Below are 143,276 nucleotides of genomic sequence, written 5' to 3' on the forward strand. Positions count from 1 at the left end.
TTATGCAGTAGCCAAATCACTCACTCACAACTTTAATGCCAGTAACTCACAAAGTAGAATTTTTGCTCAGAAGACTCACAGTTTAAAGGGAACATTGATAATCTCTCAATTCCACTGTCCCTCATTCTGTACATGCCCTAGCTGATGTTATTCTAAGGCAGATTCCTTAATTTGGAAGTTACAGTGGTGCCAACCAATTATCTTGGAGTCTTTGTTCAGGCCTGCACTCTCCCACATACTACCTTCAGCAGAAGCCCAGGTGAGAGCTCCATCTGCCTATATGAAATTAGTAAAATTCCCTCCCCTCTGTGCCAAGTGGTTTTGTTATCTGTTTGCCCACCCCTTCTGTGGGCCAAAGAAGCCTTCCCTGAGGTCTCCCGGAAGATATGTTTTAGCAATTAATCCTCCAAACTTTCTCTTTGCAGCTAAGTGTTATCTTCTAGCTGGAAATGTTACTTGAGCATCTCATTGTATCTAGCTAGGGATCAATTAGCATTTCTAAAGCCTGACCAGGTGAGGCAGGAGAGCAAATTGACTTTGTATCCTGTCCATTCTCAGCTAAAAGAGAGAAAAACCTTTAAAAACTCAACACAAAGATCTTATACTGTCCAAATCTCCAAAGTAAAACACATTTCTATGCGGTTAGATTCAATGCCAGTAGACATTTAGAGATCATCAAGATTTTTGGGGTATAAGGTTTCAAGAATCAAAGCTTCCTTTGTCAGAGACATCTCTCCACAGTCTTCAGGAAATTGGTCCCATGGCTGATTGGTCAGCATCCAGGTTGCATCATTTATCTAGCTCTTTAATTTATTTGTCGCCCTTCTTTCTCACCTTTCTTTCAAGACAGAATACAGAAAGAAAACAAAAATTATGCAATATAGGATATCAAATGAACTATGCAGTAATTAAATGTGCAATTAAAGACAACATCAACAATAAACTACCTGGGCCAGCACAGTGCAATCAATACAGAATGTGAGACTGCAAAGCTACAAGGCAACACAGTGCTGACTCTCCACTTCCACATGAAAGGCACCCTTCTGGACCATTTTATCCCACTGCAGTCCAAATCCCATTAAAAGAATACCTTCCTGAACATTTGTATGCTGCACATTTTGTGGAATGATAGTACTGTAGAGGTCTTCCTGACTTCCTTTGGCAGACTGTTCCACAAGGCGTGAGCCATTGAACTAATTTGCAGGGAGGAACCTTCAGAAGGTTTTGACCATCAAGTATTTCTTGCTGCTGGGAAGCCTGGGAAATGGAGTGCCAGCATCATCCAGTTAAATTCATTAAACTAAGAGGCATTTGGGACCCTGTTTTCCATTTCACAATTGTTTCCATTTTTTGAAGTAGGACAGTTTAGTTTTAAAACATTCCCTTCCCTGTTCTGAAATGTGGCACGTCTATTAACGATCTTGTGATTACTAGGTGTTCAAGAATTAATTTGTTTTCACTGATTTATTTTTCTCATACCTGAAGATAATAACAATACTGCTATTTTTCAAAAAAGCTAAGTCTGGCTCTTTTTTTCATATAGTATTAGTAATTGTAAATGGTAGAAGAGTCAGTTGTCATTAACTAGCAGCTACTTGTCATTTGCGTACAACTCTGGAGGGGTGATCATGCTGCAGCAGATGAAGATTGTCTTCTCCAAAGGTGCCAATGGAACCTAGCTCTGTTCTACATCCAAATCATCATGATGGGATTGAAGTTATAAAGATGAAGATAGCAGAAATGCACTGTACTTTTCAACTACTGATATAAAGGTGTGGTCAGAAATCCTGATTCCCCAACTAAGACCACACACGTCATAAGTTTACCTTAGCCCACAAAAGGTTGTGATGAAATAAAATATACTTTTAGGTGTTCTCAGATTCCTGGGGGTGGGATTGTTTGTTTCTTTGTTTATTGTTGCAACAGACTTAACATGGCTTTCATCTGTATTTGCTTCTATACTGTGTTATAATATTTGATACATCACAAGTACATAGTTATTGTATGCTAATATTGAGTAATTAATGCTTATGAAGAGTTACCTCAGCCTAAATTCACTGTAATCAGTGGGATGGATCCAACCAGCTCTTCTGCTGGAGAGAAAGGGAGGAGTGTTCTCTTTGTCCATTGAAAATGATATGCTGTGGGCATCATGGGACTTGCCTGAACCAAAGACTAGGGCTGCCCCAGGGCATCTGGGGCAGACTGACTGAATAAACTGGCTGGATTCCAATCCAGTGGGTTTAGAGTAGTCTGTATGGGGATGGGCTATAAAAATATTCAGTAAAGAACACTCAGTTCCATAGTAAAGCTCATGGCACTTTTAGGTAAATAAAAAGCTAAACCTTTACTCAATTAAAAAAAAAATCAATGTGTGAGAATAGGCAACAGGAAGTTCTTACTCCTTGGGTTCCCCCATTTCACAGTAAAAGGCACAGTAGTCGGGAACATTCTCCTAAGTTGATGACTGCTACTTCTGACAGGGGAAATATGAATGCAGACTTTGTGTCAAACCAAAGCACAGCTTCTATTCCCTTAGGGGTTTTTAATGTTTCAGAGCATCAGTCACTCATCTTCGTCTTCGTCTTCGTCTTCATCTTCATCTTCCGCCTCTTCACTTTCCGCTGCTCCACTCGTAGCTTCTGTAGTGGGGCTCTCTGATTTTTCAGCAGAGCTCTCTGCATCTTCTTCTTCATCATCTGCTGCAGAAGATGCTGCTTTTGAACTGGCAGCCTCAGAACCTCCTGCTGTGTCTGAAGCCTTTTTCCCACTGGGCTTTTGAGAAGGAGTAGAAGAGGGTGGTCGTGGAGGAGGAGGAGGTGGTGGTGGTGGTGGAGCAGGAGGAGGTGGAGGTGGAGGTGTTGGAGGTGAAGAAGCGGCGGGGGCAGGTGGCAGTTCCAGTGTTGCTACAGATAATGTTTTTGAACTCATTTTCTTAACAGGGGGTTCAGGTAAAGACGGCCTTGCATTGCCCCAACTGACTACATCCACCTCCTCTGAGGACTCTTCATCATGCAATTGGTTTGCCAAGGTCTTATTCTGTACTTCATCCTGAATCCGATACATGTCTTTGAGCCAAAGGGGCTTATCCATCAACATTGAGGCCTTTCTGGAAGATTCTAGATCTGGTAAAGATTTCTTCCTTTTGCCTAGGAAGGCTGCAGAACGCTGGGAACAGATCTCAATCAAACAAATAACAGCAATGATAATCATGATGATGGCAGTCACTGAAATAACCAAAAGCAGCTTGTTGCCATATCCGTATCCTGGAATCCCCTGGCTTGCTATCTTGCCCAAAGGCTTTTCCAGTTTCCTTGAGCTTGCTGTAGTCATATTGGCTAAATTCTTGGAAGGCCAGAAATATGACTTCCATAAGGAGGAGGTCTCATTGATGTTTTCACTGAAAAGTTTCATGAGGAGGCCTGTTCTGGAAATTAGTTTTGTGCAAGCCATCTGGAATGTGGGTGCTGTGCAATCCATTTTCAGGATACGGATGACGTGAGAGAGGAGTTTCCTCACTGGTGTGTTTGGAATGAGGGAAGTCAACTGCTTGTTCACTTCAGCTTCAAAGAGGTCACCCTGAAGCAAGTAGTCATCCTGAGGTGCCATGTTCAGCAAGGGAGAAACAGAGGTGCTCTGATGTTCCCAGTATGTCCCATGGGACAACTTAATATCAGGCAAGAGCTCATTTAAGGATGATTCCGAGTCAATGGTTGAGATTTTAGATTTGCCATCTCTTGCAGGAGGGTTACTTCTGTGAAGCAGCTGGTTCAGCAGCTCTTCTTTAGTCAAGATCTGTGCTCCAAATCCATTCATAAGCAGCATCAGTGGGATCACAAGGAAGAAATAGGAATAAGTCATGGTGACAGGACCCGCGCTACAGAGCAGGCCTTTGCACCTTGCCCACCAAGCACTGTGTGCATGTACTGTGAGCGTTCTGATTGGTTGTGACATCATTTAGCAGGATAGCCAGCATTATAGCATGGCCATTATTATGGCAACAATAGAGGCCTTGACTCAAAGCAAAGGACTTGTGCAGTTGAGGCACTGGGAGCAGCTAGATCTTTGTTTGGGGAGCATCTTTTCGAATTTTTAAAATTACCATAATATAGCACAAATATTGTTATAAGTCTAATCATTGTTTGATACATACATCATATCCAAGTGTATCTAAATATTATACACAATTTCTTCCTTTCTTACGCTTTTAAGCAATTTAACTTCCAACAATAAGAAAGGATATCATTTTTTAACAAATGATCTTGCGCGTTGTTTACCATCCCATGTTCGTCTATAAGCTCTTTTCTCCATGTACATAATATGCCGTATTTTGGATAGTCATTCCTCCATACTTGGAAGCTTCTCCTGCTTGCAGTATTCTATTGCCCAAATTCTAGCCACTATTGGCAAATTCCTTATGTTCCTTACTTTTTCTAATATTACTAATAGAACTGTAATTGGATTACATGAGATTTTACTATGAATAATTGCTGCTATAATCTGACATACTACTTGCCAAACTATTTGGCAAAAACCAACGCATATGGATGCAAGTACCAACATGATTTTTATATCTCCACCAAAATGAAGAGGGTGCCAGTCTTTGTGGGGTATTATACTATCTATACAGAATCTTAATACTATTTTCTTTATCTCGATGCTTTATCCCGATCTTAATAGTATTTTCTTTATCCCAATGCTTAAGAATATTTTTTAAAATATTTGAAACTTGAAACAACTACTAATAAAGGCTAAAAAAGAAAGTGCCAAAGTAGGATTACAGCTGTACATCAAGCAGACAAAAATACTGAGGAATTACACAGGACTTTTTTTGTAGCAGGAACTCCTTTGCATATTAGGCCACACACCCCTGATGTAGCCAATCCTCCTGGTAGGTCCTGTACTAAGAGCCCTATAAGCTCCAGGAGGATTGGCTACATCAGGGGAGTGTGGCTTAATATGCAAAGGAATTTCTGCTACAAAAAAGCCCTGCACAGATGTAAGACTGACAGTAAACAAATGGAAAGTGTTAAAGGTTTTCTATTATTTGGCTCCATTACCAACCAAAAGGGAGATTGCAACCAAGAAATTAGAAAGACGTTAAAACTAAGAAGGGCAGCCATGAAACAGCTAGAAAAGATCCTTACGTATCATTGATGATCAGTATAAATCATATCATAGTATTCCCCATTGCTATGTATAGGTATGTATAATATAGTGGGTTCTATGCATGGCAGAGTCTCATAGTAAGTGATAACAAGCTCTTTAATAGGAGTGACATAGTATAAGGTCACATTACAAGACTGGCATTGGGGCACACGGGCCAAACTTATATACATCTCTGGGTTCCTGCGCAAGCACGTTATTGGGTCATTCAAGCCGCTGGGGGCTTGTGATTGGTCCTGGGCTGCAGGGATTTGAATCCTGCAGCCCTTTGATCCCAAGTCCCCAAGCTCAGTCTGTTTGGCTCCAATGAGCCAGGCGGAAACATCCAGAGTCTTCCCTTGAGTCCACATACATAACATCCCTCCCCCCTTAGTTCGCAAGCCCCTAGTGGACATAGTCTTTAAGGTACGTGGGCTTGCGGTGCTTTTGCGTCAACTCTGTGAGTACTGGAGTTGGCGGTGATGCGGTTTCTGCTTCCAATATTCCTGGAGGAGGCCCTGGTGCCAAGGGGGAATCCGCCGACTGGACTGGGTCCTCCGAGGTCTCTGGCACTGATGGTGGTCCTGTCTGTTCTGCTGGTTCTGGCATGGGTGTAGCTGCTGGCTCTTTTGCTTCCTCCAGCTCAGGGGTTGTTTCACCTACAGCAGGCACCGCGGCGGTTGTATTCTCATCCTCATCTTCCTTCCTCTCGCACGCGTAATTGGTCAGTGTGTCACCTTATTGTGAATCCTCCCTGAGATGACTTCATACTTGATGGCCCCTAGTACTCGGCATACTCATGCTGGTATCCATGCTGCCCCCCCCGAAGTTTTTGGCAAACACTAAGTCCCCTGTGTTGAACCCCCGGGGAGCCTGGACCACCTCTGGCACCTCTTGCAGGTCGGGCATGCAGTCGGTGCATGCGATCCAGGAGGTTTGTCAGCCGCCAGCCCATGAGAAGCTCTGCTGGGCTGCGGCCGGTGACAGTACTGGGGGTGGAATGTTGCACCAGGAGGCACTTGGTGAGGTCCGCTTCCCACTCCTCATATATGATGCAGCGGAGCATTTCTTTCATAGCCCGCACCATTCTTTCCGCTTGGCCATTTGTGGCTGGGTGAAAGAAGAAGAAGAAGAAGAAGAAGAAGAAGAAGAAGAAGAAGAAGAAGAAGAAGAAGATGGTGATATTGGATTTCTATCCCGCCCTCCACTCCGAAGAGTCTCAGAGCGGCTCACAATCTCCTTTACCTTCCTCCCCCACAACAGACACCCTGTGAGGTGAGTGGGGCTGGAGAGGGCTCTCACAGCAGCTCAAGGACAACCTCTGCCAGAGCTATGGCTGACCCAAGGCCATGCTAGCAGGTGCAAGTGGAGGAGTGGGGAATCAAACCCGGTTCTCCCAGATAAGAGTCTGCACACTTAACCACTACACCAAACTGGCTCTCCAAAGGGGGCCAACCGTATGTTTTATTAAATTCCGGCCAAAGAAATCCTGAAACTTGGCCAAGGTGAATGCCGTCCCATTATCAGATACCAATGTGTCTGGGGAAAACCCTGCAGAGTGCCCCTAATGCCGCCCGAGAAGAGGTGAAGGCTACTGGCCTCTAGCCATTTGGAGTAGAAGTCCACAATGAGGACGAGTATATGCCCCTGGAAGGGCCCCACGAAGTCGAAGTGCAGACGGGACCAGGGGTTGTGAGTGGACTCTCACTGTTGGGCCGGGGCGCAGGGTGGCGCCGGACGGGTCTCCTGGCATGGCTGACATCGGGCCACCCAGGATTCAATGGTGTCATCAATTACTGGCCACCATCCATAGCTGCAGGCCATCACCTTCATGTGTACAATCCCCAGATGGGTTTTGTGCAGCACTGTTATGACTCGCTGCCTCAGTACCAGGAGCACCACCACCCTACTTCCCCACAACAGGCACCCTTTATGCACAGAAAGTTCGTCCCGGTGGGACACAAATGCGAAAATTCTGTGCCCACCCGTCCTTCTGGCCACCCCCTCCACACCCAGTCCAGAACTTGGGAGAGGATTTTGTCCTTGGAAGAGCAGCAGGAAATGTCCTTTGAATGCACTGGGCGGTCCGGGAGGGCTTCCAGTGACATGATCTGGAACACTGGGGCCGGGTCCATGGAGGGCAGCGACAGGCGGTTCAGAGCATCAGTGTGACCCATCGCTTTCTCTGGGCGGTACTTAAGGTCATACTGATAACCTGTACTTGAGGTGCCCTTTTGTCCAGTAGTCTGTGTAAGGGCTCTGCTACCACCGCCTTGTGGAGAAGGAAGGCATGGGAGAAATTAAGAATTCCCAAGAACGATTCTAGTTCTGCCTTGTTGGTGGGAGCCAGCCCTTCACAAATGGCCTTTATTTTGTCCTGGGCCAGATAAATGCCGCTCGCATCCACCATATACCCCAGAAAGTCTATGGCAGCACCCCCAATACACATTTCTCCCATTTTATCTTTAACCCTGCCCTCTCAAAACACTACAACACTATGCAGAGGCAGACGGTGAATTCATCTTTGGTGGCTGCCACAATCAGCACATTGTTGAAGAACGGCTGGACCCCGGGAATGCCTTTTAGAAGGGAATCCATCAAGTTCTGAAACAGTCCCGGAGCCACGCTGACCCCAAACTGCAAGCGTCTAACTCTGAAGGCCTCCTGGTGTGTCACGATGGTTTGAGCTTCTGCTGTGGCGGCGTCCACAGGGAGCTGTTGGTACACCTGCACCAAATCTAGTTTCCCAAAAAAATTTGTTCCCGTTAAAGATGCTAATGAGTGGCTCACCACCAGGACGGGGTATGCATGGCCTTGCAACGCCTTATAAATCTTACATTTGTAGTCAGTGCAGATGCGTACGCTGCCGTTGGGTTTGAACGTGGTTACTATGGGAGTCTCCCACTTCACATTAGCGACTGATTCCAGAACCCCTTGGACCACAAGGCGGTTGAGCTCCTCTTCGATCTTGGGCCTAAGAGCTAGCGGAACGCGTCTGGCCTTCAGTCATATGGGCTGCACATTGGGGTCCAGTTGTAATGCCAAACTTATATACATCTCTGGATTCCCGCAAAAGCATGTTATTGGGTCATTCAAACCGGTGGGGGCTTGTGATTGGTCCTGGGCTGCAGGGATTTGAATCCTGCAGCCCTTTGTTCCCAAATCCTTAAGCTCAGTTCGCATGGCTCCAATGAGCCAGGCGGAAACATCCAGAGTCTTCCCTTGAGTCCACATACATAACAGTATGAAAGTTAGACAGTGAAGAAAGCTGACAGGAAGCAAGTTGATTCATTTGAAATGCGGTGTTGAAGGAGAGTATCATGAATACTGTGGACCATCCAAAAGGCAAATAAGTGAGTACTAGATCAAATCAAGCCCAAATTCTCCCTAAAGTTACTAAACTGATGATGTCGTACTTTGATCACATCATATGAGAAGACAAGAGTCACTGGAAAAGGCAATAATACTAGAAAAAGTTGAAGGCAGCAGGAAAGGAAGATGCAACATGAGAAAGATTGACTCAATCAAGGAAACCACATTTCTTAGTTTGTAGGATCAGAGCAAGGCTGTTAACGATAAGGCATATTGGAGGTCATTAATTCATAGGGTCACCATATGTCACCACTAAACCAATAATTTAATATAAGGCAAGGCAAGGAAGCCACAAAAAAGTCACAATGAAACAAAAACACTAATGTCTTTAACTGTATCCAGTATACCCTCTCTCCCTTGGAAGAGAATAATGGATCAGACCAACCCTGGCTTTTTCAAGCTAGTCTCCAGCAACCAACTGAAAACCTACCTTCCCCACAACAAGCAACAGGGGCTCTGTGGCAGTGGAATCTTCTCAGGCCACATCTCCTCCTCATGGCAAGTCCACAACCCAGAAGTTATGCCATCACGACAGGCACGTTGCACATGGGGATGTTCTAGGATTTGGGTAAAAACTCTATGGTACCATGGAGTTTTTACTCACATCTTAGAGCATCCCCCACACGATGATGTCACTTCTAGGAGACATCATCACAGTGGGTATATCACACAATGATGGAGCTCTTTAGGTGTGGGGATCCCTCCCAGTGGCCTGCTCTGTATTGGCAGGTTGGGAGCTTGGCAGCCCTAGCTGCTCTTAACCACTGCACCAAACTGGCTTCAGAGCATGCATATTACTCTCAGAGCTGGCTTGGTGTAGTGGTTAAGAGTGGTAGAATCTAATCCAGAGAACTGGGTTTGATCCCCCACTCCTTCACAAGCAGCCACCTGGCTTACTTGGGGTCAGTTACAGTTCTCTCAAAATTATCTCAGCCCCACCTGCCTCACAGATCATCTGTTGTGGGGAGAGGAAGGGAAGGTGATTGTAAGCCGCTCTGAGACTCCATCAGGTAGTGAAAAGCAGAATATAAAAAACAACTCTCTGCAGTCATTCCACTAGCTGCCCATCACTTATTGAGCTCAATTTAAGGTATTGGCTGTCATATGCCAAGCCCTTCATGGCCTTCAACCCTCATATCTGTGAGGCCACTTCTGCTTCTATTCTCCGCCAGGACAACTTGGCTCACCTGAGCAGGACCTTCCTTCTGCAGATGCCAACCTGCAAATGGGCAAAATCAACAACTGCTCATACATCTGCCTTCTTCATCTGGACCCCACTTTATAGAATGGCCTGCCTGAGGAGATTGGAAAGGCTCCTGCTTTCCTGGCTTTCCACAAACTGTGCTTTGCTTCAGTTCTTTTATGAGATTTCTGATTGGTTCTACAACCCTAATCCTATTGCATTATTGATCCCATTCTAGTGTCCCATTCTATTGATTGTATTGACTCACTCTGATCTCAGTAAGAAAGGTGGACTATGAACAAAGTACATTTTTAAAAAGACATTTCTAGAAGTAGCACTATTGGGTTTCATTTTCTTTGAAAGAGGTAGCACTCTCAGCTATTATTATTATTATTATTATTATTATTATTATTATTATTATTATTATTCTGCCCATTCCCCCATTGGGGCTCAGAGCAGAGTACATCATAAATAATAAAATCACAACAGCATCACAATAAAAACCAATTACAATATTCAGTACAACAGTATGGTCCAGCAAGATGGTATAGTAGGACAGTACAGCAGATCAGTGCAGTAGTAGTACTGTAGTAATGTAGTAATGCTAACCAGCATGCCTGGATTCTGTTCCTATAGCAATGACATCCACAGCACATGGTGTCCACAGTGTCTTCCCCCCCACACATCGGAGTTTCCCAAAGGTGAAAGCTGTAGATGGGAATCACTAGATTTTTAAGAATGGCAGCAAGGGACAGGAAGTATGGGGCCCATATGCTAGAAAAGGAAAGACATAATCCAGCCAAAAATAAGTCCTTTTAAACCTCAAAGAGTGCAGGTTGGGAAATCTAAAGAAGAAGCAAGAAAATATTGGATGAAATTCTATGCCTGGTTAGACATTCAAGACTCTTAAGATTCTCTTGTGTGAACTTATTTCTCCTTTTCCCCCCTGTATTTTATATTACAAAATTGCCTTTACTAGAATTTTCAAAACTAATAGATAATTTTAAAAATAAATTTATGCTATAAAATTTTAAAATGTGGATGTTTAGTTTAGACATAATAATATGGGATAATTCATGTAAAGAAAGTATTGTAGAACTAAGCTTGTACTTTTTGAAAGTATTTTTATGCAGAACAAGATCAAAATGTATTGTGTTTTCTACTCCCTCTATTCCCTACCCTCAATCTTTTTGAAATCAATAAAACTTTTGAAAACTGTAAACAGGAAAGAATGCAACAGGAAAGAATGAAGAATGTCCTTAACACTCCCACTGAAACCCATAGGCCTGAAACATGCCTGCATTTCTAGCCACACATGGGGAATAAGTCCCATTAATTTCAATACATACATTTGCCTAGACCAGGCTACATTTTTGCCTGGATTTGCAATAAGGGAGAGAGGAGTATATATTTATCGCTATCTTTCCAGACACAGCTCCTTAGGCCCCATTTCTCAGATCTAGAATTTAGGGAAGTGGCAGAAAAGGAAGAATCTTCCTCTTTCCATGTTTCCCTCACCCCGTCATAGAGGAGATGGCAGCTGGTCAAAAAAAGTGCTTTTTACCAGCTTTCGCACACATATTCCAAATGGATAGCTGTATTAATTGAAACAGAAATATAAAACAGAATTCCAGGAGCACCTCAGAAACTCAAATGATTACCCCAGCTGAGACTCACAAAAGCTTATGCAGGAATAAATTCTGTCGGTCTCTAAGGTGCCTCCAGAGTCCAGCATATACAAATAGATCCAGCCTTGACTAAGCATCCGACGGAACCTTCAAGATTTGTCTGTTAAGCTGCAGGGGATGGCCCCCCACCTCAGAACCTTCACCCCCACCCCCCCATAGGCAAGGGTGGGAGGCGGGATCCTCTTTTCAACCACCAACAGCAACAGTTTGCAGCCTCTGCTCTCCTTCTGTTTCTCTTCTTCCAGGCTGAGCTTGGCAGCCAATCCAGTTCTCCTAGCAACGGTGTCAGGTTTACCTTAGCAACGCTCCTGAAAGCTGTTGCTGCAGAGACCGGCAAAAGGAAAGGAGAAGAGATTCCCCCACAAGCCAACCCAGCACCATGGCAGAGCCCCCCAGTGAACCACCTGAGGAGGGGGAGAAACCCCAGCAACCGAGCCCAGAGCCCTCCAGGCAGCCCAGCAGTCCCTCCAGCAAATCCCTGCAAGGCCTTGCAAGGCCCTCTGGTTATGTACTTCACGGGCCAACCAGCAGCAGTGATAAAGACCTGGATGTAGCTCCAGGCCAAGATGAAGAGCAAAGCCAGTTTCCCTATCATGACCAGCAACCGGGTACACCTCAGCAAACAAGAAGCAGCATCTACCAGCCCCAGCAACCAAAGTTAAGTGTTTATGAGCAGCAAGAACCAAGAGGGTCTGTTTACCAACCGCAGCAGGCAAGAGGCAGCCTTTTCCAAGGCAGAGGTAGTATGCCTCAACCCCAGGACCAAAGGAGTGGAGTTTATCGGCAATCTGCAGGTACTCTGGACACATCAGAAGGCATTTCTCAGGATTTTCTGAGTGGCGCATCTCAACCACAGGACCAAAGAGAGGGTTTTCGTCTATCTGTGCAGGTGCCTTTAGTCAGAAGCAGTCAGATGGAATATGACCCGGGACACGGTCCTTACCAACTTCACGAGCCCGGATTGGGGCTCTATCAGCTTGGAGCTGGCATTTACGAAGATCAGGTACCAGATCCTGGACCCAGAGCATTGGCAATCAAGAATGCAAAGGCTTATCTCCTAAAAACAAGCCTCAAATCTGGTGTGAGCTTGTAAGTATGGGTAAAGCATACTCTGTATGTGAAGGGAACAGAATAATCTGAAAGGTTTCTAAACTGAATACATAATGTAGAGTTTAACTCCCTCCCCTTTCTATGTGATTCAAAGCAGTATATACAGGATTTGTAGGTGATCTCCCAATTACTACACTCAAAGCTGCTAGCTTCCGCAAGGGTGGTATCCAATGTGCCTTCAGATCACATACTAGGTAACTAGGATATCTTTGGATAGCATTATTGAGTAAGCAGTCAAAACATGCCTGACCTACCACATCTTTCAAAGAAATGTTGGAAAAATTGCAATGAAGATGGCTCTTATATGCATTGCTGGATATTTTGTTCATTTATTTATTTACATTAGACTTTTATCCTGCCCTCTCCTCAAGCGGACTCAGGGAGGCTTACAACAGTCGTTTACATGAGCAGTTCATCAGTGTACCCTTTTTGGGAAGATGTAACTAAAATAATCCAAACCATTACAGGACATGTAATTGAAATCTCACCAGAATCAATATTATTAAATATATATATTTCTAAATCAATCCCCAATATAGTGAAAAAAAACTATTGCAATATTACTTTATGCAGCCAAAGCCACAATTGCATTATTATGGAAAGATAAAAGAAAACCTTCATTAGATCTCTGGCACAAAAAATTGTGGAACTTATACACGATGAGCAAGATAACAGCAAACATAAAATTTGTACTAAATACTGTAAGTTCAACAAGCTTTGAAACAATTTGATTTCCGATATTAGAATATTTAATTTCTCAAGGTGAAATCCCAAATTTAGTTAATAAATGGCATTTGTACTGATAATCAATATGGTAATTAATAACAGGTAAAAATTTGAGTATTAGCTTATCTTTCAATCAGTATATTATATGTCACAAACAGAGAATAATGTAACCTAATTTATTGTTATTGTTTTTGTTTACTTCCACTGTAATTGTTTGATTTTACTATGTTTTTTATATCATATTGTCAATCAATACATGAAAAATTTTCTTTAAAAAAAAACAGACATGTCTGACCTATAGATTGTCAGCATATGCTGAGATATTTGAGTGGCAGTTCCTGGAGAGGGTGACGTTTCAGGCAGTGTGACATCCTCCATGATGTTCTAGGAATTTCTCTATGGTAAAAACTAGCGGGGGGGGAGGTCTGGAAAAAGAGGTGCCAGAACTCTCAAGAGGGAAATGAAAGAAAGGTGTCCCTCATGAACCTTTAAACATTTTTTGAGAATTTTGTTTCCACAAAGAGGTTTCTGAACTCCATTCCGCTGTGTTCCCCCAGGGGAAAAAGGCCCTGATATAAAAACTATAGAGATTTCAGTAATTCCTACAGTGTCACCTGGAAGTGATGTCACATTCTCCAGCCCTACACTCAGAAGTGCCATCACTTCCTGGCGATGCTTTAGGAATCCCTATACAGCATGGTCTTTACCACAGAGATTGAGATAATTTCTAGAGGGGTTAGCATCTATACTATCGCCTCCCCTATTTTTCTTCTGCTTCTTAAATCATCAAAGACAGGAGACTGGGTTTGAGGGCAGGGAGTTGCCCACCACAGGTAGGTGTAGATGTAGACTGTACAAGATTGCCAGAGAGTAAGATAGACTATAGTAAGCGGATTGTGGGAATAATCATTCAACAGATAATAGCTAGTAGCTTTAAAAAAAAGTTGGAGGCTGTGTGTTGGAAGGTGGGAACCATGCATAAGCAATAAAATAATGAAAACACAAAAGGCTCTTTAAATGATGGATTAAACCTTTCTCGTGCTTATGACTTCAAAAAGAAAGGCAATATTAGCATCCACACTTGAGTATTCTATCAGGGAAGCACTGGAAGAGGTTTTACAATATTTTTTTTAAAAAAAAAACGCAATTTTAAAAAATGGCAAAATGTCACGGGCATAGGAAAAAGTGTGTATTGCTAGTCAGTGATGCCACAGAAACTGCGCCATTCATGTCTGTGACTTAGCATTAGAGAAATGGAAGCAGAACTAGTTGAGAGAGGAAACTGCATTTTCCCCATTTGCTACATCTTGAGAACTGGGAAAATATGATTTCCCTACAACAGGGGTTCTTTCTCAAGGGAAGATGCCCCACGACTGCTGAGAATCCACCAAGCATTTATTGCTAATAAATACGATTGTCTATGAAAAGTCTTTTTCTGTGTAGAATTTATTGCAGTGAGCCTATAACATGTCTATTTGTGGGGCATTTATCTTCAAATTGCTAGGTATGACCATTTGGCTGAAATGTTGGCCAAAATCCTGAATGAGCGGCCTGAAAACCCAGCAGACATAATTGAGAATATCAGCAAAGATGTAAAGTGTGCTCGTTTCCAGAAGAAACTGGACACCCTCCGAGATGAATATGAGAAACTGCCAACATATGAGCTGGCTGAAATGTATAAGACTCTTTTCCAGAAGGCTGGAGGTGGAGATGGAGCAGAGCAAGAAGTAGAAGAAGAAACAGTGAGTCCCTAGACCTAGATTTCATTGGATTTCATATTTTTCTGCAAACCTGTGGTTTGCCCGAAAAAAATTCCCTGTATGTTCCTGGATCCATTCTGTAGACTTTTTGTCCAAATTCTGGAGCCAGGTAAAGGATTACATATTAGATACAGAAACACAGAAGAACCAGTCAAAAATTTTAAAACCTTAAATGGCTTCCAAGAAATACTCCAGCCAAGGGTCAAAAGAGATGAAATGCTGCAAGAACTGCAGTTGGCTTTTCCAGCATCCTTTTAAGCACAATTACAGCGAGATGGGTGTGAGAGTTGAATAGGGTGCTGTGGCAACAGGGAGAAGGATTTAACCTTTCCACTCCTGCACAGCTGTGCTAATCAAAATGCACAATTATAGCCCCATTAAAGAAATGCACAATTATAGCCCAGGCAAATAGGCCCAATACTAGTATATGTGGAGATTCTGTTTAGCAAAACCAGGACCGGATCTATGTGTTTTTGAGGGGGGGCAAAATTAAAAAATGGTGCCCCCTTATAGGCCATTCTATCTTATGGTCCCATAGAATACAATGGACTGCATACCCAATTTGGTGCCCCCCCTCCGTCGGCGTCCAGGGCAAACCCCCCCCTGCACCCCCCCCCCCCGATCCAGCCCTGATTAAAACCATGTGAGAGTAGAAAGTTTGTCCCTCCTCCTCCTCCCCATCTTTCCATGCAGCCTCAGTCTGAACTGGGCCTCTCTGTGGCTGAACAATGGAATCTTCATTATTTCCCTCATGCAGTACCCTTATTCTACACAACCTCTGCTAAGCCTGCTATACTCATCCCTGCTACTCAAGACTCCCATGCTTGGTACATGTACTGGCAGCACAAAATGTTCTCTTCCCAAGAAAGCTAACCTTTCATGGCCAAGGGGAGTTCTGTGTTGCAAACACAGGCAAGAAACATTGACTGGGGTGGTGACATAAGAAAGGTGGGAAAGTGCTGGAGTAGGGAAAGGGGGAGCATTGAATCTGTGCTGAATTTTCTGTCACTATAGAGCTCCTCCTGGTGGCCAGCTTGTGTCTCCTCTCCTCAGCTCTCTTGACTAGCCTTGATGATGTCATTGTTCTAGCTCTTACCATCTGACTGATGCTTGCAAACCAGTGGGTCCCATCCTGCCAACTAGAGATTAATGAAGGGACTAAAATCTGAAAATGTTGAAGGCCGCTGAATAAGCGCTCAAGGACTTGGAGGCTCATTTTCTTCCCTTTGTTACCTTAACTGATTTGTAGCTATCCTCAACATCATGTCCATTCTTGAGCATTTTCCAGTCATTTCCAGGGATTTTCTTCTCATGCTTTTTGTATACCTGGGGAATTTTCCAAGTCAGCTGAGATCAATACCTTGTTTGTAGGTGCCTCTAGCCCTGTTCACAAGCTACAACGAACGCATATACAAACTGGATAGAGTATACACGATTTTTAAAATACATACACTGAGTAATTCTTGTGTTACATTAAATACATTTAGAGATGAATATGTGATTGAAACCCCACAATTACCCAGATACTGGTCACTGGTTTCATTTGTAAAGTGACTGTGCATTGGCTCTTTCTTACTGATGCATGTAAATATGTGTAGAATTTACATGAGTTCACCGTAACATGTGAACAGGGTTTCTGGTGTTCAGCTTTCAAAATCTGTGCAGGAGCTAACCGCTTTAAGGGGTGCAATAATCTAATTTTGGTATTTCCCCTCCCTCCCCCAATCTAGCTAGAAACACCTCTGCCTAATGTAATGGAGACAGCCTACTACTTTGAACAAGCTGGATTTGGTTTGAGCATGGAGGAAAACTACCACATATTCCTTGCCCTCAAACTACTGGTCACCACACATCCACTCCAAACTTGTCGCTTCTGGGGCAAAATCCTAGGAATAGAGGCAAACTATATTGTTGCTGAGGTGGAGTTCCGTGAGGGAGAGGAGGAGGAAGAGGCAGAGGAGGAAGAAATACCTGAAGAAGGTTTGAAAGAGGGAAGTGAGAGGGAGGAAGAAGATGAAGATGAGGAAGAAAAAGATGAGCCACCCAAACCCAATTATAAGCCTCCGCCAGCAGTGCCAAAAGAAGAGAATCGAACTGGGACCAATAAGTTCACTTATTTTGTCTGTAATGAAGCAGGCAAACCTTGGGTGAAATTACCTCCAGTAACACCTGTGCAGATCGTGACTGCCAGGAAAATTAAAAAGTTCTTCACTGGAAGACTGGATGCTCCCATTGTGAGTTATCCACCTTTCCCAGGCAATGAGGCCAATTACCTGCGAGCCCAAATTGCCCGCATTTCAGCAGCTACCCAGGTCAGTCCACTGGGATTTTATCAGTTTGGAGAAGAAGAAGGAGATGAAGAGGAGGAGGGAGGAGCCGGAAGAGACTCATATGAAGAAAACCCAGACTTTGAACCCATTTCTGTGATAGAGTTGGTGGATTCTCTTTCCAACTGGGTGCACCACGTACAGAACATTCTAATGCAGGTATGTTTACTGAAGTCTACATTGATCTCATAACAGTACCAAAGGCTTCTCAGAACAAAAGCAATATTCTCTGTTGCTTCAGTTTCAAACTACAAAATGTTTCACCATTCCATAAAAATATTCTGCCATGAAACTTTCTTCATAGTTGAAAGGAGCAAGCAACACAGGTGAGGTTCATTGTCACTGGTTCTCTTGATACTAAATGGTGGTGGAAAACACTGTCAAGTTACAGGCAGTTTCTGGTGACCCCTCCTGAGGTGTTCAAGTCAAGAGATGAACAGAGGTGATTTGCCATTGCCTGTCCTCCGTGTAGCAACTCTGGATTCTTTGGTGGTCTTCCATCCAAGTACTAACCCAGGCCAATCATGCTCAGTTCCAAAGAACTGATGAGATCATGCTAACCTAGGCCATATAAGTCAGGGCTTGTAATAAATAGTAATATTTTATTTGTTGCATAAGGAGAATGCTGCCATGACATTATATATTGCAGTAGCATTCTCCTTATGCAAAAAATACACATACAAACGCAAACATCTAGGCAGCAATTCTTCACCCTGTGTAAGTAGAGCAAGACACTGCTAATAAGAAACCAGTGTAGCCTTCATTTCCCTTTCAAAGCATTTCTGCTATCAGCTACATGCAATTTCTCAGCAGTTCTTTCTGAAACAAGGCTTCTCCACACTCCACCCACATGTCTCTGGTATCGGGGTATTCTCAGGAGAAGCAGAAGCAAATCCACACACAGAGAAGCAGATCCTTGTAGAAGGACCTTTTTCACATTCTGTTCTGGTTGTACAAAGTGCAAAGTTGCAGCCAAAGGCTACTATTTAGTATCAAAAGCCCCAGTAGTGATGGAAGTAAACTATGTAACGATCATTCAAGACAAACAGATACAAAGAGGAGTCAGAGAAAACGGAACAGTTTGTAATGAAATATGCTGGATGAAGAGTTTCTCCTGCATTGGTCACAATGAAGAGCCAAACCTGACATGAGAGAGGGAATGCATGTGCACTCGGTTCTGTATCTACCTGCTCACATATAAAGCAAGGAGTCAAAATGGAGCTTGCCGCTGAGGTAAGCGAAATCCACCACCTTCTTCCTCATTATCTCATAATGCTCTGTTAACTAGTTTATTTCTAGTCTGGTTCTCTTCTGGTACTAGAGGCGGGCGGGAAAGAACATGCTTTAAACCACAGAAGGTACTCAGGTGAGGAGGAGACAGGGTTTAGCTCCCCTCACCCCCATTCTATTTTTTTTCCTGGGAAAAGTAGGCACCCTATCCCCAACCCTGTATAAGAACAAGACTATAAATAATATAAATAAATAATATAAATACATGTTTCCCTTCAGTCATGGCTTGTTTGGCCTTAAGTAAAGATGTAACCTAATTTTGGTTGAGATTTCAGTAAGTATGGACAGGATTGCAATCTTCAGTTCTCCAAAGGGAAACAAAGCAAGTCAGGGCCAAACACATGGATTTCTTCAGTGGGCCAGATAGCGCCCCCAGGACTGTTTCAGGTTAGGAAAATGGTGCAGGGGGAGAAGGATGAAGCCCATATTCTATGTACACTGCAATCCTAAGAATAATTAAATACCGATTGTCTGGGAATTTAGAAGAAACTGCAACTCATGTCTGACTATTACACAGACCAAACCGATGTACTCTGTAACATATAAATTGGCTCTCATTAACCCAGAAAGGCTTTGGGAGCTAGCATGCAACAGCATGGTGTCCCAAAGATAGTATGCAATGACACGGTGCCCCCAAGAGAATTTAAGTGCTTGTTTAATTGAAACTGGAGTTTGTTTTACGCCTTTGGCTTATTTATCTGCTAAAAGTATTGTTTAGGAGTTGAAGGTTTGTTTGTTTTTTTAATTGAACCTTCATGGGTTATGGGGAACTGAGGTTTGCAGTGAAGGGGCTGCCCTTTATTTTGTTTAGACTATTGCTCCATCCCAGTCTTACACTACATCCAGATGTTAATTTTAAGCAACTTTAAACTGCGATGTGCATGATCTTTGTTGCCAGTCTTCCATGAAGATCTTGTTTCTCTCCTTTCTCCCCTCTCTTCTCAACGGGGAATCAACAAACTCTAGTGCCCCATGATACTCAAATGTATGCACACAGGTTGACCCACACCAGATTTAACACCACATACACAACAAATCAGAATGCTAAATCTGGATTAAATGTGGGTTTCAAATCCAAGTTGGGGACAGGGAAACAAACTTCTGCTAACCCACATGCATGTACTTCTTATTCATGGATAACCAGAATTAAGCTCTAAGCAGGTTTCTCTGCACAAGAAGGGAAGGGGGAAGTAGGAAAGCTCATGCAAGAGCTCAACCACAAGCCAAGTTTGTGCACATCCTGTCTTAATTAAGTTAAAGTGATTTTTGAGTACACCTTCATTGGTCTCTTTGTGCAGAAAACAATTTCAAAATACCAAGCAGTTCATTCAAAGCACCTTGAGAATTCTGTCACGTATTAGTTATTCTCATTTTCTCCACCCACCCCACTTCCATTCCATAAGGTCCCATCAAGCATGGTTCATATTAGTTGAGAACCACTGGTCCACCCTGGTGCTGGTTCCCATGAATCTTGTTTTCTAACACTTGGTCCTTGGATGTAGGGACGCTGTGCATGGATCAATCCCCTTCAGAAAGCAGAGGAAGAAGAGGAGGAGGATGAAGAAGAAGAGAAAGAAGAGCAAGAAGAGTCACAACAAGAAGTAGGACCTCCACTTCTCACTCCACTCTCTGAAGATGCAGGTAGACACTATACATTGCATGCTCCTTCATTCTTTATGGGCATCACTAGCATGAAATATTTAGCCCTTGGCAAAAGCAGGCATTGGTGTTGGATTAATTGGTTGTTCAGGGCTGCATCAATGCATCATCAGATACTATGCTATTGTTGCACTGCAGCAGTAATTCACATCTGGGTTTTCCAGGTCTGTCAAGACAGTCTGGTTGCAAATGATTGTGGAACAACAGTGAAATATTCAGTGATGTGCCCTGGACTGTATCCACATGGCACTGGGTATTGCACTACAGTAATCATTCACCTTCTAGTTCATCTTGTTCATGAAGGAAAATCCAGTCGCAAGTTATTGTCATAGCATAATAACTAATAAGGTGTGGATGCAGTCAAGATTTGTTAAAATTAATCAACTCAACATGTTTGTTGTCAGTACTATAGTTAATCTTGCGAGCTGCACACACACTTTGATGCATATTGCAGTATCGATGCATGGTGCCAATCATTTGCAAATGGATTCTCTGGTGTGGTTTTAAAACTCAAGCATCAAGTGATTGCTACAGAACAATATCCAGTGAGGGGTGTGCACAGCCCTATTAAAGGAGACACTTTGACTTCTTACTACTACTGTTCATTGGGTTGCATCCAACCAGCTTTTACCAGTGGTGAAAAGGGGAAGAAGGGGGTCCCTTTGAGTTCTAAAAGGGATGTGCTGGTGCATGGACATGCATGGACAAAAGCCATGTGGAATCGGAGCTATAGTAAGAAAGGGAATTGGGTGAGTTTGAGTGATAAAACCTGGCTAGATCCAACCCTAACACATTTTCTGCTGTATAATTTATGTTCTATAATCCTATTCCACACGTCAGTTCAGAAACAGCTGCCTCCTTCCACAATAGTAGGGGCCTGGAACCTCCCAAAATTGCCTCCATGATGCCCACCACCATTTCAAAAAATCCTGAGGTTAGAATGTAGCAGTTGGATGCTGGACGAGGACTGGGTGGAGCCAGGGTCAGTTAGGGAAGGGATGTGACTCAGTGGTAGAGCATCTGCTTTGTAAGCAGAAGGTCCCAGGTTCAATCCCCAGCATCTCCAACTAAAAAGAGTCCAGGCAAAAAGGCATGAAATACCGCAGTTTGAGACCCTGGAGAGCCGCTGCCAGTCTGAGTAGATAATACTGACTTTGCTGGACCAAGGGTCTGATTCAGTATAAGGCAACTTCCTATGTACATATGTTCAGTTCCCACTTAGCCATGGAGCTTACCAAGTGATCTTGGGCCAGCCACTGTCTCTCAGAGAAAAGTAATTCACAGAGGCAGGGAGTCCATGTATGCTGCCCTGAACTCTTTCCAGGAAGGGTAAGATAAAAATTGGCTGGAATGATAGATAATGCATTTACAAGTCTAAAGACAATAACACAGGTGGAAGCCCAAAAGCAGTCTCAGGGACATATATTTTTCTCTTCAGTATGATATCATTTCATTTTAACATATCTTTAGATAAGTGCCAGACATTACTCCAGGGAGCATTCCTATGTATTTCTGTGTTAAAAGGGTACTTTTCCATTTATATATTACTCAGCATGTATTTAGTATTACTAGGCTAGGTACATACATGAAGTTACATTGGGTCAGGCTATTTGTCTATCAAGATTAGTATCGTCTACTTTTAGTGGCAGTGGCTCTCCAAGGTGTCAGCTAAAGGTCTTTCACATTACTTACTACCTGATCTTTTTGGCTGGAGATATTGAAGATTAAACCTGGGACCTTATGCATCCATGCAAAATAAATGTTTTACCACTGAGCCATGGCTCCTTTCCTCCAGCAACAGGGTCCCAATTTGGAAAGCTTATAAGAGGCTTTCTCATAAGTGAGGTGAAGTAAGGTGGACAACAGATCATGAAAGAAATAACGATTGAGGGGAGAGAGTTGGATGCAGCCAGTTAGATGAGGCTAAAACACTTCAGTCTATCTGTCCTGTTTGGGTGTTAGTTGAAAGGGTTTCAGAAGTGTAGCACATTTTTGCAGTTTACATTTAAATGACAATAACGGGTTGGAAAAGGAGAGAAGGAGGTATGGTATAGCCTGATTTCTTGGGTCTCAGAAGCTAAGCATAGTCGGTACTTGGATGGGAGACCACCAAGGAAGACTCTACAGAGGGCCCAGACTTGGATAGCCCAGGCAAGTCCAATCCTATCAGATCTCGGAAGCTAAGCAGGGTCGACTTTGGCAAGTACTTGGATGGGCGATCTTGACATATAAGAGCCAGGAGGTGGGGCAGGCTTTATTCAGCTATCTCTCTGAATATCCTCCATGTCCCCAGTAGGAGTCAGTCACCAGAGGTCACCATGACTTTTAGGTGCACACACACACTCACATGCACATAAAAATACAAAAATCCACCCCCCAAAGGAAAACTGCAGAGGAAGACAATGGCAAACTACCTCTGCTTCTCACTTGCTTTTAAAGCTCCTTGCTGGAATCTCCAAAAGTTGGTTGTGACTTGATGGCACTTATTGTATGTAATGGGTTGGATCCAGCCAGCTTTTTCATTCTATTTCCTTTCTTAATACAGCCCCCATCCCACATGGCTTTTGGCTATGCAGGTCCCATCATCCCCAGCATACTCTTTTTCACCAGGGGGAAAAGTTGGTTGGATACAACCTGTGGTTATTTACCTCTATTTGGTGTCCTCTAAAAGAAAAGCTTCTTAAAGCTCCTGTGCTTTAATGGCACTTCACTTAATTTAATTATTAAGCACATTGTGGTCTATTTTTTTAAATAAAAACATTCAATGGAACAACTGTCTAACCACTCAAATATTTCATAGCTTTGTTGTTGTTGTTGTTCAGACATTCAGAATATCTCTCCATGGTCAACTGAGCCCTCTACAAGCTTGGTTCCTCAATATGCCATTGCAGTTCTTCAGTCCAACTTGTGGCCTGGAGCATATTCCTTTGCTTCTGGCAGGTAGGGAGTGGACAACGGGTTTTGTTTCCTGCTTAAGCAGCATAAAATACATACTTCTGTTATTGCTATTCTTTTATTTGAACCATTTCTTAAGAGTTGACCAATTTCATCGCTAAAACCAGTTTGGCTTTCATATTCTTTATTCATTTGCACTGATCCCCAATTAAGGCTGCAATCCAATGCATGCTTAAAAAAGAGTAAGTCTTGCTGGAGTCAAGTCAATGGGCTTGCTTCTCATCTAAAAAGGCTGAGAAGTTTAGTCCACAAATAATATTTTGGCTCAAACTATAAGTCGGTAATACAATTAGGGATGAACACAAACCAGCTCACAAAACTTGGGCTTGTTTGGAGCTCAGGAACCAGTGTTTGGCGAAGGCACCTTCCCTGAATATTTACCAGACTTTTGGCCGGTTCAGCCAGGCATTTTAACCCTTCAGTTTTGCTTCCCCCACCTCCAAGGGGGGAAAGCAAAACTGAAAGCTTAAATGGCTGCCATCCATTTAAACCTAGCTGCTGACAAGCAGACCTGCTCAGTTCAAATGACTGCGAGCCATTAAGCCCTTCAGTTTCACTCCCCTCCCTTTGAAGGGAAGAAGCAAAACTGAAGGGCTGAATGGCTGTCAGGTATTTACACTAGCTGCTGACTGGCGGACCTAGTCAGCAATTAGGTTTAAAAGGCTACAACCCATTAAACCAGTTTCACTCCCCCACTCAAAGTGGTAGGGAGCAAAACTGAATGGTTACATAACTGGCAGCCATTTTTAGGTTCATGTAGGGAGTAGGGAAAGACAGGGCCATAGCCAACAGTGGGGGAACAGGGGTGGTGCCCCTATAGAATCTGCAGCATCCCCCATCCAATCTTCCCTAATCTTCAGGGAAGATTGGGTGGAGGTGCTGCAGATTCTGTAGGGGGCACCACCCCTGTGCTCCCCGCACTGGCTATGGCCCTAGGGATAGTGGTGCTAATGTTTGTGGGAATAAAAAAAAACCTTCCCTGTTCACATGGCATATACCCTGCTTTGAGTGCGATCTTTGGAAAAAATGTAGCTAAGTGGATATAGGAAAGACAAGTGAGAACCCATGAGACTCATGTGGAGAATTGCCTTCATGTGGAGTATTGCCTTCTCTAATTTATCCTATCCTCTCTTTTTGTACCTCCTTTTGTTGTTTCCTTTTCCTCCCTATCCTCTATGTCCTCCTCTTGTTGTTGCCCCATCTGTCTCCTGTCCCTTCTTCACCACTGTGTGGTGAATAACAACAATGGTGGCAGCTCCTGTCCTCTCCTCTTCCCCCTCCCACACATGACTGCAGCCACCACCTCCACCTATCTAGTTCAAGGGGCAATTCCTCCTTTTGTGCAGTAGTTAAGTGCACAGACTCTTATCTGGGAGAACCGGGTTTGATTCCCCACTCCACCACTTGCAGCTGCTGGAATGGCCTTGGGTCAGCCATAGCTCTCGTAGTTGCCCTTGGAAGAGCAGCTGTTGTAAGAGCTCTCTCAGCCCCACCCACCTCACAGGGTATCTGTTGTATGTGGGGGAAGGAAAAGGAGATTGTGACTGTTCTGAGACTCTGAGATTCAGAGTATAAATCCAATATTTTCTTCTTCTCCTCCTCCAAATTGTGCCACATGTAATGAGGTTGATGGCTACTACTGAGCTAGAGGAAGAATGCTACCTGAGAAAGTAGAGACAACATTCCGCAGTAGGGGGATATAATGACAAGCCGCTGCAAGCCTCCTACACTGGGCATTGAAAACAGCCACTCCATCTGTCAGACAGGCAGGATGTACTCTCCCCACCCCCCTTTACAAAAGTGAAAGCTTTACCTTCCAAAGCCTCAGCTTCCTGCCCTGGGTTCATGCTGAGGTGTACCCATACTCAAGTCAGTGCCTCGATACTCAAACATAAATCAAGTTTATTAGCTAAAGGAATGTTGCACAGCATAAATCACTCAAATACAAGCAATAAATATAAAACAAATAAACCTCACTGTTGCTATCTAAAAATCTGCCTAAGATTTTAGAACTTACTATCTCCGAGCATCTGAGAATGGCATTCTTTGGTCATCCATCTCTCCCATCCTACAGAATATGAGGGTGCTCTCCATGGCCAACAGGTGTAGCATGGAGGCATGCCAGAGTGAGCAATAAAAGATTTATCTATGCATGTTGAGAAGCCTTCCAGCAAATGATGCCTCACTAGGCAACTCAACAGCCAATCAGAACCAAACTATTAATGTGCATTTCAGTTGTGAGAAAGAAAGAAAAAACTAGGGAGGACAGAACTATCTCCCAAAGTCAGATCTCCTGAAACAAAGATCCTGAACTGAAAACTGCTCTACAGGCATTGATAATCAGCAAAAGAAGCAGTTTTGAAGCCAGAATCGGAACAACACTTAGAGTTCTAAACCAAAGTTCAACCATCTTATTAGAACCTGGAACTTAAGCTATCCAGTTTATCACAGAGGAATATTTAAATACCCTTTTTGAACTTTCACTTTTTTTTTCTTCAAAACTGTGGGCTGTCTCCCACGGTTGCAGAAAATTAACCCTCTACATGGCCTTGATGTATGGATGTAACTATGAGTGATGTTGAAAACTGGGTATCTTGATTGCAACACAGCAGGGGATGAGCCAGAATGTGTATGGATGTACCACAATGCCATGTGAAAGCTCTAAAAAACAACTGCTGCAGTTTTAGACTCTAGCTAGACCAAAATACCTGTTTGGGACTGACCCAAACCTGCAGAAGATCTCCATCAGTTGTGAGAAAATCTTCAGGTTTGTGCCAGAAAATCAGAACCATATTTAATCTGCTTTAATAGAATATTATATAGCAATACACTTTGCCCAAAACAAACACTCAGGAGGCTTAACACTTTGCCTCCCAGCTTTTCTCTCAAGCATGCATGCACATTCCAACACCCCAGGAATTATGGCAGCAAAGGGAGGGGGAGACAAAAAATGATTTGCACGTCACATAGAATGACCCTTTTCCCCTCTCTGCAACTAAATTACATGATAGCACTAGGAAGGACTCCCAGTATAACTCCCAGTATGTTTGTAGTGGTAAGAGGATGCGGTCTAAATAATCTCAAACACCAAAAGCCTCTGCCCTTGAAAATAAGATGTTTAATTCACACTTGTTTGGTTATCAAAGGATATATGCAACCTTTCCTGGGACATCCTCTGTGCATTAAATGTATATGTTTACCTAAAGGGAGTCATAATAGCTATAATTCATGACTGTGTCAAATATTGAGCAGAGTTACATATAGCTGGTGGGCAGTGGTTAAGCATGCATAATGCTACAGAGTTATAATGCAATAGCAAAATAGTGAAATTAACAAATTGAAAGGAAGATCCAAGTAGGCAGCCATGTTGGTCTGAAGTAGTAGAACAAAATAGGAGTCAATTGCACCTTTAAGACCAACTTAGTTTTATTCAGAACGAAAGCTTTCCTGTGCTCTCTAAGCACACTTCATCAGACTTCACAGTGAGCAGAGCCATACATAGCTGGTAGGCACTGGCCCAGAATGCAAAATGGTACAGATTTAAGAACCAATGACCAGGGAAAGGAAATTTGGTCAAATTGAAAAGACGTTTGGTCTGAATAGCATCTGCATGTCAGAATTGAAGAAGGTGTTACAGGGCAATAAAAGCCATCTATTAATTGCTCTCTGGTTTCTTAAAGTCTGGTTAAACTGAGAACTATTTTCTCAGAAGTGTTCTTGTTACTTAATTCACTTTTTAACATCTAGCATACATTATAAACATCATTTCACTTTGCAAATACAACAAAAAAAATACACTAGAATATAGTGGAAGATGGGTCCAGTGCATGCAATGAGACAAACAACCAACATCTCTGTCTTAACTTTGTCAATATAAAAAACCCAACATTATTCTGATACACTGTTCTTAAAGAGAAATGCACTGGAATACTGTGGCTATATAGCTATAATTGGTGGAAATGTGTTAGCATATGTAATGAGATATGAATCCAATGTCTCTCAGTTCTCAGTTGCTATTGGATTGTAACTCTGTACCATTTTGCATGCTTAACCACTGCCCATCAGCTATATGTAACTCTGCTCACTGTACACCATTTGTTCATCTGATGAAATATGCATGCATATGACAGCTTACATTCTGAATAAAGCTTGGTTGGTTTTAAAGGTGCTGCTGGACTCCAACTTTGTTCTATTGCTTCAGACCAACACAGCTAGCCACCTGGATGTGTCAAATATTGAAATCATTGATCTTAAGAGTATAAATTGTCTCCATTGTCCACCACTGGGGACTGATCTAGACAGATCCCAGAGAACACTGTTCTCCTACTGGGGTGTCGCTAATCAATCTGAGAATTCTCAAGGGAGGGGAAGGAGAACTTTCTTTTTTTTCTTGGCTTGTATTGTGGGGGAACCTTTTAATTGTTATGTTTTATCTGGTAGAGTGCCTTGTTTGGCTGCCTGCCCAGAATTGTGAAGGCTAAAGGATATTTGTAGTAATAAAATAACAGACTGTGTTCCTGACACTATGCTTTGGGTGATTTCTTTACTCACACATATTTAGATAGGTTAGGAGACACCAGCACATTTCTTTGGCTTGGTAAGTGGACACACTGAATGAGAAAGAACCGACATGTTTGTTGGCCTGGGACCCCACAAAGGGGATTCTCACAACACCATCCTTGACATTCTTTCTTTCCCTATACTTCTATTACTGTTCTTCTTCTCCAAGTTCCTTCTATATGCTATCTTATTCTAACATCTGTTATTATGGCCAGACTGAGTAGGCTGAAAAACTGTGGGAAAGGGTTATTGTGTATCATGACAATAACAGAAGACTGAATAAAAATATTTTAAATCCTATTTAGGAGAATACGACAGCCATCCTATTGGGTTGTTTAAATTACAGTCTTGGTCTAACTGGGGGAGCATGGCACAATCCCATTGTGAGTGTTCCCATTCCATTTGCTTGGGTGCCACTTAAAAGACAAGGAAGTGCGATGATGTGATAGCGTAATATTGATTTATTAAACATTCCAGGTGGAGAAGATGTGAAGGCTCAGGTTTCAGCATAAGCCTTAACACGTAGATTCACTTGACTTTTGAAAGAAGCTCAACTGGGGTTTCCCTTTAAGTTATTTTTTAACACCATTCCCTTTTTTCCCTGTAGGAGATTCGATAACATCTATATTGGTTGGGGTCTTAAATACAGTACAGTCAATTACACTCCTTTAGAACTACCGCCAGTGCAGACTGAGTACCCCAGTGGACCAGAAATCACAGAAACTGCTGATCCAACTGTGGAAGAAGAGCAGGCACTCAAGGCTGCCCAGGAGGAAGCTTTGGCTGCGGAAGAGATGGAAGAGGAAGAGGAGGAAGATGAAGATGAGGATGATTAAACTGCAAAGAGTTGGATGCAATGTAGCATTTCCTCCCCCCCCCCCAAAGAATTTATTGGGTTTTCTATTAATGTACTAGCATAAGCAGAGTGCAATAAATATTTACTTATTAAGTTCATGTAAGGAGGTAGTTAACATGTAGTTACATATTAGCCTTTTGTAGTCACTCACAGGGGGTTGATTTTTGTGGTCACTTTCCAGAGACTGCCATTGCCTTTTGCTAGCCTTGCATCTCAATGAATATAACTGGATGCAGGGTTGCTCTACAATGCACCTTTACTTGGGACTGAAGTGAACTAAATTCAAAATCATAAGACAGCCCTGTGCCACCTTAAAGACTACTACATATGCTGTGGGATCTGCCATCATGAGTCAGAGTCACAACATGGGATGCATGATGGCAAAGATTGGCAGAGAGATGTATACAAAGGGCAGTAGAGGAAGGCCGACAAATACCTCTGCAGAGGAAGTTCCAAAGTTTTGACACAACCAAGAAGCCCCTTTCTCAGGTTGCCACCTGTCTAACCTAGATGGCAGGGGCATCCAAAAATGACAGTAGACGATGGGTGGGTCCATATGGGAGAAATCAGTCCTTCTCCCCAACATTGACTATAGCTTGTACACCATCTTAAATTTGATCTCAGGCATGATTAATATAAAGACTACCAAATGTTTCCTTCTGCTCTGCTCTTAGCCTTCAAAGAGAACTGTGGTTTCTCATCTGGGTTTTATGAGTGACCTTTGGACTTGCTGGCCTTTTTAAAATCCTTCCAATAAGATGACCCTCCATTGTTTAGTTCTCCTTCCCGGGATGCAAATGCTATAATCTAACATCAACAGCAATTCAAAATGGGTCAGCACAGCATCTACACCAAATTTTGGCATGACCAGGTCTTCAGACCTTTACCTATATATCTGCTATTTTCTCCTCCCATTTTTAAAACATGTAACATCTGGCCTGAAAGGTTCATCTTGTTATTTCAAGAATGGGATGCTTTGTGTTTTTCCTTCTATTGAAATGAGGCATTTCTTTACCAGGGAACATATAAAGATCTATTTTCAGAGTAAGAACACCAATGCAGAGTGTTGGACTTAGTTGGTTTGAATGTCTACTCATGCCATGGAAGTCTCTTGGGTGACCTTAGGCCAGTCACTTACACTGAGGGTTGTTGCAAGGATAAAATGGAGGAGATAAGAATGAGGTAAGATGCTTTGGGTCCCCCTTGAGGAGAGAGGCAGGGTACAAATGGACTGAGTAAATAAATAATCATGAAGATTTGTGGTGAAGTCTGCACAGTGTTTTGCTTGGCCCTAATTAAAAGATTGCATTTTGGGGGAGGGGGGGCTTTTTTGGAGTCAATATTTATATCCTTTTTTAATGTCTTCTTTAATAATAACATTAATAATTGAAAAATAAAACTGTTTTTTTAAAAAAACAAAATCCAAACAACATTTCCAGAAGAAAAAAAGCAAAACGTCTCCTCCTCCCAGGAAACAGAACCTGCAAAACAGTGGCCCTAGATTGTCCTTTGAAGCGGCACCAATGTTCCCTCTAAGCTGCAGTCTTGTGAGCAAAAATTCTACTTTGTGAGCTACTGCCATTAAAGCTGTGAGCTACAGCATAACTTAATTTTGCTCTTGGGCCATTTTTCCTTAGTTAAGACAAAAATGTGTGAGCTGGAGACTAAAAAATTGTGAGCTAGTTCACACTAACTCAGCTTAGCGGGAACACTGAGTGGCACTATAAAGCAGCTTAAAGGTAAAGGTAGTCCCCTCTGTGCAAGCAAAGGTCATTTTCGACTCTGGGGTGACGTTGCTTTCACAACATTTTTACGGCAGATTTTTAATGGGGTGGTTTGCCATTGCCTTCCCCAGTCATCTACACTTTTTCCCCAGCAAGCTGGGTACTCATTTTACTGACCTCGGAAGGATGGAAGGCTGAGTCAACCTGAGCTGGCTACCTGAACCTAGCCTCCGCAAGGATCCAACTCAGATCGTGATCAAAGCTTACCACTCTGCGCCGCGGCCCACAGGGCTTTTTATAAAGCAGCTTACATGCTAGCAATAAAACATCCACCCACCCTGCAATTGCTTTTCCAAACCTATTAAGGATTGGGAAGCTGCAAGTTCTACTAGGAAGGACTCACCTCTTTAAGCCTGTAAGCACTACTGATCTTAAAAACAAAAAAAACCTGAAAGAGCAAAGGCAAGAAATAAAAATTTCAAACCCTTACCGTTCAATCGATTAACCAATACCAATTAAGTCTACCAATACCGTCTGTTGTATGCCCTACAATCGAGAACACTGTCCCCTACCCCCGGCGTAGTGTTTAATGGATCCGCCCATTCTCTCCATACCAGCCACAATAGTAGTATGGTACACAAGAAGGGGCGGGAAGTACCAATAGCAAAGGCTCTTGCTCGAAAATCAAAAGCTGGAAGGTATACCCTACAAGAGCGAGGTTTGGCGAGCCGGCGAAATGGCTGACGAGGGAGCTGTGATAGTCTGCATGAGGGTGCGGCCGCTTATCGAAAGGTGCCTTTTGTGGGGAGGGAGTTCTTATCCTTTGCGTGTTCTGTGGTCTCCTGGAGGCCTTCTTAGTGCGCTTATTTGGGGTTAAGCCCCACTGTGGTCAATGGGGTTTGCTCCCAGTTGAGGGCAGAGGGCTGGGGAAGAGAGCTTGTGCTTTATGCTTCCTTCCAGTCTCTTGTCATAGGCTACAGATGTTTTGGGCGTCCCTTTTTAAAGCTTGTCCAGCTAGTTACAAAAATCTGCCCGTTTGTATCCGTTTTATTCTCTCCAGTTTACGGTTTGACTCTGCCTTGTTAAGGATGGAGAGGCTGAATGGACTAGGCAATTTGCATGTCCTCGTGCTCCTTGCATCCTATCTCCGCTGTTAATGACCAGCACTGACTCTAAATGGTGGGACATACTAAAACTTGGAACAGCGCCTGCCCATAGACTATACACACCTGCTGATAGCATCACTAGGAGTAAGACCCGTGGGGGGGGGGGGAGGCTCTGGGCAAGTGCCTGCCACCCTTGCTGTCTACCTACCCAAGTGAAGGCATTAACTCCCCCCCACACCTCAATGGAAGCTTATCTCTGCTATCTAGAGAGTAGATGTAAATCTGAGTGATCTCCAGTGGTTCTCTAGGAGGAAATGGCATTGTACCTGTCTGAGTGTCAAGCACTGATATTTCTCAATAAGCAGTCTTTTGTTTTAAATCAAAGCTGTTTTATTGTTAGAAACTCAGGAGCTATACCAAGGACACAAGCCTTGAGAGTAATGACATATACACAGTTTCACAGTTGCTATATAGGATATCTTCAAAGGTTACCATACAGATGCATAACTGAGTCACAAGTACAAAAGTTGCTAAACAACTATCTATTTTATTACTAAGGAATTTAGGCTATTAGAAATATCTCCCATTCTCACACTATTCTGGAAGCATATAAGAGTTGTCTGTGTGAACCTGTGGGAGAGGCGACTTGAAAATACTACCAGCCAGGCTGTAGCATAAACATCCTTGGTCCAGATGGATTTATTACTTGCCCAATGGTTGTAAATAAGGGGGGAGCAGAAGAGAGCTGGTGACCTGCTCTTTGAAAGAAAATCACGTTACAGAAATAAGCGTGTTTGACACTGAGGTTCCACCCCTCCACAAACCCCATCCTTTAAATATCCACGAATTCCCTAACCTGGAGTTGGCAACCTATCTCCTTTCCTTTATCTGCTCCTCTGACTTCAGCTTTCCATCTCCTTCCCCCTCCCTGTAGTTCCTACATAGGCTGTCTTTCCCCACAGTGAGGGTGAGGAACCAAATCAGCTTACATAATTCTCTTCTGCCCCCTTTGATCTGAACAGCAACTCTGTGAGGCAGGTTAGGCTGGAAGTCAGTGACTGGTCTGAAATCAGTCAGTCAGCTTCCACAGCAAGGACCTGGGTTTGGCAGACCCCATGCTGAAGCCCTAACTCCTAATTTCCCATCAACATGGAAAGATACCACTGAAGGCCTCTGGGCGAGTGTCTGCCATCCTTGCTGTCTTCCCACCCACCAAAGTGAAGGCATTCACTCCCCCCACACACACCTCAAGGGGAGCTGATCTCTGGCATCTGAAGAGCAGATGTAGTTCTGAGTGATCTCCAGCCCTCACCTGGAGATTGGCAACAGTGGTTCCCATGAGGAAATTGTTGGTTTGGAGTCTATGGCACTGTACCTCTCTGAGGTCCCACACCTCCTCAAACCCTGCCCTCTCCAGGCCTAGCCCTTTAAATCTCCAGGAATTTCCTAACCTGGAGTTGGCAAGCCTATCTCCTTCCCTTTATCTGCCCCTCTGACTTCAGCTTTCCATCACCTGTGCCCTCCCTGCAGCCTCTATATAGGAAAATTAGTCCTTCACGAGGGGGGGGGGCAGAAGCAGTTTACATCATTCTCTCCCCCCATGTGATCTGAACAACAACTCTGTGAGGCAGGTTAGGCTGGAAGTCTGTGACTGGTCTGAAATCAGTCAGTCAGCTTCCACAGCAAGGACCTGGGTCCGGCAGACCCCACTCTGAAGCCCTAACTCCTATGCCCTCCTCAAAGTCCACCACAGAATCTCCAGGAATTTCTCACCAACATGGAACTGGCAGCCGTAGTCAGCACTGGGCCCAATGAGTTTCTGCCTCAGAGGCCTGTAGTGAGACCTTTCAGTCCAACAGACTATCTCTGACAAACTGTTTAATAGGGTGGAGTCATCAGCCATTACATCAGCTTACAGCATTCCCCTCTCCTCTCTCCCCCTTTTATCTGAACAACAACAACCCCATGAGACAGTTTAGGCTGGTTTGAAATCACCCAGTCAGCTTCTACAGCCCTCACCTGGAGATTGGCAACAGTGCTTCTCCAGGAGAAAAGGCCTCTCCCTCAGAGTCCATTCTGTCATATGAGCCCACTGTAGCCTAATTGGAATAGAGTGAAGAGTATTGGCAGGTGGAAAGGGCCCCTCCCTGCTGTGAATGAACATTCTTTTTGCTTCAGTTGAAGAGAAGGAACCCAACTGTTTTCTCATGAACACAGGCCCGTAGCTGGGGGAGGGGGTGCTGGGGGGCCAGGTACCACAAATCTTTCCCCTGTTTTACACCCTCATATCTCCCTGCCTGCTCTCAGATGGACTGTCCTGGAATTCCTATAACAGGCCCTGAGGAGAAGCAGTCCTGCTCAGTAAGCTCCCAGTCAGGAGAGAACTGTCTCCATCGAAGGTCAGTGGCCTTCTGCTGGGGTTCTTGCCTGATGGGGCTGGCGGTGGGTTGGGAACAGCAGATTCAGCCAATGGCACGGCAGAGACAGTGTGAGCCAATCCTGCTCAAGCCACATCCATCCAATAAAAATCCTGAGAATTGCCACCACGCTTGGGCTTTTATTATTTACCTGATTCGTGGGCCATAAAAAATTATCAACTTTAAAAATAGTGCTCCACCAAGGGAGAATGATTCAGGCCAGCAAAATTAATGCAAATAATTGTTTTTCTATTTGATATATAGCTATGCTCACTGAGAATGGGTTTAGCATATGTAATGAGATAAAAAACCAATATCTTTGTAATATGTGCGTAAGTCCAACAGGCATGCACAATACGCTCAAAAACACTTCTCTCACCTCCCTCACAGCCAAAACAGCACTATTCTTCAAGAGAGGAAAATGGTAGAAAAGGAAGAGTGGGAGAGAGAGATAAGGAATAATAAAGTAACAAAAAGGTGAGCAGTAACACCACGGCTATCATGCCCATCCCCCACAGGAGAGGGGAGACTTCAACACTGAGCCTGCAAAACAGATAAAAGGAAAAAGTGAGCCAGAATAAAAGCTCAAAGGTAAAATACTAGAGTTGAGATAAAAGAAATTAAAATAAATAGATAAATATATAAAATAGATGGATATAAGATGAAATAAATAGATAAAATAGTATAGAATAAAAAATAAAAGCCCTGGAGACGGAGCACTGCCTCATAACATCCTGCAACAGTGCGCCAGGACCAGCACTTCTTGCCTGTTAAAACCCTTACTTCTCCCCTCCCATCTTCAAAAATGGAGAAGGAAGAGAGTTAGGAAATAGAAAAGTATTGAAGCCAAAACAAAAAGAAATTAATCCCTCAGTTTGGTATTTGTAAAACTGGTTTTGTCTGAGATTGTAGGGTTGCTGGGCTGTTAAAGACAATGAAATATCATGGCTAAAATGCTCCACTGCTAGAATTCCCAACCACCAGGTGATTGCTGGAGATCTACTGGGATTACAACTGGTTTCCAAAGATCAGTTCATCTGTGCGTGAAGTCAGGAGCTTGGGAGTGCTACTGGAGTCCTCCCTTACAGTGGAGGCCCAAATAGCTGCCACTGCCAAATCCGCCTTTTTTCATCTTAGACGGGCGAGGCAGTTGGCCCCCTTCTTGGAACGAGGCTACCTGGCAACAGTGATTCATGCGACGGTCACCTCGAGATTGGACTACTGTAATGCCCTCTACATGGGGCTGCCCCTGTACCAAGCTCGGAAACTGCAGCTAGTGCAGAACGCAGCAGCCTTTCCTCCCCCGCAACAGACACCCTGTGAGGTAGGTGGGGCTGAGAGAGCTCTCCCAGGAGCTACCCCTTCAAGGACAGAATCTCAGAGTAGCCTACAATCTCCTTTCACTTCCTCCCCCACAACAGACACCCTGTGAGGTAGGTGGGGCTGAGAAAGCTCTCCCAGAAGTTGTCTTTTCAAGGATAGACTCTCAGAGCTGCCTACAATCTCCTTTCCCTTCCTCATCCACAACAGACACCCTGTGAGGTAGGTGGGGCTGCGAGAGCTCTCCCAGAAGCTGCCCTCTCCAGTTTAGAAACCTGAGTCTCCCTCTCCAGTATTCTATTTGTTTCAACAGTGATTCATGCGACTGTCACCTCAAGATTGGACTACTGTAATGCCCTCTACATGGGGCTGCCCCTGTACTGAACTTGGAAACTGCAGCTAGTGCAGAACGCAGCAGTCAGGCTGCTAGTGGGACTACCTCGGTGGGAACATGTGAGGCCTAGGCTGCGGGAACTGCACTGGCTGCCAATTGTATACCGGGTTCGTTACAAGGTGCTGGTTATCACCTTTAAAGCCCTATATGGCCGAGGACCGCCTCTCTCCATATGTTCCCCAGAGAGCACTGCGCTCCAGCTCACAAAATCTTTTGGAAATCCCTGGGCCTAAGGAGGCCAAACTAAAAACAACCAGGGAGCAGGCCTTCTCCATAAAAGCGCCCCAATGGTGGAATCAGCTGCCGGAAGAGGTGCGGGCCCTACGGGATCTTAATCAGTTCCGTAGGGCCTGCAAAACCACCCTCTTCCAATTAGCCTTTTAAGATGGAACCAGAACTAATATTACGCTATCTTGGACAAACAGAGACTGTAGCACCATTGTATTGTTTTAGCTTAATTTTAATATTAATTGTTTATTGATTATATTATCTGTTTCTTGTTATACCATGATATTATATCATGCTTTGTAAGCCGCCCTGAGCCTGCCTTGGCAGGGAGGGCGAGATATAAATAAAAACATTATTATTATTATTATTCAAGGCTAGCTTTTCTCTGCACAACAGAGAGATGGGGGAAGGAAGGAAGCCAAATGGAGCTCAGGCTTTGCAGCCTGCGTCAGTCTTCAAGGCTAGCTTTTCTCTGCACAACAGAGAAATGGAAGGAAGGAAGCCAAATGGAGCTCAGGCTTTGCAGCCTGTGTCAATCTTCAAGGCTAGCTGTTATCTGCACAACAGAAAGACAGGAGAAGGAAGAAAACCAAATGGAGAGCAGGCTTTGTAGCCTGTGTCAGTCTTCAAGGCTAGCTTTTCTCTGCACAACAGAGAGATGGGGGAAGGAAGAAAGCAGAGCAGAGGTCATGCTTTGCTGGGGGCAGGGCTAGCTTTGGCTTTTCTTGTGACTCGGTAGTGAGGCTTCCGTGGCCCGGTACTGGGTCACGACCCTGCAAATGGGAAACACTGCCCTAAGCCATTCATCCTTTGGCCTCTGTTGAGTATCAAGCGCTGAGAGATGCCTTTCTGTACCTAAGACGCTGCAGAGCTACATCAGAATAGACAATACTGAGGAGAATGGTGGGACTGACTGTTGGCTAAATACATGGAATAAACGCTGGTGTAGCACTGGCAGTTTTTATTGGCCCAATATCAGGGAGGGGGTTGTACCATTTTTGGCCCATACTGGTGTCTTACAAAGTCAAAGTCTGATACCCAGAAGCAATACTCCCTCTAAGCTGTGGAGTTTTGTGAGCAAAAAATCTACTTTGTGAGCTGACATTAAAATTGTGAGCTACTGCATAAATTAGCTTGCTCTAGAACCATTTTTCCTCAGCTGGGACAAAAATGTGTGAGCCAGAGGCTAAAAAACTGAGCTCTCTCACACTAACTCAGCTTAGAGGAAACACTGCCCAGAAGATATATTTAGTTGGAATTGATTTTTGGCTACGAGAGTTTCTACTTTGATTATTTAGACTTGTACAAAGAATACCTGTCCTTTTTTTAAAAATCTTGTAAAATAATCAAAAGAAGAGGCTTTACTGTGTCTAAGGTAGATACAATGGAGAGGCAGTGTCGTGTATTAGTCAGATTGTCAGGCTAGGATCTGTAAGTGTCAGGTTTGAATCCCCACTTGCATGGATTTTTACTGGACTGTCTTGGGCCAGGCATGCAGTCTTTGCCTAATGGACCTCACTGGTTTTTTAGGCTAAAACAAAGGGGGGAAACCAGCAATATAAGCTATTTGGGGTCCTGTGGGGAGAAAGGCAGAGTATAAATTAAGTAAACAATAATAGAGTTCTCCAGGAATTTTACCCATGGCAATTGGGGATGTCTTCAAGACAATCTGTGGAGTAAGACCTTTTGCTACATTTTATCTTTCAAGATATCAAAGTCATGTTGCAAAGCTAGGCAAAGGTAGTTAGTGTTCATTTACACAGCCATCTGCTCTGATTGCCTTAGAGTTTCCTCCAGGGTGTTGCCATGGAGGGTCTCTCCTGCCTGCTGCTCACTATTGCTCTCTCCTATGCTTTCCCACTCCTAAGTAAGATGGAGGCTGCTGTTAGTTTTGCTTGCTTCCCTAAAACAAGCTTTTTGAGAACCAAGGAAATATGAAATCAAAGTTGGAGATGAAAAGGCAGGTGGGGCATGTTCTTGTTAGGACCTTACAGTGTTGAACATCCCATTGCAAAAGTCAAGTATGGAGACTGCATACTGGTCTATGCTTTCTTAAATTCTTTCATTTTTATTTTTAGATTCCAGATAGGGAATTTTTACTCCGCATCTCATATTTGGAAATTCATAATGAGACAGTAAAAGACCTGCTGTGTAGTAGCATCAGGAAGAAAAAACCTCTTGTTGTTCGGGAAGACATCGGTGTACGTAAATGAAGTTGTGTGACTCCTGGATTACAAGAAAATCATTTATGTTCTTAAAAGCCCTTGTAAATTGGAAGACAAAATGCTGATCCTCTTGTACTGCTGTGTATCTTTCAGTCTGACTGGATCATGCTTGAAACTCATTGGGCGTTTTCGCACTGACCTTCAAGTGGCGCGACGACCCTCTTCACACCGGAGGATCTGCGCGGATTTCGCACAAGAAGCGCCGGCGCACCCAAAAGAGCCGGCGACTTCCGTCACGAAACCCGCTCAAACGTTTTCCTGCTTCTTGGCGGTTTCCGTTTGAGCGGGTTTCGCGACGGAAGTTGCCGGCTCTTTTGGGTGCGCCGGCGCTTCTTGTGCGAAATCCGCGCAGATCCTCCGGTGTGAAGAGGGTCGTCGCGCCACTTGAAGGTCAGTGCGAAAACGCCCATTGTGTTCTTAAAAATGACAGGATTGTGCTATTGATTGTCTCCCAGTTGTACAAATGTTTGTTCTGTATAACATAGAATGAACTGGTATTAAACTTTAGGAACCTGAAGTTATATCAGTGAGATTAGCATAACTGGTACCAGCAGCATTGCAAACAATCACAAGTAGGATCTCAAGGGCCATGCCACACAGTTCTAGTTGTTACACTGCCTTCAGGTCAGTTGACCGAGATAATCTCTGCATTTAGAAGTTAGGCAAGTGTCCACCAGTGAAGGTGGCTTTATGGCTGTGTCCCACTTAAGAAAATAACGAAGGGAAGTTTGCCTTGTGTTCCCTTTGTCTAGGTGCTGGCTAAAATCTATTCCTCTCCCCCCCCAAATGATAGGGTATTAATTACCGTATTTTTTGCACCATAAGACTCACTTTTTCCCAAAAAAAATGTGGAGGGAAAAGTGTGTGCGTCTTAAGGAGCGAATACTGCAAAAAATTCACACAAATGCCTCTAAATTCACACAAACAGCTCTAAAAACTAGGTGCGTCTTATGCTCAGGTGCGTCTTATGGAGCGAAAAATACGGTACTTTTTCTTTTGTGGTTTCTTAATTGTGTGGGAGTTGACACTTGAAGGAGGTTCTTGAATGCTATGCTATAACTTGGGATTTACCGTATTTTTCGCACCATAAGGCGCTCCGGAGGATAGGACGCACCCTCCTCCTGGGGGGCGATCCGCTGCCTCTTCCTCCGATCCGGCGCTTCCCCCGCGCCTGCCTGCCTGGCTCCATCTTCTTCAGGCAAGCGCTGGGATCGCTCCACGTGGCCCCAGCGCTTCGCAAGCGCCGGCTGCGGAGGGGGCAGCGTGCTTCCTCCTTGCCTGTGTTCCTGGCTTCAGCTGTGATGTTTAAAGCAAGCGCTGGGATCGGAGGGGGGAGGGAGCAATCCCAGCGCTTGCTTTAAACATCACAGCTGAAGCCAGGAACACAGGCAAGGAGGAAGCACGCTGCCCCCTCCACAGCCGGCGCTTGCGAAGCGCTGGGGCCACGTGGAGCGATCCCAGCGCTTGCCTGAAGAAGATGGAGCCAGGCAGGCAGGCGCGGGGGAAGCGCTGGATCGGAGGAAGAGGCAGTAGATCGCCCCCCCCCAAAAAAAGGTACGTACCTTCAGACCATAAGACGCACACACTTTCCCCCCCACTTTTTTTTGGGGGGGGGAGTGCGTCTTATAGTCCGAAAAATACGGTACTTGTTATGCATTTGATTAGCTTTTTATTGTGAATGACACAGAATGCCCATGGGTTAGAAAGGCTGTTCTTCAGTTTACTGGAACAAAGGAGGCACTGGGATTATGTTTCTTAGAGCAGCAGTTCCCCAGGCCACAGGGCAACCCTCACTTGGGGCGTGGTCTACTCTTCAAAGGAAGAAAATTTATTTTTGTCCCTGTGGGTATGTCCAAAGCACTTCTCCTGAATCCCAGCATCAGTTCTCAGTGTTTCCTAGTGGTTTCCTCCAATGTTACCTGTTATCAGACACCAGGTCCCATTGTTTTTAATAAGAGATAGTTCCCTGACATTCAGCTGCCAAGCTTGCTACTTGCTGCAAGAACAGTGATAAAGCGGTAGAGAAGATTGTGAGCATGTAATAAAAGAACATTCTGACTTTGACATTTTCTTGTAGAGGAACATCTATGTGGAAGATCTGATTAAAGAGGTGGTGATTTCTCCAGAGCAAGTTATGAGCTGGCTACAAAAAGGCGAAAGTGAGATTGCATTTCTCAAGTGGCTGACAATTCTGAAACCCATTTATACAAGCTTTGTGCCTTAGTATATCTGTTTCTACAAGTAATTTTCTTTGTTTTTAAACAGCAAATATAACTATGTGGAGACAAAGATGAGTGAAAGAAGCAGCCGTTCCCATACAGTCTTCAGAATGGTAATCTATCTTAATGGCTGTTCAGCTTGTTGCTTAATTTTTTTGTCAACTAAGTGGAAGAATCAAGCTGGGGGCATGTAGATTGGGGTGGGTTTCTTTGGTTCCCATTCAATCCATGGGCTAACACCCACCCACCCGCCCCCAAAAAAGTATTTATTCAGCCTTTGTTCCTATTGTCTACATGGCGACCTTACTCCCTGACATTTTGGGATTGGACCCACCACTCTGTTAGGTATCCAAAGGTCTCTACAGGTTCAAAAATTTGGGGACCCCTGCCTAGGGGTGCTTGAGAAGCTGACTTTGCTTCCATTCCAGCATGGCTGAATGCAGCCTGTATAATATGCTGTAATTTGATCATGGATGGCGGGAGAGTTCTATGCTTGATGACAATGTTGCACTGAGCATGCCACTGACTTTCAGTCAGGGAACTTGGGTGTGTGGGGGGTGGGAGATGTACACACATGTTACAGTTCATAACTGTAGGTGTTCTGCTAAATTACCCTGAGTCACTGCTTTGCTATGTTTCTTTTGAAGATAATCGAAAGCAAAGAAAAGACTGATGCTTCCAATTCAAATTGTGATGGTGCTGTCATGATCTCTCACTTGGTGAGTTTTTGAAAGATAACAAAGTTCTAAGTTGGTTTGGGCATGGCAGTGGTTAATTTGTGTGTTACAATATCCCTGAAAGATCCCAGTTCACCACTTTTTGAATTTGATCTTGGGCAATCAGAGCTCAACATCTGCTTCAAGCACTGAAGGAATCTATGAACTGCTGAAGCATAAACTAAGAATGGTTCATTTGCAATGATCCTAGGGATTGAGAGGGCTGAGAGGGGGGTGGTGTGTCACATAGCTTCAGTGCCATAGTAGATTGACAGTGGCAAATCATTATATTGTTCCTAAACAAATGGCTACTACTTGGAATTCTAAAATAATAAACCACTGCTGTTGCCTGTTGAAGGTGTGACTTTGTGTCACAGTAGCAAAATGAGTCTGAAGAGAGCTTCGGTAAACACTATTTGAGCCTAGTAATGTTTAACTCCCAGGCATTTGACTTAAAGAAGGCTGTAATATAAACCGGAGTTTGTTCATCTTGGCTCAGGTCATCAAGACACTTTCTGATGATCAGTCTGGGTAAGCACAAGAATGGTCTCTTTCACCATATAGTAGGCCTAACGGGGGTGGCTTTTAGAAGGGTTTTTGCCACTTCTAACAAGTAAACTTGAATTCCTTACTCCTGTCATTTTTTTTTTATCCAGAGGCTTCATAAAATATAGAGACAACAAATTTACAAAAATTTTACAGAACTCACTAGGTGAGAATGCTATAATCTGTACAGTTACTCCAGTATCTTTGGAAGAGACATTAAGCACCCTTCAGGTAACCCTGGTTTGGAAACTGTTCTCAGATATATATAAGAGATTTCTATTCTGTGTTTCTGCACAAGCCACCCCTATAATATCCTGTTTTAGAACTGTTCATCCCCATTTGGCATCTGCCTTGTCTTCTGCTTCCACTAAATCTGTCAGGCGTAACTGATCTGATCTGTAGTCATTCAAAACATGGGACTTAAGCAGGCAATAAAACAGAAGTGGGATCCTTCTGCACTTACAGATCAGCCATTTGCATACTTTGCGTCTTCTTGTTTGTGACACAGAGAGAGGGGATTGTATGCAGAAGGGTTTTTGGGGAAAGCAGCTTTTGCTAAGAAGGCTTGCTGAACTTGCTTTGTTTGTTTGTGCCTCTTCTAGTTTGCTAGTACAGCAAAGAAGATGAAAAATAACCCCAAAGTAAATGAAGTTCTAGATGATGATGCCCTCTTAAAGAGGTACTGAAGAGAAATAGAAGACTTGAAGCGGTGCTTGGAGGAAGTATGTTTCAGTTCTTTTCAGAATTCTAAAAGCTGAAGTTCCCAAGCTTCAGAAGAATACTACAGGAAGTTGTAATGCCTTATTAGACTGGGATCAACAAACATTTTGCAAAATAGAAAACAGGCTTTCACGTTCCCTGAAAGTCTTCAAAAAGCTGGTGGTTTAGTAGAAGGTGGGAGAGATGGTTTCAGGGCACAGAGGAGCTAACCTTCTACTCTTCAGCAAAGGGGACTGGGATTCAGAAAAAAGGCCCCTTTCTTTTAAGTATATACAAGCCAGTAGATGTCTTCCTGGCATTAGCTGGAGCACACAAGTTCTTCATAAGGCAGGGAACAGAAGAAAAACATGGTAGAGCTGGAGATTAAAAGCCAAACTTAATAAAATTGATAACACTGCCATGTGGTTCGAGTTGTAGGTAATGATGCTATCCCATTCTCCCTCCCCTTGCATACATTCAGTACCCCAAGAAGCACACATAACTTTAAGCTTATCCTGCATTAGTGGAGTAGCCTTCAGTCTGCAGCTTGTAGTATTTTAAACCCAAGTGTAAAATACGTTGCAGCCTGTCATTGCAGCTTTGTGGCTGGCAGTCAGTTGTCTTTATCTCCCCTTTACAGTCCAAGTTGGGAGTCTACTTGATCCATCCATTGATGTGAGGTGCCTTTCCTTACAGATCAAGGACAGCTAACTATGGGGGACAGGCAGATAAGATCTGCTTTTTGATGTAATCTGTTAATTCTAATGAAAGGTCCTATCAATTTCAGCCAGAAATGTCACACAAAGACACTGCCCTTTGAGACAATGAAAACAGACATTGAGATTTTTGAGGGAAGGGGCTTAGTTTTACAAGTCCAGCATTTTTGATGGATTTTGATACTTAGCTATATACATTGTCTCATTGTCTCATGCATATTTTTAGCATACAGCATATGTATTAATTTGCAGGTTTCTTCAAACTGTCACACCAGAGATAAAGAGAAAGGCCTGCTCGCCCAGCTCTTGGAAGAGAAGAACTCATTGCAAAAGCTGCAGGAGGACAGGATAAGAACCTTGGCCGAGATGGTGGGCACGTCATCATCTTTTTTGCAAGAAGAGTTAAAAGTGAGCCTGAAAAACTGGTTATTACAAGGGCCTCAAAGTTGATAGCTGCGATAGATAAGCTTGCAGTGCCATCCTGAGAACACTTTCCTGGGAGAAAGCCCCTTTGGATATACCTGAGTAGGATTCTTGAGTTGACTTGCTTAACATTGTCCTCTTAGAAGCTAAAATTCTCAATCTCTGTGTGAACACATAAATATTTAAAAAGTGAAAGAGGAGGTCCCATATAGGGTTAAGCAAAAGCATTCTATAAAGGGATGAAACTGCAATAAAACATTTCATTGAACTTTCCCAGGCTTTCGTATGGTGGGCTGCAGTGCGTGCGTACACAGGAGCTATGCACAGTTGCCAGATACAGAACCGAGTCACTGAGCTTTGAAACAGACCCTGAACTAACAGTTTGAGACCACTAGAGTGCCAGGCCCAAGGAACTGCAGCCTCTGCTTCAAGATGATCAGGACTGAAATCTGTCATAGAGCCATGCCAAAAGTATTACTTTCTTTCTTCTGAGCTTCTTGACTTTTGTTGTTGGTGGTGTAATATTGCATTTTAGGCTAGAAAGAGGAGGAGAGTTACTTGGACCCCTGGACAAAATAAACCACAACAAGGAAATATTCCCAGATGTCCCTGAAAGGGCCAAAAGATTTAATGTCTTTTTTCAACCTTAGCAGAGATGGAAGAATGTAAGTGTGCTTCTCTGGGAAAATATGAATATGAATAGGACAGTGCTCTGAATGAGTGGGTAAGCTGTTGCATGCATGTCTAGTTGAGAAGAAATTAAGAAGTCTATAGTATGGGTTATGGCTAGATTACTTGATAACAGGTGCTCAATTGCCTGTAGTGTTAACTATAGTTAAATTGGTGCTGCTAATTCAAAGTTTTCTCTCTCTGTTATTACATAGATATATTAAAACTAAAGGATCACAGGAAGGTGTGGGTCCTTGGCTAGCTTGGGTGCCTAAATGTTCAGCCTCGTGACAGTGGTTCCCAGGGGTTTGGTTGTTCTAGTCTATGTGCAAATGTTACTGAATCTTAATGCTGACCCAGCAGACTGTCTCTGGTGTTGCTTTTTTTTATTTCTTCCATGATGCAAACCTCTCAGGTTTGCAAGTATATGAAAGAATGCTTAGATTTTTGCTCTTGAGCACACTAGGGCCATTGCACACAACCTCCTTGTATTGTGTAAGTAAGACTTTTTGGTCATACTGCACTGGTAAAAAGTCTGGATTTTGTCTTTGTAGCTGTGTCTTCAGTATTCTCAGAGTACTGCTGCAATTCCGGAAGAGGAGTGGATTCCAGTTCCTGAAGTGAGTCTGGTAAACAATCCTGGAAACCTGCCTATTAAGAGATGGGGTTCTGATCTCTGCAGTAGCTTTAGATATGGGCGGCTTTAGATAACTGCAGCTTCTGAGCTACCAGTATACTGCGCTCAATCCAGCTTTTTCACTCACTTGCCCAATTCCCCTCCTTCGTACAGCTCCTACCCCACATGGTTTTTGAGCATTTTGATTCCCAACATAGCCTTGGGCAGGAGGTCCTTTTTAATCAGCTGAAAAACTGGTTGGATCCCACTCAGTATTCCTAACATACACAGGTTGAGTACAGCATGGAGTCCAATTGGAGTGAAGGGGAAGAGATGGAATTAAGTGGCTCATTGAAGTATTTTTTTTTTAATTCTAGAACCATAAAGATTTTGCAGATTCTGTCATACTTTGTGAAACTCTTGCAGCAGAAAGGGTAAGTCAGTTTAGTGTTATTTAGGAACTGATCTGATGCCTAAGTAAAAAAATCTCTTACTCTAGTTTATTTTCAACTGTGTAGGATGTGGCTGTAACTAAACAGCAAGCTACCCAAGCACAGCTGGAGACCTTACAGGTAGAAAAAGAACATCTGTCATACAAAGTAAAGGAACTGGCAGAGAAACTAGAAACAAATGAATTTATTAATTTTGAAATAGAAGCCTTAAAGGAACATGAGGTAAGATGGAATGAGACCTAGTGAGACTCTACTCATTTAAAAGTTGCATCTAGAAATGCATGCCTTCTCTGAAAACTTAGGGCAGATTTTTCAGCAGCAGTGCCTGTTTCAATGTGACCACACAGCAGATGCACACTAGAAATCTAGAATTGCTCTCTTTGTGCATTCCACCACACTGTATCAGAGTTGGAATCAGTCCATTGGCACCTTGGAGACCAAAAAGATTTTCAAGGTATAAACTTTCAAGAGCGGGCCAATGGTATGCACCTGGGTGAAATCACCATGGTGACGGGTTCTCTCTCGCTCATCGGGCCATTCTTCCCCCTCCAAGCGTGGCGTAACATCTCCCCTTTGGAAGCCAACAAGCAGTGCTGTAGATCCGCCCACACCCAAGTGGCCGGCCACCACATATGTCTGGATTGGGCTGTAAAAGTTCCTGAAACTTTATGATAGTGAACCCATCAAACTTCTGTTCCTGAACCACGAGCAAGGCAAAATTCATTACAAATTTTGCTTTGTGGTTCGTTTTATGCCCACCCCTACTAGTAACCATCTGGTTTTCAGGTGTCTTTTGACAGTGTGGATCAAAAGATTATTTGAAAGCAGTTTTAAATGGCTCCAGTTTCAAATTTTCTGAGGTCAGCTCAGTTCTTAATGAGTGGTTGTGTGGAAAGAAGCATATTTTGTCTCTTTTAGAGACATGGTTAATGCCTATCTTTTAGTCTTATACTAAGACTAATGCGAAGTTGGCATCATCCTATCACTTTTTTAAAAAATGGAGCTGGTTGGTGTAATATTTGGCTTATTTTGGCTAGCACTGTAGCCTAATACACTGCGTGCATTATAACCTCCTGAATTGTGTGGGAAAGCAGAGTTGGTGGGAGGGTGGTACATAAATCAAATAAATAAAATAATTTGTGGAAAGACAAGACCAGAGCAGCCCTGTGCAAAGAAAGTTGTCACCTTTCAATTTCTTGAACTTTTCCAACTGGGTTTGGAGGTGCAGTCCCTCTCGGAAAGGGGGGGAGAATTCACCAATGAACAAGTCAATTTGAGCTACAGTTCTGCTGCCAAATAAACTACCATGGTGTCTAAAAAGCAGTGAATTGAATCTGTCTTCAGTGCTTACAGTAGCTCATGGTGATGCAGTCAATCAAATTGTGTTTCCTCTTGTATTCGCAAATAGGTGTTTTTTAAATCTACAACCAACACAAAATGGAGCTGTTGCACGCTGTCTGCTCCAGCTACATCACTGTCCTTTTTAATACACATTCTGCTTTTTTTAGTTCTCCAGAACAAATGCAAAACTGGAGCAAGATTTGCATGAACTGAGGCAGCAGCTGGAAGAAGCCAGTCAAGAAAAAATATCGGAGAGCAAAGAACAAGCTGACCTTGAAAAGCTTCAAGCAAAAGTCTCAAAAATAACAGTGAATAAGCATTAACATTTATAAAGAGGCTTCATGTATACGCTGGACTGCATTTATTACACAATCTATTGTTATAACCTGGAAATGTGTTAAGATGTGAGAGAGCAATTTATTTCAGATTTGTACTAGGAGACACCTTGCTTATTGATGCCTGCTGCAATCCTATCTTGTATCATTCTGAGAGGAAGGTTTACTGTCTCATTGCTAGTTCTAGATATGTTCTCTGGGTTATTTACTTGAACCATCGTTACGTCTTCTGATCAAATAGGTAGGAAGCCCTTTTTTGCAGATGCATCAGATTGCTTTCCCAGCAGTAAAACTGGATCCAGAATTGCCCTAGCCTTTGTGAGTGGTCAAGGGGAGACACCTCGTTCCTTCATCACCAGCAGAAAAACTGGTGGCATCCAACCATCATTTGTAACTGAACCTTATGCTGCTTCTTTGATTTCAGGAAGCTCTGCAGAAGCTCCCAATGATAGAAAAGAGATATGAATATCTTGGAAGAACTGCTCTTAATCTAAAGACTGAAGTCCAAAAAGGACTTGCGACAAAAATTCTCAAAGATGTTTCCCGTGAGGAGGCAAAACAGATTAAAAGGCTCTAAATGGAACATGAGGTTGTAAGCAGCAGTCTCCTCAGCTTGCTGAACAAACTGCAGGTACCCATTTTAAAAACACTCCATATATGTTCTGTAACGTTTTTCACTATGATCGCTTACATGAAATGTCAACTTGAAGGGTAGGAAATCTTTCTGTTGGTTGCATAATACACAAAATTGTAGCTGCACAGTGTTGCTTGGTGCTTTCTGCCCTGCAAGTGCTGCTGTGTTGCAGATGCTTCTGGGGGAGCATTCTAAGGCCCATTCCAGTTCTCCACCCCCCCTCCTCCCAATATCAAATTTGAGGTGAAACTACTCTAAACAGGGTCCCAGCATTTGTGTTGCGTAGAGCTCTGTGCAGTTGAATGTTCTACATGTATAAAATGTAACACCATTTGGATCTGTTCGGCCTTGCTTATAGCTATGAGTGAACTTAGCTAAGAACCTAGAATTCACAGAATGTTCTTTGGTTTTTTACAGCAGGAACATGATGGGTAGCCTAGAAGCCTTTTTAGAAATCTTCTCTGACATTTGTATTTCCCACATGCGGGGAGACTTCTGTGGTTTCCCTGTTACTGCTTTGGCTACTAATACAGCACAGCAGCAGCAGGGCTTCTGTATAGGGGGCTTTCCTGCTCCAGTCCTCAGCAACTTTCAGTCCTTCTCTGCCTTTGGAGTTTTTTTTTTCCTGAAGGGGTTTTTAATTGGCAGCTGAATGTTGTTATGTAGTTATAGCAAACTAGCAGGTTCTCTGAATTCCCAGCTTTTGTTTTAAAAAAATCTTAGAACAAATATGGTTTCAGGGGGAAAAGATTGTTATAATATTCAGTTGCTGATTTAAACCACAAAAAACCCCTCCCATTGATAGGGCTAATGGAGCAGGACTGGCAAGTTCCAGACATTCCCATCCACATGGGTGCCACCCTGTTTTTGCTGCATTCTTTCCCAAAACATCTCAAACATTAAGTTTGGGAAAGGTCACAGGAAAGATTGGAGGGAAACCCAGGACATTCATGGAAACACCATAATGCTGTGGGGAAGCACAAGAACCCTTTTCCAGTAACACTCAAGGCCAAAAATCTTTTGTGCAAATATAAGTGACTTCTGATGATCTCCTTACTGAGAAGGAAACTCTGGTAAGTTTCCAAAGAAGAATGTGTGCAACATGCCTTCTTCTGTAGGTCTTTAAGTTTACCAGTTCTTTTAGGACCAAGAAAGATCCAACAGTTAGAGATATGGTGTGATGCAATGATAGGGGAAACTACCACCTGAAACATGAAACCTCTCCCTCTCTCTCCCTCTTTATGTTATGGCCAAAATTAACTCCTGGTAAAATAGTCCTGGTGGCAAGATGCAAACACAGTCTCTGCTGGAGAGCCAGTTTGGTGTAGTGGTTAAGTGTGTGGACTCTTATCTGGGAGAACCGGGTTTGATTCCCCACTCCTCCACTTGCACCTGCTAGCATGGCCTTGGATCAGCCATAGCTCTGGCAGAGGGTGTCCTTGAAAGGGCAGCTGCTGTGAGAGCCCTCTCCAGCCCCACCCACCTCACAGGGTGTCTGCTGTGGGGGAGGAAGCTAAAGGAGATTGTGAGCCGCTCTGAGACTCTTCGGAGTGGAGGGCGGGATATAAATCCAATATCATCATCTTCTTCTTCTTTATTTGGCTGCAGCTAATGTGATCCTGTTTACTGAGCTATCAGTCTTTGTTCTGTCATAATTGCTCTTAATTAGTGTGAGCTCGAGGGGAGCGGGGCGTCGCTGAGTAATGGCGGGTGCGTCTTAGTGAAGCTCCTCAACCTTCCCGACTAAATCTGGGTGCTACAGCCAAGTTGCAGACTCAGAATACGGTCCCATATGGGAAAATCCTTAAAAACTAAAGTGAAGGCAATAGATACAGCAAAAATCAAAGCGAAAGCTGTTGCAGAAGCCTCACCATCGGTAAAAGTCTTCTTTTCTCCAAACTCTTCCCCGGTGCAGGAAAACCGCTCTCCTTCGGCAGGCCCTAACATGGCGTCCGGGCAGAACTCTCCCGGTAAAGATCAACCCGATACTGATGATGCCCCAATTTGTAGAAAAGACCTAATACAGCTGAGGGAGGATATCCATGTCTACTTCAAAGAAACTGTAGAGAGCTTACTAGCGCCAGTTAATAAGAGGGTGGAAGAAGTTGCAAATGATTTAGAAATAACTGCTAAAATGACGGAACGCACTGTTGAAGTTTCGCTGGCTTTACAATCAGAATTAAAACAGCTAAAGGCTAAAGAGTCCCTACTTAACACCAGGGTGATAGCTCTGAAAAATCGTTAGAGGGCTCTAAACTTAAAATTTCGAGGGATCAAAGAAGGAGTGGAGGAAAATATGGACACTGCGGGGTGACATGATAGAGGTTTACAAGATAATGCATGGGATGGAGAAAGTAGAGAAAGAAGTACTTTTCTCCCTTTCTCACAATACAATGCTAGTTCATCTTTTCTGTAAGTTGGATGGGGTTCGCTGTTTGCCTGAGCTTTGGAGGGGGGAGATAATAATTGTTTTATAACTTTGCAGCCTTGCTTTATTTTCATCTGTTTCTTCCATTTCTTTTTCTTCCTGCTTGTTTTGTTGCTGCTGTTCTTTTAAAGTATTTTAACTATTTGTTACCACTCTTGATTGTTTTTACTCCTCCTTTTAGTTTAATGATGTGGTTTTATTAAACTCTGTTTTATTGTAAATGTTATCACAGGAAGCTTCCTTTGGAGAATTTTATTGATTATGGTATATTGACTAAATGAGATCAGTTAGTGGTGAGAAACAAAGTTTATCATAAATGCAGTAGAACTGTAACACAAGAAAACAAACCAGTTGGCTAACTGGTCAAGCAATCAAATGATAAGTCACAGTAACTGGTATTTATTTATAGCCAAGAATGGAAGAGATTAAACCTTGGCTTTGGGAGGATGGGGTGGAACCCCAAAATATCCCAGTGAACTACTTTTTAAAAATGAAATTAAACCAACACATGCAAGTCACATTTCAAATGTAGCTGGCATTGTAGTTCAGGGGAAGGGACTACTTCAAAACTGTGCCTTCATCCAGCTCCAATTGTGAATCCACTTCCTAAGGAATAGTTGTATTGAGCTTTCCAAGACCATGAGCTGTTCGGGAACCAGTTTTTAGCTGAAATGTAGGGTTTAAAATTAGCTAAAGTGTGTATATCTCATCAAAGAACCCTTGTTCTAGTCTCTGTTATCCAGGTGGAGACAGGCACCACTTGGCTTGCCTTCATGGAATATTTGGCTATTGCCAAATATCAAATATTGTTAATTTAATCCACTCATTGCACAGGCTAGAGGCCTGGGCACATCTGCCCCAGGTGGCTATATTCTGAACAACTTTATTAACTTTAACACTACAGGTAATTTCATGGCATGTGTTGGACTGCAGATTTTTTTTTTTAAAAAAGGTAACTACTGCAGATTCTTTTATCTCCAACAGACTAAAGGCTTGCAAGTGGTGAGTCCACAGAAACAGCATCTTCAAAAGACAGATTTAAACGCTGGATGGCAAATGCAAACAAAGAGGGCAACCCTGAGTGCAAGATACAATAACATTCTGCCATTTTTGAATTGTTTGTTGCTTTTATGGACTCTGATGGAAATCTTTCAGGTTATCCAAGAAGAACTTCAGTTTCCTCAGCATTTAACAAATAAGCAGCCATACTTGTCAGTCACATTTATCTGTGGGAGTGTGCGTGTGGATTTTGACCACTTGTGTGTCCATTTTGAAATGCCTTAAAATTCTAAATAAAGTACAAATAGCTGTTTTGTGCAAGGACTTGGGTTGTTTATTTAATTAAAATATATCCCATTTTTCCTCATGGTTCTACTGAGCTGATCTTTCTCAAGTGTGTCTCTGAAACCTAGGATGATTCTTAATTTTCTTACTATTGTAAATGACTGACTGAGTTTCCCTCATAAAGAACTGTACACATTGTTAATGATAGACATCCCTTGCAGTTATTTGATTTTGAGTGGGCAGAGAATCAGACATTAATTCCTGTTTATACCAACGCTCACTATGGTCTTGTAAGTCATCACCATCTCCTAGTAGTAGCCTGCTATATACAATATAGTAATTGACCAGATAACTAGAGGCAGGAATATTATTGTGCTCAATGAATGAATATTATTATGAAGTAAGATTAAATTGGTGGGTAATCAGCCACCCTTCTCACATACCATTTACACAGCTTGAACCCTTCAAAATCCAGCAGTATCTGCTCTACATAGCTGACCTGTGTCCTCTGCATTCCACCCTCTGTTTTGCCCTATAAATAATACAAGCAGGGGACTTGGAAGGTCTTGCAGTGGATAGCTCATTTGCCCCTCCCCTGCGGTTTCCTCTTTCCGCTTCCCTGAAAGCCCTTACCATCTCTCTCCTTTCCCTGCTTCATTCTGTCCTTCCCACTCAACAACCAACTTATTTTATTTATTTATTTATTTATTTATTTATTTATTTATTTATGTTATATTTATACCTTGCCCATTCTGTACAGACTCAAGGCGGCTAACAGCATAACAAACAATATTAAACAATAAAATAATCAGATAAATGACAATGGTGCTACTTCAGGCAGATCATGTAATATTTTCTTTCTCACATGCACAGATCCTAGGCAGTTAGTAATTAAAGTGCTATGGATCCAGATGTGGTGGCAGCCCTCTCCCATTAGATGTTATATGCCATCCGAAACAGTTCAGTCTTGCAGGCCCTGTGGAACTGTGATAAATCCTACAGGGCCCTGATGGCTTCTGCAAGGGTGTTCCAAAGTATTGGTGCCACAACCGAGAAGGCTCTTGCTCTGGTGGAGTTGAGCCTAGCCTCCTTTAGCCCAGGGACAGCCAAAAGTTTTTGAGAGCTTGATCGCAGTGCTCTCTGGGGAACATGTGGGACAAGGCGGTCCCACAGATAGGTAGGTCCTAGGCCATATAGGGCTTTGAAGGTTAATACCAGGACCTTGAAACAGATTCGGTACGCAACAGGCAGCCAGTGCAGTGCTCCCAGCACAGCACATGTGCTCCTGATGAGGAACTCTCATTAATAGCCTGGCTGCAGCATTCTGCAACAGCTGCAGCTTCCGAATCTGAGTCAAGGGCAGCCCCATGTGGAGAGCGTTACCTTTATCTGCTCCTCTTAATCTTCCCTTCAACTGGCAGCCTCTACCTGGGAAAAACTGTTATCTAGTTGTGTGGTGCCGGTGACTGGGCCAAGCTCACTTACAATATAGGGAAACCTGCAAAGGTTTGCAGGGAGCACCTCACTTTTCTCTGTATCCCCCTCCTTGCACTATTTCTTCTTTCCCTCATTCTGATAGCCTCCACATCCTTCTCCTGATACCTCAGCTCTCCCCCTACCAACCTACTTTTTTGTCTGTCCTCTCACTGGCTATATTGACTTAACCACAATGTGGACCCAAAGCCACCTAGATCATTCTCTCCATTGTATCTTCACAATAACCCTGTGAAGAAGGTTAGGCTTAGAGTTGGTAACTGGCCCAAAGTCACCAAATGAGCTTCCAAGGCAAACTGGTAACTCTGAACCTGGGTTTCCCAAATCCTAGTCTGAAGCTGTAGCCACTGCACCACGTAGGGATACCAGCCTCCAGGTGGGACCTGGGGATCCCCAAGAATTAAAACTCTTCTCCAGACAACAGAGATCAGCTCCCCTAGACAAAATGGATGCTTTGGAAGGTGGATTCTATAGCTTTGTGCCTCACTGAGGTTCTTGTGCTTCCCAGGCTCCATCTTCAAATATGCAAGGGATTCCCAACCTGGATCTGGCAACTGTACCCCCACCATCCCAGGGGGAACCTGGCAACCCTAGACCTCACTGACTTTTGAGGAGTGGCTGCTGTTGAACAGTAGCAAGCAGCCAGTCCTGTGTGAGTCATGGTAACTGACTTACCATGGTGACTGGTGGGTTGTTGTAACTAGGCACCTGGTGGTTGCTACCAGGCCTGGCCCTCCTGAGTTCTTCCTCAAAGGCCATCAGACCTGGAAAGGGCTCTGTCCCCTTCCCCCTTTACTGATAGAATCGAAAGTTGGCAATACTATCATATAATGGCTGTTGAGGGCATCTGTTTCTTAAAGCCACATATATTTGTATTATCTTGGGGGGGAGTTTAACCCCCATCCCCAATTTATATAGATAGATTATATAGATTTCACACCTGGTTGCCAACTGTTGAATTTTCCACAGGTGGGCTGGAATTCCCTTCTAGGCAGCTACCAGATAAATTTTTTAAAAGGAGAGAACATATATTTTGTTTATCTTGGTTTTTCAAAGAGGTCGTATCCGATTCTTAATATGAACTGGTTCAGCAACAGGACAAGTTAATTTATGTTCACATGCTATGATTTATTTAAAATGAAGGTGTATGTACTAGCTTGGGATAGCAGCTAGTGGTTTGGACTAACATTGAGAAGATCCAGGTTTGAATCCCAACTTTGCCATGAAAGCTTATGGGATGATCTTGGGCCAGCCTCACCTACCTCAAGGGACTGTTGTGAGGATATAACAAAGGAGAGGAAAACAATTAGATGCTCTGTCCCCATTGGACAGTTATTCATGGATTACATCTTGTTCTGTCTATAAATAGTCAAACTTCTAAGCATCTATATTGTTCAAGCAATTCTGGCCACAGGAGGCTGCCATTCATTTCTAAATACATGCGACACAGATGCCGAGCTCCATGCCAAATACTGAAAACTATCGCAAGATACACTGCTAATTGTCCCTCTCATACACAGCCGACTGATGGAAGTATTTTTTCTTAGCTGCAACAAAGTCGTTTTAATACGGTGAAGTCTCACTAGATGGCGGTATCTAAACTCCTCTTATGAGCGACGTTTCACAGTTAACTACAAATCCCAGCATGCAGTAAAGCATGAAACTTTCTCCAGGGCAAAGGTTTCAAAACCAGTAGCTGCCGAACTGCTTGAGGCAAGTATTTTTTCCTTAATGTCTGTCTCCTTAAAGGGAATTGGAAATGCATTTACATGGGAGAATTTTCTCTTCACCTCTATGAACTGTGTGTCGAATGCAGACGCAGTTTGGAATCCCCTCTGTCCTCTGTTGTTGGTCTGAGAGCGCCAAAGAGGTAAAGACGTGTGCTTGCACGCGAAAGCTCATGCCTTGAATAAACTTTTGTTGGTCTTAAAGATGCCACTAGACTCAAAATTTGTTCTAAAATTTTAATAGTTACTGCTGTCTGCACTCGCGTTTTTCCTTTACCACTCATCCATCTTGAAGACCAACGAAGTTTTATTCGCTTGGCTCCTACTTTGTTTTACTGCTTCAGACCAACACGGCTGCCCCCTTGGACTCATCCACCTTGTGACTGGGCTGGGGGGACTCTAAGAAGGAAACCACTTGTCGTTTTTGTCCTGGGTTAAGTTACTATTAAGAGCCCCGTGTCGCAGAGTGATAAAGCTGCAGTACTGCAGTCCTAAGCTCTGCTCACGACCTAAGTTCGATCCCGGCGGAAGCTTGGTTCGGGTAGCCAGTTCCAGGTTGACTCAGCCTTTCATCCTTTTGAGGTCGGTAAAATGAGTACCCTGCTTGCTGGGGGGAAAGCGTAGACTGGGGAAGGCAATGGCAAACCACCCCATAAAAAGTCTGTTGTGAAAATGTTGTGGAAACAGCATCATCCCAGAATCGGAAACGACTAGTGCTTGCACAGGGGACTACCTTTACCTTTTTAAAGTTACTATTGCCAAAACCATAGGCTGTATTAATTCGCCTGCGTGCACGTTCTTAACTTAGGTGCAGTTAACACGGTGTGGGTATCAAGGTCTCACTTGTCAACCGAAGATCTGCACGTGTTTGATCCGTAAGCGAAAACTACTTGCAAAATCTCTGCAAGCTGTATGTCTTGGATTTGTACCCTTCATTTTTAGGGATGGAGCGGCGAGGGAGAGGGGACTTGCAAAATCGCCAGGACTGCAATCCTCAGGAGAGTTGTACCCTTTCTGATTTCCATGAATTTAGAAGGGCACAGTATGTTTAGGATTGCTTTGTCAGTTAGGTGTGTGGACTCTTATCTAAGGGAATCAGGTTTAATTCCCCACTCTTCCACATGCAATTGCTGGAGTGACCTTAGTTCAGTCATAACTCTCTTAATGCTGTTCTGCTCAAGAGCAGTTCTGGGAGAGCTCTCTCAGCCCCACCTATCTCACAGGGTGTCTGTTGTGGGGAGGGGAAGGGAAAGAAGATTGTAAACTGCTCTGAGACTCCTTCAGGTATTCAAGGGTGGGTATAAATCCAGTCTCTTCCTTATTTCCATAGCAACCCAGAATAATAAAATAAATCCTTATACATTTCAAACCTACGAGAAGTGCTCCCTTAAAGAGTGAATCAAGTCAATATGTATATTTCTTTACTTTTCAAGTTAGCCTTGAACTAAAAAGTACAGAAATGCAGACATGGACCTGCTTCATTTTGAAAATAAAGGATAATAATGTAAACCATATTCACAGAATTAAAAAAAATCACATAATTGATTATGTAATGTATTACATTTAGTTACTATGGCAAATGTTATATATACAAAGTAAAGGATATTCAGATTTATTGATATCTTTAATGGATTTATAATTAACAACACACATCTTATCCAGTGCCCTTGTTCATTGTACTGTCTTCTGTACAGTCCCACCTGGATTGCAGGCCAGCTATGGAGAAGAGCTTCCAAGCTTTTCTGAAGAAGTTTCTAGGCTCTGGAGTGCTCCCCCTCCCCTCTGTCTATCAAGGTCCCTTTTTAGCCCAAAGGGTAACATGACAAAGGTGGGATGAGCACTCCTTCCCTCAGTTCCTTTCACCACCATGAGGAGGCCCATGCATTCTGGGTAGCCTACAGCAAAGAAAAGATGGAGGGATATAACACTAGTGATCTTCAAACCAAAGCCCCTCTGGCACCACAATTTGCCACTGGGACTCAATGTTGACTCCTTTTCTTGTTCAAAGATGCCCTTGCCATCGACAGTGGTATTGAGGTCCACAGATTCCTCTGAAGCTGAGATCTTTGAAGTGCCTTCCATGGGCCCACTCACATCACAAGACAAAGGACCACCAAATCTACAGCCACCAAATCAGAGGCCATCTTAGCAAAATCCATGGGGCCTGTTTCCATTCATGATGCCGCCACAATGGGCACGCCCACAGGCTTCATGCTCATGGCAACCTGTAGAATATTCCACAAGATCCAGATGGTACCACCAGTACCAATACCACTCTGACAGGGGATCCCCCATAATGGTTCTGTGAGGACAAACTTTACCAAATATCAGAAGCAGGGTCGGAGAGCACTTCAGTGCCATCTCTTGACAATACGGTCACTGACCTGTCAACTCTCTGTACAACAAAGGACCTTATGATGTATTCAGAGCAGTTGACCTGATTGGCAAAAGCCCTGGGTCTAGAGTTTAATGCTTCAGAGCTGCAGCCATCCAACCCTATAATGAAGGTCTTATACAGCCCCGATTTAGGCCCTGTGGCACTCCCACTGTACAAGGGATACAGAGCATAGCTTTACCCATCTGGACTGTGCCAGACTCAACACCAGCATCATTAAAGAAGCTGGAAAACCTCTACAGGATATCATGGGTAAGCCAGGGACAGCCAGTCATGATGATGCTAGGAGTACTACAGGTAGGCAACAGAAGCAGGTCCCAGCTCACGATTAGTCACTGATAGCTGGGCTCCTGAAGTCCCTGCCCCTGATCAACAGAGGAGCTGCCACCTGAAAGCAACAGGCCAAGCCCAGGACCTGGGGTCAGACAAGACCCCATGGGTTTCCTCTCATACACCCGCACACCGGTCTCTGGAGCTGCTGGAACACTGGCAGCAGAAGGCTTGGTATGAACTACTTAAGAGAAGGAGAAGCACATGCCTAGCAGCCCTGGGGCTAACAAGCCTCTGTCATATGACTCTTTGGGCAGGAAAAGGGACCTCTATAGGCAGAGGGGAGGGGGAGCACTCCAGATCCTAGAAACTTCTTCAGGAAAGCTTGGAAGCTGTTCTCCACAGCTGGCCTGCAATCATGCAGTCCGTTGGGTCTGCACAGAAGGCTGCTCAGTGAACAACAAACAGGTAAGTGCAACCCCATTTTCTTTCCATAATCAAATTTCCACAGGTTCTACCATGGGACGGCTTGATGGAAAGGTTATAGTACTCTCTGCTGCAGCTCAAGGGATTGGCCGAGCAACTGCCATTGTAAGTCTGGAAGTATTAGTTGGTTTTCCTGTCTTATGTGTGACTATGCAACTGTTTCTATGTTTTCAATAAAGTTGCCAACCTCCAGCTGTAGTCTTGGAGAGCTCCCAGAATTACAACTGGGAGCTCTCCAAGACAACAGAGATTAGTTCCCCTAGTAGGGTGAACTTGATGGCCACTGAGGTCCTTCCCCTGCCCAAACTCTGCCCTCCCTGGGCTCCACTCCCAAATCACCATGAATTTCCCAAGCCAGAGTTGGTAACCTGAGTTATAACTGGCAGCACTCTATCTTATTTAAGGCTCATGCATTTGGTATAACTGCAAGCTTGACTCACCTCCCATCTACACACCACAAGATGGTTTCCTTGGTGCATTACAATAAATAGAGGAAAGGAGCACTTTTCTCTTTAATGTCAGCTAATCAATAGCTTGTTTTTAAAAACTATGTAGATGCTTACTAACCAGAAGTTGTTAATAGCAAATAAGCATAACATCCTGGCGTCAGTCTGTGGTTCTCTGACTCTAATTCATGGGCTGGAAATTATCTTTCTTTGCCAGGTATCATGGAATGCCACTTCTAGCCACGGTAAACAGTTCTCTGTTAGATGACCAATGGTCTAACTCAGCAAAACATAGCTTCGTATAGTGGATGGTATATTGGACAGTGCAGGGGAGAGACAGGGAGGGGTTTGATTCTGAACTGTACCCTTCAAAGTACATTCTTTTATTCATTGGTCTCTCCCAGTTCTGTGGGCATTATGTGGAGAGCCCTAAAACAAATCCTTCATTGGTCCTTTGGCCAACCACCTCCACGATCTGAATGGCAAGCAGAAAGCAGCCTGTGACTCATTACCTCTAAATTTTAACACTGCTTTAACACTGTTTTGCTTTCAAGGCCTTTGCTAAGGAAGGAGCCCAGGTCATTGCTACAGATGTCAATGAGTCCAAACTTCGAGAACTAGAAGCATTTCCAGGTATATATTTATTTCTTTGGAACCCTGTGTGTCCTTAGTTCAAGTTGAAGCATCCTATCTGCAGTTCCACTCTTAGCTAAAGTTTCATTTCTAGGCTCATTTATGTAAGAACCACAGTGATATTTTCAAATGAACACATGTTGGATCTACCTGTAAAAACTGACTGCCAGCAAATTTCCTGGTAATTCCTCTTATCTCTAAATGCTAGAACACTTAGCTGAAGCCTTTTGTAACTTGGTCTGGCAGGAGATGAATCTGAGATTTAAAAACCAGTTTAATAGCATGTTGTGTCACCTGCATTTTCCAGGTATAATAGCTTGACAGCAGTTATTCGGCTGTGGGCATTTGGGTTTGGACAGTTTTAACCTTGAGCTGCGAAGATGCATGTTCGGCACAGGGAAATTATTCATAGCGATTCAGATGTGCATGGTGAGCTCTGTCATTGTTCCATAATTGTTGGAATGGGAAGCGCTGAAGCATGACTGACTAATCAGAAAGCAAGCCACAAATATGGAGTTGTCATAATCTTTTTGCATACTTTGAATGTCTTCCAGAAGATGGCGCTGTTGAATTCAAATGACAGTATGAGATTTTCATTGATGGTTATGAAAGAGGAGTGCTGTTCTTCCCTGATCATACTATTTAAGGACCTTTGGGCTACCAGCAATGAGCATGGCAGTTGACACACAGACAGTGGTTCCTGGAAATTCAGCACACTGCCAGTGATGCACACCAAAAGTATTTCACTATATGGACATCAAGGATGTCTAGATGGGCCTAAAATCCTAAAGAGAGGGGGGCAGTTTTTGCCATAAATCTGGTCTCAGTTTTTCTTGCTGTAATTCATCTCCCTTTTATAAATTGTACACTGTTACAGCAAGACTCAGCAAAACAGCATAATGTATTTATCACCAGCGATGGGCTTAGAGTGTGAACAGTTGAGTACGTAATGCTGTGCATATTCTTCAAAAAGCTAATTTAAGGTATTAGCTATTACAGTATTTTCTGGCGTATAAGACTACTTTTTTGCCCTGAAAAACATGCCTCCAAGTGGGGGGGGTCGTCTTATACGCCGGGTGCACTTCAGTTGCGATAGACATAGCTGCCCATAGTGGCCTTCCGATGCTTGCCCAGTGCCCATAGTGGCCTCCCGATGCCCGCCCACCTCATTCTACATACCGTCCAGTATCGCGCGGTATTCAGCGCGGCCGCGGTGGGTCATCAGCGTGGCTGCGGCGAGCATCAGCAGCGAGACAGGGGTGCCAACCTTTTTGGCGTGACCAGCCCGTTCTGCTCGGCGGGAAGCAGCGGCGCTCCGGCCCGCCCCTTGTCTACGCAGAGCTCGCACATGCGCACTTGCGCACTAGTGCCGGTCACAGGGAGATGCAGGGGCGGGCCGGATGTTCTTTTACCTTTTATTTGGTGTGTGGAAGGTGTGCGGAAGAGGGAGTAGTCTTATACGACGAGTATATAACAAACTCTATATTTTCAGTGGAAATGTTGGGGGGTCGTTTTATACGCCCAGTCGTCTTATACGCCGGCAAATACGGTACATACAGCGCCCTCCATGACCTTGGTCCCTCGTATCTGCAGGACCACCTCTCCCCTTGTGCTCCAATTAGCAGGACCTTCTGCAGGAGTGTATAGCCTCTATAACTCCATCTTTGATTCAGGCTGGTGCTTGACCTTTAGTTGCCTTGACCTATATGAAGGGATGGTCATCAGGCTGCTCCCAAGAAAATATTCTTCTCTTTCATGCTTGTTAACTGCTCTTATTTAGGAAGCCTGATTTGTTTTCTCTCAGTAGATGGCCTGACTCATCTAGTGTTTGGGATAACTTGATTAATGTTTTCTTGACTTGTAGCCAGTAATTAGGATATAAAATGTTTAGCTTTAGCTATGCATCTCATCTCAGGGTTTGCTACGTTCCACTGTAGGGGGTTGTTTAAGATCCAGCAGATGGGAGCTTAACCTGCTAAGCTTGATCATTGCTTATTAAAATCTCTTTGTAAGCAAACCTGGATAATTTCCTTGGGATTTACGCAGACCTTGAAGCTCCTGGCTAGAACCCCAAACAGGGAGCCAACCTGCAAATAGACAAAATCAACAACTGCCCATACACACATGCATTTTCTGTTTTGGCCCTTGCCTTGTGGAATGGCATCAGGAGTCAGAATGAAGTCAGGAGAATTTCCAGTCTCCTGGCTTTTTGAAAGCTATGCAAAATTGAATTATTCAGAGGGCTTTTTGCACAGGAAACAAGGCTGCACTGTTAATATTATCCAGAAAAAAAACCCCTTGGAGTGAAGGGTTAGGGATTGTTGACTATACCACAGTGTATAGTTTGTACAGCCTGTTCCTGTAAGTAGGTTCCTACTATGTAATTTTTGTGATTATTACTTTTGTTTAATGTTTCATGTTAATACATGTGCTATACTTCACCTCTGGTTGGTTTCCAGTTTTCTACAAGTCAAATCTTATTGCATGGTCTACTAGATGTCATCATGGGCTGTTAATTGTATTGACATTCTGTGTATTCCTCTTTGAGTCCCAGTAAGAAAGGCAGACTACAAACAAAATAGCTTTGCATACAACATAACTGGTGGTTCAAGTAACAGCATGCTTACACCCTGGTTCCTGAAGTAATATTCAAAGGTAAAAGTTGTGCATTTTCCATGAGGACACATGTGCCCTCCAATTGTGACTGAAAAGGAAGTGAACAAAGCCCCTCTTATGCATTTTTTATTCATGCTGGAAGTGTAAATAGAAGACATGTGAGTGGCTTATGCTTTGTCTTTCCTTGCCACATCTGCCAAGCATGTGTAGCCACTCATCCTCTGCTTATGGCCATTGACCCTAACGAGTAGGCTAGCCTTAATTGCTTGGTGAATCATGGCCCAGTAATAGCAGCATAACATGCATATTTACCACTTGTGATGTGCCAGCTAATCTTTCTTGATTAGGACAGTCTAACATCAAATATCATGGTATATGTGTTGTTTAAATATCTTTCATAGGCATTCAAGTTCAGGTGCTGGATGTCACCGACAAAGGGCAGATTGAAAATTTGGCCAAGGAAGTGAAAAAAATCGATGTTCTCTGTAATGTTGCAGGGTAATGTGGTCAGTGACCTTTTAATCCCCCTGTGTTGACCTGATCTTGTCTTGGTTTCAACAGAAATGTTAATCTTAGCCACTCAGCATCAGTGATGCTGCAACATTTGGTAAACCCAGAAGCAACATGGGGTAGCTCAGAAGCCCTGTGGTTTTACCTAAAGTTTCCTGGAGCAATTCCTAGAGCTACCCATTGTTGCTGACATTATGCTTCCTCCGTATCCCTGCCTCCAGCCCTTTTGCTTGTAAGGCCTTGGAACCCTAGGTACAGAAGAGAAGAAAAATGAAAATATAGGTTTAAATTATTCCCCCCTGCCCAGGAATTTTGAAGATTGAATACATGACATGTCTACAAGTTGACAGAGAATGAGCAGAAGCATGCTGGCCTCACCTCCACTAGCTTTTGAGCATCCCTATGGATGGAGGAAGTGCCTGTGTGTATGGGAGACACTGCTTTCCAAATGTTCTTAATTACAGTGAAGGAGTGTATGCGTGGACACTTCCTGTGTGCATAGATGCTGTGCTCACAAGCTGACAATCATGCCAAGGCAGATGGTAGGGCCAGCACACTGTTGCTCCCTGCCCTTCTCAGTGCATTTAGAGGGCTCCTATCGAGATGACTTGTAGTTCTGAGTGGAGAAGACAGAATCTTTAACAGAAACTTCTTAGCACCCTTACTTAACCAAGATTCTTTGCTAGAGTTTGCTTAGTATGACAGCAACTGTTTATGCAAACAGGGATGCAAATACCTAGCCTTGAGGGAATGCCTATGGGTATAACTGCTACAGGAGATGGAGACATTCAGTATGTGTGACTACACCTTGTAAACCATTGTCAGCCCACTTTGGGATCAGAGTGGAAAGCCCAGGATTCCAAAGTTATCAAAATAACCTATTCCATCTGTCTTCAATCCTAGGTATGTACATCATGGAACCATTTTGGATTGTGAGGAAAAGGACTGGGACTTCACAATGGCGGTCAATGTTCGTAGCATGTATCTGATGATCAAAGCATTCCTTCCTAAGGCAAGGCCAACCTGCCTTCCTCTCTAGTCTTTATTTCTTGTTTCTAAGTATAACCCACATTTCACATCTCTTGCAGGTTCTTGAGGTAGCTTATATCACACATGGTATTGGATGCAATTATAACAGACCATTTTTTTAGAACTGCAAACACAAAATACCAGGGGAAATTAATGGACTGGATTCATCAGAAGAGTTCACAGAAGGAGCTGATGGCAGAAGGGATCTTTCCCATTGTTTGCTATGCAACTGCTCTGTATGGATTGGCCAATTCTCACATGCAAAATACACCTTGGGAAGGGGGGTGGCAGCAACAAGTAAAATCACTTTCTCTCTTCTGTTCCATGACTCACCGTTGTGAAAGAGAGGGGGGAAAGGCTATTTTCCTTTATTCTCTTTGGTTGTGGGAGCCCTATCTTGCAATTCATTTTGGTTATAAAGCTTTGACAATGATCAAAGAAGAATTTCAGGACAAATTACAGGTTGCCTGAGGAAAGGGAAAGATGTGCTCAGCCAACATTACATGTGAACTCTTCCAATAGATCCTACCCATTGGTATCACTTGTCTCTGAAAACTTAACAAGCTCAGCACCAGAAAAACAGATAAGGGGAGAGCTTGCCAGTATTAGGGGTCACAACTGAAGAGGCCTCTCATAGTTTTGCTCTGACCTCCAAATATGGACGTAAAATGGATTAAGGCCTCAGAAGGCTAATTGATGGGCAGGTGTCCCTAGTTCCAAGCCTTTTAGGCTTTAATGGTAATGCCTAGCACTTTAAATTGGGCTTGAATATGAATGGCAGCCTGTGTATATCTCATAAGACTGACTGTGGTTTTCACAATTAATGCCAGTCAGCAGCCTGCTGCATTTTGCCATAATTGAAGTTTCTACAGTGTCTAAAGGTGGCCCCTTGAAGAGGTGATCAGAACATGTGTAACAGTGGCCATAGCTTCTCTTTCAAAGAAGGGCTTAAGTTGGTGGAGCGAGTGAAGGTGGTAAAAGTAATTGCGTACCATTAAAAAAACCTATACATGCTTATGTGCACAAGTATATGTTAGTAAAGAGTTAGTTTAAATCTTGAAGGTGAGCAAGGGGAAAAATCAGCTTATGCAAGAAAGGGGAAGAGAAAATTCATCCTATTAAATCAATGCCAGGCTAAGAAATACAACAAACTAGAGGAAACTGTGCAGTAACAGAAGAAAAAGCAAAGCCAAAATGCTCACAGCCACAGCAGCTGAAAATGTAAGAATATATTCACAATATACAATTAAGAACAGTGAATGAAAATCTGTCAATATCTATAATGGGTCACAATTCAAATCCCATGTGTCTGGCGAATGCCAGCATTTTGCAGGACTCGAAGTGACTAATTTTGAGAAATGTATCCCAAAAGCACACATGCCTGAGGAAGTCTTCGGGAAACAGCATAGTTTTGCTAGTTACTCAGTCACAGCAATTTTGTGTGCGGGGATCACTGAATTAAGTTCATCATTTCAACTGCAGCACATGAAAAGGAACAGGAGTTCCCTGAAATAGACAAGTTTGAACTGTCTTTGAACTGTGTGCATCTCATTGGTTGAACTTATCCGAGTCTGCAAGTAATTTCTGTATGCAAAACACATGGGATTTGAATTGTGACCCATTATAAATACTGACAGATTTTCATTCACTGTTCTTTATTGTATATTGTGAATATATTCTTACATTTTCAACTGTCATGACTGTGCTTTTTCTTAGGCTAAGAAATACAGCAGCCTGACTAGCTTAGGCTAGCCTGAGTTGGTCAGAATGTGGAGGCTAAGCAGGGTCAGTCATGGTTAGTCCTTGGATGGGAGATTGCAAAGGAACACCAGGGTTGTGGTTCAAAGTCAGGTAATGGCTTACCTGTGCTCTTTTGTTCCCATGGGTTTTCTAGGAAGATTTTTCTGGGTAATAGGAGAGAGGACTCCTATTACTCAGATTTATAAATTTATACAGATTTATTATGAAGTCTAATATTGTAAAGCATCTGACTTCTGAGTAACAACCATTTACATTTCAGTAATTATTTACCATATCAGGCTAACCTATTTTCAGGAAGGTGTTTCAGATATCCACCTTATCCTGGAACAGCTCATAATAAGAACATAAGAGAAGCCATGTTGGATCAGGCCAATGGCCCATCCAGTCCAACACTCTGTATCACACAGTGGCCAAAAATTTATTTATACACACACACACACACACACACATACACTGTGGCTAATAGCCACTGATGGACCTCTGCTCCATATTTTTATCTAACCCCCTCTTGAAGCTGGCTATGCTTGTAGCCGCCGCCACCTCCTATGGCAGTGAATTCCACATGTTAATCACCCTTTGGGTGAAGAAGTACCTCCTTTTATCCGTTCTAACCCAACTGCTCAGCAATTTCATTGAATGCCCACGAGTTCTTGTATTGTGAGAAAGGGAGAAAAGTACTTCTTTCTCTACCTTCTCCATCCCATGCATAATCTTGTAAACCTCTATCATGTCACCCCGCAGTCGACGTTTCTCCAAGCTAAAGAGCCCCAAGCGTTTTAACCTTTCTTCGTAGGGAAAGTGTTCCAAACCTGTAATCAGTCTAGTTGCCCTTTTCTGCACTTTTTCCTTTCTGAGGTGCAGTGACCAGAATTGCACACAGTATTCCAAATGAGACCGCACCAACAATTTATACAGGGGCATTATGATACTGGCTGATTTGTTTTCACTTCCCTTCCTAATAATACCCAGCATGGCGTTGGCCTTTTTTATTGCAATCTCACACTGTCTTGACATTTTCAGTGCTATTTAGGCAGCCAGGGTAAATATGTGGTTTCTGGTACAGAGACTTATGGGATAAGACAATTGGTTTTTCCTTTTATACATCAAATATATATTAATCTGGCAGCGCTGCTTATGTACCAGTTTGTATGTGAAACAGATTGCTCTCTAGCAATATCTTTGATACACATTCATGACAAAAGCATTTAGCTCTATTTTAAAACAAGATGCTCTTATCTTAATGGTATAACATGGGGGGCATGTTTTACAGATGCTTGAGCAGAAATCGGGTAATATTATCAACATGGCTTCTGTGGCATCCAGCATCAAAGGTCAGTCAGTTTCATTCTAATATTGTGTATTTGTTTACCTTATTAAGGCATATCTAAGTGTGAATAGCCCTCACTAGCCCAATTTGGTCACCACTTGGAAACCTAAGCAGGGCTGGTCACGGTTAGTGCCTGGATGATAGACCACCAAGGAAGACTGAGGCTGCTATGCAGAGGGAGGCGATAGCAAACCACCTCTGCTTATTCACTTGCCTTGGAAGCTTCATGGTCCTGGGGTTGCCTTTAATTGAGTACACATCATTGTAGAAGATGGCTGCTGATTATTCTGGGGCTTTAGCCATATTATCACATGGGACCCCTCTGAATTACATACTCCATTTGAGTGCCTTTTCAGATGTTACTGTTTGCATGGATATCAGAATGCATCCCAAGGAGGAAAAAATGTATTTTCTGATTGTGAGAATGGTGATAATTCTCATTTTCGATACAGCAGATATACACATCAACTTCCTGATATGTACTCAGAGCACAAAAGATAGCTGCTGTTTCTCCACAAGGCATTGTATTTTGCCTGGTATTTTTCATGAGTATTAAGACTTGAGAAGATACAAGTCTTCTTGTATCTTTTATATATACAATTTGCCTTGGTAAATTTTTATGGATCAAATAAGGATGATCCTGCCATTATTAAGGATGTGGTCTCTATTCTAATGAAAGTGGATTTCGAATGGATAATTATGGGCGGAGATTTTAACTTAGTCCTAGATAATGAAAAAGATCGAAGCACCAAGTCAGATCTAAGGTCCCCAAGGGCTTGGGCAGCGCTAACAGCAGCAATGAAGGAGTTAGGCTTGGTAGACGTGTGGAGAGAACAGCATAAAGACCAAAAAGGGTTTACTCACTACTCGCACGTCCACCAGAGTATGGCAAGGATTGACTACTTTCTGATTTCGAGGTCAAGGTTTCACCTGGTCACGAATTCCCAAATCTGCCCATTTTCCTTCTCGGATCACCATGCTGTTACCATGGAACTGGATATGAGAAATCGGATTGAGAAGAAGTCTACATGGTACTTTAATAACTCACTAGTTAATGATCCAGTTTTTTGTGCGCAGATGGAAAAGGAGATTCCACAGTTCTTCCAGAGTAATGAAGGATCGGTGGACCACTACTTAACCATTTGGGAAGCATTTAAAGCAGTGATGAGAGGTCGTATAATTGCGTATGCCACAGCAAAGAAACGAGAACGAGCCCAACGGGAGGAAGAGCTAGAGATGTTAATTAAAGACCTATGGGAAAAGCACTTTCAGAATCCGTCTCCAGCCCTCTACACGGAAATTCAACAGTTAACTTTTCAGCTGAATTTGCTCAAGTCGCGCAAGTCTGAACTTATATATGCCCAGATAAAACACCAGTATTGGGAGTTCGGCGAAAGGCAGGGGAAAATATTAGCCTCAAGGTTAAAGGGCCAACAGGAGGAGAGATGGGTAACTCAGATTAGTGATGACAGGGGAGGCGTTCATGCTACACCTTCTGGAATAGCAGACCAGTTTCGCCTCTTTTACCAAGAGCTGTACAAGGGTCATGTTAAAGAGGTAGATGACAAACAGGACGCCTTTATACGTCAACTTGACTTACCACAACTGTCGGAAGAGGCTCAAAGGATCCTCTCAGCTCCCCTAAGATTGGATGAGGTAACGGCTGCATTAGAATCACTTCGACATGGTTCAGCCCCGGGGCCAGATGGGTACTCTCCGGTCTGGTATTTCCGATTCAGGGATATCTTAGCTCCTAAGTTGCTGAAGACATATCAAGCAATTTTTGACAAAGGTATGCCTTCAAAAGAATTTAATGCGGCTTGGATTACACTGATTCTTAAACCGGGGAAGCCCGCATATCTCTGTTCAAGCTATCGCCCAATATCCTTGTTAAATGTTGACAACAAGATACTGACGGCTATATTAGCACAACGCCTTCAATCAGTAATAGCTTCGGTGGTGAACAGAGCTCAAGCAGGCTTTATCAGAGGTCGCTCGGGAGCTGATAATGTTCGGTTAATTACTGACTTAATAGCCACTTATAATGAGAAGCCGGAATCTGCGTTTCTAATCTCTATTGATGCTGAGAAGGCATTTGATTGTGTGGACAGAGGGTTCCTGAGGAAGACGATGACATACCTGGGCTTTCCGGAAGAATTCCTTCGGTGGACCCAGTTGATATATCAGAATGCGACCTCGAGAATTAGAGTCAATGGAGAGCAGTCTGGAGTAGTCGATCTGGCATGCGGCACAAGACAGGGGTGTCCGCTTTCCCCACTCCTGTTCAACATCTGCATTGAGCCTCTCGCCCAGGCGGTGCGCCAAAGGACGAACATATATGGTATGAAGCACGGTCTCAGCGAATTTAAAATTCTGTTATATGCAGACGATGCCCTTTTGATGGTGACTGAGCCAGAGTCCTCTTTTCCAGCAATTATTAAGCTTACTGAAGAATTCGGCCAACTTGCAGGCTACAAAGTGAATTGGGGGAAAACTGAGGTACTCCAAGTGGGCGGTAAGAAGATTCCTGAGGCAGTTGGAAGGCGGTTTAGACTTCAGGAGGACTCGATTCAATACTTAGGAATACAAATTCCCAATCGAAGTCAAAACTTAGTGGGGATGAATTTTAGAAAGCTCCTGGAGAAAACACAAGCTGACTTCACCCGATGGAAACCCATCCCATTGTCATTGTGGGGTAAAGTGAATGCCCTTAAGATGGTTACATTCCCCCGCTTCTTTTATGTTCTCCGAGGTCTCCATCAGTATATTCCGCAGAAGTGGTTTAAAAGAGTCAATACTCTAATAACAAACTTCTTGTGGGAAGGGAAAAGGCCACGACTTTCCTTGGCTAGGCTCCAGCTCCCAATTGATCAAGGTGGCTTTGGTATGCCAGACTTAAGTGTATACCATAGGGCCTATATGTTGGCAAGTGTTAGTAAGTGGAGGCAAGATGTAGGGAAGGAATCTCCAGACTGGGTGGCCCTCGAGGCTTCAACAGTGGCCCCTCTTTCTACGCTAGAGGTTTTGGGTTCGAAGCACTACCAAGGGGAAGTATTGCTTCCAGCAATTCAGGCCACCAGGCGATTATGGCAGCTAATAGGGTCCAAGCAAGGCTTTAACGCCTTCTTACATGGATCAATGACTCTTTGGGGAAACCCAGAATTGAGGATCGGAGGGTGCCAAGTGGTTTGGAAGGGTTGGATTGAAAAAGGGATAACAACTCTTGATCATCTACGAGACCCAAACAGAGAAGAATTCTGGACATTTAAGGAGTTTCAAGACAAGTATAATCTTGAATCTAACCAATGGCTACATTATTACCAAATAAAGATGGCGCTGACGCAGCTGCTGGGTCCGGATGCCTTGGCTGCCCCTGATCCACCATCCCTTTTAGCTGTATTAAGGCGGACATGGCAGCAAGATAATCCAGTGCAAGCCCTGTACACGTACTTTCGATATGGGACGCAACAACAACAGTTAATTGAAGAATTACGGGTAAAATGGGCAGATGAACTGAACCTTAGTATTCTACCATTCCAATGGTTCACAATCAACAGGGCGATCCGAAAAGTTTCTAAAGATCAACGCTTGATATTAATTCAGCAAAAAATTCATTTCCGTATTTACTGGACACCTGTTCGACTACACAAATTTAACCTCTTGACTTCACCAGCATGTTGGCGATGCCAGGGAGGTGAAGCGGGGCTAAGCCACATGATTTGGTCATGCCCGGTGCTGCTTGATTTCTGGGGCGATATACTCAGGTGGATAAACCGCGTATTGGGAGCTCAGCACAGATTCACAGCCATGCAAGTTCTTTTAAACTACTTCCCGTCAGCATGGGTGTTGTCTCGCCCACAGCGATATTGGGGATTTCGGGCACTGATGACGGCAAAGAGGATAATCATGCAGATGTGGAGAACGGAATTTTCAGGAACCGTAGCGCAATGGCTGGAGGACATGCTGCGATTGGCGGTGGATGAAAGGCTGGTCTACCGACGAATGATGCAACAACAACAATTCGAGGACATTTGGGCACCGTTTTTGGCGGCTGTCAATAATTTACAGGGTCCGGGATGTGAATTTGAACATAGTTCCCTCTAGGCTGTGGGGGCCAAGGTGGTCCAGAGAGCTATATCAAGTATTAGGCATACAATAGGCAGAGATAGATAAGTATGGGCAACAAGGGTGACGGGTCACAGGGTGCTGGATGAGTGGATAATTGTGAACTACGTAATTTTTTGTTTGTTTAATTGTTAAATATTTATTATTACTATGGATCTGTTACATATACTAATTTCAATAAATGATGAATATATATATAAAAATATATATATATATATACAATTTTAGAAGAGTTTCATGTGAACTTGGTCCTCCAGGCCAGCAAATTTTGGGTAGAGTGCCTTCTTTAGTACTAAACCACATATTACATGCTGTTTCCTGTAACTTGCCTAGATTTGATTTCTAGATGACCATGCTACATTGAAGGTTGGCAGTCAAGACTTGAGGCTGAAGGAGTGGGGGAAACACTGTGTTTAACCCTTTCCTTAATGGAAGGTTTTTTAAAATCTTAAAATAGCCCCAGTTGTCATCTTTTTCTCTCACGCCCTTGGGGAAAGCTTCTGGGACCCCCAGATGCTTTTGAGTTTAAAAGTAACGCCAACCTCCATTTTAAGACATAGTTTTCATCTTTAGAGTCAAGGCTACAATCTAGAATCAAATGTACTAAAGCCTTGCAGTATGGATACTAAAAGGTTGCGTCAAGCCTGCTGATTTAGCCCTGTGGAAGAAGAGGACTACTAGCAAAGTGTATTTAAATATGTATGCTGGTGGACAGCTGAGTGTTTACAGTGGTCATTTTTCTTTGAAGTTTTATACCCAAATGAGCCCTTACAGGAGGACCCAGGCAGAGGCCAAATGAGATGACCTCTCAGCATCTGTAAGAATAAGAAAAACATGAGGAACAAACCCATGGAGGAAACATAGACTAAACAGACATCATTTTTAATATGGATGCAATGCAAAAGCAAAGTAACTTCCATGGAATTAAAACCCAGAAATATTTGTAAGAGGGACCCCTGAAATCTTAGAAAAAAAACTTTTTGTAAGAAATTCAGAGCATCTTGGACTTCCAGGGTTGGATCATGGAGAGTTGAGCCGCTTCTCAAAGAGGAGCGGACTGGAGCCTTTGTTCTGGGCAGAGAAGGCAACCCCAACGCCTGCTGCCTACTTTTCTCAGTGAGGGAAAAGGCCAAGACATGCATGGAAGAATTCTGAGGGGATTTACTTTGGCTGACGAGAAGTCCCAGTGGGGTTCCTTTTAGGCTTTGAAGAGTCCCCATCGAAGAATCGCATTCCAGTGTCTACAAAGGGTCTCCGTGGTCGTTGACTTAAACTCATCAAGATTCAAGCCTTCTTTGGACTATTTCAATTTCTAAATAATCATCTTTGGAGAGAACTGTCTTGAGGTTAAATTTGGCTGCAAGGTAAGGAGATCGTTCACTCCGGGACTAAAATCAACTTTATATGAGATAAAGATTAAAATTTGGACCTAGCTACAAAATTCCAAAGTTATAAACAAGAGAAGGGGGTAATTTTGGAACTTTTTGGAGATTTAGAAGCAAAGTTAAAAGCTGAAAAACAACTTATGTTTGGAATACTTGCAATTTGTGTTAAAAAAAACCCATCGTCACTGAGTTGCTGAGCTGGAAGACTTCACAGGAAGTGATGCAGAAATTGTAACGCAAGATCTTTCAACCATTGAGAACAGGACTTTGTGGCAAGAAAAGCAGGAAGAGGCCATTGGAAGAAGGGAATTTAAAGACCTCCTGGCCTTCTTTAGGACTGGAAAATCATAGACAAATTGTGGCGGTCATTAAAGGAAGGTCAAAATAATTTTTTAAATTGAAAGAAAAAAAAACGGGACTTTAAAAGTTATTGGAGCCGGCAGATATCATCACTTTAGAGTGAAATATATTGGAATATATAAGTGGTGTTAATTTTTGGTGGCCTTTTGGAGAAAAAGAGAATTTTAAAAAGGTTAGAAAAATCGCGGCCGCCTTTTTGTTTATTTTAAAGACTTTAAAAATTAATAACTTGGGCTAGGAAGCCCTGAGAACGGCGATTTTGGGAGCATTGGAAAGGGCATCTCCCAAACTATAAAATCCAGTGGTGTATTTTTAATTTGGAGAGATCAATTGGAAAGCTTATTTTGGCAGTGAGGGGAGAGGAATGTCAGAGCAGAGGCTGCCAAAACAGACACGTGCAAGGACTGCTTCACTTGAGGAGGGGAAGGTGCCTAAAATACAAGAACAACTAGATGCCATGGAGGCAAGACTGATCAAAGTGATGAAGGAGTTAATAACAGAGAATAAAAAGCAAGTAGTAAAAAAACTAGAGGTGGTAAAGTCAGAAATAAAAAAAGATCTCAGAAAGGACTCACAAACAACGTTAAATAAAGTACATGTGGTTGAAAATAAGGTGAAAGATCAAGATTCCATGATTAATAAATTGCAGGAGAAAGCTGCTCTGCAAGATTGCAAGTTAATGAAAAACCAGATTCGTTTGAGAGGAGTACCTGAAGATGAAGGATCTGATTTAAGGACATATATAATAAGAATTATTGCTGCGTTTTTGGAGATGGATGCTGATGAATCTAGTTACCTGTATGATTATATATATAGGGTTAATTCCCTGTATGCCAAGAAAAACAAATTACCAAGAGATGTGGTAATTAAATTCATTACAAGAGACATGGTGGGAAAGATCTTAAAAAAGCAGTTTGAAAAAATATTGGAAATTGAGGGAAGTAGAGTAAGAATCATGAAAGAGTTGCCAAGAAAAGTCATAAGTGACAGAAGACTATACAAAAAGTTAACTGACAAGTTGCGGAACATGGAAGTGAGATACAGATGGATACTGCCAGAAGGTCTAAGTTTTGAACATGGAGGGAAAAGGATTATAATTACAAATGTACTGGAACTGAGGAAGTTTTTTTAAGAAAATAGGGGATTTGGGGATACAGAATAAAGAGAAGAACCATTATGGATTACAAATTAATATCTTGGAACGTAAATGGACTAAATTCACCGCAAAAAAGAAAGGCTACGTTTCAATGGATCAAGAAACAAAAATGTAATATAATTTGTCTACAAGAAGTACATATCAGACAATTGGATTACAAATTTTTATGGAATAAACAATTGGGTAAAGAATTTTTCTCCTTGGCTAAGGAGAAAAAAAGGGGCGTAATTTTTTATGTTAAACAAGAATTAGATCCAAAATTGATTGGAAGTAATAAAATTATCTTCAGAAACTGATGCAGGGATGTGGTTAACGTACAATCAACTATTAAATATACAGGGAGGAAAGGTGGAACTTAAAATCAATTGAAGAATTACAGTATAAATATAATTGGTTTCAACTGCAACAAATTAAGAGTTTGGTGGAACAGGATATTAAAAGCGAAGGTATTAGACAAGAGCAAACAGAATTGGAAAAAATGCTGTTGGGAGAAAATGAAAAATTGATTTCAAGAATTTATAAATTATTATTGAAGTGGTCTACAGAAGATGAAGTTGTTAAATCTCAAATGATTAAATGGGCAATTAATTTTAACAAAGAAATACAAATTGAATCATGGGAGTACTTGTGGAAGAACTCTATGAAAATATCAACATGTTATAATATTAAAGAAAATTATTTCAAAATGCTATATAGATGGTATATGACACTTAAAAAACTGGCAAAAATGAACAATCAGTTGTCAGACAGGTGTTGAAAATGTAAAAAACATGAAGGATCTTTCTACCATATGTGGTGGACTTGTGAAAAGGCAAAGCAATTTTGGCAAGAATGATCCAGCAAGAAATGTCAAAAATTTTAGGCTATGACATTAAGAGGTCTCCAGACTCTTTTTTGTTGGGATTACAAATAGAAAGTTTTCCGAAACAAGATAGAACGTTGGTGTGGTATCTGCTTTCAGCAGCAAGGACATTATATGCGCAGTTATGGAAGCAAGATAAAATACCAGAAAAATGGGATTGGATTTTAAAAATTATTTCTTTGAGTGAAATGGATAAACTTACAAGAATTTTAAAAGACTATGATACGGAGAAATTTAGAAAGGAATGGGAGAAATTTCAAAAATATGTTGAAAAACATTGGAAGGTAAAGGGATATTTAGTGATTTTTGATAAAAATTGAACTGTGTTGGAATAATGGACTAAAAATTTGGTTGAAAAAAAATAACTTTCCAGAATTAAAGGTCTAAGAAAAAGTAAAGATGGATTTACAGACTTTAGTTTAAAATGAAGATTCTTGTTTTGATAAAATTACTTTGTATTTTTTTAATTAATTTTAAGAAACACTGGCGGAGGTCAAGAAAAGGGGGGGAGAGGAGGAGGGGTGAAAAGTGCGATGTATTGTTCTCATAACGTAATGTCTTTAATTTTCTTTTAGAATATAGTAACAATATGTTGCAGATTAATAAAATTTGTTTAAATCGAAGAAATTCAGAGCATCTCCTGGCTGTTCAGATGAAGTCAGTGAGAAAGCAGGCAGGAGCCTCTAAAGCAGGGGTCCCCAACCTCTGGGCCGTGGACCAGTACCGGTACGTGGCCTGTTGACAACTGGGCCATGGAGTGAGGCAGAGACACCGCACCACCTCTTTCGCCTACCCGTATCCCCGGCAGACGAAAGAGGCACAAAAGAGGCAGTGCAGCCTCACTCCAAAGCACCACCTCTTTCATTTGCCCAGGTTCTGGGTGGGCGGAAGGGGTAGTGCGGCAGTGACCTTTGCCTATCCCTCATTTGAAGACCCCCATGGGGGACAGGGATGGGCAACAAAAACCCCAGCACCCCCACCGGTCCGTGGAAAAATTGTCTTCCACAAAACTGGTCCCTGGTGTCAAAAAGGTTGGGGGCCACTGCTCTAGAGAGATGCAACATTATCTTTCGCTCAAGCATGATGTGTTTCCTCATTGCTTTAATCCTGATCCCTCTTAGGAGTTGCCAATCGGTGTGTCTATAGCACCTCAAAGGCTGCAGTCATTGGTCTCACCAAGTCCGTTGCAGCTGACTTCGTTGATCAAGGCATCAGATGCAACTGTATTTGCCCTGGTAAGCGTGGTTGTGTCTGCCCTTTGATAGACTGGAAAACTCACAACTTTGCTGATCAAGAATGAAGGATATCCAGTTTGTTTGTTTCATTCATATAAGCTAAGACTTTGGTAGTTCTTTAAAAAGAAAAATTGACAGCCTTTGAATAGGTGTGGAAACAAATCGAGGTAGAAACTTCTTTTCAGGATGATGTTACCAAACTTTTGTTGGTATTACCAAAACACATCGTAAGAACATAAGAGAAGCCATGTTAGATAAGGCCAATGGCCCATCCAGTCCAACACTCTGTGTCACACAGTGGCCAAAAAAAATTATTTTTTATATATATATATATATATATATATATATATATATATATATATTTATACACGCACACATACTGTGGCTAATAGCCACTGATGGACCTCTGCTCCATATTTTTATCTAAACCCCTCTTGAAGGTGGTTATGCTTGTGGCTGCCACCACCTCCTGTGGCAGTGAATTCCACATGTTAATCACCCTTTGGGTGAAGAAGTACTTCCTTTTATCCGTTTTAACCTGTCTGCTCAGCAATTTCATCGAATACCCACGAGTTCTTGTATTATGAGAAAGGGAGAAAAGTACTTCTTTCTCTACTTTCTCCATCCCATGCATTATCTTGTAAACCTCTATCATATCACCCCGCAGTCGACGTTTCTCCAAGCTAAAGAGTCCCAAGCGTTTCAACCTTTCTTCATACGGAAAATGTTCCAGCCCTTTAATCAATCTAGTTGCCCTTTTCTGGACTTTCTCCAATGCTATAATATCCTTTTTGAGGTGCGGCGACCAGAACTGCACACAGTACTCCAAATGAGACCGCACCATCGATTTATATAGGGGCGTTATGATACTGGCTGATTTGTTTTCAATTCCCTTCCTAATAATTCCCAGCATGGCGTTGGCCTTTTTTATTGCAAACGCACACTGTCTTGACATTTTCAGTGAGTTATCTACCACGACCCCAAGATCTCTCTCTTGGTCAGTCTCTGCCAGTTCACACCCCATCAACTTGTATTTGTAGCTGGGATTCTTGGCCCCAGTGTGCATTACTTTGCACTTGGCCACATTGAACCGCATCTGCCACATTGATGCCGACTCACCCAGCCTCAACAGATCCCTTTGGAGTTCCTCACAATCCTCTCTGGTTCTCACCACTCTGAATAATTTAGTGTCATCCGCAAACTTGGCCACTTCACTGCTCACTCCCAACTCTAAATCATTTATGAACAAGTTAAAGAGCATGGGACCCAGTACCAAGCCCTGCGGCACCCCACTGCTTACCGTCCTCCACTGCGAAGACTGCCCATTTATACGCACTCTCTGCTTCCTATTACTCAGCCAGTTTTTGATCCACAAGAGGACCTGTCCTTTTATCATCATGCAGGTATGGGATACTGGACATCAGCTGAAATCAGTAAGATTAGTGTCTGGGAAAGGTTACTTTAAGACAGACCTTAACACAGTGTCCTCCACAGCTATGGGAACTGCCACAGTGATACATACCCTAGGCAGACACAGCAGGCCAATTGCTTCTGTAGCAGATTTTAGCAACCAGGAACAGCAAGGGTCATGATCACACATGGCTGATTTCCGAAGGGTGTCAAGTATTTTGGGCAAGAGAAAACAAAACCTTGCAGGTGATCCACATTAAGGGTGAGTATGCCCAGGCTAGCCCAGTCTCATCAGGCCTCAGAAGCTTGGCGGGGGCAGCCTTGGGAGACTGCCAAGGAAGTCCAGAGTTACTATGCAGAGGCAAGCAGTGGCAAACCACTTCTGTTCATTTTTTGCCTTAAAATCCCTACAGAGTCCCCATAAGTTAGCTGTGACTCGATGGCACATTCCACCACTATATTTTCCTTTATGTGTTTCCTTTATGATGGCAACACAGACACACACCCTGGTTATCCATATAATTAAATTAAATTTAATCTTCATGCAGTTATACCTTGCTCTTCATCCAAAGAATGCAGAGATTCCCAAGCAATCCTGCGTTCCAGGCAGCTTATAGGACCAAATCTCCCAGAAACAGAATCTGACTTGTGCCTTTCTATAAGGTATGGAAGCAGGACTTCAAGGTCAGTTAGGCTTGCTCTCTCTTTTGCACAGGAGACGAGATCTACCATGCCTTAACATTCCTAAGGATCAGCCAATATGTCCCTGTCTGTTCAGCTCGTCACTAGGAATGCTTAAGGAAAATTAGCTAAATTCAAGTCCACTAGTAGTACCTTGGAGACCAACAAGATTCAAAGAGCTTTGACTCTCAAAAATTCATGCCCCTAAAATCTTATTGATCTTTGAGGTGCTACTGGACTCGAATCCAGTTTTTCTGCTGCAGACCAATGCTGCTACCCTCTGAAGCACTTTGTGGAAAATGAACTCAGAAGGATAACTTTAAGTGCTTGTTCAGTTGAGCTATGTTCATGTCACATACAACCCACTGTACTAAAAATAACACATTTTCAGGTGATTTTTTTTTAATATGAAGGTCAATCTGTGCTGACTTCCAATATGGGGATTTGTGATCAGTACTGATGTTTGAATATTTTCCCAGGTACTGTTGACACTCCTTCTCTACGTGAGCGAATCCAGGCCAGGCCTAATCCTGAAAAGGTGGGCAGTCCATTTAATTATTGATGTCAAGTACACACTGCAGGAACGTAGTTCTCAGTGGGCTGCATCAAACACTGTATTTGTTTTGACCTCTCTAGAATGTAGATCATAAGCCATTCACTGCACTGACTTCATTGAGTGTCCTTGCAAAACAACCACCACCATCTTTCTTGGAAAATGTGTTAATTGAGGACACATTCCTGCACACTGGCAAGAAGAGAGTCTTTTGCCCACTGGGAACTGCAGCTTACAATGCAGTTCCCTGAGAACCACTTCTAATGTTGCTTTTTTTTCATAGACTTATGACTCCTGGCTCTTCCATTTCAAGATCTTGAGTTGCCTTTAACGTGTGTGTTTCTGAATGGTATCTTGTGAATGAAATTGACACCACAGACTGTACTCTAAAGCTAGAAGCACTTAAACAGGGAATGCTTCTTTTTTAAAATCTCCAGGCGCTGAAGGACATGGTGGCCAGACAAAAGATGGGCAGGCTTGGTACAGCTGAAGAAATAGCCCAGCTTTTTGTCTATCTGGCTTCTGATGAAGTAAGTTTTGGGGGGTTGAGACCAAAGTGTTACAACAAGCTGTCTGGCGTGGTGCCTGTTAAGCGTAGTTCAAGTTGGCTACTGCTACTAAAATATATTTTTGTGTTTATTGTAACATTTCATTCCCTTTCACAATACATCATATGGATTAGGGAATCGAGTTTAGTATGATTAATTTCTGCAAATTCTGGTACCAATTAATGCTACATTTAAGTATTTACGCTCTACTTTTCTTCCCAGCGAGATCCCAAAACAGCTTATGACACAGTTCGTCTCTGTTCCATTTTATTTGGCACTATCACTTCAATTCTATGTTATCTAACCATCCCTATTCTGTTTTTTCCCCCCCAGTCAGCCTATGTGACTGGCAATGAATGCATCATTGATGGTGGCTGGAACCTGTGACTTACTTTTCTGAAGAGTCCTTATGCAAATGGCAAAGTGCCCTTTGGAGAACAGAAAAGCAAAACTGCTTACACTCTAATAGACATCTCAGTGCTGCTGGCACTCTTAATGGCTAAAAATGATTGATTCCCTTCTCCCACCTGATTTGTCAGTTATCTGGTAGGTGCCGAGCCTTCTTTTCCACTCTTTTCTTGCGCTATACATGCTTGTTCATTTCTTTGTGGTGTGCGGCCTGCACATTTTATGTTGCCTGCAGCTTTTTAACTGGAGATGCTGGAGCTTGAACCTAAGACCTGCAGGCAAAAGAGCCACAGCCCCTCACATTCCCTCTCTTGCTGTGTCCTTCTGTTGCAAAAAGATCACATTTTCCACGTCCGTTGCTATGCAGAATGTAGTGAGCTGAATGTCGTAGTCACTCATTGGATGTTAACTGTGACACAATCAATGCTCACCCTAAGTTGTGGTGACTTGTGAGTAACAATTCTACTTTGTGAGTTACTGGCATGAATGTTGTGAGCCAGCGATTTGGCTACTGCATAAATTAGTTTACTCGGGGGGGCCATCCTTCCTGAGCTAAGACAAAAATGTGTGAGCCAGAGGGTAAAAAACTGAGCTAGCTCACTCTAACTCAGCTTAGAGGGAACACTGGACACAACTCATTGTGCACAAAGCCAGTCTTTCCTCAATTTATCTGCACTGGGGGGCGGGATTATTTCATCTTTACTACTTAGAGGCTATGCACTGCTGTAAAAACCCACTGCAGACACACATTCCTGGCTTTTAATAGTAATGAATAGCAGTAAGACACCCTTTCTGCATGCATACATCCACCACTTAGCTTTTTCTAGTTTGTGTTTTGTTCATTAGAAAATGCCTGACTCCTATTCCCACACTGGTACTTGCATCTAACTTAACTATAAAAGAGAAAGGGGGCAACAAACAGCACATTTTTCTCTGACTATTCAATCAGAAATATTAAAATGGAGCAAAGTCTGATCATGCTTTTAAAAACAAAATTACTTTTATTGATTACTTGATAGAACCAATAAAATGCTTTCCCAGTATATATATTGTGTGTATATAACTGTACACAAATTTCAGTGAGAGCTCTGCAAGATACGTTAATGTCTCTGCATAATTTATACAAACTGCAGAATGAGGTATTTAAGTTAAACAAGCATATTCCTTTTTATAAAAGTGTGTAACTCTGATCACTGTGGTACCAATCAGCACCACTTCCACTGTAGCCTGCTAGCAAGTTTGTGATGCTGCTGTCCCCAGTAATAAAGAATCAGTACATGGCTGGGGAGTGGGGGTGTATGGGAGCATGCACACACTGTTGATCCACGAGATGACTTTTTTGAATAGTATCTGGGCCTTCCCAACCCTAACTGCATGCAGCTCGCATGCTCCTGTCTGCTTTGTACTCTCCTGAACCTAAAAGGTTCTCTATTGTGGACAGTATCCTACTCAAACTACCAATGATAGAAAGTGCCTACCGCTGGCTAAATATTGCTGACAAGCACACACTGTGGCTGCCTATATGTTCACTGTATTCCTCCTATCATGGATTTAAGAAGCAGGCACAATGAGTTGCATAGGAGCAGACTAGAAAGCAAAAACAGCCCCAAAAAAGGCCGCCACCCCCCCCCCCTCGGCCTGGAAGGAAAGGAGCAAAAGATGGACATGACTCTGCTACTGGCTGCCCTGGCTCTAGAAAAGCAAGGTAACAGTGCCAGCGGGGACATGAGTTTTAACACACACACCCCAGCATGTTTGCGGTTTCATTGGTTGAAACCAGCACCATCTGAACTGTTATAGTTTGGTGTAGTGAGAGCCAGTTTGGTGTAGTGGTTAAGTGTGTGGACTCTTATCTGGGAGAATTGGGTTTGATTTCCTATTCCTCCACTTGTAGCTGCTAGAATGATCATGGGTCAGCCATCCGTCTCGAGTTGTCCTTGAAAGGGCAGCTTCTGTGAGAGCTCTCTCAGTCCCACCTACCTCACAGGGTAGGTGTGGGGGAAGAAGATAAAGGTGATTGTAAGCCGCTCTGAGACTCTGATTCAGAGAGAAGAGCGGGGTATAAATCTATGGTCTTATTCTAAAAAGGGAAAGAGCTAGGAGCTGTCTTTCCTCCCCATTCCAGAGCTATGTTTAGAGTTGGGGCAGCCAGGCTTGCTGGCAGCAGCTTCTAGGGCCTCAGGCTTGACACAATGGCAATTACAAGATCTGCTTTGAACAAGGTACCAGTGGCCCTGATGGGGGGGGGGGGGGGTGGCCCTCCAGGCTATCAGCCTGCTGGGATTTCCCCAGCAGCCTGAATGTCCAAGGCACCCCAGGAGCCTCCAAATAACTACTTCACAGCAGGAATAGATCTCTACTCTGGACCTTCACCATAGTTACCCATTTCCATCATTCTGGCTTCCTGTGAGACTGAGCATGTGCAAAAATCTCCAGGAAAGAGATTGTTTTGAAAACACCTTTGGAGTTGCCCATCCTCGGAGGAAGACTACTTACAAAATAAGTTGAACCTTAGGTGCTCGTCAAGACAAGCTGGAAGTTTGCAACAAGTTGGAACTCAATTATTGCTTTGTCCCAAGCAGGAACTTTTTTATGGTTATACAAGCTGAACTTGTTCCTGCTGGTTCTCGAACACCATTTTTTTCAGAATCTGCATTGTGAAGTTTTTGCTTCGCCTCTATAGTTCCTGAACCACAGCTGTCATAATTAAAGTTCTGGATTCTTTCAAAATTTGCAGTTGCACTTATTTATATCCTATTTTTCACCCCAGCTGGCACTCAAAGTGGCTTTGAACATTGTTCTCCCTTTCCCCATGCTCTCAACAACAACCCTGTGAGGTAGGCCAGGCTGAGGGTTTGTGACGGACCCAAGATCACCCAGCAAACTTTCATGGTAGAACTGGGTATTTGAACCCAGGTCTCTCAGGATCTTCGTCCAACACTCCACCGTGCCAGCTGTCAAATGTTTTCTGTTCAGAATGTCTGCTATTTGAGAATAAATTAACTCCTGAACATTTAGTTGTCTCTACTTTTATTATGCTATTTTTCCTTAATTTGCTTATTATGACTTGAATAATGTGTCCTTTAACTATACACATCCTGATTTTGTTCATGTTTTATTTCAGACAGCCTATGTGACTGGCAATACATTCGTCATGGATGGCAGTTTGAGCCCATGACTTTGTGTCAAAAATTCCATTTTGCATGTGGTAAATGGAGAGTGGAAAAGAGAAGCTGCTTGCATTTCAACAGTCAGAGCCCATATCACATGTAATTACTAAAATGATGGGACTCTTTGGGGCTGATCCATTAGTTGATGGGTGTTAACTCCTCCATTTCCGACAGCTTTTCCACACAGTCTGTTGCACAGTCTTCGTTTCTGATTTCTTGTTCATGTTTTCTCATGTCTTCTCTGTTGCAACAAGGATGTCGCATTTTTTCAAGCACAATTATTCTGTGCCCCAGGAAAAACAGATAATTTCCTTATCTGACTAATTATTCTACTTTGTTCACCCAGCAGTGGTCCAGATCATAGGTTGCTTTCCTCTCCACGCACTAGAAGGCAAGTTCTGTAGAAAAAAGAATTGGCCAGGTCTGTTCAAAAAAGCTCCATCCATTTTTTCAGCAAACTGTTGTTACTATCTCAGACACAGGTAGTAATTCACTATCAAGTACTGCCAACTACCAACCCTGGTTTAACAAAGACTCTCCCCTAAGGGGTGGTTCCTGGACCACTGCGGGGCAAACATAGCAGGAGAAGTTGACAGAGAAGCAAATTCTCTGTTCTCCCTATTTATTCTTCAGTTATGACTATACAGCGTTGCAGAGCAGTGCAAGCTCTGATAAATAACATCCTATCAAGCCTCTATTAAATAGGCAGGACGTTTCTCCAAGCCATTTGGCAATCCTAATTGTGAAATACAGGTAAACGTAATCCCCTGTGCAAGCATCAGTCATTTCCAACTCTGGGGTGACATCGCATCATGACGTTTTCATGGCAGACTTTTTACGGGATGGTTTGCCATTGCCTTCCCCAGTCATTTGCACTTTACCCGCAGCAAGCTGGGTATTCATTTTACCAACCTCGGAAGGATGGAAGGCTGAGTCAACCTGAACCCGAAGAGCCTCCCTATATTATTTGTCCAGTGCTGGACCTCATCTGAAAAAAATGGGTGCCCCTCCAGTAAACTTTTTTCCCCCTTTAATGATCATAAACCCACAGATATCATAATCTGGGCGTCAAAGAGGTAGACTTACACTGGTAAGTTTCTACTGAAAAATGAAGAATAATGGAGCTTGTCGTTACTAACCATGAACCCTAAGGGGTTAAATTAATATCTGAGCTTTTGTTGCTGATTTAGACACCACACGTGCCATCTTATTTCTCTTCCTCTCCTATATATTTAGGAATTTTCTCAGTCATTAACTTAGTCATGCAAGGAAATTCAAGTTCTGTTTTGCAAGAAACGCTTACATGTACATGATCTCAAAGTAAGTCTCTTATATGGATTCTGCCACTTTCCTTCACCTGTAATTTAGGGAGATTTAGGTTATGAAATTACCAATTGTCTTACAAAGCTGTATTTTCTCTTGTCATTTTTCTATATTGTTATATCCCAAGATACAGATTTCTTCTTTGTAATTAGTTTTGATTTTTATGTGCATTTTTTAAAACTAGTGTTTAATTATATTGTATTAGGAAATAATCTTTTTGCCCTTTGTGTGTTTTTAAAAGGTACTTTTTATTTTGGTTTTTTAATGTTTGCTTTTATAGATTCCTCTGAGGAAGATCTCAGAATGCTGTAGGATTGTATGTTGTTTTTAAAATGTTCCATTGCAACTTTTTGGCTTTGCTTTGGTTTTGCTTACTGACCTGGGTGTTTGTCCCATACCTACTTAATACTTGAGAGGCTGTGTGGTGCAGTGGTTAGAGTGTTGTCCTAAAATTCAGGACATTCAAGTTCAGATCCCCACTCAGCCACGGAATCTCACAGGAGTAACCTTGGACCAGTCATCCCCTCTCAGCCAAAACTACCTTACATGTTTGTTGCAAGGATAAAATGGAGATGAGACTGTTATAAGCCACTCTGGGTCCCTGTTGAGAAAACTGGTGTATAGAGTGAAGGGAATATATAAATAATACTTGTGTGTTCAGTATGTGTGTAAAAGCAAAGAAACAAGTGATTTGTGCATCGGCTTTTCTGCCATATAACATGAAACAGTTGTGGGTGGTTGTGCGAGGAACATTTATCCAATGAGATGTGTAGTCACACGTTTTATTTCTTGTAACTCGCTTAACAACTTTATTAAGACGTACAATATATCTGAAATAATGACTTTTTAGGGGGTTCCTGTTGGATTTGTGGAGTTGTGTAAAGAACTCAGTGAAGCCAGTGGGTACAATATGGGTTTATTAAACTGGTTCCCAAATTTCCCAATGTGAACATAACTTCCCCCCAGTGCCCCCCCCCCACTCTCTGTAAATTGAATGCTTAATTTCTTCCACTTTATTGTACAGTAAACTAATACTTTTACAATTACCAAATGTACACATTTGTAGCCCCCATCTGGGTTTCTAATCACAGAAAAGGTACTCTTTTAAAACTTGTTTGTTTGTTTCAAATGAGGTATGGGAACTGCTACCATGTTTGAATTTTTAAAAATTGAATGCCTCCTTCTGAAACATTTTTTCTTTAGAAAGGCAAGTAAAACAAGCTTTACATCTCAAAAAGTAAAGTAGGTATCAAAAAATCACAACTGTAACCAGGTCTAGGACCAGTGTGAGGAAAGAGAAAGTGGAATATTCTGCCAGGTTTAAAAGCCAAGCCACTGAAAGAGGTAAGGAACTAAAGTGAACTAAATTCCACACCTGCTAGCCTGTTGCTTTCTGAAGGTATGTGTGGGGGTGAGGGTACTTTATTTCCAGCCCCCTAACAATTTTCCTAGTCCAGGGCCATTTCTGTCTGCTACTTCATGTGCTACAGTTGAAGATGCCAGCCACCTGGTGTGTCTGGGGATCCCCCAGAATTATAGATCATCACCAAAATACAGAGATCAGTTCCCCTGAAGAAAAATGGATGCTTTGATTGCAGGGTGGGTACTATGGCACTGTACCCCACTGAGATCCCTGTCCCCCTCAGGCCCCATCCCCAAATCTCCAAGAGTTTCCGAACTTGGCTCTGGCAACCCTACCCCCTCCCCATTTCCCTCCGGCGACCAGGGAGGACGGACAACTAGCTGCAGCCCACCGTGAAGCCGGTTTCTTCAGAAGCACTCTACTCACAGAGGTTTGCTCTTAAATAAGTGCCTCTAGGGACCTCGGCCTTCCTATGTGCATCCTACGCGCATCTACTCGGAAGGTCTGCCCGCTATATTCATCAGAACTCATTCCCCGTCCCCACACAGGTACATATAGCATTCTAGCCCCCTACCCTCTCTCTGCCTCTCCGGCTGCGAGCTCCCTTTTTGCCTCCACCAGGGCAGGGAACAGGGAAGGGCCGTTAGTTATCCATGCCAGCGCGGCCTCCAACGTGAATCGGAGGAAAGCTGGAGCGAAAACGGCGCCTCAAGGCCGGATCTCTGTGTTTGCTTTGCTGCAGCGGCCGGGGCGGGTTGCCAGGCGGGACTCCTCTTGCTTCCACCGGCAACAGTAGGAGCCACTCCGGGAGCTGCCGCCCGGTAACAATCCCCGGAAGGCCACCTCCACGAGTGCTCCGCAGCGCCTGAAGGCCTGCCTTCGCGGCTCGGTAAGGTAACTTCCACCCCTCCCATCTTTCCTCTGCTTTTCTGCTCCGAGGCCTGAAAGCGAACACGTGCTGCACGCATCATTCAACCGACCCGCTTACCTCGCAGCTCTTGTAATGAAAACCCTGGCTGGGCATGGGATGCGCCCTACGAGGGGGGTGGTGATCTTGCGGGATTTTGCTGTTCGAAACCAATGGGGCGGGCTTTGGGTGTCTGCGTGCATGGAAGCAGATCTGGAGTATCGGTTCACCAGCTGACGAGAAGCAAGAGAAGATCAGATACACATTGGATAATCTATTTTAGGAACGCTGGAGTTGATTCCTTGGTTGCTTTCCGACTGGGGGAAGCCAGGAGCTTCTTGACTTGTAGGCTCTTGTTATTTTTTGCATGTGTTTGGAAATTGGAAGAGCGGAAATCCTTTGTACGTTTGCTGAGAGTAGAACGGACGAGTTGGCATGGGTGCTTTCACACGGTGACTATTTGCAAGTGGCTTTTGCTGTTCTTAAACAGCGAAAATCCAGTCGCAAACCGCGTTATTTAGTGTATGTGAACACACCCCATGTATGTGAACACACCCCATGCATGATATAAGCATACACAGTGCACACGAAAGCTTAGACCGCAAATAAAACTTTGCTGTCTTAAAGATGCTCCTGGATTCAAACTTCGTTCTGCTGCTTAAGTCCAGCATGGCTTCTTCACCTGTATCTGGTATTGCTAAGAATAAACACGTGCTCTGAATCTAGAGGCCCTGTGCTGAGGCCTGCTCCTTTCTTTAGCAAAGGAAGAAGATGCTGCGTCCTGAACTGGCCCACATTGCTAAGGGTTTATGGAAGGCTTTGGAATATTCATTCACACTGGGATGCTCCTAAACTAATCCTGGATGGCAAGAAATTCTTTGATGTCTGCAAAAATCTCTCCTAACTTTTCTGGCAGTGGCTTTCAAAGCACCTGGTGACTATCTAAGTGTAGATGATGTACCAGATGTTTATGAGAACACACCACATTCACAGCTGTTGTGATAATCCCATTATTTCTATATTCCAGAAAGTTTTGAGTCAGATAGGTTCAGCCAGTAAGAGTGACATTCCACACAAGCAATGCTTGAAGCTCCTGTACATCTGTAGGGTAGGGCTGCTGGCTAGCAAATGTGTAGGATGTATTTGGGATGGTGGATTAGATGTCAGATGTTCACATGCTTTGCGTTCTGCATTTTAATTCTGAGTTACAAGTCTCCTAAACAAACATGGCAACAAATTAATTAGGGCTCTACTGTCTGAAACTGCAAAAGCTTTGGTGGCAGTAGCTGGTAACTGTAAACAGCCAATGTACCATGCAGTCCATTATTTTTTTGCCATGCAAATACATCTTCAAAAGCTAATTTCCTTGCCCATGTAAGCCACTGAAAAATACTTATGGTACATAAGCACTTTGAAAGAGAGAGCCAGTTTTCTTGCATTGTAAAGTTCCTTGTGTGTCTGGTGGCAGACAACCAGTTCCTACCACTGATGAGGATGCAAGTGGCCCTTGTACAAGATTGTCCATAACAGTTTAGGGTTGCCAAGTCCAATTCAAAAAATACCTGAGGACTTTGGGGGTGGACAAGCACAACTGAACTCCAAAGGGAGTTCTGGCCATCACATTTAAAGGAACCGCACACTTTTTAAATGCCTTCCCTGCATTAGAAATAATGAAGGATAGGGGCACCTTTTGGGGGGCTCATGGAATTGTATCCCCTGGTTCAATCTTTTTGAAACGTGGAGAGCATTTTGAGAAGAGTCATCAGATGCTATGCTGAAAATTTGGTGCCTCTACCTCAAAAAACAGCCCCTCCAGAGCCCCAGATACCCCCAGATCAATTCTCCATTATACCTTATGAGAATGTAATATGCCTAGAAGCATCACAACATTTTAATATTCTCAAAATGCATTTTCATATCTAGCCGAAATGGCACAATACTTTTAATTATTGGTTATTAATAGTAACTACATGTGTCTATATAAATATCCGAAGATGGACTGTGCAATTCAGTATTTTTTTTTAATGTAGCAGTTCAATGGACAATTCTTACATTCCTTACATTTCTACATTTTCAAAAGCATGCAATAAGTTATCAAGTTAGTTTGCTAAAACTGCTGCCATGTAAATTTAGGTGAGGCTGCAGCAGCACCTTCTGAGCCAGAAAACGTAGCACTTGTTCCTATTTGCACAATATAAGGATTGTTCTACTATACTAGTAAAGAATAGAGCAGTTTGTTTAATTATGGTGATAAGGTGGTTTGCTTTCCAGAAGCCAAGTGACTGAAATGGGTGAAACGCATTCACAAAAGAGTATTTGTGCCCCACTCTAGAGAGCTGCAGCCACAGAACACTGCAGTTCCATGATATATGTACATGTATCAGATCTATGCACAGCATGCATGTACTACAGGCTTATAATTATACTGCTATGTAAATAATGTACACACACTAGGTTTGCCAATCCCCAGGTCCCAGTGGGGGTTCTCCTGCTTTCCCAGGCTCCTTTCCACTCCCAGTCAGCTGGCCGCGAGGGGAAGCCCCACCCCCACCACCACCATGTGCTTTTCCACCTCCAGAGGCTTCAGACTCCACTTGGAAAGGCTTTCTCTTGGGATGGTATGTCTGTGTCTTTAAGGTTGAATGGGGGTGTGGTAGGGAAGCAGGCAGAACAAATATAGCTGCTCCCTGCGGCTGTAAAAGCAGCCCAGACCCTCCATTGGTTGCACAAACTTTTCAGAGGTGGTTTTCATAGGAAAGGTAAACTTGAACCTTTGGTTGCTCTGTGCTACTTTGAAGAAGTTGGAAGTTCAGCAACTCATGAGTAGAGATACCAGTCCCCAAGTGGGAGCAGGCCCTCCCCCGCTTCAGAGTCATCAGAAACAGGGGGGGGGAGGGGGAGGGAAATGTCTGCTGGGCACTTCATTATTCCCTCTTATGTGCTTGTGTTTTGTTCCTTTTCTGCCTGCCTAGATTGAGCTGTTTCCTGAAGGGAAAACAGGCTTTGTCAGGCAAGGACTGGAATGGGCCATGATATTCTATTCACTAACCCCTTGATTATTAATTGGGTGACCTAATCCAGGAAATTAATGTCTGTCTTCCTTAATTCAAAATCCTGGGATGGGGAGGGTGGTGCACAGATGCCGTTGTCCACTGTAACAAAACTGGAGACTTCCTGCTTTGTAACAGATGTTTTGTTGCGAGTATTTTAACAAATTGCCAGGCTGGAGAGGTGCATAAAAACCATGAACTACAATTTAATTCTAACAGCAACAAATTACAATGTGTTGTAAACCTGGAAGTCTTCAGTCTCAATGTGAGGACGGGAGGGAGGAGGAGAGACACTCCAGTGCATGATCTGTTTGGTCATCTGAACACTGCTTGAATCTGCTCTGGTCCTCTTTCTGTCCAGCAGATAACGTTTCAGGCTGAAAGACAAAGCACAAGACATTCCTGTCAGGTTAACCCTGGGAATGGTGTGCTTACATTATTCCAGCCTAAACAATAATGGCTGGGCTTCACTGAACAGCGAGCTGCGAGCACAAAGGAAATGTACCTAGGTGCATTCCCATTTGCACAAACAATAGCACAAGGATTGTCACAATACATAGAGCATGAACATAAATTTAATGAATAGCAATGTGCATATGGAGTAATGCAGTGTAGAACAGGTGGTACATGTGATTTTGTTTTGTGTTTGAAATTGTTTCCAAAGAAATATCTTCCACTATGTCTCGTGCATATGGAAAAGATAGCAGAATGTATTCAACGTCACCTATAAAAGTGGTCAGCGAAGGGTAATTTCAGCACAACTACCTGTGCGAAATCAGTTGCACAGTGAGAAGTCTTCTGTGGGATTCAACTCAGTCACTGATTGTTACTTATAAAATTATGTGACTGGATTTCCCGTAGGAGCGCCTTTTCTCATGTGCTAAGGTCTTCTCACAAAGGTCTTCTCAGGTTTTCAGACCTCCAGACAAGCATATCTGCAGGTATGCAGACCAGAGTCTTTTCTATGCTGGTGTCATGGACATGGACTTTGAAAAGGCCCACCAGCTTTGGTTGTTGTATAGCTTTAGAAGCTAAGAGTTTGGAGAGCTTTAATATGCTTGGTATTTCGTCCTTGCTTATTAGCACCCTGCTGTTTGGGGAGAGTGACTGCTGCTAGATCTTACATTATTACGTTTGCTATCCAAATGGAAATGTCAAATTATTGTTTGTTTTATCACTTTAATCACACACTCGAGTTGAAAAAGCAGCATAAAATCTTTCAGAATAAATAAATGGCCAAGCTAAAGCAAACCTTGGACTGCCTGCCAAGATAACAATGTGCTTTCCTTTGTTTTGACGTAACAAAACATGGATTTACCTTTTCTTGCAGTAAAAACCTTGAAAAATTATCTAGAGCGCATAGCTGAGGCGTAAGCAAGGAACCGCTATTCAGTTTTAGAGAAGAGAGTGATTATTTTAAAAGGCCCTTGCGGCTGCTGCAAAATCTCTGGAAGTTGGTGAGTGAATATCTGGAATCTGAAGAGTCAGTTTGTCAGTTAACAAATCCTTTTTTTAATATCATAGCGTGGGCAAGATGGCAGAGGATGACCTGGTGGCGGAGACTGAGGACAGAGCATCGTCTGCTAGTGTGAACAATGACATTCTTCCCTCACTTCACACAGCTAAGGTATTTGTCTTGTGGTCTTTTACAACCATATTTACATTTTAAAGGTATGTTTGTCTTTTCTCAAAGGGATGTAGGCATTAGGAACAAGTGTACATATGACCTAGAAGATATGTGATCAGGAACTCCCTCCCATGGTGGTTTCCTCCCTCCCTCCCTTCATCTGAGCTCAGCATTGGGTGTGGGGTGGGTTAACTCATTCTCCTGATAAAATTCCCAATTGCTTATGTGTTTTCACCTGTAGGGTAAATATCACCTATTGCTTTCCTCCTGGAAAAATGGCATAGGAGAAAGAATTCAGCTTCCTCTCCCCAGTAGCAGCCCCAGGATACAAGCACATTCCCCCTTTCCCAGCTGCCTTTTCCCTTTAAAAAGCCCACATCATGTGCAAAGTAAAAAGTCCTCTGAGCTCAATTGGACTTGATTATAACATACTTAGAATGTGGCTATCTACTTTCTAGGAACAAGATCCTTTACTTTATGTTTTCCGATTTCAAAGAAATCCCATTGAATCACATAAGCTACTGGTGGCAATATAATAGCAGTTATATCGCAGTTTCAAAGCTTGAAAAAACTTCTGTTGCATTTTCCTCAGACCTTCCCCTCCTGCCCCTGGGTCCACCACAAGGATTTTCAGTCAGACATATTCCATGCTTGGAACTCAAGTTTCCAGCAGCACGCAGACCTGTTTTCAGCAACTTGAAGAGGGAGGCTTAAGCCACCACACTTGACTTGAAATGAACTCTCTTGACTTGAAATGAGCTCAGGGAGCTGCTGTTTGGAGAAACCTCCATTTCAAGGGGGCATTCCTTGGGGCTGTTCCATGTCAAGAAAACAGCATTTGGCGGGGGGCGGCTTAAGCCAGTCACAGTTCTGATGCAAAGCAGGCCTTGTGCACATGGCATGTGAATTTCTAGCTTGGAACTAGAGCTACAAGCCTCCAAGTGGGACTTGAAGATCTGGAATTACAACTGATCTCCAGAGGACAGAGAACCCTTCCCCTGAAGGAAATGGCAGCTTTGGAGGGTGGATTCTGCTGCATCATTTCCCTGCTGAGTTGCTCCCCCAAACTCCACCCTCCCCCAGCTTGACCCTTAAATCTCCAGGAATTTCCCAAGTTGGAATTTGGAACCCGTGTCTTGCTGAAAATCAGTGTGGTAGACTAGAGAGGATGTGAGGGAAATGTAACATATAGTTCAGCACTCATCAACCCTATAAGGTTATTCTTATCTTAATATTTTCAAGAAGTTGCTAAGCATATAGTGTAATCCACTGTTGTTATCCCAAAGCAGAGAGACAATGTTATTTACAACGGTGCAGTCTATTGTTACCAGAGACTGCAAATCAAATGAACATGAAAAGCACTTACTGAGCTGACCCTTGAGCAAGTAAGCCAAACTGCATGTTACAGCATAGGCTAAATAGCAAAAGTATTAAAAATGTACAAAACATTACACATTTTACAGATATAGACTAGAAACAGAGGTTATTTGATTGTGCAAATTTTCTCTCACGCTTATTCAGAGCAACTCATGAGATGACTGGACCAATCCCTCTCTCTGTATGACACACTCAGGATGTTCCCCCTGCTCTCTCTCCCAGTTTCCTGCCTTCCCACAATTTTCCTACCTCTGTTTCTTGTTGCAAGTCTGCTTAAGTCAGGTAGCAGCCATCTTTCATTTGGGAGGACGCTCTGCCCAGGAAGTCTCACTTTGTCATGCAGACACGTGCTGAATAACTTTCCCTCAGGTAAATCATTGATTAAAAATGGGAACTTTGAAACTTCAGAGCTTTAAATCCTCACCACAAACTTTCACCAAACTAGTGAATGGCAACATTACATTTTTGACAGAATCTACACTGGTAAAAAGAAAAATTGAAGGTATGTTTTGGGGCGCGGAAATAGTTGTAAAATCAAGAAACTTTATTTCAGAGTAAAATTCTAAAAGCTGATATTATTTGGTTGTTCTTCATCAAATTTTTCTGAAAATGGACCAATAATTAGGTTTGTGAAATTAGCGCCTCTGAGGAGCCAGGATTGAAAGGGGGACTGAAGGCACTGTGCTAGCCCCAGTGAATTTCAGCAGTCATACTGGTCAACACCTGACTACCAAACAGGAGATTTAACAGAGTTGGTAGAACAGGATGTACCAGTCCCAAAGCCACGTTTGGTTTCGAGATGATCAGAGTGGCTTTGCAAGACCTCACGGATTTACACCCAGTCTGCAGTTGTCTCTGTTTCTGCCAAGTAAGAGTGACAGAGTTGTCTCTGTTTCTGCCAAGAATCCGGTGTAGCCCAGCAAATAAGCTATGATCAGGAAGATTTGCTGATTCCAATCTCATCTCAGCAGTGAGCTCACTAGCAGTCTTAGGCAAGCCCCTGCCTCTCAAATAATCCTAGCCTGCTTTACAGGACTGTTTAAAGATTACTGTAATCATATATATGTGATGCTGTAAACCCAAATGTGTATCAGCGCTACATTTGTTTCCCACCTCTCATTTCTTGCCTACTTTTACCAGGTTTGACTGTGGAGTCTTTACTGTCTTGGTCTGTGCAGCTAACTTCTATAAAACTATGAGAAAATGACTTTCTGGATCATCTAGGTCCTATAACTGAATAGTCCCATATTCTGGGTCCATCTAGTCCCAAATTCTGTTTCTTAACAGTGAGCAGCCAGATGCCCCTAAGACCTTCTTGCAGAGGAGGTAGAAATATCCACTCCCTACCACACACACACAATTTGTCCCCAGCAGCAGATAATCAGATTTGTACTGCTTGGGGGTGGAGGAGAGAATTTGGCTTGTTTGTTCCCTCTGAATGTGATGGTTGATGCAGAATGGAATTGCTGGTTAGGGGAAGAAGCTCTGCATTTGCTTAGATTTCAGCAGATGCTGTCCATGTGTTTTTAACATTCTGTATCACCTTGAGGACTCTGCGTTTTTCCTTTATGTCTTTATTAAACAAACCTTGAGGCTCCCAGGAACTGAATTGTAAGTGTAAAAAGAGCTCATTGCAAGTGCAAAAAGAAGTCATTACTCATTACTTATAGCTTTCTTTTTGTAACTGTGATTATTCACACTGCAGTATTTAATTCATTTTATGGTCCGCCATATAAGTATGTACTCAGAAATCAGTGTCATTGAATCCACTTAGTTCCTAGTAAATATGCATAGGAGCGCAACCTTAGCTATCTGGCATCTCAGCAGAGACCAACAAAATGATTCATTTCTTTTAATTCAGGAGGCCAGTCTTTCAGATCCCAAAGCTATTGATGGTAATACACAGACAGAAACAACTGCACTGCTGACTAATTCAGGGCAGCAAACTCAGGAACCCATGGCTGAATCAAATACACCAGGCAGACTGAAGCGGATATGCGCCTGTCCTCCACAAGGCATACTTGCCAGAACAATAACATACGGTATGTATGAGAAAGGATAAGGATAAAGAAACCACAGCCTTTGGTTGAGAACAGGCCAGACAGTCCAGAACAGATCTGCACAAATTCTGTTGTGCTGAATTGAACTGGAAGGTATTTTGGTCAGCCAAAATTACCAGTTTGGTTCCTTCCTCCTCATTTTGCAACCCAGAGTAGTTAGATTAACCAGAAAGTATACAGAATATCACTCCGAAATGAGAGGCTTTATTTGTTTAGTGCCACATTGTTTTTCATGGTGGCTTTATTAGTTGTCTTAAATTACTCATAGCTTGATAGAATGATAAATTCCACCCGGTGCAAGAAATAGCAGCATTGGAAATTGTTTACAGGATTCTCGGTTTGTGATTAAAAGACCCCCTAATTTGTTGGGTCCTAATGACTCTCCTTCAACTGATACCTGATTCACTTCCAGAATGTGGAAAACACACTTGGGGCCTAAAGTGGGAGTGGAATACTGATAAAGTAAATTTTCCCATAGAGTCACTAGGAAAGATGTAGTGTCTGCTGCTTTTTGTGGCCCAGAAGACAGACTGTAAGAACCTACATAGTTCAGATGGCTATATGTTTGGCCATGTAATATGCCTAGAAGGAACCATATATAAGTCTCTCTGAGCTTTTATCGAACAAACCAGGGGTATAAGTGTTGTTAATAAAAAGCATATCTGGAGCCTTAAAATTAGGGCTATAAAATGTACTTTCTGCAAATAATAAGAAACTTACTTTCTGCAAATAATAAGAAACGAATAGTATCCCATTTGTTTTGTTCTCTCTGACCTTCAGTTCATTTGCTTTTCTTTTGTTTTAATCAAATTTTGAGCTCTTAAGCTGGGTCTTAATAATCTCACCCATAAGCGAACTGTAAAAAAAAAAAGTTTTAGCGAGATCGCATTTCTGATGTGTGTTGAAACTGGGTTATGACCAAAACACATGCGGGGGGGGGGGGGTTCTCCTTTGCCAAAGTATAATCCCAAAAACATGAGCCTCTGAAATCAGTAAGATCCACGCCTAGAGTATGTGAAGAAATAACTAAGGAACCTGGCTCAAAAGCAGTGCTGGGAAAGGAGTGAAGTCCAAGTAAATTTATTGCACAGATCATGTTGGTAGTGCTCTCCCAAGAGTTAGGAAAGCTTCCTCACAGAGATTTCCAGTTTTATTTTTGATTATTCACTCAAATACCCTTCAGCAGTTTTACCATCATTATTCTCTGCCAATCCTACTGGAAGGCAGGTGGGCAGACTCAGTAGTTGAGATGCCAGATACAGCTGCTTTGTTGATGTTAAACAGGTGTGGATCAGATCAATGCTCATGATGGAAGTCTTCGGGTCCAGTTAATTTAAAACAATATTTTAAATCGCTGAGTTGCAGTGGCATAATTTCAAAAGAACAGACCAGTTCATACAGTGGCAGCCAAAGGCAGTCTGAAACATTTAACTGGCAAAGGGCATCCTGAGATGCTTCTCGTTTTGTTCACGAAACATCTTGAGACAGCATGATTTAGCAAGAATCCATATCACATTTTATAAATGACCATGACCATAAGATTAATTGTCATGTGAATTTGAAAATAAGAGAAGTAAAGTAAAGAGAAGTAAGTATAGATGCTCGTTAGCATTCATGAATTTCCATAACTGGACTATCCCCCCATTAGATCCAGTTTTCTATCTTTGCTTTTTAATGTGCATTCATGGTTTACTAAGAAGCAGCATAAGCAAGTCCAGAGTACTGGCCCCTCTGAAATCTAATTTATATATGATGGGAGGACCAATACCTCCCTACACTGCATTCAGATTCCAGCATAGCAGCTGTGCTGGTCTGCAGTCTTGATCTTACACCTCTATGTGCAACTATTATTAATTATTCAGATTTATATCCCGCCCTCCACTGACGGGCTCAGGGCGGCTAACAACAGTCAAAACAGTTAAAAAACAACATAGAATATTAAAATAAAATATATAGTAAAACATTTCCATGCATATTAACAACCATCAATCCATTCATTAAAAGTCCAAGATGGCAAGTTTCTAATTTCCATTATGTTAGTTCAGTGAGATTGTTGGTGCTGTAAGGTAATAGCCACCTCCCCCTTAACTGTTGAAGGCGAGTTTGAATAATTCGGTCTTACAGGCCCTGCGGAACTGTGGCAGGTCCCGCAGGGCCCTGATGTTTTCGGGGAGGGTATTCCACAAAGTGGGGGCTATTACTGAAAATGCTCTGGCTCTGGTGTTGGACAATTGAGCTTTTGGTCCAGGGATCTTAAGGAGATTTTGATATCCCGAACGTAGTGTTCTCTGGAGTGCGTATGAGGAAAGGCGGTCCTGAAGGTAGACCGGTACCAGGCCATATAGGGCTTTAAAGGTTAACCATTGTTAACAAGGAGTTGGGATAGTATTAGATAACTTGGTGGCACTGAAAGCAAGAACTTGAGGAAAGAAGGGCAGGAAAAGAAGCAACTAGGGAAACTTGAAATGACACTGATACTATGAGCAAAATTTTTGTTTCATTCATTAACAATCTCTGTCCCCAATGAAACTTCTACAGATGCACTGATATCTGAAAAAATGTTCTATGGTGCTCTGTGGTGGTTTAAAAAAAATCCCTTTCTTCTTCCAGGAATAGCTGTGGTGCTGATCTGGGCTGTAGTCTGGTCTATTACAGGTGAAGAGTGTCTTCCTGGTGGAAATCTCTTTGGAATTTTGTTCCTCTTTTTTTTTGCTGTCATTGGTGGCAAATTGATTGGACTGATTAAATTACCAGGCCTGCCTCCACTTCCTTCTCTCCTTGGTAAGTATCTCAGTCAGATGGGTGCATAACCTCGTATCATGACTATAGCAGCGCGCCTCGCGGTCTCACTGGATTGCTTCTATATGCGGCTTATGGCTACCCCAGCCCCTCTTCAGCCTCAGTTCTTCCTCTTGAATTTTACCTCACGCCTATGGAACTCAAGGGGTGGGTGTAATATGGATTTCTCAATACTAGTCTCTTCGGGGGTTTTGTTTTGCTTTCAGATGGATATAAACTCAGTTTGTAGGGGACCACAGCAGCTTTGATAGTTTTCCCAATATACTGGCACCAGAGAACTTTAAAGTAAACCACAGAAATTTATTAACATACACCGTCTTCAACTGGGGAATGGGAAATATATACATGGGCTATATTGTATCTCAAGCAGTTAACAGTTTCTTCGTAGTTCAGACTTTATAATATCAATTTCGCTTAGGTCTTTCAAGTTTCACAGCTCATACAGCTTTCTCTCTCCAACACTATTCTTGGTTGGCCTCTTGGGTATAATGTGCCAAGTCCCTTAAGTCGACCGGTGTCTCTTCTCCCAGCCCTGCAGACTTCTAAACCCACATCATTCCCTCAGCCACCTCTTTAGCTCTTAAGAGAAGTGTCTCTGTGACTGTGACCTCTCAGGTCTTTTACTGTGACTCTTCTCTAGTCACACACAGCTCCTTGGCTGTCTTTATAGAGTGAACAGTGAGCTTTGCTTCTCTCAAAGACTCTCCTCAGCTTCTGTCTCAGCTCCTTCTCAGACCAACTGCTCTCTTCATCAGTCTCCCTCAGACTCTGTCAGACACTAACTGCCCTCGGCCGTTAGCTGTCAGTCACCTCTGAGAGTTCCGAGCACTCTGGCCCCCACCCTCAGGTCACCTGACGCAGGCTCTATGCATCCTTAGTTTTCTGGTTAACCCGTTCATTACCGTCACAATTACATAGATGGCTTGTAAAGAACAGGGCTCTTCTGTGGTCTGATTATGATCCACTGACTAAAATTAGGGCTATAAATCTTTGATAGATTAATCAATGAAACATTAGTTGATAACTGACAAGAGACCATTTTAATGTATTACAAAATTTACTTCAGTCAGAATTTTTTCTCCAGGCCAGTTTGGCAAGGGATCCTGGAGGTTTTTGCCATCTTCTGGACATGGAGAAGGGTTCACTGGGGATGTATGTGTGTGGGGAGGTATTTGTGAATTTTCTGCATTGTGTAGGGGGTTTGACTAGATGACCCTGGAAATCCCTTCCAACTCTATGATTCTATGATTCGTGGCCAACATGTTAAAGGGATACATATCTTGGGAGTTTTATCTATTTATTTATTCTTTGAATTAATTTTGTACCTTCCTGTGACAGTGAATAAAAGCAATATTAAAAGAAAGCTGCAGTTCAGTCCTAAGCAGAGTTATATCCTTCTCACTCCAGTGGACTGTGAAAGGTATAACTCTGCTTCAGGTTGAACAGCTTGTCTCTTAAGCATGAATGGTAGCTTTTTCTTATTAACCTTAGTACACAGAGATCTTTCTTAAGAAAGGCACTGCATATTGAGGCTCTGCAAATGTGAAAATAAATATAGGCTTTATTAACTGGTTGGTTAAAAGACAGGTGGTTCATCAGCTAGAAATTCCTGAGCAGGTTGCCAGCTAAAACATTCCCTTCCCAAAAGACCTGAGCAGATTTGGCTGTGCCTGTGACTTGCATATTTATGTTACTTTCTTGCTTACAGAATTTGTATCCCACATTGTATCCCTCCTCAGGGCCACCTAGGCAGGTTATTCAGAAGGATCACCATGTTAATCTGCTATAGCAAACAACAGAAATCAAGTGGTACCTTTATAATAACCTAGCATAGCATAAACATTTGTGAGTCAGGCCTCACTTTTACAGGTGCATATAAAATGGAACTTTGACACAGAACATTTGTGCCCAAATCACATGAAGGGAAGGGAGGTGAGTTGTGGCAGAGAAATGCCTGTTGTAAATCTTTCAGGTGCAAATCCCTGCATAAATATAGGAAGGGACTTGAGTGTTGTGCTTCATAAATGATGAGAAAGATTGCAGGTTCAAATCTTCTACGGGATTTAGTTACAGAGAATCGCACAAGGTCAACAAATGAAGTCTGATCCAGGAAGGTTCAATGGGAAGCATAAGAAGAGGAATACAGAGTGATACATCAGAATAGTATGAACATAAAGACAAGCAGGGCTTTTTTTGAAGAGGAACGGAGTTCTGGCTGGCTTGGCATCAGGGGTGTGTGGCCTAATATGGAAATGAGTTCCTGCTGGGCTTTTTCTATAAAAAATCCTGTGTGAAACAATGGTGACATCAGGAGGTGTGGCCCTGAGGACAAGTTAACATCTTTACAGAGAGGGTTATTATTCTTTGACAATCTCTTAGTTTATTTATTTAAAGGTAATCAATCAAAATATCTCACAACATGTTGTGATCTTTCAAGTTTTCTACAGCTCTTTGTCAGGCAGGATTTTCCGTTTTAAAAACCCAATGAACAAATCAAAGTAAAGAGGGAAAGAAAAAAAATGGATTGTTTCAAGGCATGGTTAATCTGCAAAACATTCTGTATCACCTTTGACAGTTACAGGCTGCAGACTTCAGGATTTTCATCTATGCCCTAAAACAATGTATTTTCTCTTCTGTGTCTTCCCCTTCCCCCAACATCCTTGCTTGAGGAAGACTCCTGGAGAACTCAAAAGCTTGCACACCGTTTTGTGATATTTTGGTTGGCCCTAATAGAAAGTAGTAGGTAGAACTGCAAAACAAGGAGGGCTGGAGTGCCACATGAACACTCATGAAGCTGCCGTACGCTGAATCAGACTGACTCATTGGTCTAAAGGTCAGTATTGTCTACTCAGACTGGCAGCAGTTCCCCAGGGTCTCAAGCAGAGGTCTTTCACATCACCTATTGCCAGGTCCTTTTAACTGAAGATGATGGGGGCCTTTTGCAGGCTAAGCAGATGCTTTACCACTGAGCCATGGCCCCTGCACAACTGTTCCAGGATTGCTTCATAGGGATAGTCCTTGAGTGTGTCCACTCACTAGTCACTATCCCCAGCCTCTTGGGCTGAAGTCTATTTATCCTGTCCACAGCCAGACTAAAATGAAGATTCAAGTTCTCTATTTGCAGATTCCTGTACAGATTTTTACTTTTACATAGAAAGTCAGAATGAAGTAATGGGCATCTCTTTCCAAGCAAACTTTCCACCACTACAAGATTCAGAGGTCTGTTTGGCATCTTCAGAGACAAGATTGATGACAATAAAGGCTTTATCGCAGGAAGTTACTCCCAAGAATTGCTACATACTCTTGCTCAAGCCAAGGAAGAATGCTGGGTTTCTGCAGAAGTCTCCATCTGACTTTTATTTGGGGGGAGCAGAACCTGATAGGGCTGCTCTGTTACACTTGAAGTGCTGGCTACAGCCTGATAAGGTGGTGGTCATCTTTGAGGAAATACAGTATCTGATTCCTTTGGAAAGCCCTATGGGGAAGCAGGAAACTGAAGAAGAGTCTGTGGCAAGAGAAGAGTGAAATGGCAATGCTTTATTAACTAGGCCTCAGTCTTTTTCCTCTCCATAGTTGTTCTTCTCTTACTGTTCCAGGGGGAAGTGTCCCAGAAGTAACATTAGTTAATATTGCCTAATTTTAAAAATTTACTGAGGCGAAAACTGAACTCTGGCTGCTGCTTTGTCTAATATGATAATGATAAAAGGTAGTTTTATCTTTAGCCATTGTCACTTTACCATAAACAAGGACAAGGAAATTAGCTACATATCTGAAAAACAGTGCCAGCCTAAATTTAAAAGCACTTAGCAGCAGAATATAAACTCAACACACAAGTACCTTGTGAAAAAGACCATCTTGCACAGGGGCCTTGCGTATCTCTTCAGGAAGCCTGTTCTGGTGAACCAGGGCTGTGGCTGAATGAGCTCTTCATCTTACTGAGGAAGTATAACTTGTTGGGAGAGCTGGTATGTTAGTCCAGATCCCTTGCTAAATTTGCAGAGTGCACTAAAGGCTCAGAACACAGCAGAGAACCTTTGTTCGGTGTACACTTGTAAAACTACCAAGTTACACAGAGCCACTTACCAGTTTAAAGGAAAATAAGAACTATTTTATTTAGGAAATACATACTGGACAGTGCAGCGTAGAGACAGTGACAGATTCTGTTCTTTCTAGCTAGCAATAGGTCCAGATGCAGAGAGACACTTTGGTGCCAAAGATGGAGAAATGTGGCCTCCTCCTTTGTGTGTATGTGGGAAGAGACAGGAAAGAAGAGGTGGAAGGAAGTATTCCCCATTAAGAGTAGCAATTTGTACATCAGAGGGTTCAGTGCAGAAGAGTAAATGGGAATATGCTTAGTGCCTGCCTATCTACCTGCCTGCAACTCTCTGGTCACTTGCTTTTTGGAGGTTGAGGCACAGGGACATCACATCTGGTTCTTCCAACATAAATCTGCCTGGGCAGAGAGCACAGATCAAAGAAACTTCTGGAATGACCTCTGCTAAACAAGCTTCTAGTTTCTATGGGAAAAGACATTTCTGCAAGTTCTTTTGTCAATATAGGTTATCCTAGGCAAAACTGTTAGGATGAAAATAAAACTCGAGTCCAGTGAATGGTACTTTAGAGACTTAACAGAATTTATATCAGAGGAGTCCTTGAGATCCATAATAGCCCCCAGGGAAAGTCCCAAATCAATGAAGAAAAAAGCACAATTGAGATTTACAAATTAGTTTATTAGATGCTAATCTTGTTACAAGTATGACAATATCCTCCAAAATTAACCCTTTGTTTAAGCATGCTGTTAGTAACGTAACGCAGGCTGGATGCAGTATCCTAATAAGCAAACCAAGGAAAAAATGGCATAGTTATCTTCTGATGTCTTCTCACAGATCTACTCTGTGCCTTAATTGCTCTGTTTCCTTCTCTCTTGATGCATGCTGTTACCCCTGAGTTTTATATTGGACTCACACTCCTCAGTCTAAGCAAAGCACTCCCCCCCCCTCAAAAAAAAAATCTTGGTGCTCTGCTGGGCCAGTCTTGGCATTCCTCCAGAGTTTGAAAGTCCAAGTTGAGGCATCCTTCATATCATGATACTTCCCCTGCGGATACAACCTTATCTTGTACTTCTGTTCTTTACATCATAAACATTTCAGTGGTACCACTCCAAGCTAGGTTATCCATCAAGAGACGGCTTATTTTGAGAACCAATTTAAAAGTTCATTCCAGCTTCTTTCTGCTGTATTCTTTTGCATTTGGGGGTGAGTTTTTTGGCATTGCTTTTCCAGTGACAGAATGGATCCAGTCTGGTTCAGGTTTAGAACACCTTCTGCTGGTGTCTCTGACTTTTCTACATATATAGTCATTAAGGTACTTTTCTGTATTCCTTTTAGGAATGTTGCTTGTAGGATTTCTCCTTCGAAATATTCCCTCAATCAGTGACCTAATCCAGATAGAATTGAAGTGGTCAGCTGCCCTAAGAAGTATTGCCCTCGCTATTATCCTGGCCCGTGCTGGCCTTGGCCTTGACCCAAAGGTACAGTATCAAATGGTCCTTCCTTGCTTCACTGCTGCAAAACATTTGCACTAGAGCAGAGAATTCTCAGATGAATTAAACAGGGCTAATTCTCACCAGTTCTAAAGCCATGTCTGAGCTGTACCACATCAGATTACAGATGGAGATGCTATAATTTAATGAACTACTTTTCTTCATCTCTCTGCAAAAACTCTACATTACAACGGTAGCATGTTGGGGATAAAGTGAGGCTAGAACCCATCTTCGTGCAATGGAGAACTACTTTATGCACAGCATTTTGATATTTATTTACTTTGTAGCCTGCCCTTGCTGAGACTTCCCCGGTTTGGAGGCCCTCCCCTCACTTCAGGGCTGTCAGAAAGATGGGGGGTGGGGAGAGGGAATTGTCTGCTGGGCACTCCATTATACCCTATGGAGATTGGTTTCCATTGGGTATAATGGAGAATTGATCCGTGGCTATCTGGGGCTCTGGGGGAGCTGTTTTTGAGGTAGAGTCACCAAATTTTCAGCGTAGCATCCAGTGCCTCTCTTCAAAACACCCCCCAGGTTTCAAAAAGTTTGGACCAGTGGATCCAATTCTATGAGCCCATCATTATTTCCAAATGGAGGGAAGGCATTTAAAAGGCATGCGGTCCTCTTAAATATGATTGCCAGAACTCCCTTTGGAGTTCAGTCATGCTTGTCACATCCATGCTCCTGGCTCCATCCCCAAAGTCCCCAGATAATTCTTGAGTCAGACCTGGCAACCCTACTCAAAAGTGGATTATACACAATGCAGGCAAATAGAATGAGACGTCCAACAGACAGTACAATAGAATTAGGATCACAAAAATTCGAAACAATGCAGCTTGGAGAGATACAACCCAGAACTGGTCCTTGTATCCTTTGCTCTGTGTATGGAACCCTGTCTCCATCAGCAGAACTGATTTTCTGGAATTATGGTCTTTTGTCTCCCTAAAGTTCCTTTATTCAAACTGCTTCTGAGCCAGGTTCAGGTAGCAGTATTTCTGAGCCATAGTGGGACATCCTCCACTCCAGCATCATTTCAAAGCCCATATGCTTATTGGATAATTGGATAAGAGTATAATTCTCCCTGCTCCTCAATCCTGTGGAACATTTGTTGAATCCTGCAAAAGCATTAAAATGAATCCAGCATGTAAATCAAATCTGTGTTCGTTAAGATCCAAGAGTCTTCCTTCTGTACCCTATTATGAAAGCTGAGCAGAGTGCAATAAATCTTTAAGGGTATTCTGCTGCCTGGTACTGGAAAAAAAAGTGTATCTTAAAGCAGCTTATTTTGCAGGCTCTGAAAAAATTAAAGGCTGTCTGTGTACGATTGAGCTTTGGGCCTTGTGTCACCGAAGCATGTATAGCAGCGGTCGTGTCTCACTTTCTGATGCATCTGCCATGGACATGGGGATTTCTCTTAGGGTAAGAGGTAACGCTGCATTCTCCTACTTGCTTACTTGCAAACTGCATTTCTTTTTCTCTCACTTGGGTTGTATCACCTTTCCCCTTTTACTTAATCCTGTCACAAAGTATGTGCACTGCAGTATTTCATGTTTTATAGCTGTGAGGGGTTTTTGTTTCCCTGCATGAGTCCTGTCCTCCTTACCAATACTTGCATCCAGTTGTTAAAATGCAGCAGACAAAACCTGATCTCTGTACATGCTGTACTTTCCTGTTCAGAGGAAAGACACAGTGCTCTTATAAAAAAACAAAATTGCAAACCAGGACTGTTGGGGGTGAGGTGGGTCCCATTCCATTGATGAACTGATGTCTGATACTGCTGTTTTTCAGATTTGTTCTAGGGGCCGTTTCCCCTGCTGTTGTGGTCCCTTCCATGCTCATTTTGCAAGCAGGAGGTTATGGGGTGGACAAGGGTGTCCCAACATTGCTTATGGCTGCTGGCAGCTTTGATGATATCTTGGCCATCACGGGTTTCAACACCTGCTTGGGGATAGCTTTCTCTACAGGTATGCTAACCACTCCTTCAAACTGATGAGGCATGTTATAGACTTTTCTCTGCAGTGTGCTACTTGATGGCATACAGGAAGTCTATGATGACGTGGGAAAGGATTCATAAATATGCCCCTCTGGATCTGTAATTTGGTCTGTGTGACTTGCTGAAGTGTAGTGATGGGTTAAACTCCAAGGAGGCTGCTGGGAGGCTCATCCCACCTCACCATCAGGAAGTTGAAGGAGAGCATTTTTGTCCTTTTTATGTTGTAGTCTGGCAACAGCAGCTTTGATGTGTTGTTGGCCAAGATCTTGAATGTATTTCCTGGTTGGGGGCGGGGGGGGGAATCCCATAGGTTTATGAAACATCAGTAGAAAGACTGTTTGGAAATCCATTTTCATCCTCTTCTCCTGATATGCTCGAACAGGCTCCACCCTTTTAAGTGTCCTCCGTGGTTTTTTGGAGGTTGCAATCGGAGTAGCAGCTGGTGGCCTTCTAGGAATTTTTGTACGGTACTTTCCAAGCAAGGATCAGGTAAAGAAACTATATTATGAGAAATTTCTCAGGTATGCAAAGTAAGGCACGGTGAATCTGAAACTCTAGCATGACTGAAAAAATGAAAATATGATCTAGCTCTCTAGAGCAGGGTTTCCCAAACTTTTTTTCCTGTGGCCTGGTTATTTTTACACTTCTCCTTCATGGCCCAATAAGATTTAGGGGTGGAGCCAGAAGACTTTGGGGGTGGAGCCAGGAGCCAGGAATTATGTCATTTCCTGTGGTATCAAGGACCAAGTGATGTCACTTCCGGGGCACACTGAACCAAAACTCCACTTTTTCCTGTGATGTCACTTCTAGGGCACTCCCCCAAACCTGGCTTTTCTTTGGAAGTAAATACATTTTCAGCAAAATCTCTCTGAAACTCATGCTGAGCCAAAATGAGGGTGGAAAGTGGGCAGTCCTCTCTTTTCACTCCCACACCTGCATGCATCTATCTGTTTGTGTATTCTTCTCCAGCTTGCAAGCACTCCTAATGCCCATGTTCAATTGCCTGCACCACCTACACATCCCTTCCTCAACAGCACTGGCCATTGTATACAGTTGGGAGTGCTGTTGCCATTGCCATCAGGAATGCCAGCACTGTGTACCATCCACACTGGGCCCTGGCAGTTGCTCTACCTCAAAATATCACGACACATTTAGTAGGCCCTTCCTTCAGCTGCTACTACAGGAACCCTGCCTCAAGCTACAATCAAGCTTGCTTGGTTTCAAGAAAATCTTTCGACAGCTATTTTTCATACTTTTCTTTGGTTGAAACACTGGGAAATTGCTGTGAAAGGTAGCAGAGAATTGTACTGCAATTAATTAATTAATTTCAAGTTATATGAAGTTCATACAAGTTTTTCTGCAGTTATCCCAAAAAGGATATTTATGAGGGGCTTGCAGCTTTTTACTGGCTGTGTTTCCCATGCCTTTAAAAGCAACCTGTTGTGCAGATACTTAGCCAGTGAACTACTTTCATCTTTTTAAATATCTACAGGAGGAGTTTAATTTTGGTGTCAGACAGCTGTTAAAAGCAGGACCAGTAAAATGGTGCCAAGTTCATAGTACCATCTCTTCCAGTGCTGTTGAGATGTACCGCAGTAATCTCCAATAATCTCTTTCTGCCTCACACCTCTTACTCTCACTCACTCACACAGAAATCTCATAGAAGGCCACCTGGCTACAACTGGGGGAGCCAACTTTTCATTGGCAGAGCTCCTATGTCTGCAACAACAGCATGATGAACAGAAAAGTTCCATCCAGTAAAAATGGAAGGAAAGAAAGAAAGAAAGAGAAAGGGAAAGAATGAAATGGAAGGAAAGGAAAAGAAAAGAAAGACATGGAAAGAAAGAATATAAACATAAGAGGAGCCATGTTGGATCAGGCCGGTGGACTATCCAGTCCAAAATTCCCTCATACAATGCCCAAAAAACACCAGAATGTCCACCAGTGCGGCCAGGGCAGTAGAAGGTCTCCCACTGCTGCTTCCCCCCACAGAACCAAGAATACAGACAGAGCATCACTTGCAGGGGAAGGAAGGAAGGAAGGAAAAAAGGAAGGAAGGAAGGAGGGGCAAAGAAAAAAAAAGCCTTCCTCACCATCAGATGACCCCACCCAGCAAAAATTCTGCCATGGGGTCATTTGGTAAAAAAACTGGAATGCCCACTCCACGCTCCTCCCGGCTGAAAAAAACACACACACCCTTCTTTGCCACCCAGGCCTCCCAGGGAAATCTCCCCAAAAGAACATACTGCAAGGCACACGAAAGCTCGTACCTTGAAGAACACTTCATGGGTCTAAAGTGCCAATGGATGCCAGCTTTTCTCTCAAACACTGGGAGCGGGGGAGAAGGAAGGAGAGGCAGCCCATCTCCTTCCTGCACAACACAGAGATGGGGCAGGGCTAGCTTTGCTGGGGGCGGGGCTAGCTTTGGCTTTTCTTGTGGCCCAGTAGTGAAGCTTCCATGGCCCGGTACCAAGTCACAACCCTGCAAATGGGAAACACTGCTCTAGAGAGTGGCAGATTAATTTTCCAGTACATTAATTTGCAAAGATATGAAGCCACTGCATTTCATTATATTCTGTGGTGTGGCATTTATGAAGATCACTATCTCTCCATCCCACCTTCATTTATAGCCCTTCAAGCTTTAGGTGTTTTAGTTGCAGAAGAGGAATATTTTGACTTCATAGCAATATTAAAGACTGAGGTCCATTTTTGGTTTGACAGTTGTTTTTGAGATTGGTTTGTGAGGGTCAGAATACAAATAACAAAGATATGTTAATACTTATTAATTGGAAAGCACTCTATAAACACACATACAAGTTCAGAAAATAAAGGTGGTAGCTTTATAGAAACAAAGAGGGGAACTTATTCTATGGGACTACATTTATCTATCAAAAGAACAGATATCCAAGAAAAGGGACAAGTAAAATGAACCACTGTTCCACTCAAAGAAGGAGGTATACCCAATCTCGTGTTGGGGGGTGTAAGTTAGTGGATGTTCAAATACACAGAGACAGACATACAGACACTGAGGGTATATTTCGTTGGTGTGTCAAGTGGCAAAGCAATGAGTAAGGAAGTATGCACACTCTTTGGTTAAACAGCTCTGTTACTACAAAGTACAATCTCTGAATAGCTACAAGCCATGTTCACTCTAATTTTTCCACCTGCTGAGCAAATCAGTTCACTGGGGCTTATCCATACTGTAGTTTGTAATAGCAGATGTGATCCATAAGCATTCTGATACCTGGGAATGGAAGATTTTCAAAAGTAGGAACTGAAACCTTAACACGCAACTAGTAGCTTAATGATAACCAATGGACTTATTTCTACACTGGAATAATAGTTCTCACCATCACATTCAGGTCAACATCTGGGCTGCTGCATCTTGAACCATTTGCAGATTGTGAGTAGTATTCAAGGGCAATCACATGTAGTAGTCCATACAGATTTTACCATGCACAGTGCTTCTATCATTTGGGGGTTATGTTAAATTATAGTAATTTTTGTTGTTTAAAAGCTTCAGTAATTCTTTATTTTCTTCTCTGGTCCTAGGGATCAGTTGTATGGAAGAGAGCATTCTTTCTGGTAGGCCTGTCTGTGTTTGCTATTTTTAGCACTGTAAAGTTGGGCTTCCCTGGATCTGGAGGTCTCTGCACCATTGTCTTGGCATTCCTGGCTGGTCTTTCTTGGTCTGATGAGAAGGTGAGTGTTCAGTCAGCCTGCAGATGAGAAGTCACTTTGGTTCTGAAGAACCAAGTAGGACGAAATAGATTAAGTGCCAGCAGGATTGCTGTACAGTAGTACCAGTCGTTTAGGCTGCCTTCACACATGTTGAATAATGCACTTTCACAAATGATTGCCAAAGTGCATTGAAAATGCATTATCCCACAACTGTGAAAGGAGTTTAAGAGCCAGCTGCACTGATCTGGCACAGGAGATCCATGTATGGAAATAGACTTTGGCACACAATTGATGGAGATTTGGGTCTACATGGTGACTTTCATTCTGGGGCCATTGAATTAGCCAGTGAAAATTTACTTCTAATGAGCATGTAAATCCACATTGAGGATCATACTTTTCGTGTACAACTTGATTGGGGCCAGAGTTGTAGTAAACAGACTGAAAGTGGAGTAAATACACATATATTTGAACAACATATCAAAACTGAGGTCTGTATATATTAAGAAGATGTAAGGGCACTTCCTTTTTCTTTAAAGGAGAGTGGCAATTTCTACCAGCTCCTGAATCACACTTCAAACTCCTGTTATCCCCAGAAACAAAATTTCAGGGGGTTTGGTGGGTTGCAGACAGAAAGAGGGAATCACCAGAACGCTCTAGTCCTTTTAAGAAAACTGAGTGACACAAACTTTCCTGACTGCATGGCTGGATACAGCCCATGATTTTTGGGGTCTTTTTAAAAATGATTTCAGCTCTGCTAGCTTTTCTTGTATAAAAAGAATAACAGTCTTGCTCTCAGTTTGACCTACTTCACAGCTTTGTGAAGATAAAATGAGAGATGACAGATATAAAGAACATCAGCTTGAACTCCTTGAGAGAATAATAGGATTTTTTAAAAAAGAAAACCATCATGATTCCTTTAGGCCCTGGACTGTCTGAAAGATAACTATGCCTCTTTCTTCATAGAAGAATGAGGCTTCTCATGGCAGGTGAGCTATATTTTGATTGAACCAAGTAATGTCTAAATTAATGTATACCACCTTGAAATGGATCAATTTTTACACATGCCGTGGTCTCCCCATCAGGAGGGCAAACACTCAAGTGGGCAACAGGCAAGGGAAGTTTGTAATGCTCATTTTTGCTCTTTGTCTTGCAGAAAGAAGTTGAAAAGATTATTGGAGTTGCCTGGGAGATTTTTCAACCCTTTCTTTTTGGTTTAATTGGAGCTGAAATATCTGTCTCCTCTCTCAAACCAGAAACGGTTGGTAAGTTTCCTTACAAAAACACTAGAGGTGATTGAAACTGTGGCTGGTTTCCTTCCTGAGGTGTACAAGTGAAGTGGCTTTTCCAGGCCATGCATTTCCTAAGACCAAAGGGAGAAAGGAATTAACGTATATAGAACTCAAAGGGCTTTTAAACACATTTTTGTGTTGTAATCTATGCAACAGCCCTGAAAGGTGGCTGAGTATTATCGCTGTATTCGGTTGTTTCAAAACTGCTCAAGACTGAATTGCAAAAAGAATTACAGAATATATATTTAGAAATAAATATCAGCATGTAACTAAATGTAAGTGACCTGAATAACCCAGCTTACCCTGATCTTATTAGATCTTGGAAGCTACGCAGAATCTACCCTGATTTGTATTTGGATGGGAGACCACAAAGAAAGACTGGGGCTTCTATGCAGAGGATGTCAGTGGTAACCACCTCTGCTCATCTCTTGCCTTGAAAACGTCATGGTCCTGGGGTCACCTTGAGTCATTTGCAACTCAATGGCAAACTGTTATTATTATTATTCTCATGTGTAACTAAATAAATTTCTGGTTACTCAAACAAGTAGCTTACACCAGTGAGGCTCTCTTTTGCAAAAAAAAGTGCTTTACACAGCAAATTGGTTTATGCTGCACTATATTTCTGTTTTTGAACACTGAACAGTAGAACTGGGATGGTACCACAACAGTTGGCTTATTTATTTAGTGACTCCTTCTCTACCTATTGTAAACAACACCCGATATCTGTTGAGAAGGAGTGGCTTGTGTAGCGGGGGGAACGCTTCTGTTTGCTCTGCCAAATGACAGAAAGTCTGGGAATGCATTTTGGGTTGCTATTAACAAAGACTATTTCTCCATGGCAGGACTCTGTGTAGCTACGCTAAGTATTGCATTAGTGGTACGAATTACTGTCACGTTCGTGATGGTATCTTTTGCTGGCTTTGAGTTGAAGGAGAAAATATTTATTTCACTGGCATGGATCCCCAAAGCAACTGTCCAGGTAAAGTATCCTTTTACAGAAGGCCAGTGTCTTCTGCAACCAGGGGGTTTCTTTTTAAGCATTGTACAGGCATAGGTGAGAGGGGACAGTACTTTCACTATTGCAAGGAATTTGGGGGGGGGGGGGTAAGAAATTCCCATATCTTACCTTGTGTTCATTTTCTCCAGGAGTGAAAGTATCTTCCTCATCGCTTCTTTGTTACCAGGCAAGAGAAAAGCTGTTACCCAGCAGAGGCATAATATCTCTAATCTCATAACCAGGGCTGGGAGTTCAGGGTAGTGCTGCAGGGTTGCATGTTTCTTGCTTTTCCCCTCCGGTGCCAGCCAGATTGTCTCACAGCCCTAGCTTGCAAACCAGCTTCAAACCTTATTTCAAATGCCCATTACAGGAGCAGTCCTGGTTTAGTATTAACCACAGTTAGAACTGATATAAACACACTACCTGACATGCTGCCATTCTCGTAACCACTGGGCCAGTGAGTGGAATCAAGGCAGGCATTGTGTTGCAGATGGACCAGAAGGCTTGGCCTTTCTTGACAGAGGAGTAGCTTTCCAGTAGCACCAAAGGAGCTCAAGTTCAAATATCCCAAATATAGACGGATAGGGTTTTCCCAAGAGGGAAAACAAAAGATGCACACTGTGGGTGCCTGGTGTATTTTCTTTTTGCCTTGCCCTAAGAACACAGGAAGCAGCCTTATACTAAATTGGACTATTGATCCATTAAGCTCAGTGTTATCTACTCAGACTGGCAGCAGCTCTTCTGGGTCTCAGGTGGAGGATTTTTTACATCACCTATAACCTGATCCAACCTTGGAGACACCAGGGACTGAACATGCAGCCTTCTGCACGCAGAACAGATGCTCTGCCACTCAGCCATGCTTCCTCCTTAGCAGTTTAGGGAGGCAGTATTTAGTCAGGGATATCGGCAGTTAACCCCACCTCTTCCCCAGAACCATTACCCTGATCCCTGCAGCTGCTTTTTAGGGCCATATCTGGCATTCCTGTCAGATCTCTTAACACCTTACATGGTCTGGATCTCAGTGTGATTTTTAGAGTACTGGACCACACCATCTTGTTAGGAGATTTGTCAATTAAAGCAAACAGTCATGAGGCTCCATGAAAGCCGTATGAAGTGTGGTTGTATTATTGGTCAGCAGCCCGTGTCAGTGAGAAGGTCAAAGGGGCTTCACTAGCCAGTATTGAGGAGGTAGGAGGAGAAAGGTGCACATCAGGTTACAAATATCCACCTTTTGTTGTTGTTAACACTTTATACATTGGAGGGACATCTGTTTTAGATACTACAAGATATTTAAAAGCCAAACAAACAGTATGAGACGTCGAAAACGCCTTTTTGTACCCTTGGCACCATTAGTAATTTAATGTTTAATTTGTTTATAGCAGTAATTACTCAAATGTAAAAAACTGGCTGGTTACATAGATACACCTGAGAAGTAAATCAACTCAAATGACAACTTCCCTAGCATTAACTCAAATTGTCATATTAATCTATTTTAAATTTCTGTCCCATGTTTCCATTTTATGGCTACCTGCTCAAATAAGGCCAATTTTCTCTCTCTCTCTTACACACACACACACACACACACAGAGAGAGAGAGAGAGAGAGAGAGAGGAATCCCCTGTAATACATGGCTGGACTTTTGAAATGGGTAGCAAGGCCCTTGAGAGTTACAATAAATATTGTAATATTTGATTTAAACTGATTGTACGATTTTAAAAAATCTTGTATTGGTCTCAATCCTTGTATACCAAGTGGTAGGCTTTTCACTGTCTCTGAAAAGTGCCCTGGCTCCACCTTTTTGGAGGTTTTCACACAAAAAAGAATACTGAAGTCAGGTAAGGAGCTGGCTAAATGTTGAACACGGGTTACCTGGTTAAGAGGATGTTGTTGACCTGAGGCATTCTGTAAGGTCACAGGCAGCAGCTGATTCTCAAGACAAACTGTAATTAATTGAGTCAGTACTAAAGAACTGTGCACACTTGACTCACTCCAGTGTGAGCATGAAAGTCATTCAAATTTGACACAGCCTTCTCCTTACTCGCCTTGGGATTTCATTCTGCTGGGCTTGGACTTTGGCCTGTGTGCAGAAGGGGCAACTGCCCCTTCAGTCAGCTAAAGAAGTGTCCTATCCCACAAACACTAACGTAGGGTGACTCTGAATCGGTCAGTTAGAAGAATTTCTTTCTCAAGTGGTGGGGTGAGATTTCTGTCCCATTTCTCTTCTTCCACTGCAGTCCCACATTGCATCCAGTGTTTTTCCCAGGTGCCCCTTAAACCCTATGCTATCTATTTCAGGGGTCTCAGTGGGCCACAGCAGAAAAGGTAAACAAGGAAAGTCCCCTCCACAAGCTCTGCTCCACCCATGGTTCTCACTGGCTACTGGCCAATAGTTTTTGTTGTTTCTTTGTTTTCTTGCAGGCTGCAATTGGTTCAGTTGCCTTAGATACGGCACGAGCTGAACAAGATGAAACATTAGAACAATATGGCATGGATGTTTTGACAGTGGCTTTTTTAGCGATTCTGATCACGGCACCAATTGGAGCTCTGATAATTGGCCTGGCAGGGCCCAGGCTTCTCTACAAGGCTAATGCTGGCAGTGACGATGACGGGCAGAAAAGAACAGAAGACATAGACATATCTGGACGGGTATAGGATAGGGACTGTGAATAGCCCAAAGATCACCCAGTTGATAATACAGTTTGTCTAGGAACAATAGTGGCCTATAAAAGTCTGAACATAAAAAGAGCTCTGCTGGATCAGACCATTAGTCCATCTAGTCCAGCATCATGTGTCATATAGCAGCCAACCATTTGCTCTGGAGAACTAGCCAAATGCACATAGAGGCCAAGGTTCTCCCCTGATGTTACCTCCTGGCACTGGGATTCAGAAAGTCTGTGGAATGTAGTTTAGATACTGCTAAAGCCTCACCACAAGTAACCTGTAGGAAGGTAAGATGATATTCACAAGCAAAATTAATGTTATGGTCTTAGCCTTGCTGAATTCCATGTTTCTGTGACCCTATTTGAAGACTTGGGTGCCAGCAAGACAGAAGAAAGCATTCAAGATGATTTGTAGAGGGATGATGGCAAAATTATAAAAGTCCTGGGACAGGGGCAGAAAAAAAAGTCAACCACCACAGGACCAATACCTGGACTAAATAAGTAAAAGGGGTTCTTTCCTCCCCAACAAAGGATAGTAAAAACTCTACATTGAAAATTGCAGGCACAGTATGATAAAAAACAACCTTGCATTTTGGAGTCTAATGTTCCTTTTCCTAATCACAACTTGAAAACAGAGGACATAAAAGCAAGCAGTGTTGTGGTTGAATAGGAATTTCATACACAAAGCTGAAAAAAACCTCTCAGTTGGTTTCCTGACTGTCCTGAAAGTATCAAGAGGCTTGTTCTCGGCCGCTTACTCTCCATTTTCCTCTACAGATTATAAAAACAAGCAGAAGACAAGTAGTATCACAGCTCTGTCAATGTGAACATGGTGGTGTCTTTACATCATGAGTCTCTGATTACAGAGGCCTGATTTACGGAATTGATATTGGAATGTTTGGTTAATATAGTGGGATTTGCCAGTTGTAGAAGCATGATATTGTCTGCAGGAAATTAAAACTCCCAAGAGGTATATTGCAAAAATGAAACTTAAATTTATTCAAGCATATTCTATTCACATTCAGCTTGCAATCAAAAGGAGAGAAGTCTTTTCTAAAGAATACTATCCCTATTACAAGTAGCCAGATAATCCAGCATTATGTATGTGGAAGTATATTAAGGGCATTGTTTTTACAGGAGAGACTTGTAGAGATGTGTGACTCCATAAGGATCCATAAGTAGAATGAGGTAGAACATAAGAAGAGCCCTGCTGGATCAGAACAATAGTCCATCTAGTCCAGCATCCTGTCTCACACAGTGGTTAACCAGTTCCTCTTGGTAGCCAACAACAGGGCATAGAGGCCAAGATCTTCCCCTGCTTCTTCCCAGAAAGCCAAGGATGAAATGTGATACCAGCACCTTTTATAATCTGCATTCCCGCTTAGTATTTCACAGGGGGTGCTTGCAAGAAAAGGCCTTAAAAATCCTGGCCTAAAGCATTTTTTTTTCTTTCCACCTTAAAAAACAACATCAGGGCTATTTAGATCAGAGTAATAGCAGAGAACAGCAGTCCTTTTCTCTGGCACCAGGATACCAATAACTCCAAAGGTCTAAAGAGCCCCTGCATTCATCTGTTCATCCAGCAGTAAACTAAATCTCTTCCATCCATTCTACATGGCCCAGAGTCTACAAAGAACATCCAATTGAAGAAGGGGAGTTGAATCTATACCCTATCCTTCCCTCGGAGTCTCAGCAGCTTTCAATTGCCTTCCCTTTCTCTTCTCACAATAGACACCCTGTGAGGCAGGTGGGGCTGAGAGAGTTCTGAGAGAACTGTGACTGACCCTGCTGCATGTGGCTGCATGTAGAGGCATGAGGAATCAAACCCAGTTCTCCAGATTAGAGTCTCCTGCTCTTAACCATTACACCACATTGGTTCTTAACTTCTACACCAAGCCGCTGGAGTGAGCAACTCAGCATGCATGGACAGGGGTGGGGGGCACGATGTCATTCTGTGTGTGCATAATTGTTATCTGCTTGAATGGGATGCCTCTCTTTGTTCTTAACCTGGGAGCTGCTTTCTGACCCCTCTCTCTCAATGCCCTTTGTTCTTAATATGAAAACCAGCAGTTGACCAAATGCTACTCTTAACATCATGTGAAACAGATCCCTTAAAAGGCCAAGAGCCATGGAACAGGAACTGAATTGGAAAGAAAACATTAGTGTTGGTGATCACATTTATTCTGCTCTTTTCTTTGGCTTTTTTGACTCAAACACCCTGCTCTATTATTATTTTTATCCTGCTTGTTTCCCTTGGCATACATGAATCGAACATGAGAAGCTGGAGCCTGTAATTTTTGTGATGGAAGAGTCTGCCTGCAAATAGCAAAATATTATCTGGAGGCCAGACAAGAGATGCTGATTGCTCTCTAACAGTCATAGCTTGCATCATTTCATGAAATGATAGTCACCAGGATTATCCTAGTTAGTTACAGAGTGCTCACTGGTAGTCTTTCTGCACAAACCAATTTACTGTGCAATCGGTGCATTTGTTTCATCTTTATTGCTCCTGGCCTTAAGGTTCCCCTTCTTCCAAGCAGTCAAAGGAATTTGTTTTAACAGGTGCAGAACAGATATCCAATCCAGATAACGTGTTCATTATTGAAGCCTGTAATATAGGAGCACAAATATCACAGGTACCTTGACCTGGATGGCCCAGGTAGTCCAATCTCATCAGACCTTAGAAGCGCAGGGTTGGTCCAGGTTAGTACTTTGATGGGAGACATCCAAGGAAGTCCAGAGCCGCTACACAAAAGCAGGCAATGGCAAAGCATCTCTGTTCCTTGCCTTGAAAACCCCAGAAGAGGCTGCTATAAGTCAGCTGTGATTTGATGACTTTCCACGCCAAATATTACATTGCACTTATTTAGTATTTTTTGTGACTTACCGGTAATTACCAGTGACCAATAATTGATGCACTCAAACTCGTAAGATACCAGCACCTACTGTTCTGGGTACACTGCGAGCCTTCTGTTGTGTTCATGTATTGTACTACCCAGTGTTTTTCAGCTCACCTTCACACAAAGCAATACACTTAATTTTTGAAAATTAGGTTTTCATTTATTCAGCAGAGGATGGTTGCTTCCTATCTTCTGTAGTGGAACACACTCCAGATTACAGCACTATCGTCATTGAAACGAGATTCACTGGAATACTGCAGAGTTAAATGCTGTGAGGCACACTTTGAATGGTTGTGAGGCAATATAGTAGTTAATGCACTGGTCTTGGACTAGAAAGACCTGGGTTCAAATCGCTCTACTGTACAATTCACCAGGGGGCTTTGGAGTAGTCATGTTCTCTCAGGCTAGCCTACCTCATAAGGTGGTTGTGAAGATAAAATGGGATGACTCCATTAATTCTAGCCTGAATGTTTTGAAGGAAGGTCAAGATTCCAATCTCTGTCTCTCATTGTGGAAAGAATGACTTTTTCCAGGGACTTGATTGTACATAAGGAATTCTTTGAATAAAATGCCACTGTTTCCAGTTTTGTACATGTTTGATTCCCGAGGTTGAGGTCTTGCTGATCAGTCTGTTCATTCCTCCCCAAACCCGTAGCTCCAAATGAAAGGGAGCAGTGGTCAAGGAGCTATTTGAGTTCAAGATTAAGGGAAATCAAAAGTCAGGTTTGTGTTACATAGAACAGTCTTAAGTTAGATACCTTTCAGCTTCTGTCCATCCTAGGTATTCAAACTGCCCTTTTGATAGATCTAAATAAAAAGCAGGCAGACGTCTGACTGAAATAGTGGACTGGCTAACTAGCTCCAATGTTGGAGGTCCATGGGTGGGGGGAGGGTGTGTGTCATGTTTAATAGTGAATCCATACAAAGTTAACTCTAGTACTATAGGTCCCAATATGAATTTGGGGCCAGCTGCCGCCATTTTCTTCTGAAAATATCTTGAAAGATCCATGCGCTGCTAAGAATGCAATAGGTCCCCTGCCACTGAATCACACGATTTAACTGGCTGAGTGAGGGTGTCCTCCTATCCATCAGAGCTCTATGGCCCCGGGGCAAACTTCTCCCTCCGCAGCTCCGACTTGGCCAATCTAGCCAGCTGCTGGCTCTTCGTTTCCCAAGGAATTGCCCTTCCCCCCCCCCCCCTCGGCGCTTTGAAAAAGGCGGTAAAGCCTGGCGCTTCCGGTCCTTCTCCGCCCCCGTCTGTTGCTCCAGCTCGAGCGTTCCTTTCCCGAAGAAAGGCCGTTATTCACACAACGGCACGGGCAGAGGAAAGAAGCGAGGCGCGAAAAGGCCTGCCTACCAGTGGGTGTGTTTCGCTGCTGCAAATTGGAGCTGGTTAGGCGGAGCGACGCCTCTCCGAGTGGTGGGAGGCTGGCCAGAGAGGGCTTGGATCCAAGCTCAGCCGCCAACGACACAGCTTTCCTTCTCTTACCGCCCTCGCCTGGTGCTCAGCAGCATCTTCCGGCATCCGGGGAGGGTGCATTTCTCTCAATCTCTCTTAAGGGGCTACGAGTCATTGCAGCTGAATACTTAGTACGGTTTATGTGTGTTTAGAACGGTTTTCTTTTTTAAACAAGTTCCACGAGACTTACTTCTGGCGAGTGCCATTAAACGTAGTGGGACTTTCTTCTGAGCAGAACAAAGCCTGAGTGAGTTCCGTGACACCTTTAAGACCAAGTTTAATTCTCGGTATGCATGCACATGAAAGCTTATAGCCGGAATTAAACTTGGTTGGCCTTAAAGGTGTCACTGGATTCAAATGTTGTTCTATTTCTTAAGACCAACGCAGCTACCCACCTGAATCTTTTTCCTGAGTAAGCATGCATCGCTTGGGTACACACATATACGGACTGGGGACACTAAAGCATGACCCCATTTCAAGAGGCTCTTTGGATGTCAGTTCACAAGCAGATGCATACCTATTAATATTACTGTTCCCCAACCAATAGCTTCTGAAAGGCCTCTTGTTTAGTAAATGAAGATGTTGCATCATGAATTGTCTCATTTTGGACTAGTTTGTGTTTAGAATAGAAGGGATGCTTTGAAAAATGTTTGTGGATTTGGATGCTTGTAGACTAACTTTGGCTGGCAAGAAAGTAATCAGTATCGCTTACAGTGACTACTATCTTGTTCTATCTGTTAATTCGGAACATCTATAATTTAAATGTTATGTACCTGGGAGATTAGAATCTGTTAATGGCTTATTTTAATCGTCATCAGTTTGTGAAACTGGGATTTGCCTCATAAATTAGCATTCGAATACTGATTTTCCTCAGCAGTGTTTCTCCTGTCTCCACTACAGAGACCCATCTTGGTGAGGAGAGCACTTGGGGAACAATCCATTATTAAGATGCTATCAATGCAATCCTAAAAGGTAAAGGTAGTCCCCTGTGCAAGCACCAAGTCATTACTGACCCATGGGGTGACGTCACAGTATGTTTCCTTGGCAGACTTTTTAACGGGGTAGTTTGCCATTGCCTTCCCCAGTCATCTACACTTTAACCTCAGCAGTCTGGGTACTAATTTTACTGACCTCGGAAGGATGAAAGGCTGAGCCAACCTTGAGCCGGCTACCTGATTCCAGCTTCTGCCGGGATCGAACTCAGGTCGTGAGCAGATCTTGGACTGCAGCTTACCACTCTGTGCCACAGGACTCCTTTCCTAAAGGTTACATCCTTCTAAACCCATGGGTTTATAATAGTGTAATTCTGCTTAAGATTGCACTGTAAATCTACATTCATTCAACATGCAAAACCATAATTAAGACCAACTGTGGTTAATAAACTGACTAAACCATAGTTTCAAACCATGATATGATGCATCTCAACTAACTATAATTAATAGAGTAGCCCATATTCAGACAACCAGACTAACCATAGTTTAACATTTCACATCTGAATCAAGGCAATGATAGTTTGTTGCTTTTAAGAGTCAGGGGAGCTATGCATAAAAGAAAGCATTGTGTTGCTGTATCTGAATTATAAAAGAAGCTACAAGTGTCAGTGTTGCTTGAACTTCCTGCATACCAGCAAAGTTGTTCCCTAGCAAATGTAGAGCTGTAAAACAGTAGGATTTAGAGCCAGATGATTCCCTGTTTTGTCCATCTCTCTAATTTCTAATTAGAGCTATGTGCTTCAACATGTGAAGCTGCCTTATGGAGTCAAGATACTGGTCCATACTGCTCAGTAGTATTTGCTGGTGGCTCTCAGGTAGCAAAGGGTCTTTCCTAAGTCTGCCTAAGACTGTTAGCTATAGATGCCAAGAAGTGAAGTTGAGGCCTTCTGAGCAAAGCAGGTGCTCCTCCACTGAGTTAGAGCCTCTGCCCCAGGATGTGTATGTATAACTGACCCAAACCACCAACTCTTCAACAAAGAACAGATTTACATTCCACTAATGTGAAGGGAAACGGATTCTGGCTCTGCAGGGCAACTTTGCCAACACTGTGCAATTCTAGCATATGCATTTGACAAAGTTCTTAAAAAGAATTAAAAGCAGAAATATAGAAAACATCAGAGTGAGAATTAACTTCTGGAAGCAAGCCTGCTTTGTTATGTGTCTTTCAACAAGACCCTGGTCTCATGAGAACATAAGAGTCCTGCTGTATCCAAGCGTTGGTCCATCTAATCCAGCATCCTGTCTCATATAGTAGCCAACCAGTTCCTCCAGAGGGCCAACAACAGGGCATAGAGAATGGGAATGGGGGAATGGGACGGTGGCTCAGTGGTATAGCATCTGCTTGGGAAGCAGAAGGTCCCAGGTTCAATCCCTGGCATCTCCAAAAAAGGGTCCAGGCAAATAGGTGTGAAAAACCTCAGCTTGAGACCCTGGAGAGCCGCTGCCAGTCTGAGAAGACAATACTGACTTTGATGGACCAAGGGTCTGATTCAGTATAAGGCAGCTTCATATGTTCATAGAGACTGAGACCTTCCCCCGGTGTTGCCTCCTGGTGCTGGATTCAGAGGTTTATTGCCTCAGAACATGAGAGTCCCCTTTATTCACCACAGCTAGTAGCCACTTATAGACCTATCATCCATGAACCTGTCTAAAGCTGTCTACGTAGAGTTGCCAGCTCGGTGTTGGAAAACACCTGAAGACTTTAGGGGTGGATCTGAGAGAGGGCAGAGTTTGGAGAGGGGAGAGACTTCAGCATGCTACAATGCCATAGAGTCCACCCTTCAAAGCAGCCATTTTCTCCAGGGCAGCTGGTTTCTGCCAGCTGGAGATCAGTTGTAAAAGCAGGAGATCTACAGGCCTTACCTGGAGGCTGACAACCCTGTAAAGCCATCTCCAGCAGTAAATTCCATGTTTTAATCATTTTGTGTAAAGAAGAGTGAGCTTTCTCTTTTAGGAAAGAACTCTTATTAATTCTAAGAAATCCTCATGGTGCTGGAGAAAATATCTGAATACTATAAGGCATCTGAAAGGCCAGCTTGTTAACTAGAAAACATATATTTTTAAATTGTAGGTTGGGAAGTTTGTCAAAGAAGGTGCTGGCAGAAAAAAGAAGAGTCAGAAATGTCTACAATAATGAACAATAGAGTGACCCCAGAAATGTCTACAATAATGAACAATAGAGTGACCTCTGAGTCTGTGAAAGCACAGGTATTTACTGTCGAGTTCTTTTCTCACTATCTTGATAGTTTAAGAAAGCAGTTAGAAGAAACCAAATATCTCCAAAGCCACTACTCTCAGCAGCTCTGACTGAAATATTGTGATGATAACACTGCCATATATTACAGAACTTTCAGCGGTTGAATAGGGGTGAACAGGCTTGTCTGTTCTTAAATCCCTGTTTCCTGGCTTCTTCATATAGCCTTGTAGCAGGAACCCTTACAAAATCCTAGAAAGTCACATTTGCTTGTTTGTTCGCAACATTTGCGATCTTAAACACTACATCATAGTAGCTCTTGCTCTCCAGCCACTTGTGTCATTTCTTGGGCAACAAAAGTGTAGGTACGGAAGCAGGACTGAAAATAAAATTGTTATCAATACTGACTCTCATAAGGAGGAAGGGTGGCATGATATTGCCTGATCTAGTCAGATCTCGGAAGCTAAGCAGGGTTGGTGCTTGGAAGGGAGGCCACCAAGGAAGGCTCTGCAGAGGAAGGCAAGGACAAACCACCTCTGCTTCTCCCTTGCTTTGAAAGCCACTTCCTGGGGTTGCCTTAGTCATCTTCAACTTGACAGCATTTTACACACAGACGCACACACTGACTCTCATGGTGGGCTTGAAGTAGAACATGGGAGGTACTATTTCAGCCATGTTCTTACCTGTATTCAGTACCGGCTCATAATGTGCTTTCACATGGTGACTGTTTGCAAGTAGATTTTGCTATTCTTACACATTAAAAATCCAGTTGCAGAATGAATTATTTAGTGTGTATGTGAATGCACCCATTGGCTTATATCCCTGAAGAGAAAGTTTTCTCCCACCACCCTTTTACACACACACACACACACATCATTATTTGTTTAGAAAAATGTTTTCTGCCACCATGAGGAACAGAAATTTTTTGTTTGTTGTAACTGTTAAATGAATTTAGGATTGCTGGGAATTTGAATGCAAACGGTCTGTGACACCCTGCTTAGTTTTGGTTTTTTTGAGCCAACTAACCTGAAGCATATTTATTTGTGTACTTAATTTATAGTCTACCTTTCTTGCTGAAACTTGAGGCAGATTGTATAATTTAACACAATATAAAACATACAACCTCTAGCAACAATCAGAGAACTTTGTTGTTGTTCAGTCACACAGTCGAGTCTGACTCTTTGCGATCCCATGGACTAATTTATGCCAGGCCCTCCTGTCTTCCACTATCCTCCGAAGTCTGCTCAAATTCGTGTTTGTTACATCAGTAATGCTGTCCAGCCATCTCATCTTTTGCCTTCTGTCTTTCCCAGCATCAGAATCTCCAGTGAGTGCTCCCTTCTCATTTGATGGCTAAAGTATTTGAGCTTCAGCTTCAGCATCTGACCTTCCAGGGAACAGTCTGGGTTGATTTCCCTTAGGACTGACTGATTTGATCTTCTTGCAATCCAAGGGACTCTCGATTCTTCTCTAGCACCACAGCTCAAAAGCATCTATTCTTCTGCGCTCGGCCTTCCTATGGTCCAGCTCTCACAGCCATACATTACTACTGGGAATAGCATCGCTTTGACTATATGGACTTTTGTTGGCAGGCTGATGTCTCTGCTTTTTATTATACTGCCCAGGTTCGCCATAGCTGTCCTCCCAAGGAGCAAATGTCTTTTAATTTCATGGCTACAGTCACCATCTGCAGTGATCTTTGATCCCAGAAATGTGAAGTCTGTCACTACTTCCATGTCTTCCCTTTCTATTTGCCACGGTGTGATGGGGCCAGATGCTGTGATCTTAGTTTTTTTGACGTTGAGTTTCCAGTCTACTTTTGTGCTCTCTTCTTTCACCCTCAACAAGAGGTTCTTTAGGTCCTCCTCACTTTCTGCCATTAGAGTGATATCATCTGCATATCTGAGGTTCTTGACGTTTTTCCCGGCGATCTTAATTCCAGCTTGTGCTTCATCCAGGCCAGCATTCCTCATGATGTACTCTACATATAAATTAAATAAGCAGGGTGACAATATACATCCTTGTCGAACTCTTTTTCCTATTCTAAACCAATCAGTTGTTCCATATCCTGTTCTGACAGTTGCTTCTTGACCCTTATACAGCAGGGGTGGCCAGTGGTAGCTCTCTAGATGTTTTTTGCCTGCAACTCCCATCAGCCCCAGCCAGCATGGCCAATGGCTGGGGGTGATGGGAGTTGTAGGCAAAAGAAATCTGGAGAGCTATCGTTGGCCACCCCTGTTATACAGGTTTCTCAGGAGACATGTGAGGTGGTCTGGTACTCCCATCTCTTTAAGGACTTGCCACAGTTTGTTGTGATCCACACAATCAAAGGCTTTAGCGTAGTCAATGAAACAGAAATAGACATTTTTCTGATACTCCTGTGCTTTCTCCATAATCCAGTGAATTTTGGCAATTTGATCTCTAGTTCCTCAACCTCTCGAAACCCAGCTTGAACTTCTGGTAGTTCCCGATCTACATACTGCTGAAGCCTAGCTTGTAGAATCTTCAACATGACCTTGCTGGCATGTAAAATGAGTGCAATGGTGCGATGGTTTGAACATTCTTTGGCATTACCCTTCTTTGGGATCGGAATATAAACTGACATTTTCCAATCCTGTGGCCACTGTTGCGTTTTCCAAATTTGTTGACATAATGTGTGCATCACTTTAACAGCCTCATCTTTTAGGACTTTGAATAGCTCAACTGGGAAACCGTCATCTCCGCCTGCTTTGTTGTTAGTAATGCTTTCTAGGACTCATTTGACTTCACACTCCAGAATGTCTGGCTCAAGGTCAGCGATTTCACTGTCAAGGTTGTCAAGGACATTGAGATCCTTCTTGTATAATTATTCTGTGCATTTTTGCCACCTCTTCCTCATTTCTTCTGCTTCTGTTAGGTCCCTACCATTTTTGTCCTTTATCATGGCCATCTTTGCACGAAACGTTCCCTTGATTTCTCCTATTTTCTTGAAGAGATCTCTTGTCCTTCCCATTCTGTTATTTTCCTCTATTGCTTTGCATTGTTCCTTCTGGAAGGCTTCCTTATCTCTCCTTGCTGTTCTCTGAAAATCTGCATTCAGTTGGGTGAATTTTTCTTTTTCACTTTTGCCTTTCACTTTCCTTCATTCCTCAGCTATTTGTAAAGCCTCATCAGACAGCCACTTTGCTTTCTTTAATTTCTTTTTCTTTGGGATGGGATGATATCTGTATGGATTATTCTGCTGTATGTAATTCTATTTGTAGTTCTCTGACTGCCTATCAGAGAACTACAAATAAACAATCAGAGAACTACAAATAGAATTACATGCAGCAGAATAATCCATACAGATATCATAATGCAACTGAATTGCAAAATTGGTGAACAATGCCAATTATATATATGCAAGAAACAAAGCAATTGCAAATATATGCAAGAAACAAAGCAATTGAAACTGTCTAAACTCCACAGACATTCGACAGTCTTATTCCCTATTGTAAAAATGGCTTATTACTCAAAACAGTTCCATTGAATTCAGGTTGATGTACTTCCTAGTATGCTGAGGGCTCAGGTGTCTTTAGAAAAGCCTACATATAAATCACTGTTGCCAGGGGTTGTTTTGTAGAAAAATAGGTGGCAGCGCTCATTAGCATAACTCATTAGCATGTGCCTCTCCCCAGCCAAAAGCAACCCAATGCAAGAAAGGAAAGCCCTGGGTGAGCGAGGCCTGCTTGGGCTGGCTAGAGATCCATGTGTGGGTCAAAAGGCCAGCAAGCCACCCGCTGCTGAAAATCACATAAGGAGTAGAGAAAGAGTGGCATGGGCTTCTCCAGGAGTTAATGAGGGCTACTGGGGGTGTAGCAAAGCTCCTGGTGGCTGGCTGGCTGCCCGCTCTCCTAATCCAGGGATTGTTATGCAGCTGCACCTACTATTCAGTGGACAAGGTAGGTAGGTGGGGAGGAAGAGGGAGAACCCTCAGAAAGGTTCAGGAGTTGTGAGCTCCTGCTGAATCTGAGGCCTGACTGTTGTACATCTCTCTTTGTTCTGATGTAGAGGTCCAGTATTGCAGATGTCATAGCAGTCTATGGTGGCTTACAAGAAGATTCAGAAATTTTTGGGCTGGTTGATTCTGACGACTCTCTGCCTGAGGTGACGCAAACCAAGAAACCAAGGCACATCTGTGTCTGTCCTCCAAAAGGCATTGTAGCTAGTACAGTCACAAATGGTATGTAATAAGTAAGGAACCCCAAGTCAAGAACTAAGAAAATCATCCTTGAATTTCCCATTTATTTTCTAGATTTTAACTTTCTCATGGGCTGGGTCATTTGAAAACAGCCACCGTTTTAGAACATTAAACAACTTCTCTAGACTATAAATCTGCTTATTCTTAGCTGTGAAATGTCTGCCATATTTCCCCCCTAAAAATTGAAGCAGGAAATACTTGGAAAGAACTGGAACATTTTGTTCCTGTTTCCACCCTGTTCATAGCTGTAATTCCTCAGATTTGTGTTTACTTGGCAGTGGTGGTAGTGTTCTTTTTTTTTTGCATTGTCTTCCTTTATTAAAGGAAGAATTTAAAAATTAGCAACTCCAACAAAATCTTTTACACTGTACAAACTTAATATCACTTAAACATTGTATCTTCATGTTTTCTTCATCTTCCTTCATTCTTCTCTCAAAGATTAAATAATAAAATTTATAAAACTCAGAAGTTAATCTTAGCTTATTATGTTAGCTTTACATTATATATTTCAAATCAAATTAGAGCTAAATTATGCTACAAATAATATAATATATCGCTTAGCCCTTGGAGACCTTAAAATTTAAGGACGTGGTAGTGTTCATCTGAAAGGGTCTCCATGTCAATTCTTTTCCCCACTACTCAGCGGAGGGATGGTTTGCCTGCAGAAATGCCAGATGCTGCAGCTTAGGGTCAAATGAGACAAAATGGTGGGAGTCCTGTGCTTAGGGTTGCCAAGTGCTGTTTTTTTTAAAACTGCAACCACATGAGGTCCTGATTCAGATAAAGATTGTGGAGGGGGAAGGCTTTAACACACCTGCACACACTCTCTCTCACACACACACTGGTGACAACCAGCTCTGTATTCCTTGGCTCTGTGAAACTGCTACTTCTCTGCTGGGGAAAGAGGGAGAAATAGCAGCTCCACAAGGAAGTCTCAGGTCAGAAAACAGTGTGAGAAAGGGGAGCAAAGATCTAACCCCCTTTCCTCCAGAGTTTTTACATGAATTGGGCTCCCACACAGCTGCTGTGTTACAAATTAAGACTTGGGAACGCCAGACACACAACTCCCAATATCTCATCTAGTTTGACTTTCAGTGCTAAAACCCACACACTAAAACAAGTAATTATATAGACATAAAGCAGAGAAGTTGCAGAAAAGTGTTAACACTATGTCTGAAAGGTATTGGTTTATTTACTTAGTTCATTATTCCCAAATCTTTCTCTCCAGTGGAGACTCAAAGCAGCTAACGTTGTTAACTCCTCTTCCATTTTAACCTCGCAACAACCTTTGGGCCAGGTGACCCACCAAGCTTTCGTGGGAGTGTCAGGATTCAAACCTGGGTCTCCCAGATCCTAATCCAAGGCTCTAACCATTGCACCATGCTAGCTGAAAGAATGAGATGGTTGAGCAGCCTTCTTTAGGAGACCGTTCCACAGTAGCAGTGGATTATTACATAAAATAAGGTTATTTATTACTTGTTAAGGAGAGGAATCCGCTGCATTCAGACATCACAAACTACATGAAGTAGAACAAAGTTTGAGTCCAGTGGCAGCTTTAAGACCAGCAAAGTTTTATTCTAGGTAGAAGTTTTTGTGTGCGTGACTAGCCACCTCCTGGCTGGTGCAAATTGCACTAAGAAAGCCATGCTGTTTGCTAAAATTCATACAGTAAAGAAACAAGGTATCAGAAACTGTTATAGTCCCTCCACAAGCATGTTTATTCCTTCCAGCACTCTGAGAAACAAGTCATTGGGGGGGAGGGGGGGCAACATAAGAAAACGTGGAAAAAAAATTTAAGATTTCTGTTGTTCTTCCAGTGGTGGCAGCAGCACTGTTGTGGGCTGTGACCTGGTCTATTGCACACCAGGAGAGTCTTCCTGGTAAGAACCTCTTTGGGCTTTTGTTCCTTTTCTTCGCTTCTGTACTTGGTGGTAAAATCATGTCGAAAATTCAAATACCTGGCCTGCCTCCACTCCCACGTCTTTTCGGTGAGTGATTTTCCAACACTGGTAATAATAATAATAATAATAATAATAATAATAATAATAATAATAATAATAATAATAATAATAATAATAATAATTTTATTTATACCCCGCCCTTCCCGCTGAGGCATGCTCAGGGCGGCTTACAAGGTATGGCAATTGTAAGTGGTGCATCCTTACATCAGTACATATGCTTGATTTACTGAAACAGCAATGGACTCATCTAGTATCAAATAGGGTGGGATCCCACCTGAAACTTCTAAGTATGAAGGGGGGCATATTTCACCTGTTCCCAATAATTGGGGGGCTTTTGGAGTTGGCATGGAATGGGCAGGACAGGAAAGTTTGCATTCCTGCAATTGGAATCCTTCTAACAGCAGGAATTTTGGGCAGCCAAGATCAGATCCACATTACTAGAAGAGTTTTCCATTGTGGGTCACTCAGTGGTCATATTTTTGCAAGCAGCTGGATTGTTTTGAATGGGGTCCTAAGCAGTGTTCCCTCTAAGTTGAGTTAGTGTGAGCTAGCTCACTGTTTTTTAGCCTCCAGCTTACGTATCTTTGTCTTAGCTCAGGAAAAATGGCCCCAGAGCAAACTAATTTCTCCAGTACACAACATTAATGCCAGTAGCTCACAAAGTAGAATTTTTGCTCACAAGACTCCACAGCTTAGAGGGCGTATAGGTCCTAAAACTTTCTTTCTCCCACTCCTTGCAATTTGGAGGGGGATGGTGTGTGTGTGTGCGCATGTCCTTAGTTGAGCAGTTATAAGCTTATGCGTTAGCTTGGGAACCAATTTTTGCACCCTTATAGTTTGTACATAATTTTCTTTTTCCTTTACTTGAGATAATCGTTATTCAGTGTATCTGTATGCTTCTTTTCTCTTAAAAAATGTTGTGACAGTTTAAAATACAGACAAGAATAAAAATATACCCATGTATGAACTAAACAGTCAGGGTGGGAAATGAATTTTCGAAAGGCCTTCTGCCATTTGAAGAAAAGTCTTCAACCGGCACCACAGCAAGCTACGGGGGGACAGAATTCCAAAGAACCAAGGCAGCTATTGAAAAGGCCTGTGCATGTGTTCTACCTAGACAGACTTCAGCCATTGCAGTTTGAACAGCAGCAGCTCCCTGACTGACCTCAGAGCACAGGCAGGTAGGCAATGGTGCAGGGAGTCCCTCAACCCAAGCTCTGCAGAGTTTTGAAGACCATCCCTGACACTTGGCATTGGGCCTGATAACAAAGGATCTTATGCGGTGAAAGGTGGCAACCACAATTAGAATGGAGAAAGTGCTTCATAAACTCATAGTGATGCTTGGAGGTGAGAGAGGACCAAGTACATGAGACTAAGTGGCAGAGAGGTCCAGAAATCTGAGCATCAGTCCTTTTAATCAGGGTTGTTTTGTAGAAAAATAGGTGGTGGAGCTCATCCAGGGATTGTTATGCAGCTGCACCCACTATTCAGTGGACAAGATGGGAAGGAGGAGGTGCAGCTCTCAGAAAGGTTCAGGAGCTGTGCTCCTGTGAGCTCCCGCTGAATCCAAGGCCTGCTTTTAATGAATTACTTCACATATTTCCAATTGTCTTGTCATTATTTCTGATCCTTTGTTAACCTTTTGGTACAGATCAGGGTTTTTTGTGTGTGTTCTTTTGTCTTCATACTAAACTTAAAACCACAGCTGCCAGATTCCAGATGTTGCCTCCAATCACAACAGCCAATAAGATGCCTTTCTCCATTATTTTTAGGAATGCTGTTTGCTGGGTTTCTCATCAGAAACATCCCAGTCATCAGCGACTTAGTCCATATCAATGTAAAATGGTCGTCAAACTTGAGGAATATTGCTCTCTCCATTATCTTGGCCCTTGCTGGGCTTGGCCTAGATGCACAGGTGCAGTATCAACTTGCTCTTGATAACTCATACAAGACTGCATGGAAGAGAAAAAAGTAAGGTTCAAATTATTGCATTGACTGAAACCCCATTAAAAGGTAAAGGTAGTCCCCTCTGTGCAAGCACCAGTCATTTTCGACTCGGGTGACATTGCTTTCACGTTTTCATGGCAGACTTTTTATGGGGTGGTTTGCCATTGCCTTCCCCAGTCATCTACACTTTCCCCCCAGCAAGCTGGGTACTCATTTTATCAACCTCAGAAGGATGGAAGACTGAGTCAACCTGGAGCCAGCTACCTGAACCAGCTTCCGCTGGGATTGAACTCAGATCGTGAGTTAAATATGCATCTCCCCCCAATGGGGCAAACAATGCCCCACATGGTTGTTTTGGGTCCAGACAATGGCTGGGGGAAACTGAAGCCCATTTCTCCCGCACACCACAGTCCCAATCTGAACCGGGATCCTGCAGACTTGAAAATTAGATCTTTCACATCTGACTGCCTCAGTAAAAGGGAAACCCAGATACTGCTAGTTATAAATCATAACATATATTTTGATCCTCTGCTAGTAAACTATCTGGGTCCTGTGTGGGTAGTGAAAGCTGTGCAATGGGGATACCTACAAGAATTTCTACCTACTCAGAAAATGTCTCAGGAATACAGAAAAATAAGACTTTAGAAATTTATCAAAAGACCAAGGGAACAAAAAACCCAGTCTGATGAGAACTAAACATTCTCTAGACGTGATGGAATATTGAGAGCACCTGAGTGTCAGTTAGAGGAGAGGAGAGGAAGGCAAGCAGCTCAAGTCTACCTCAAAGGGAAGACTTTAGGGGTAGGTTGGGATTTATCCATATTGCCCCCACCCTGTGATTCTCTGCAGGCCCTAAGCTTGTACTATTGAAATCTCAATGTGTTTCTCTTTCAGGCTCTGTATAAGTTAAAATTTGTCTGTTTGCGGCTGACCTTTGGGCCCTGTCTCACTGAAGCAACTGCGGCAGCTGTCGCATCTCATTTTATAATGCACTTGCCATGGACATGGGGATTTATGTTAGGGTAAGAGGTGATACTGCTTCCTGCTGACAAACCATCTGTTTCTTCTTTACATACCCAGTCTTAAGTACCTTTGGCAAAATCCAGAAACTTGAACATATATAGATCCTCCCTGTTCAGATTTTTTGGGATAAGTGTTCATAATAATTGGGAAAGAAGGTGGCATGATATAGCCCATTCTCATCAGATCTCAGGAACCGAGTGGAGTCACTGCTTACATGGAAGACCACCAAGGAAGGCTGTGCAGAAGAAGGCAATCTCAGTTGCCTTGAAATCCCCCTGCTGGGGTCCCCGTATGTCCATTGTGACTTTAACAGCACTTATGTACATATTCATAATCATCAAGTGCCAGAAGCACCATCTTGCATGCACAAATGCAATCAGAATATTTTTCTGTATCCATCACGCATGCAGGAGAACAAAACTGCTCAGGATGGTGTATAGAAGGGTGGCCTGTGACCAGCAATGCAAGAAAGACACAACCTCTCTTTTTGTTTTTACTGTTTGGATACCATAATTAAGGCTTTGGGGAAAGATAAAAAATAGGCATTTCACTGTTCACAAATGAATTCCTTTTCTTCTCTTTTTATGCATTGTGTACTTTTAGATTTGTTCTAGGTGCCGTGTCTCCTGCCGTTGTTGTCCTTTCGATGCTGAGGTTGCAAGCACAAGGATACGGTGCTGAAAAGGGCATCCCAACCTTGCTAATAGCAGCTAGCAGTTTTGATGATGTTGTGGCCATCACAGGCTTTAATGTCTTCTTAGGCATGGCCTTCTCCAAAGGTAGTGCAACTGTTCCACTGATCCGTAGTGTGTCTCCTCCCAATCCCCAAATGTTAAACACAATCATGTCCAGGGTTTGGAGAGTTCAGGGATAAAGAAATACTATTCCAGGAGAAGATGGGAGAGACCAGGGTGACCTCAGGAAAGCCACATTATGATGTAATGTATTTCCCCCTGTAAAGGGAAAATAGCTTAAACTGGCAAAAGCTTAAACTGGCCAATAGCTTAAACTGGCAAAAGAATCAGCTTAAACTGGCAAAAGAATCAGCTTAAACTGGCCAATAGCTTAAACTGGCAAAAGAATCAGCTTAAACTGGCCAATAGCTTAAACTGGCAAAAGAATCAGTTTTCCAATGCTGGTGCAAACATTTAGTGCACTCTGCCTCTCCCAATCCTAACCCACACATGCAATCCCAAGAGTAATTTTTATTTTGTTTCTGAAATCACAAAAATATAAGGGTCATGGCTCAGTGGCCAAGCATCTGCTTTGCATGCTACAAGGTCCCAGGTTCAACCCCCAGCATTTCCAGTCCAAGGACTAGGGAGTAAGTGATGTGAAACGTCTCTGTTTGAGCCCTTGGAGAGCTGCTGATAGTCAGAGTAGACAATAATGTCTTCTAAAGACCTACAATCTGACTCAGTATAAGGCAGCATCATTCATTTTTATGACTATACTCTGGTAACAGGCATTCAGTCTGAATTGGGCTCCGCCTGGATCCTGGTAGATGTGCCATTTCCTGTGACACCCCTTCTTCCAGGCAAACCCATATCCATAAGTATATATACTTCCTTTGCTTCCCCAGCAGCAACGTTATGGGCAGAATCCTTATATGAGCTGGTACCCAAGGAGAAAAACAGATATGTACCCAAGGAGAAAAACAGATATATCATAGTAGGACTGAAACACACATGTGTGCACCAAAAGCCTTGTAATCCAAATTTCAGAGCTTCAAAAATCCATTTGTTCCTTTTGATGTAGAATGTAAAATGACAGTGTCGCACCCAATATAATTGTCCATTCTGGGTCTGACACCTTAACCACTGCACTGCTGATGGAGAACCACTGCACCCCAGGCACTCTTTCTATGGTGCATCTATTCTGTTTGTGATACATTGAAGTGTAGAGGCTCATGGGACTTGGTCCTATCTTGGTACTGAGGATTGTGATTTATTGGCTTTTAGTCCTATGGCTTGCCTTTTACATATTGTTAACCAGTTTGTTGTCCATTTTCTCTGGCAGTAGTCTGCCACTAGCAAAGAGATTGTGTGAAAACCCATTTAACCTCTCTTCTACTGCATTGAAACAGGCTCTACCCTTCTCAGTGTCCTCCATGGTGTGCTACAGGTTGTAGTTGGTGCAATATCTGGAGGCATTCTAGGACTTTTCATTTGGTTTTTTCCAAGCAAAGATGAGGTAAAATTTTAAAAATCTGTTCAGAACTATTGAATTAGAGCTCTTGAAGTGGAGGTAGTGGGAAATTGCTGAAAATGGAGACTGTCGATGTCTTACTCCAGCGTTTTATCTAGAAGACGGCAGGTTTTCAGCACTGTTCCCATTTAAGACAAAGGCCATTTTAAATGCAGAAGGGGAAATGTTTTAGTCTTGGCAATCATGACAGCCTGACCTGAATAACCCAGGTTGGCTCAGTCTTATCAGATTCTTGGAAACTAAGCAGGGTCAGCTTTGGTTAGTACTTGGATGGAAGACCACCAAGGATGTCCAAGGTTGATGCACATAGGCAGGCAATGTCAAATCACCTCTGTTTGTGTCTTGCCTTAAGAACCCTGTAGGGTTACCATAAGTCAACTGTGATAGCACTTTCCACCAATCAAGTCAGGGAGTGGGGAGGTCTTTCTGTTACTTTCTATAATGTTAAATAATAACCATTTTATGAATATGCAGTTTGCATTGTGACAGCCACAGGAAGGAAAGGATTGGGCTGTCATGTAGTTTCTGTCCCTCTTCATTAATAATACCAATATACCTGACTGGACTGTTATTAAGTTACCTGTCATAAAGTATGTTAAAGGCTGGCTACTGAAAGCGTTGTATCATTGCTAAGTATTAATATTATTGTTGGTGTTTTTATTAAAGAATAAATTAAATAGCAACCTTAAAAAGAGGTAGATGTCTGAGCAGATTAACAGCAATTGCTTGTAAAGGCTCTGGTGAACAACTCTGTATCTGAAAGGTAACAGTGATGGTTTCAGGTGAAAACACTTAAGGGGAGACTTCCAGATCTGGAAATGTAATTCTGTGCAGTGTTAATCCATTCTAAACCCATTGTTTTTAGTGGTTTTAAGGTTTTAGTAGCCTGAATAGGCAGATTAGCCTGAGTTTATCAGAGCTTGGACGCTAAGCTGGGTTGGCCATGGTGGATACTTGGATGGTAGACTGCCAATTCAGGGGAAGGCAGTGGCAAACCACCTCTTCTCATCTCCTGCTTTGAAAAACCGATGAGTGGTTGCCAGCACTTAATTATTATCAGAGGTCTTCCGCACAAACGTTTTCCTGAAGTTCTGTCAGTTTGGTGTAGCTTTTCTAGTAATGTACATTGACTTAAAAATATATATATTTAATAACCCTTTCCATTTTCTTCCCTGAATCTAGACATTTCTTGTTTGGAAGAGAGCATTTTTTGTGATTGGCCTATCTGTGTTTGCTGTTTTGAGCAGCAAGCACTTTGGTTTCCCTGGATCTGGAGGGCTCTGCACAGTTGTCTTGTCATTTGTGGGTGGTTTGGCATGGTCAGAGGAGAAGGTAAGTTGTTCGTTGAACAGTCCTAAGTCATCTTGATTCCAACGAGCGTGACTCCCCTGGGTGCCAATAGTGTTGCTTTACTACAATTACTGGATTTTCTTGGCTCAGGTTTAGACAGTTGCCCTGTACTAGTGCAGCTAATCCACATACGGAAGCAGACTTCTACATACACAGACAATTCAGATATGCTTCTGTATCTTGATATTTATTCAGTGAATTGGTGGATGTATCTCATGGTGTGTAGCTGAAAATCTCCTTTCTTGAGATCATAATGTACTCCATGTAACAATGAGAACTAGTGAGAACCAGTGAATACTATATATTGAAGTAATGTATCTAAATATTTGAGAGTTTTTAAAAAATAATTTCTGTTGTAGTTTTGGCTCAGTTATGTCTGGTACTGATGTAAAATTTCCTAAGCAGTGTGCCTTGTATGATGGTAGAAATTCCAGCTCTTGTTATATTAGCCTCTTTTTGGCCTTGACATCTCCAAAAACATGATGTTGCCCCTTAATTAATCAAGGCTAGAACAAACTTCTGGGATTAGTGTAAGCAAAAAAATATATTGACTGGACTAACTAAAGTTACATTTGCTACTTTCCTCCAGCACAAAGACCGACACTACTCTGGACAAGACCCAAGCAGTTCTTGTAACATGGCTCATTTTTTGTCCTGCAGAGAGGGGTAGAAGAAATTCTTGCAGCTGCCTGGGATATTTTCCAACCTTTTCTTTTTTCCTTAATTGGAGCTGAAATATCCGTTGTTTCCATCGGTGCTGAAACATTTGGTAAGCCTACTTGAAAGATCAGTAGCACTGAGTGAAACAGTGGCTAACTTATTTGGGAAGGGTACAAGAGAATATCTTTCTTCTCCAAAACCAAAAGATTGGGACCTTGGGGGCAGAGACTACAGCTCATATTCCTCCTAGGTTGGTTCTGATATCAAACTCTGTGTGCGGGGGATACTGGGGTGGGGTGGGGTCCCAGAGTGAATAAGATGTTGGGTAGGAGGGAGGGTTACCCCACAAAGTCACCTGCAGACCTCTGGCACTTCAAATCATACATTTGACCTAAATGGGGCTGACCTATACATAAAGACACAATGTGCTTCTGTCATGGGCAGAAAGATATATGAATTTCAGCCTACATGCTTTAAGCCAGTTTGCTAGCTAATATGAACATCCCCCACACATGTGTCTATTGTTCTTGCTTTAAAGTAAATAAAGCCAGGGTAAAGATACAAATTGACATCTAAATGAATTTCAGATTCCGTGAACAAATGGCTGGCACTGGTCAGAGGGTCTGTTAAGTGGTTTCAAGATGAATTTGATTTGTTGAATAATACCTCACTGTCTCTCCTGAGCTAGAGTATTGTCCCAGGCGTTTGATCAGATCAAGATTAGGGGCCACAGTTCCATACAGATAAATATGTACATTTCTCCACTGCAGGGCTTTGTTTGGCCACAATGGGTGCTTCATTACTATGCCGGATGACTGCTGCTTTCTCATTGATGGCTTGCGCTGGCTTTAATTTCAAGGAGAAACTGTTTATTGCGTTGGCATGGATCCCCAAAGCAACTGTCCAGGTAGGGTATCCTTTAATAGCAAACCTGTATTTTCTGCAAATGAGGAGCTAACTCTAGATTAGATAAACACATGGATCAGAGGTCCATCAGTGGCTATTAGCCATAAGGTATAGATCAGGGGTGGCCAACGGTAGCTCTACAGATGTTTTTTTGCCTGCAACTCCCATCAGCCCCAGCCATTGGCCATGCTGGCTGGGGCTGAGGGGGGGTTGTAGGCAAAAAACACCTGGAAAGCTACCATTGGCCACCCCTGTTATAGATGAAACACTGTGTCTAGGGTAGTGCTGCTCTGTGTTCTTGGTGCTTGGAGGGCAACAGTGGGAGGGCTTCTGGAGTTCTGGTCCCACTGATGGCACCTGAGATTTGGCCACTGTGTGACACAGAGTGTTGGACAGGATGGGCCGTTGGCCTGATCTAACATTGCTTATGTTCTTATGTTCTACACCATGGTGTGGGACATGGAAAAAGTACCATTTGATGCTTACAAAAAAGAAGGGGCAAAAAACGTTACCTCACCACATGCTCTTCTTGCATCAAAAGACCCTTCTTTTTTCTTTACTGCTCATCTTTCATCAGTACTCTTCACCAAGAAGTAGAAGAACACAAATAATGTATCTGATCTCCAGCCATGGGACAGAAGCCAGGGGTATGCCTTCCACCTCCTCTCTCTGTCTGTTGATTCCTTTAACCGTATCACAGAGCTACATCTGTATTGGTGCTATCCAGAGTCCTTCATTTAGAAGATTTGCAAACACTGTTTTAAATATGAGCACAGATATATTGTAGTTGCTCTTTATTCAGCTTCATGAACATTAAGGAATAGACTTGATAGACTCCCATTGGTTATTTTGATAAGTCCATCTTTCTCCACAACATGGGAACCCAAAAAAGATAACAATAAACAATAAGATAACAACTTTTAAAAAAAGCTATCAAGACTGCCTAATTGAAGGTTCCCCAAAGTGCTTTGAAAGTGTTGAAACTCAACAGGCTTTCAAACACCAAGGAAGAAACTGAGCATTCCTTAAATTCTTGAGAAGGCCATTCCTCAGATTTGTATGGCCCCCACAGAAAAAAAGGCATGTTACCATCCATACCTATGTGCCCAAAGGAGTGGAAAGCAGAGACTGATCACAGAAACAGTGTTGCCTCACGAGTTCATAGAGGCAGATGGTCTTTCAAATAGGGAAAACGTAGATTCCAGGTTGATTCCTCAGATCCTGAGTCTACCAAAGAAAGGCTAACTCCACCTACACGTGAGCAATTACACCTTATCCCAAAACTCAGCCTTGCAAACAAGCATCACCTCTATCTAACCAGGATTTAGTTTCAGCTTGTTCTCCTTCAACCACATGACCACAGTGGTCAGGACAGATACAGGCACATCTGGATGATTATATTTAAATTTCTGGCTACCTAAACTTCACCTTTTATAATTGCACAGTCTTGAGCACGTCCTCAGCATTGTCACTGCCTTGTTCAGAAGCTTTGGAATCACCTCTTCAGAATACAAACAATAATTTATCCCAGTAGTTCTTTTAATACCTTCTGGCAGCATTTCAGAAGCCAAGAGGGACAGTGGTCTACACTTCAGGTCATAGCATTCACAATATCTAGACCCCTGTCAATCTTGTGCAAGGATACCAAACTGATCTGATCCATAAAAAATGACCGATGAATTCTTCAGGCATGTCTTTGTTTGTATTTATGTATTGCGAAGTTACAACCCCAGCAAAGGGGCTTTCAGGGCAAGTGAGAAGCAGAAGTGGTTTGCCATTGCCTTCCGTTGCAGAATCTTCCTTGGTGGCTTCCCATCCCAGTGCCAGCCCTGCTTAGCTTCTGAGATCTGATGAAACTGGTCTATACCATGCCGCCTTCCCTCCCTCAGACAAGTCTACACACTACAAAACGAACAAACAAAACAACCCTTGGTCCTCCCATGATCCACCTTAGTAGCTTACTTTTGTAAATCATCTTTGATTCAGACTAAGCTCTTGGTCCACCACAAGCGGGTGTCCTTTGAAGTCACCCCGCCTCTCCCCCCAGCACCCTACTATCAAGGTGCTGAAGCTGTGCTGAAAACTTCCAAACTACATGATGTTGTGTGGTCTGTTGCCAGCTGTATGGATTACTGTTCTTGAATCTGATTTGATATTTGTAGCTGTGATGTTTAGTTTTTGATGTGATTCATTTTAATGTTGTTTTAATGCTGTAAGCCACTCTGAGTCAGCTTGCGGGATAGGGTGGGGAATAAATTGAAAAATTAAATTAAATTAAAGAGGTGAGAATGGCTGCCTTGAATTATACTACAGGGGCTTTTAAAAGCCACTGCAGATCCTGCAGCATTGTTAGCATGTGTTCTTGGTGATTTGCCCCATCGAAGGTGAGCCACCACATTATGTATTAGCTGTAGCCTGTGAATGCAGGGGGTTGGATACAGAGAAGGATTTCTGTGAACTGAAGGGAGGTGATTTTTGATGATTCCTCCCTCCTGCTGCAGACCTTCAGTTCTTCCCAGGGATCCTCTGTCACAGGAGCAGCATTTCAGGGGCATTTGGGGCAGCAGCAGGAGGGGAGAGATGACAAACTTCCATTCTGCTCATGGAAATCCTTTCTGCCAGCAGAAATCACCACTGGATCCAAACTGTGGAGGCTTGTCTATTGCCATGTTCAAGCTTTGAAGAGGAATGCCCTGTTTGTTCTTGTACACCTCTATATGGCAACAAAAGATTGTACTTCAAGTTCCTCTACAACCACAATGTCATCAGAGAGAACAAGTTTGAGTTCAGTCGCACCTTTAAGAACAACAGAGTTTAATTCTGGCATAAGCTTTCGTGTGCATGCTCGCTTCTTCAGATACATACACATGAAAGCTTATACCAAGCATTAAACACTGTTAGTCTTAAAGGTGCCACTGGATCCAAACTTTGTTCTGCTGCTTCAATCCAATGTAGCTACCTGCCTGAATCTGTCACCAGAGAGTCTTTGAACAGCATATTAAAAAAAAATTCTAAGCATTTATTCCCTTTTTTGCAGGCTGCAATTGGTTCCGTTGCTTTAGATACAGCACGAGATGGTCATGAGCCAATGCAAGAAGAATACGGTCTGAATATCTTGACAGTGGCCTTCTTGGCAATCCTGATCACAGCTCCAACTGGAGCTTTACTTATTGGCCTGATGGGGCCCAGACTTCTCACCAAAGCCGATATAGACAAGGAAGATGAATATGGACACAAAAGACGGGTGGAAGCATCTAGTCCAGTATAGGGACATGTTCATGAAGAGCCCAAAGATCACTCAACTGTTATTCTAGGCTAAGGAATCATAGTGGCCTGGAGAAAATTTGTGTAGGATGCACTTTAGGGGCTGCAAAAACAGAAACCCAAAGCCATACAGAAAGATTTGACTATGTTACTCTGGCATCCACGTTTTTCTTCATCTTTGGCTTTGGAGGAAATCAGTCACAAGCAAAATCCATGTGATGCCCATGCTTCTGACTGCTAGAGTACACCAGTAGCCTGATTTAGGGTCATGACTCATGAGTCCCAGTAGAAGAAGAGGGAGCAATCAAGACGACTCCAATTGGGGGTGAATAAAAAGGTCTTTTGTTCAGGTCAAAGCCCAAGACCAGTATTGGGTGAATGAGGTGAGGGATTTGGGAACAGAAGTTAAAAGCCCCACTCAGTTAAATTAGTTTTCATCAGGCAAAGGCAGCATGTGCTGTCTGGTGATGTAAAGAGCCTTTAGAACAATCCTGCATCCAGGAGATTGGCATTCCCCCTCCTCCCTCCCACTTCTTTTCAAACAGAGCAGAAATGGAGCCTCTCCCTGTAGTGGTGGAATGATCAGATGTGGCTCTAACATGTGACTCAGACAAAGTTTCTCATAATGTTTTTGCTAGGTCTGTGTATCTAACCCTTCTGATGTTACAAAAATTTACATATGCTGACATATACTTCCTGTTTCCCTACAGATTACTAAAACACAAAAAGGGAAATGTGGCTTCAGAGTGTTGGCCTGTTTCTTAACCATTAATCCATCATTTGGGGGAGAGGGATGCTGGAAGACATTCAAACCTCATATTGACCTAACTTAATTTAAAGGGAATGGTTCAGTGCTGTCTAATGACACTTTCTCTGGTACTCCATAGATGGGTGCTGCTCTAATACCAAATCTGTGAAAAGCATGAGATCTTAAAGGATACAATCCATTAAGAGAACCCCCATGTTCTTATTACCTGAGGCCAAAGGATGATCAGCCATTGCAGTGGAGCAATTCTGACTTTCTTTAGAGAGACATACAAAAAAGATGTGTTCACACCACATTGTTAACCAATGGTTTTAAGGAAAAGATTTAAAACAACAGGAATTAGAAAGTCCTTTATCACTAACCTGAATTTCACTACAACAGCAATATCTGCAATTATTGTTGCTATAGTATATATCTACTAAGAAGCAATAGAAGTTGGGGAAAGGGCACAGTTGGTGCCTTTTTTTAAAAAGGACTTTGCATTTCTTTTCTGAAATATTTCAGCAGAGGGAGCAAAAGCCTTAGATATAGATTATTTTACTGTTTCAGCCATGACATTTTAATTTTCCCTGAACAGTGAAACCTGGTTTTCTCAGTGACTCTTTAACATTGTGACCTTTAGCAAACCATTATCAAATATCAGGGCCAAAAATTTGTCTCTTGCCATTTCAGCCCTTGTATTACAGAACCAAGTTTCTGCACCGCACCAAGGCTGAACTCTGAGCCAAACAGAGAACATCACATCATTCTTGCTCAACAGATCCTTTTGGAATCACTTCCAGTGGGAATTCCCCAACAGCTAAAGTTATACTCCTTTGCTCTGCTTACTGTTACCAAATGACTTTTTAAAAACCCTCTTCTCCCCCGACCACCAACAGTAGTTCAGTCAATTGTATTTCCCTCCCTTTTATTTGTAGCATTTGATATTGAAGCCATAAAAATAAATATTTTTACAAAAGACTCAAAGTATATTGTGTGTCCAACTACTCCTTAAACAACATTCAAGCACCAAAGTTTTTTATTGTCTTTGTCTAAGGCAAAAGGAGAGGACTGTATATGTGTGTATTGGATCGGCATATATACTTTCCCAGGTCTACGCAGTTGCAAACAAATGACCCAGTGTGTGTGGCAACACCATTTACTTGGCACAGAATGGAACAGAGAAGGAGCAAGAGTGGGGAGAGTTTATCCACAGTGCATCCTAAATCTGTGTACATTTGTATACCTTGTATCCACAGTGCATCCTAAACCTGTGTACATTTGTATACCTTGTATTTGGTGGTGACTTTTTATGGGACAAGAAATACCTAAGGCAGTACCTTTAGCTAGACCAATTTTTGTTTAGGATGCAAGTAACACAAGACGTGACCTCAAGCTGGATATTCAGAAATATGGAATAACATGGGTCAGGTCCTGGCCTATATCAGGTTTATTCTTCAAATGTCAAGAATGAATGGGAGTCAAGCCTTAATTAGTTCCAAAGGCCTCCCAAGAATAAAATCAGAAATACAAAATAATGCAAACAACCCAAATCCAGAATGATCTGGCTGGCAGGCACTACGGCAGGAAGGGCTGGACCTATTTGCTATGCACTGGATAATTCCTATAGATGCTCTTGTGAAAACAACTCTTGTGTAACATTGCACAGCACAGAGATGTTGTTAAGCATGTGTGTGTGTGCTCTGAATAACTGAAATACATGGATTTACAGGCAGAGCTTTACAACACTGAGCTGAAGTGAAACTTTTAAAGACATCAAGTACAATCCTTAAGTGATCTACTGAACATTATCTTTAATGCAGCCTGCAGTATGGGACCCACTTTTTCCATATTGGTTAGTCTTTCTCCCCTCTTAGTTTCTATTTTTCCTACTTTTAAAAAAGTAGCAAAAAGAGTAGGGATGCCCCAACATACTTTAGGTCAGTTAGGGACAATGACTTACCAGCTGGAACACCATTGGTCCATGTGAAATTCCTAAAGACTAATAGGTTGATAAATACCTGATATATGTGCATTCCTTGCTCATTGCTTTGACAGTTAGCAAGATATAAGCCACACACATGTTCCTCAACATATTGAACATCCTCTGTAGGCTAATATATAAAAATCCCATTCTCTGTATTGACCCAGATCCAGCATGAAAGCTTAATGTGTGTGGCTTATGCAGGTGTTACAATGCTCATCTGACCCATTTACTTTAACAGAGACATCAGAGGTGGAAAGAAAAGCCCATCCTAACCCCCATCCAGGACCTCATAGAAAAACAGATGCAATGATGACTGGATCATGGCCAAGGTCTTTGCATAAAATTAACAGGTAATATTAAATTAAACCCAAGAAAACCACACTGGAGTTATCAACCTGCCCAAACAGATCTGAGTAAGTATGCACATAGGATGCTTAGACAGCTTACAAAGAATCTTCTTACACAGAAATGTGAATCTGCACCTCAGGCTAACAGTGTCATGTGCTTACCAAAAAACGAGGTCTGTTCGAACTTTCCTCCAGATGAAATGATAAAAAATAACCCACATTAGCACTGCTGGGGTATATCAAAGTCCTAAATGAGAATTTTGTTTGCTTAAAAAATGTCAAAATCCCATAATTTTTGGTTTGGTTTGAAAAGTTCTGTGTTTTCAATAATTAAAAAGAATATGAAAGGTTACAGCCCCAATTATTTGGTGCCAGAAAGCACTCTCAGGTTGTGGCTGACTTATGGTAACTCCAAAGACTTGTCAAGGCAAAGACATTCAGAGGTGGTTTGCCATTGCCTGCTTCCAAGTAGAGGCCCTGGACTTCTTTGGTGGTCTCCCACCCAAGTAGCAGGGCTTTTTTTGAGTAGGAACACAGTTCCGGCTGGCTTGGTGTCAGGGGTGTGGCCTAATATGCAAATGAATTCCTGCTGTGCTTTTTCTACCAAAAGCCCTGTGTGATGCAATGGTGACATCAGGGGGTGTGGGCTAATATGCAAATGAGTTCTTGCTGGGCTTTTTCTACCAAAGAAGCCCTGCAAGTACTAACCAGGGCCAACCCTGCATAGCTTTGGAGATCTGATGAGATTGGGTAGCCCTAGGCTATCCAGGTCAAGCCAAACATTTTTTAGAACTGTAGAACCTACCAACAGACTACCCAGTCTAAAAAAACTAAGTAAATTCAAACTCCAGTCATAAGATGGTGTGTATTGAAATGCCTTAAAAAGAGGACAGGATGTGGTCACTTGGTTCCCTTCACCTTGGCAATGCTTTTGAAGGATAAACTTACACATAAATTAAATGCTTTCAGGGCTTTCTTGTATTGCACTTCCCCACCTCTTTGCTTTAGGTGAGCTGTTTGCCTTACTTATTTTTAAAAGTACCAACTATGAGTTTACCCCACTTAACATTTTATTTATTAAAAATACTTACATCCTATTTTATCTTCTCAGACTCAGGTCAACAGGTTTATTCAAATGGATGTTAATTCAGTGCCTTAAAAACCTCCACCCTAGTTTTGAAGAACTGAAAAATATACCCCCAGGGAGTGTGAGAAGTTAAGCTTGTGGCATCATGAGTTTCCAGCCAATCGGCATCATGCACAGCCTTGCTTCTGCCCTAAGTGTGCCAACTTAGTTTTCCTCAATCTCAGTCTTATGTTATTGACTTGATGTGTACTTTGCTGATGCTGTATCATTCTCTATTCATATGAACTACTCTTAAAAACCATAAAGATTGTTTTAAAGGCTTTCCCCCCTGAATATTCAAGTATGCCCACTCAGAATATACACCTTAAATTGTTATTTTATGTTCAGTGTCATAAGATCCAACACAGGAATGTCCCATGAACATGAGAAGTCAAATTGTTCCCTGGTGTTAATGTAGCTGAGCAAGAAACCAGAACATCAACCAACAGAGTTCTGTGTTTTGTCGGTCTCAATTTCCTCTTGCTCCTTCAAGGGACATCTATTATCTCACACATAAGGAATACAAGGAATTAAAACCAGCAATTAAGAACTGTCCAGCTATTTTCTCGTTTATAACTAGACACAGCATATACTCAAGAGGCATGTAATGTACATCTGACTTGAGTCATCAAATTAAAAATGGCTGGAGGCAAAAGGCCCAAGTTAGCAAAAGTTAAGCTGTAATTAATCTCCTGTACAAGGATTCTCTCCTCAAGGAGGTGTCATATGCTGGTGAGTTCACTATCCATGTGTATAAAGATACCCAGGTTTTTGCAGAGAAGCCCATGTAGGAGTAGGTTTTTACACTTCATGCATGCTTGACTCCTTTACCAGAACATGGAGATCCTACCAAATGAATATGTGAATCTGCCCAACTGGACTTTTGCTGTTAATTATGCACTTTGGTTCCATGCAACTGCCTGTTGCTGAATTCTGCCTCTGATCAAATATACAGCAATATGTGTGTGTGATTTCTCTGCTTCCACTTAACTGAATTTTTAAAAAGTTTATTAACAGAAATTCTGCAAGTCAAACACTGTAGCCACATTTATAGGCTGGGTCAAGAATGAGCCCTGGAAATGCTCAGGCATCAGTGCTCTTTTCCAGCCTTACACAGTAGTCAAAGGCTTCCTGCTTTAGCACTAAACAGTAATTTGTCATGACATCCAAATTGAAGCTATAACAAACTGGTGTGTTTCTTGCCTACAAATTAGGTTTTTTAACTTGGGATTCAACCACAGTGTCAGTTCAGAAGCCTGATTTGGGTGCTATGATGCAGTTAATCTTCAACAAGGAAGTCTTCAGTCATTACGACAGCCAGTGTGGTGAAGTAGTTACAGTGCTGAACTATGAATTGGGAAGACCCAGATTCAGATCTTCACCCTATCACTGAAGCTTGCTAGGTGTTCTTGGGCCAGCCACTGATTCCCTCACCCTAACCTACCTCACAGGATTGTTGTGAGGAGAAAACAGGAGTGGAAAAGGATTTTAAGTCGCTTTGAGCCCCCACTGGGGAGAAAGGTAGGGTATAAATGAGATACATAACATCAGAAAATAACCTTACTGTGGTACATCAGCGGAGGAGGATGGAGAGACGGAAGTTTTGAGGG

The 143,276-nt window shown here is 42.7% G+C and overlaps 5 protein-coding genes, 1 long non-coding RNA gene and 1 pseudogene across 7 annotated transcripts; all 7 read left to right on the forward strand.

The window, feature by feature from the left end:
• The first annotated feature begins 11,717 nt into the window (after window positions 1-11,717).
• LOC132577292 (radial spoke head protein 6 homolog A-like) lies at window positions 11,718-28,727 on the forward strand. Its single transcript, XM_060246983.1, has 6 exons — window positions 11,718-12,477; window positions 14,729-14,966; window positions 16,715-17,470; window positions 20,104-20,242; window positions 23,083-23,200; window positions 28,383-28,727. Exons 1-6 carry the CDS (start codon window positions 11,768-11,770, stop codon window positions 28,609-28,611), a joined length of 2,190 nt encoding a protein of 729 aa, XP_060102966.1. The 5' UTR covers window positions 11,718-11,767; the 3' UTR covers window positions 28,612-28,727.
• Window positions 28,728-37,443: 8,716 nt separating this feature from the next.
• Window positions 37,444-40,269, forward strand: LOC132577460 (centromere-associated protein E-like). The gene is made up of 3 exons (XM_060247250.1): window positions 37,444-37,496; window positions 37,899-38,021; window positions 40,123-40,269. The coding sequence occupies exons 1-3, from the start codon at window positions 37,461-37,463 to the stop codon at window positions 40,267-40,269; spliced, it is 306 nt and encodes a 101-aa protein (XP_060103233.1). The 5' UTR covers window positions 37,444-37,460.
• Window positions 40,270-41,699: 1,430 nt separating this feature from the next.
• LOC132577547 (uncharacterized) lies at window positions 41,700-43,337 on the forward strand. The gene is made up of 3 exons (XR_009555834.1): window positions 41,700-41,757; window positions 42,129-42,248; window positions 43,194-43,337. It is a non-coding gene; the product is annotated as an uncharacterized LOC132577547 (long non-coding RNA).
• Window positions 43,338-57,513: 14,176 nt separating this feature from the next.
• Window positions 57,514-79,578, forward strand: BDH2 (3-hydroxybutyrate dehydrogenase 2). The gene is made up of 9 exons (XM_060247340.1): window positions 57,514-57,600; window positions 58,496-58,574; window positions 61,592-61,688; window positions 62,604-62,712; window positions 65,761-65,821; window positions 74,827-74,940; window positions 77,511-77,569; window positions 78,022-78,114; window positions 78,466-79,578. The coding sequence occupies exons 1-9, from the start codon at window positions 57,529-57,531 to the stop codon at window positions 78,517-78,519; spliced, it is 738 nt and encodes a 245-aa protein (XP_060103323.1). The 5' UTR covers window positions 57,514-57,528; the 3' UTR covers window positions 78,520-79,578.
• Window positions 79,579-88,006: 8,428 nt separating this feature from the next.
• LOC132577293 (sodium/hydrogen exchanger 9B2-like) lies at window positions 88,007-113,362 on the forward strand. 2 transcript variants are annotated; one of them, XM_060246984.1, is made up of 12 exons: window positions 88,007-88,062; window positions 89,878-89,980; window positions 93,219-93,399; window positions 96,028-96,198; window positions 101,604-101,746; window positions 103,050-103,177; window positions 103,547-103,722; window positions 104,134-104,240; window positions 107,304-107,453; window positions 108,586-108,694; window positions 109,564-109,700; window positions 112,137-113,362. In XM_060246984.1, exons 2-12 carry the CDS (start codon window positions 89,888-89,890, stop codon window positions 112,368-112,370), a joined length of 1,629 nt encoding a protein of 542 aa, XP_060102967.1. In that variant the 5' UTR covers window positions 88,007-88,062; window positions 89,878-89,887; the 3' UTR covers window positions 112,371-113,362. The 2 variants fall into 2 exon arrangements, with proteins under 2 accessions (XP_060102967.1, XP_060102968.1); XM_060246985.1 differs by lacking the exons at window positions 88,007-88,062; window positions 89,878-89,980 and adding an exon at window positions 91,810-91,859.
• LOC132577461 (coiled-coil domain-containing protein 32-like) lies at window positions 99,189-99,741 on the forward strand (annotated as a pseudogene).
• A 3,145-nt stretch (window positions 113,363-116,507) lies between the features above and the next one.
• Window positions 116,508-139,185, forward strand: LOC132577294 (sodium/hydrogen exchanger 9B2-like). The gene is made up of 12 exons (XM_060246986.1): window positions 116,508-116,641; window positions 119,801-119,937; window positions 123,953-124,124; window positions 125,960-126,130; window positions 127,876-128,018; window positions 128,945-129,072; window positions 129,677-129,852; window positions 131,160-131,266; window positions 132,464-132,613; window positions 133,292-133,400; window positions 134,062-134,198; window positions 137,235-139,185. The coding sequence occupies exons 2-12, from the start codon at window positions 119,851-119,853 to the stop codon at window positions 137,463-137,465; spliced, it is 1,611 nt and encodes a 536-aa protein (XP_060102969.1). The 5' UTR covers window positions 116,508-116,641; window positions 119,801-119,850; the 3' UTR covers window positions 137,466-139,185.
• Window positions 139,186-143,276: the final 4,091 nt, after the last annotated feature.

This window comes from Heteronotia binoei, chromosome 9 (assembly GCF_032191835.1).
Source record: "Heteronotia binoei isolate CCM8104 ecotype False Entrance Well chromosome 9, APGP_CSIRO_Hbin_v1, whole genome shotgun sequence".
NCBI lineage: Eukaryota > Metazoa > Chordata > Lepidosauria > Squamata > Gekkonidae > Heteronotia > Heteronotia binoei.

Coding starts and splice junctions, on each gene's coding strand:
- LOC132577460 (XM_060247250.1), top strand. CDS start 37,461: ATGGCAATTGGGGATGTCTTCAAGACAATCTGTGGA. Junction 37,497..37,898: donor TCTTCAAGACAATCTGTGGA/GTAAGACCTTTT, acceptor TTTTATTTTTAG/ATTCCAGATAGGGAATTTTT. Junction 38,022..40,122: donor TTGTTCGGGAAGACATCGGT/GTACGTAAATGA, acceptor ATTTTCTTGTAG/AGGAACATCTATGTGGAAGA.
- LOC132577292 (XM_060246983.1), top strand. CDS start 11,768: ATGGCAGAGCCCCCCAGTGAACCACCTGAGGAGGGGGAGAAACCCCAG. Junction 14,967..16,714: donor AAGAAGTAGAAGAAGAAACA/GTGAGTCCCTAG, acceptor CCCCCAATCTAG/CTAGAAACACCTCTGCCTAA. Junction 20,243..23,082: donor TCCACTCTCTGAAGATGCAG/GTAGACACTATA, acceptor GTTGTTGTTCAG/ACATTCAGAATATCTCTCCA.
- BDH2 (XM_060247340.1), top strand. CDS start 57,529: ATGGGACGGCTTGATGGAAAGGTTATAGTACTCTCTGCTGCAGCTCAA. Junction 57,601..58,495: donor TTGGCCGAGCAACTGCCATT/GTAAGTCTGGAA, acceptor TTTGCTTTCAAG/GCCTTTGCTAAGGAAGGAGC. Junction 77,570..78,021: donor CCAGGCCTAATCCTGAAAAG/GTGGGCAGTCCA, acceptor TAAAATCTCCAG/GCGCTGAAGGACATGGTGGC.
- LOC132577293 (XM_060246984.1), top strand. CDS start 89,888: ATGGCAGAGGATGACCTGGTGGCGGAGACTGAGGACAGAGCATCGTCT. Junction 93,400..96,027: donor TGCCAGAACAATAACATACG/GTATGTATGAGA, acceptor TTCTTCTTCCAG/GAATAGCTGTGGTGCTGATC. Junction 107,454..108,585: donor TTTCTTGGTCTGATGAGAAG/GTGAGTGTTCAG, acceptor TTTGTCTTGCAG/AAAGAAGTTGAAAAGATTAT.
- LOC132577294 (XM_060246986.1), top strand. CDS start 119,851: ATGTCTACAATAATGAACAATAGAGTGACCCCAGAAATGTCTACAATA. Junction 119,938..123,952: donor CTGAGTCTGTGAAAGCACAG/GTATTTACTGTC, acceptor GTTCTGATGTAG/AGGTCCAGTATTGCAGATGT. Junction 134,199..137,234: donor TCCCCAAAGCAACTGTCCAG/GTAGGGTATCCT, acceptor CCTTTTTTGCAG/GCTGCAATTGGTTCCGTTGC.